We start from the raw sequence: 121,717 nt of genomic DNA, 5'->3' as shown, positions 1-121,717 counted from the left end.
AAGAAATGTGACATCTAGTATGCTTTTGAAATTCAGTCCCAGCTTACATTCCAGATGATGGAAGGACTTGGCTAGGGTAGATTTTCAAGGCTATGTTATTTTACAATGAGTGGCCTAGTCTGCAGCCTATTACCCCATCCTAAGTTTAATGTTAGGGACCATGGCTTTGTCTGGTTGAGATAGAAGTCCTTCTCTTAAGACTATTGCAAGAGGGATCCAATCCTATAGAAGGCACAAACTGCATAAAGTAGATGGTTTTTTAAATGCTTTATTAACATCAAACAGCATAGTGTGGAGATCAAGTGTCCTTACGTCTTCACAGAACAGTCATCACAACAGCACAAGTGATCATAACTGCTTTTGTTCTGTTCATCAACCTGTGAACTGTGGAGGGGATATAAAGGGAAACAGCAGAGAAAAATCAAGAGCATCTGAAATTACACATAACTCAGGAACCTGCAGGCAGTGTACATGGTAACTCAAGTTGAACAGCACTATGTATCTCGGGGGTCTAGTTCTGTGAAAGGTGGGCTGCGGACTACAATTCAACACACATTTGCTTTACTTATGAAGAAAATACTTCCAAACTGTCACTTCTACATTGTTCCTTAATCCACTTATATTCAGTCTTATGAGAAAGTTCAGTGTCAGGTAGTTGTCTTGTTATCTATTCTGCCATTATAAATCTTATAACCCCTTTGATGGTTAAAACAGTGATATTTGTATGTGTAGTCACAGATTAGAGGGGAATTAGAATTTCTGAATGTGGAACAAAGGTGTTAACTGGTTTTGCCTTTAAGGAGAACAAAGCGCAATCATCATTTCTATCTAATTGATGGTTTTGGCACAAGCATAAACATACAGAGAAGAGGCTAGTCTTCTCAGACCAAAGACAACAGCTAATTTAGGTCATTAAGATGCATTTCACAGCCACAATGATGTGTCTGGAACTGATTCCAGAAAAATCTAGTGCTTCATTGCATCTTCCACTACGAGGCACATCCATTACTGCCAGGTTATGAACCACAATGTTAGGCTCCATGGAGACTGCTGCACAGACAGCTCCTCCAATGCCACCTACAGAAACAAAAGATAATAACTTTTTTAAACAGCTAGTAAACTTTAAAACAATCATGTGATATAGACTTTTAAATCTGTTGCTCTCGGGGCAAACTACTTCACTACTCATGGATTCACTCCAATAGTCACGCTCCAACAGGCTTAAAGAGTTCTCATTTCTAATTCCACATCTTGTAGCCTACATTGTTTGTACAAATAGCTAGTGATAGGGTGGTCTTTGGCTGGTATAAGTGTTCTTCACTGCTATTACCTCTCCCTCTTCATAGGGTGGCAGCCCTTGTGCCTAGACTATGTGTACAAACAATACAGACTACAACAATTGCCCATTTTTCTGCCAAGAATCAGGTAAATTTTGGTATAAATGTCTGTAGAAACTGTCAACACATTAGTTTTCATCAGAATCATGGGGTGCCTTATCATTAATTATGTGTACCCTTGGGCAGACATAGTCTTTTTAGGAAATGTTCTATGTACCCTTCGTGGGGGTATGTGTTTCTCCCATCTCTACCAGAGGTTCTCACACTTGCATGCAGAATTTGGGAGCCCTCCCAGAAAAATAACCAATGAGATGTGGTCTTAAGGCCTTGTGTAATAAAAACAAAATGTTGTCTCTCCTACCTAGTTTTCTAGGCCCAAACATAGCCCAAGCCTTATCTCCCTGAAATACTCTTTATTTTTTGCCACCTGCTGTTTTGTTTGCAAGGATCTAGATGTTTTTGAGACAGGTCTATGTATCCCAGCAGATCTGGAACATGCTATGTAGACCCAGCTGATTTCAAACTCAAAGATCTACCTTGTTTCTGTCTGAGTGCTATATTAAATGTGTGTGCCACTACTGCCCAGGAGGAGCTAGCTTTTTAAGGGGTATGGGAGTAAACTATTAATAATTCAAAACTCAAAGTAAGTTGTAGAAGCTTTGTGACTATTTCCCTGTCCATTGCTCAATTAGCCACCTCAGTGGTGCTACTGACCCACCCTAGTTGACTGGGCTCTATGATAGGGACACAGAAAGTACATCCATGCTCAAGAAACCACTCTAGGTAGCTGAGAGGCCCCTACAAGGATGCACTTGTAAGAATCATAACAAAGGTATACTGAACTAGTGGGAGGCTATATAAAGAACATGGTATATCTACAGTCAAGCAAAACAAAAACACTTTCTACGAAAACAAACTTGCAAAAGCATACCTAAAGTACCCAACCCACCTTCAGGATAGTGATCCTCCACGGTGATAATTCGGCCACCTGTGGCTTTTGCATTGGAAATGATGGTGGCAATGTCCAGAGGTTTAATGGTAAACAAGTCAATGACACGGATAGATATATCTGGAGAAAAATAGTATCAGCTTAGTTTAAAAATCAGAGACAGCTGCCGGGCAGTGGTGGCACATGCCTTTAGTCCCAGCACTTGGGAGGCAAAGGCAGGTGGATTTCTTGAGTTCAAGGCCAGCCTGGTCTACAGAGTAAGTTCCAGGACAGCCAGGGCTATACAGAGAAATCCTGCCTCAAAAAACCAAAGGAAAGAAAGAAAGAAAGAAAGGAAGAAAGAAAGAAAGGAGGAAAGGAGGAAAGAAAGGAAGAAAGACAGCTGGGTTGTGGTGGTGTCACATGACTTAAACTCAGGAGCCAGATCAGTCTGAGCATATCACATAGGTGACATTCTACTTGTTATAACTTCAATGTTTACACAATCAACTGACCTTCTTTAGAGAGCTCAGCAGCAGCTACTAGGGCTTCATGCAGGGTGACTCCTGCTCCAATAACTATGACCTTGTCATTGTCACTATGGCGGACAACCTGATATAGTACCAACGAAACAAAATATGGTTACTATGGAAGTCTTCTCAAAGATTCTTTGCTTCTGACCTAATGCCAACAAATTTATTAGTAAATTAATTAACCTAAAAGCCAGTCACTCAAGAAACAGAGGCAGAAAGATTTCAAGCTTAAGGACAGCATGAACAATTTTGTGAGAGCCTACTGTAAAATAAAACTTTAAGAAAGGACTAACAATTGTATAGCCTATAGCTCAGCATGTAAAGGTGCTGGCCATCATGCCTGATGACCTGGTTCTATTCATTAGACCCACAGGTGGGAAGAGAGAATCAACCACTACCCTAGGATTGTCCTGTGATCTTCACACTTGCATGCAAATTCAGATTGGATGAATTTCAATGCAAAAAGAAATAGTTATCTGAATACTATTGTCACTCTGGGGCCCTCACAGCCAAGCAGAGATGTCAAAGAAAGCCTGGGACACCTGAATGCAGTAGTGATGCACCTGCCACACACAAGCACATACAGTTGGTAATTACAAATGGGGGAAACATTGTCTGGCAATGTACCCAGAGACAGAGTATTTGCTTAGCATGCATAAGGACCAATCCATAGCACCATAAAAACCAAACAAATCCTTCTCCTATAAATGGATTCAACAAAGCTGGGTGTGCTGTCACATGTCTATAGTCCCCTGCACATAGGAGGGTAAAGCAGGTTTCCAAGTTTAAGGCCAGCCTGGTGTACATAATGAGATACTGTCTCAAAACAAAAGACAAAAAAGTGAGACTCCATATGGAAAGAAGTACAGATTCAGCAGGCAAAGATCACAACAGCCTTAGTATAGGAAAAGTGACCAAGGCACATCATGTAAGGGTTAGAATGGATCTCGTTATATAATGGATACTAGACAATACAGGAAAACTTATGCTCTTACCTTGGCCTGTCCAATCTGAAAGGTTTCTTGAGTGGTGTAAATAATTGCAGTTTCTGCTTGGCTGGTACGAATAAAGCACATTTCCTGTGGCATGAGTGCAAACCAGAAAGCACAGTTAAGAAAATCAACTGCAACAGATAGAGATCATTACAGAAAACCACAGCCAATCAAAATGCAGGGTTGTGGAGCCCAATCTCAATAGATACATCTACAAAACACTCTCGAATGTAAACTTTAGGGAACACTGAGGAAGAGGGGGTGTAAAGACTGTAAGAAGCAGAGGAACATGGAGTGTGCCATGAGACTGTGTCCCCTAGGAATGTTAGAAGCTACACCCATAAAGTCTTACCAACATGTCTACCTAAACATGAGCTGAATATAGACAACAATAATAGACAAGCTAACATGGATGTGGGCGGGGAAGCCCAGGAGGATGTCTCAACCCTATAAAAAGTATTACAGGTAACTAATGAATGTTGAGAGTGGGAGAAATAAATCTTCTCCAGGAAGAGAACACCACAAACGTACAAGTAATATCATGAGCAGGTTATATTTACAAATAACACACACACACACACACACACACACACACACCATTAGTGAAAAAAGAGGCCATGATTTTGAAAGCTAGTAAGGAGAGATAAATGGAAAGACTTGGAGAATTAAGAAAAGGGAGGAATATTATAATTATAATATAATTTCAAAATAAAAAAAATTAAGCCAAACCATAAATTTCCAAGTAAGAAGCCATGTAACACTAGAAAAAAAGAACAAAAAGTTCTTTTTTTTTCTTTCCTTTTTTTTTCTCAAGGCAGGGTTTCTGTCCTGAGACTTGCTTTGTAGACCAGGCTGGCCTTGAACTCACAGAGATTCATCTGCCTTTGTCTCCTGTTAGGATCAAAGCTGTGCATCACCACTGCCAAGCTGAGTGAACAGCTCTTCATACTAACAACAAAATGCATACTCTGGAGTGAGGGAGAAGCTCAACTACCAGTGAACAGGTTACACATTTGTCTTAGGGTTTCTATTGGTGAAACATCACAACCAAAAAGCAAGTTGGGGACGAAAGTGTTTATTTGGCTTATATGTTTAGATCATAGCCCATCATTGGAGAAAGTCAGAACAACAACTCACAGGCTGGAATCTGAGGCATGAGCTGATACAGAAACCACAGAGCTAGGGGTGTTTTGCTTACTGGCCAGCTTCCCATGACTCGCTTAGCCTACTTTCTTATAGACCTAGGACAACCAGCCCAGGGATGGCCTCACCCACAATGGGTTGAGCCCTTTCCCATTAATCAGTAATTGGGAAAATGCTTTACAGCTTGATCATATGAAGGCATTTCCTCAACTGAGGCTCTTTCCTCTCTGATGACTCTAGCTGTGTCAAGTTGACATACAAAACTAGCCAGTACAACATTTGACACTGCTATGGACACAGGAAACTCTCAAGCAGGACTCTAGTGATGACCTCAGTGGTAAGTTTTCTATGTTGTCCCATTTTTTGGTTTGGGAAGATTTCTAAAATATGCACTGACTTCTCCTGTTCTCATGAAACAAAAAGTCAGGGCAGAGGCACTGACTTTTATCGACAGAAAAACACAGTGAAAATTAATTTTACCACAATATAGTTAGTAATGATTCATCCATCAATAGAGAAACATGTGAATATGAAGTGACCCAGACATTTTCAATGAGAAGGTACAAATATAACTTTGTTAAGTTGAATGCACACATTTTCAAGCTCAAGTGCTAGGATTGAAGATGTGTATCACCACACCTGGATCCCTGTCCAGTTTTTTATGTGAGTACTAGAGATCTGAATTCTGGTCCTTTTTACTTGTGCAGTTATTTATCCACTGAGCCATCTCTCTAGCCCTATACGAGGCTTTCATTTGAGTGTTTTACAATCTCAATGCATTCATGTACATAGTCATCTGTTGTAAAGCTGTATTTTTTTTTTTTTTGAGACAGGGACTCATGAATCCCAGGCAGGCTTAAAACTAGTGATATAGCTGAATATGACTTTGAAAATTTGACCTTCCAGGCTCCATCTCCTAAATGCACCACCATGACCAGTTTATATGGTACAGGAGATCAAACTCAGGGCCTCATGAATGCTACGTAAATATGCTAGCAACTGAGTTATATCCTCAGCTTCTAGCACCAAATTTTATATTTTATGCTAGGAAAACAAAACAAAACAAAACAAAACAAAACAAAAAACTGTCATCAGCTCAAAACTTGTAGTAGAGTCCAGAAACATTTCTGACTAATCTGGCATCTTTTAAACTTACCTTAGTATTGGCTGCTAAGTAAACAGCATGTTCTGTGGAGACGGCATCACTTGGATAGAAAACAACACAATTGGGAATTGCTCGGAACATGGCCAGGTCTTCCAGGGCCATATGGTAAGGGTTGTCATCACCTGAGAAAAATCACAGACCAACAAAAGCATGAATACAACCCTCAACTCCTTCCATCATTCTTGAGAAGCAGCTATTCTTACTGCTCCAGATCATCCTGAACTGCAGCAAGGCCTTGCATGGTTAAACACTTGCTGTAATTTATATTGAGCTTTTACATAGCCATCTTCCTGGAAAGCTCACTAAAATATTCTGAGTTAGGTTAGTAAGTAATCTTTCAATTCAGCGATCAGTTGGCTGGCCACACAGTATTACTCCTGTCCAAGTTAACCCAATGCCCTCTCTTCCTGAGTCAGCTCTATCCAGCCATACCAGCCTCTGATCCTGTGCCTTCCTCTCTTTAAGAGCTTCCCAGAGTGTTGTCTCTCTAGCTCAGTCTACTTTTCACCCTCAAGGAATTAGACTTTTTCACACTGAAGTGTCCTATTCATTTTGCCTGTCAAGTATTGAATAACATACTTTTGGGATATCCTAGGATGCTGCTGTAACTAAGGATGCCCTTGAGTATATAGGATCAATATACAGAAGTCACAATGTACAAAGAAGCAGCCTACTTTTTTCAGGCTTGGAAAAGGAGTGTTCTGTGTATACTATGTTACCTAGGACAACTGTCTAATCTCAGAAATGCAGATCCTCTCTATGATAGATTCACTTGTCTCTGTAGACTGTCCTGATTTTCAAATTCTCAGTGAACCCAGTTTTGGTTGAAGATTCTAGGGCCCTTTCTCAGGCTGCTATTCCTGCCCATACTACATTGCTTCTATGTCTCAGCTGCCTTGTCTCTCAGCTATATTTGCTCCCTGGGATACCATTTGGCCTCAGTTTCACTCATCTAGCTGTTTCCACTCCAAGCTCCAGCCAGAGCTGCTTTCTACAGTTAAGTTCTCCTAGGCAGCCAGCTACTTATATGGTTGGTTCCTGAATGTACAAAAGTAGCACTCTAGCAGCAAATGTAAGCTGCCACAACTATCTAGATGACTTGGTACCAGCTGACTTATCTTTCCCATGCAATTTCTGTAATTCATGAGCAAGATTCCATCTTAACTAAGAAACTCCTAGATACTTGCTTTTTTGCTTTTTATATAGCTCCAAATCCTTCTATTAGTCAGCAACATTTTATCTATCTATCTATCTATCTATCTATCTATCTATCTATCTATCTATCTATGTATCTATCTATGTATCTATGTATCTATCTATCTATCTATCTCTATCTATCTATTGCTCTCTTAGGGCCTCCTTTAGTTTTTCTATTCTCTTGTTAATTCCCACCTTTCTTCAATCTTTTTTCAGACATTTCTGTTTCCAGCAATTCCTGGCAGGTTACTAATACTAGAATGAAGTTTTCATTAGCATAATTTCCTGTATCATATTCCTCAAAGATTGCCACCGGACAATACAAAAAGGTATAACAGCAATCTTGCTCTGCTTCTATCTAAATATGTGTTCAGTAGCTCACAATCTTCCTTTCCCTCTACCCTTGCTGCTTATTCCAATTAGTTTGTGACCACACAGAAGATAGAAAACAATTTTGGGATGTGTATGTTATCTTTATTCAGATTTGGTATATAGCAAATTTCAGAAAAGACTGCACAGAAGTATTTCTCAATGCTTGATTGGGTACTTTATACTAATATGCCTCATCTGGATTGGTATCCAGAGTACCTGAAACACCTAAAACACAATACAACTTTTAAAAAATAAATCCCTTTAGTGAATAGTAAGAAAATGCAATGACTAAACAAATCCATCAACATGACAATGTTGAGAATACATACCAGTAGATACCCCGCAGTGACAACCAATAAGGTTGATGTTGATTTGAGAGATGGCTCCCAATCGGATCTGATCAAATGCTCGGGTGAAAAAGGCAGCGAAGGAGTAAGCAAAAACAATGGTCCGGTCACGGGTGGAGCATCCTAGAGCCACATTTACCTAAAACACAAAGAACAGGAAGCAGAATATTCCTGAATTTGGCTTCATCCTTTCCCCATTAAAGCACAAAGATTACATAAGTCCTTTTGTACATGGTCAACACTTCTGTAATCTTAGCACGTCTCTTTCTTGGACTTTTCTTACCACCTCTGGTGGTACACACACTCCTAGAGACCAAGTTAATAAATGTAGTGCCTGTCTTCTGCTTGTCCATCCCCTAACCAACACCTTGTGGATAGTCTGCCTAATGCTCATCCTGGATCCCAAACTTCTCCAATCCTATGACTCCCTCCCTCTCATCAATTTCTCACTTTCTTTTAAATCATCTGTTGCCATTCAATTATGTCAATACCTTCCATCTCTACTTTCCCATTCTACCTTACCCTTCCTTCCAGAAACTGCCCCTAATTGGTTCTACTTCACAGAAAAATTATCAAAAAGTCATCTAGTCATTATCCTCATTTACTCCTTTCTCCATGGCCTACTTTATCTACGCCTCCATTCCCATGAAAACTCTAAAGTTAAAGATTTTTCCAAGTGGTCTCTTGACCTTGAATGGCATCACAGTTGACCTCTTAATAGTATTTAGAACAAATCACCTCTCTTTGGCCCAATGCTCCAGAGTTCTGTGATTTAATAGGATCAGTCCAGCTGCCTCATGAAGGTTGCACACCTCTTGTTGATGGGCATACAGTGAGTTATCCAAGTTTTGTGCTTATCCTTCCTCTTTGGGCCACTGGATCTGGGAGATTGTGTCTGATTTGCACAATTAAAAAAATCTCTCTCCCTCCCCTTTGCCCCCCCTCTGTTATGGATTGCTATTTGTATTTTCTGCTCCCTCAAGAGGAGTTCCCCCTATGAGGAGTAGATCACATACTCAGGTGATGTCAGATAAAATCTTAATTGGAGAAATAAAGGCTAGAGCCTGTGATTGGGCAGTGGAAGGAAAAGGCAGAGCTGAAAGTTTTAGAAAGAGACAGAGAAAGAAAAGATGAGAAGGAGGATGGAGGGAGAAGAAGATGGAGGAAGAAGAGGTAGAAGATGGAGCCCGGAGGAGCCGAAGGTAGCTAGTGATTTCATAGCTGGGCAATAGTGTAGGGTAGGGTATATTTGCCCAACCTAGGTGTGAAGCCTGTATTCATATTAACTGAGTTGTGTGTTCTTTGCATGGACATATTGGGGTTGGAGATTTACTGATATAAATCTGGCTGATAAATATAAGTCTCTAGTGTTTTCCTTTCATGAGGCTAGAGGAAGTTGAATGAGACCAGAGTGTTGTTTGCATTCTACAGACCATCCACAGGGTTTGGCCTAGGCATTTTCATGAAAAACTGGTTTGGTTAGCTCAGTAGCAGACTTCTGGAATCAGGGCCAGATGGCTGCTTAGGGCTACCCATGGGAGATGGGCAAAACTGCTGAGGTTGGAGACGAATTTATTATAGTTTTAAAAATTACACGTTATACCCCTCCATGTGTGTCTGTGTGTTTGGGTGCCCATGAAGGCCAAAAGAGACCACAGGGTTCCCTGGAGCTGGAGTTATAGGCTGTTGTCAAGCATTGGTATTGGATATTTTGGCCAAGTCATCTCTCCAGCCCCTGACGTTAAAGAATAAAACATTAATGGTTTCCACTTTATATTGTTATTCTTTACATCTCCTTTGGCAGGCACTCTAGGTTCATATACTCTAGAAGGCTTTGAACTAGGACATGACCTACTCTGGGAGCAAACTAGAACTTGCCAAGAGGTAAGGTGGTTGTGCCTGGTTCCAAAATCAAGATACTGAGAAAGGACCCATGGTCTCTTTTCCCACTGTCTTTCTGCCAACCACCTTCCAGCTAACAAACTAAAAAGACATGTTTACACCCACCTTAATTTTATAGTGTGTGGCATTCTGGAGTATAAAACCTTCAGATCAAACAGTAAACAATTTGAAATAATCATGTTGAGCCTGGCACTGTGGTTTACACTGGTAATCCCAGGTCTTGGGAGGTAGAGACATGAAGATCAAAAGTTTATGATTCATTTTTAGCTATATAATTATAATAAGTTACTAGCTAGAGGCCTACCAAAGGGAGACTTAAAACATATGGCTGTTGACTGAAGTAATCAATGAAGCAATCATACCAGCAAGCTTTTTTGATAGGGAGCTCATTTTAGAAAAACAGGATTGCACCTCTTTTTTTCTAAATGAAAAGAGCAGCTGTGGGTGTAACTTAGTGGTAGAACACTTGCCTTGCTTCTGTAAGGTCCTGGGTTCAATCCATAGCACCACAATAAAAACAAAATGCAAAGATCTAAAAATGAACATGCATGTTTTTATAATTGTGATGACCCATTACTTAAAAAGTAAAGTATGCTTAAATTCCAGCACTGGTGGGTTAGAAAAGACAGGACATCACTTTCACACCTCTGACCCATAATTGTCCCAGTCTGAAAGAATTACAGGGATGGAAATGGAGAGGAGCCTGAGGAAAAGAAAGTACAGTGACAGGCCCAAATCTGTTCGCCCTCTTGGTGGCTGTAAAATTGTCTAGTTATAGGCTAGATGGGACAGAAAGGGCTACTAGGGAGCTTAGGACACTTCAGATCTAGAGCGGTCAGCCTGCTGCCTTCTATCTGTATGAACAGGATGTCCAGAGGGTGTTGGGCAGCTTACATATACCCTGTTCATAAGACATAGAAACCACCTCTGTGACTACTACTGTTTCCCTGGAATGTTTCTGTACAAAGCCTTTCATAGACTACTGAAAGCTAATGAGAAAGGACTTGAGAGACCTGCATGATATACTCACCATGTTTTGTTCAGCAATACAACACTGGATGAATCTCTCTGGGTGTTCTTTCTTGAATATGTCAGAAAAATTGCAGTTCTTGGTGTCACTACCCAGCACAATAACTCTGTCATTTTCATGGCCCAGTTTAGCTAGAGCCAAACCACATGCTCTTTGAGTAGACACCTTGAATAAAGAGACAAGTGGTTAGATTTTCTTGGAAGTACACTTAGAAGGAACTTACTACTTTATAGAATTATAAATTGTTGTCTTTAATAAATTTGATTCACCAATAGTATCCTTCAGAATTATACATATGGTGGTTAACACCTATAACTTCAGAACTCAAGAGGGAGAATGAGTTCAAGTCTAGCCTGGGCTGTAGTTGAGACCTTATTTCAAACAAAACAAAACAAAACAAAACAAAACAAACCCCAAAACCTTCCTTAAATCAATCACCCCTTCCAGGCAAAACAAGAAGAAAGTCAGAGTTAATAAGAGGAGGCATATTGTCTTTACAACTCATAACCATCAGTCAAATTCCATTATTGTCTGCTAATTAGTAAATGAAGATTCTTGTGTATTAAGGAAGAAAAAAACCCATGATGATTTATATGATGTTATTAAATAGTCTACATTTTTGCCTACCTTGTCATCAGCTACGTAAACAGGGGGCGAAGTCATACATATATTCATGATGTTAATTTGAGGCGAGTCCTCAATAGGGGGTGATGGTACAAGAATTTTGTTGGTCTGTATCTGGCTCTCAATTAACTTGACAATTGCATCTGCTCTTTCTTTTGGCATTGGCCTTCCATACCAACTTTCCGCATCCTCAACATCTGCAACAAAACAAAGGATATTTACTCCAGGTGCTTAATGACCCAGATCATCTGAAAGTCACTTTGGGGGAAAAGATATCTGAACAGAAATCATAGGAATAAGGATCCAACATAGGGTGGGTCCTGGGATGCAACTGCCATAAGGAAAAGCAGCCTAAGAAAGGTTCTGTGGCTTTTGAGGGAAGCACTGATTCACTTGCTGGTGAATGGAGGGTTTAATGGAGGAAACAAAGCTGAAAAGATAGACTGGGAGAGTGACATTATATGTATGAGTTTTTATCTGAAGCAAGATTAAAATGACAACAAGTTTAGAAGGGGAGTGAAGGATCAGATGTGTTATAGAGACAGATTGCTGTTGCAGTACTATGCTTCTCAGAGTGATCAGGAAGCAGACCATCTCTTTGTAAAGCTGCTGTGGTTCAATAAAGATTATGGGGACTAAGTGATAACTAAGATAGCAGGGAGAAAGAGGACGGAATGTATATGAGATACACTCTTAGTGACTGGGTATGTAAGGAGGAATGTAAGGCAAGGAAAACATTCAGGTTCTGGTAGGGGCTCTTTGTTAAAGTTGTATTTAACCAAATCCTTAGAACCGGAATAAGGTTGCTTTTTGGAGGAGGAGTCACAAATCAGTTTTATTATAAAATATCTATATCATTTTTTAAAATGATTACCCATACACTTTTCAACTACTTATACTTGAGAAACTAAATTTGAGGTAGAAAATTCCATATGACAATCTTGAAATGTGCAGTTACATCTTGTATTATGTCTCATTTCCCCACTACTCCCCAGTGGATTAAGTGAATAAAAAATGTAATAATGAAAGTGAAAAATAGAGGAACACTCCTCTATTGCTGGTGGGATTGCAAACTGCTACAACCACTCTGAAAATCAATCTGGAGATTCCTCAGAAAATTGGATACAGATCTACCTGAAGACCCAGCTATACCACTCTTCGGCATATACTCAAAAGATGCCCCACCATGCCACAGGGGCAGGTGCTCCACTATGTTCATAGCTGCCTTGTTTGTGATAGCCAGAAGCTGAAAACAACCCAGATGTCCCACAACAGAAGAATGGATACAGAAAATGTGGTTCATTTACACAATGGAATACTACTCAGCTATTAAAAACAAGGACATCCTGATTTTTGCAGGCAAGTGGATGGAACTAAAAAATATTATCCTGAGTGAGGTAACTCAGACCCAAAAGGACATGCATGGTATGTATTCACTAATAAATGGATATTAGCCAAAAAGGACCCAGGACACAACCAAAGGACTCAAGGTTAACAAACTGAAGTGCCCAAGTGAGGATGCCTCAGTCCCATTTGGGAGGAAGAAGAAAGCAATCACAGGAGGGGAGGGAGGGAAGGACCTTGGTGGGAAAGGGGACAGGGAGGGGAAGCAGGGAACATGATCAGGTATTGCATGGGGGGAAAAGGACTAAAGCCCTGAGGGCCAGCAGAAAGAATGGAAACAGGCAACCTCAGGAGGTAGGAGGTGGAGGGACCTTCCAGAATGTACCAGAGGTCTGGGAAATGTGAGACTCTCAGAACTCAAAGGGCCCTACAGTGGAGAGAGGGAACTTGTAGAGCCCAACTCCAGCAGAAAGACAGGGCATCAAGTGAGGGATGGGGTTGCCATTCCACAGTAAAAAACTCTGACCAAGAATTGTTCCTGTCTGAAAGAACTGCAGGAACAAAAAAATGGAGAAGAGCCTGAAGAAAAGGAGGTTCAGCGATAGGCCCAAAGTGGAATCTAGCTCAAGGGGAGGTCCCAAGGCCTGACACTATTATTAAGGCTATGTATGGAGTGCTCACAAAAAGGAGCCTATCATGACTGCCCTCCAAAGGACCCAACAAGCAGGTGAGTTAGATGTAAATATTTATACCCAACCAATGGACAGAAGCAGGTGACCCCTGTGGTTGAATAAGGGAAAAGCTGGAAGAAGCCAAGGAGGAGGGTGATCCTATAGGAAGACCAGCAGTCTCAATTAACCTGGACTCCCAAGATCTCTCAAACACTGGACCACCAAACAGGCAGCATACATAGGATTTGAGGCCTCCAACATACATACAGCAGAGGACTGCTGGGTCTGGGTTAAGTCAGAGAAGATACACCTAACCCTCAAGAAACTGGATGTCCCAGGTGGGGTGGGTGGGGGGTGGGGGCATCCTTGTGGACACAGGAGCGGAGGGAGGTATGGGATATGAAACAGTCAGAGGGTAGATCGTGAGGGGAATAAAATCTGGCATGTAAAAAAAAAAGATTAAATCAAATTTAAAAAAAAGAAAGTTAAAAATCTGAACTGAAATTCTACTGCTTCAGAATGGCCATACTAACTGTATAGTTTGGGACTGGACAAGTGTTTGAGTTGCTTCTTTAAACTAGCTGATGTTCTTATTTATGAGTTAATTAGAATAAAATTATTTTAATTAAAAATAAGTCTCTTTTTGCCTAGCCTCTAGTTCCCAACTTTCTGTTCTCTATGTGTTCTTTCAGAAAGTCTGGGTCTAGACAAGTGAATATGCAAACATCACTTTACTCATACATCTACCATACTTTCTGACTGTGAACCATACAGATCCTTCCCTATTAGGGAATTGTTCTCTCTTGTGAACTGTTCCACTAGCCACTCCCTTACATGGGTAGAAGAACATTGTTTACTTGCTAGAAGTTTGACCTACCCCTCCTATCCTAACCAGACATATTAGCTAATGAAGTCAAGAGAGAGAAGCAGCCTCTAGCATGTTACCAGCATTAATGCTGTTCACTAAGAAAATCAGCAGCAGCCGGGCGTGGTGGTGCACGCCTTTAATCCCAGCACTTGGGAGGTAGAGGCAGGCGAATTTCTGAGTTTGAGGTCAGCCTGGTCTACAGAGTGAGTTCCAGGACAGCCAGGGCTACACAGAAAAACCCTGTCTCAAAAAAACAAAAAACAAAAAAAAACAAAAAAAAGAAAGAAAGAAAACCATCAGCCTAGTCAACGCCTCTTTCCGCCTGTTCTGCTCCATGGATAAATGTTTTGAATACTCACAGGAAGGAAATACTTACTTGGCATGCCTCGGGCCTTGAAGGTTTTGGCAACCACAGCAGTGGGCTTGCCTCTCACTTGAGCTGCCTGTGAGAATACATGGCACAGGGTCTTGACATCACGGCCATCCACCACGTAAGTATTCCACCTGTCATTGAGGTTAAATGAAGAAGGTTAAATGAAGAAGGAAGATGGGACAGAAAAAAGACACAGGAACAGAGGCACAATTACCCAAAGGCTTCACAACGCTTCTGGTAGATGGCAATGCAGTGCTCAACAGACATGGAGCTACTGTGTCCAATGCGGTTCACATCAAAGATTGCCATAAGATTGTCCAAATTGTAGTAGGATGCAAAGGCAAATGCCTCCCAAACAGAGCCTTCTGTGGATTCCTCATCCCCCAGAAGACAGAACACCCGGTAGCTAGAAACAAATCAAGAAATAATTAGGACTCTTCTGGGGCTCACTTGGGTCACTCAAACAAATGCATTTCAGGGAGATATAAAGAGAAAGAGTGGGGAGGGAGGGGAAGAGGAGAAAGTGAGGGAGGATAGGAGTGGGGAGGGGCCAAGGTTGGGAGGGAAGAAGGAAGGAAGAGAGAGACCTTGGGAGCTGCTTCAGACCAATGTCCTGAAGATAATTTTCTTCATCAATTCTTCCCTAGCTTAGCAGCAGAGGAATCTGAGCCCCATGAGATGGACTTTATTTTTGACTAGCATTCTCATAACAGTTCTAATTTTTTGTTGTTGTTTTTTTCGAGACAGGGTTTCTCTGTGTAGCCCTGGCTGTCCTGGAACTCACTCTGTAGACCAGGCTGGCCTCAAACTCAGAAATCTGACTGCCTCTGCCTCCCAAGTGCTGGGATTAAAGGCATGTGCCACCACTGCCCGGCTTCTAATACTATTTTTAAAAGTTGCTTCGGTTCCCTTTCTTGGTTTGTCAGCAAGCAAGAGGAAATGAGAAAGCAGGTACCTGAAACTTGTAAATAAGGTACATATGTTTTGTTTTTCAGAACACTCCATTTTAAAAGCAGTTAGTTCTGAACTTGAAATTTTATTTGTAATCATAGTAATGGAAACATCTCACCTAGGGAGCTTTCCTCCACTATAAACAGTACACTTCTCTGCAGCAGAAACATGAGCCATTTATAACAAAAAAATGCACCCTAGATCTCATGACAGTACTGTGAGTTTAAGAAAAGTTTTTGTGAAAAACCTTTTATTTTATGTGTATGAATGTTTTCTTTGTGTGTATGTCTAAGACAGTTTTAGATCCTCTGCAACTGGAGTTACAGACAGTTGTGAACTGCTATGTGGGTGCTGGGAATCCAATCTGGATCCTCTGGACGACCAACCAGTGAGTGCTCTTAACTGCTGAGCCACATACCTTCCTATCTCTTTAAGAACAGTTATTAATGGACCATGTAGACACTACCATATCCGGGGATCCATCCCATAATCAGCTTCCAAATGCTGACACCATTGCATACACTAGCAAGATTATGCTGAAAGGACCCTGATATAGCTGTCTCTTGTCAGAGTATGCCTGGGCCTAGCAAACATAGAAGTGGATGCTCACAGTCGGCTATTGGATGGATCACATGGCCCCCAATGAAGGAGCTAGAGAAAGTACCAAAGAAGCTAAAGGGATCTGCAACCCTATAGGTGGAACAACATTATGAACTAACCAGTACCCCGGAGCTCTTGACTCTAGCTGCATATGCATCAAAAGATGGCCTAGTCGGCCATCACTGGAAAGAGAGGCCCATTGGACACGCAAAATTTATATGCCCCAGTACAGGGGAACGCCAGGGCCATAAAAGGGGAGTGGGTGGGTAGGGGAGAGGGGGTGGGTGGCTATGGGGGACTTTTGGTATAGCATTGCAAATGTAAATGAGCGAAATACCTAATAAAAAATGGAAAAAAAAAAAAAAAAAAAAAAAAAAAAAAAAAGAACAGTTATTAAACTCAATGTAGTAACTAAAAGGCTATCATGGATAAAACGTTTTAACAGTTCTGTGAAAACAGCATAAGAAGGCTGCTGGAAGAGTGAAGGAAATACAACCAAGTACTTCCAAAGGGCTTCTATGAGGTCAAACAAGGTCTCCAGAGATATAGGTAGCCATCTCCTGAGATCCTGGGAAAGAGAAACACCACACCCTGGAGAACCTGAACCAGAGGAGCTCTGAATTCAGGCTCACCACATGCAGCAGAGGCTGCATGAAGTTCTAAATCTAAACCAGGCATTTCACATGTAGACATTACAAGTAGCAGATGAGCACAGGTCCAAAAAAGAGACTGTGAACTAACCCAGTAAAGGACCTGTGTAACTAATATTTGTATTACTAACATTTTGGGGCTCCTAATGCAAAATACATGTTGTTCACTCCACAGTGAAAAATTTCAGGACAAAACATGAAGCTGTCTCAGAAAATATTAGTGTTCTAATATTGCAGTCACCATTAACATCCAACCAGAGATGCTAGAACAGTTCCACAAATGTAATTTATTTACTGCATCAACACTGTGTAACCAGAACTTTCAAAACCATTACTTGCTCCTCAAACTAATGAGGCAAAGTGCAGGGGTGGGGCAGTGAAAAAGATTCTGGTAAGCCCCTTACCTGGCTTGGTCAAAGTACTTGCCAGTATATGCCATCCCACAGGCAGCCCCTAGTCCTTGTCCAGGCCATCCTGTTGCCACATTAACAAATGGTAGTCCCTGTAAGAGAAAAGAGACCTAGTGAATAGAGGAATAGCTGCAAGACATGGGCTTTGGGCAGTTTTGTGGTACCAAGTGTAGGCTACTCCTTTTTACCCATTGGAATTATCCCTCCCACCCCACTGGATGAAATCCTCTTTGCCACATCTACAAAGTCTCAGATCAATGTCAAAATATGTCCATGGGTCAAGCCTGGGGTCTACCTTAAATTGGAAACTAGAGTGGCAAAGATAAGGAAGAGGCCCATTGCCAATCCATAGTGTGGTGATAGTAACTGGAGCTCTTAGAAACATAGAGGGAGAAACTCACTGCAAAGTGCAACATGTAAAGCATTTTCATAAAGTCTTTGGTTCAATTGTGCATTAGCCAGATGTTAAGTCTTTTGGAGAATATGGGTTCTTCAAGTCTAGAAATTCGACAGGATCCTTCCAGTTTCTGTCTACGCCTGGAACTGACTCTGTGCCACAGTTCTCTATACCCAAATACAGCTGGGAGAGAGCTGGTCTCCCAGGAGTGCCAACATGCCTGTGAGCACAGGTAAGTCCACCACTTCTGCTCAAATTCCTGGCCCAAGAGGAACCTGTTCAGAGCCATCAGGACACAGGAACCAAGGAACAGCCAGGGACAGAATCCTTCTGGTTTCTGCCTACACTCCGGAGCTGACCCTGTGCTCTCCATGCCCAAATTCATCCAGGAGAGAACTCATTTCTCAGGAGTACTGACACACAACTTGCAGGAAGGACAAGCACAGTCGGAGACAGAAAGACCAGTAACACCAGAGATAACCAGATGGCGAAAGGCAAGGGCAAGAACATAAGCAACAGAAACCAAGGCTACTTGGCATCATCAGAACCCAGTTCTCCCACCACATTGAGCCATGGATACCCCAACACAGAAAAGCAAGACTCTGATTTAAAATCACATCTCATGATGATGACAGAGGACTTTAAGAAGGACATAAATCACTCCCTTAAAGAAATACAGAAGAACACAGGTAAACAAGTAGAAGCCCTTAAAGAGGAAACACAAAAATCCCTGAAAGAAAACACAACCAAACAGGTGAAGGAATTGAACAAAACAATTCAGGATCTAAAAATGGAAATAGAATAAAAAAAATCACAAAAGGAGACAACCCTGGAGATAGAAAACCTAGGAAAGAGATGCAAGAATCACCAACAGAATTCAAGCGATAGAAGAGAGAAAAATCTCAGGTGCAGAAGGTGCCCACAGAAAACTTCGACACAACAGTCAAGAAAATGCAAAGAGCAAAAAGCTCTTAACCCAAACACACAGTAAATCCACAATGAGAAGACCAAACCTAAGGATAATAGGTATAGATGGAATGAAGATTCCCAACTTAAAGGGCAAGTAAATATCTTCAACAAAATTGCAGAAGAAAACTTCCCGAACCTAAAGAAAGACATGCCCATGAACATACAAGAAGCATCCAGAACTCTAGATAGACTGGATCAGAAAAGAAATTCCTCCTGTCACATAATAATCAGAACACCAAATGCACAAAACAAAGAAAGAATTATAAAAGCACTAAAGGAAAAAGGTCAAGTAGCATATAAAGGCAGACCTATCAGAATTACACTGGATTTCTCACCAGAGACTATGAAAGCCAGAAGATCCTGAGCAGATGTCATATAGACCCTAAGAGAACACAAATGCCAGCCCAGGCTACTATACCCAGCAAAACTCTCAATTACCATAGATGGAGAACCAAGATATTCCACGACAAAACCAAATTTACACAATATCTTTCCACAAATCCAGCCCTACAAAGGATAATAGATGGAAAACACCAACACAAGGAGGGAAACTACCCCCTAGAAAAAGCAAGAAAGTAATCTTTCAACAAATCCAAAAGAAGATAGCTACACAAACATAATTCCACCTCTAACAACAAGAATAACAAGAAGCAACAATACTATTTCTCAATATCTCAACATCAATGGAATCAATTCCCCAAAAGACATAGACTAACAGACTGGCTATTATAAACAGGCCCTGGCATTTTGCTGTATACAGGAAATGCACCTCAGTGACAAAGACAGACACTATCACAGAATAAAAGGCTGGAAAACAATTTTCCAAGCTAATGGTCCCAAGAAACAAACTGGAGTAGCCATTCTAATATCAAATAAAATCTACTTTCAATCAAAAGTTATCAAGGATAGGAAGGATTCTTCATACTCATCAAAGGAAATATCTACCAAGATGAACTCTCTCAATTCTGAACTTCTAGGCTCCAAATTCAAGGGCACCCACATTCATAAAAGAAACTTTACTAAAGCTCAAAGCACACATTGCACCTCCCACAATAATAGTGGGAGACTTCAACACCCCACTCTCATCAATGGACAGATACTGGAAACAGAAACTAAACAGAGACACAGTGAAACTAACAGAAGTTATGGACCAAATGGATTTAACAGATATCTATAGAACATTTCATCCTAAAACAAGAACGCACATGATATGTACTCACTAATAAGTGGATATTAGGCAAAGATCATGTAATACCCATGATACAACTCATGGATCACATGAAGCTCAATAGGAAGGAAGACCAAAGAGTGAATGCTTCAATTCTACTTAGAAGGAGGAACAAAATAATCAAGGGAAGTAGAGGGTGGGAGGAACTTGGGAGGAAGAGAAGATGGGGAGGGGAAAAAGAGGGGCAGAATCAGGTATGAAAGGAGATGGATGAGAATGTATAGAGGTCAGGAAATTGAACAGAGATGTTGTACTGGCTGGTTTTGTGTGTCAACTTGACACAGGCTGGAGTTATCACAGAGAAAGAAGATTCAGTTGGGTAAGTGCCTCCATGAGATTCAGCTGTGGAGCATTTTCTCAGGTGGTGATCAAGAGGGGAGGGCCCATTGTGGGTGGTGTCATCTCTGGGCTGGTAGTCTTGGGTTCTATAAGAAAGGAAACTGAGTAAGTCAGGGGAAGCAACCAGTAGGGAACATCCCTCCATAGCCACTGCATCAGCTCCTGCTTCCTGACCTGCTTGAGTTCCAGTCCTGACTTCCTTTGGTGATGAACAGCAACATGTAAGTGTAAGCTGAATAAACACTTTCCTCCCCAACTTGCTTCTTGGTCATTCATGATGTTTGTGCAGGAATTGAAACCCTGACTAAGACAGGTGTGTAACAATGGGGGATGGGGAACTGCGGGTAGCAAAGAGAAAGTCCCAGATGCCAGGAAAGCATGAATCTCCCAGATTCCCACAGGGATGACATTTGCTGAAATACTCAATGAAGGGGAGGGAGAACCTGTCAAGACCATATCCAGAGGTTAGGCATGGCCCCCTGGTTGAGGGATTGGGCCACCCACCTATCTCCAAAAATTTTAACCCACAACTGCTCCTGTCAAAAGGAAATACAGGGATAAAGATTGGAGTAGAGACTGAAGGAAAGGGCATCCAGAGACTGCCCCAACTGGGGATCCATCCCACACGCAGCCACCAAATCCACACACTATTGAAGATGCCAAGTGCTTGCTGACAGGAGCCTGATACAGCTGTCTCTTGAGAGGCTTTGCCAGAGCCTGACCAATACAGATGTGGATGTACACAGCCAAACATTGGACTGAGCATGGGGACCCCAATGGGGAAGTTAGGGCAAGGACTGTAGGAGCTGAAGGGGTTTGCAACCTCAGAGGAAGAACAATATCAACCAACCACAGCCTCCAAAGCTTCCAGGGAGTAAACCACCAACCAAAGAGTACAGAGGGGGTACCCATGGCTCCAGCTGGATATGTAGCAGAGGACTGCCTTATCTGGCATCACTGGGAGGGGAGCCCCTTGGTCCAGTTTGAACTTGATGATCCAGGATAGGGGAATGCTAGGCCATTGATGCAGGAGTGGGGGTGGGCAGGGGCAGTACCCTCATAGAGGCAGGGGGAGGGAAGAGGGGATAAGGGGGCTTGTGGAGGGGAAACTGGGACTAGGGATAACATTTGAAATGTAAATAAATAAAATAACCAATAAAATAAATAAATAAATTCTAAAAAGACTAGAAACACAAAAGTGTTTGAGCATTCTAGTCAATGTCAATGTTTGTGATTAATCATTTTCTGTTATTCTATCTCCCCTTAGCTAATATCCATTAATTTATATATAGCAGGTTACCATTGTGCCATGGAGAGAATGTGCCCTCTCTACAGGACACAAAGCCATGCCAAAGTATTGCTGATTTGGTGGGCGACACCTTGCTTCTGAGGGGCCAGACACATTAAATTTATTCATCGCCACTGTCTACCAATGACAGCAGCAGATGTAAAGTGGATTGCACCTGGGCCTAGGAGATAAGATGTGTGTGCTGCAGATGCCAGAATTGGAAGGCTGAGCTGCCTGCACTTTTTATATCACGAGTGACTCTGAGATGCCGAACACTGAGCTACAGGATTTGATTTATGCTTCTGGATTTTGGGTTTTACTTTAACTGTTTCTATACCCTTGTTCTCCCTTTTGTAGAAAGTATGTAACTTATTTTGTATTTTGTAGGATCCCAGTTAAGAGACTTTGATCTTTTAAAGAGGCACTAAATTTGTAAAGGGTTGGAATTCTTTTAAAAATGTGACTTTAAAAGTTGTACTGTATTTAATAATATGACAATAACATGAAATTAGGGGACAAACAAGAAAGGAAAGGTTATGGTTTAACAGTGACAAGTTTGTGTCAAGTTAACAAGAGATGGAGTATGCTAGTTAGTTTTTTTTTTTTTTGTCAACTTGAGACAACTTAGTGTCACCTAAGAAAGAACCTCCTCAATTGAAGAATTACCTCAATATGGAGTGGCTCATTTCTATGTCTCATACAGTCTGTCTTGGTTGACAATTTATTTTGGAAGGCCCAGCTGTACTACACTGTGGGCAGTACCATCCCTAGGCAAGGGGGCCTATACTGTGTAAGAAAGCTGGTTGTGGTATAGCTGGATCTTCAGGTAGAACTATTTCCAATTTTCTGAGGAATCTCCAGATTGATTTCCAGAGTGGTTGTACAGTTTGCAATCTCATCAGCAATGGAGGAGTGTTCCACTTTCTCCACATCCTCACAAACATGTGTTGTCACCTGAGGTTTTGATCTTAGCCATTCTGATTAGTATAAGGTGGAATCTCAGGGTTGTTTTAATTTGCATTTCCCTGATCACTAAGGACTTGGAACATTTCTTTAACTGCTTCTCAGTCCTTCGAGATTCCTCTGTTGTGAATTCTCTGCTTAGTTCTATATCCCATTTTTTGATTGGGCTGTTTGTTTTTTTGGTGGTTAGCTTCTTGAGTTCTTTATATATTTTAGATATTAGCCCTCTATCAGATGTGGGGTTAGTGAAAAATTTTCCCAATGCTCCACCATGTCACAGGGGCACGAGTTCCACTCTGTTTATAGCTGCCTTATTTGTGATAGCCAGAAGCTGGAAACAACCCAGATGTCCCACAATGGAAGAATGGATACAGAAAATGTGGTTCATTTACACAATGGAATACTATTCAGCTATTAAGAATGAGGACATCCTGAGTTTTGCAGGCAAATGGATGGAACTAGAAAATAGTGGATATTAGCCCAGAAACTTAGAATACCCAAGATATAAGTTACAATTTGCAAAACACACGAAACTCAAGAAGAATGAAGACCAAAGTGTGGACACTTTGCCCTTTCTTAGAATTGGGAACAAAACACCCATGGAAGGAGTAACAGAGACAAAGTTTGGAGCTGTGACAAAAGGATGGACCATCTAGAGACTTCCATATCCAGGGATCCATTCCATAATCAGCCTCCAAACGCTGACACCATTGCATACACTAGCAAGATTGTGCTGATAGGACCCTGATATAGCAGTCTCTAGTGAGACTACGCTGGGGCCTAGCAAACACATAAGTGGATGCTCACAGTCAGCTATTGGACAGATCACAGGGCCCCCAATGGAGGAGCTAGAGAAAATACCCAAGGAGCTAAAGGGATCTGCAACCCTATAGGTGGAACAACATTATGAACTAACCAGTACCCTGAAGCTCTTGACTGCATTATGTATTAAAAGATGGCCTAGTCGGCCATCACTGGAAAGAGAGGCCCATTGGACTTGCAAACTTTATATGCCCCAGTACAGGGGAACGCCAGGACCAAAAAGTGGGAGTGGGTGGGTAGGGGGTGGGGGGGAGGGTAGGGGAGTGGGGGGAGGGTATGGGGGACTTTTGGGATAGCATTGGAAATGTAAATGAGGAAAATACCTAATTAAAAAAAAAAGAATGAGGACATCCTGAGTTTTGCAGGCAAATGGATGGAACTAGAAAATATCATCCTGAGTGAGGTAACTCAAACCCAAAAGTACATGCATGGTATGTATTCACTAATAAGTGGATATTAGCCAAAAGTACAGAATACCCAGGACACAACCAATGGACTCAAGAAGGTTAACAAGCTTAAGGACCCAAGTGAGGATGCCTCAGTCCCACTTGGGAGAGAGGAGAAAGCAGTCACGGTGGGGGGCAAAGGGAGGGAGGGACCTGGGAAGGAGAGGAGACAGGGAAGGGAAGGGAAGGGAAGGGAAGGGAAGGGAAGGGAAGGGAAGGGAAGGGAAGGGAAGGGAAGGGAAGGGAAGGGAAGGGAAAGGAAGGGGGGATATGATCAGGTATTGGGGGAGGACAGGACTGAAGCCCCGAGGGCCAGCAGAAAGAATGGAAACAGGCAACCTCAGGAGGTAGGAGGTGGGAGGACCCTCTAGAATGTACTGGAGACCTGGGAGGTGAGAGACTTTCAGAACTCCAAGGGAGGGGCCTTGGATGAAGTGTTCAAAAGTGGGGAGGGGGAACTTGTAAATCCCACCTCCAGCAGAAAGACAGGGCATCAAGTGAGGGATGGGTTTGCCATATTATAGTCAAAACTCTCACCCAGAATTGTTCCTGTCTGAATGAATTGCAGGGACAAAAATAGAGAAGAGCATGAGAGAAAGGAGGTCCAGCGACAGGATCACATTGGGATCCAGCTCAAGAGGAGGCTCCAAAGCCTGATACTATTACTAATGCTTGGTGTGTTTGCAGACAGGAGTCTAGCATGACTGCCCTCTGAGAGACCCAACAAGCAGCTGAAAGAGTCAGATGCAGATACTTACAGCCAACCAATGAATGGAAGCTGGGGACCCCTGTGGTTGAATTGGGGAAAAGCTGAAAGACGCTGAGGAGGAGACTGGCCCAATGGGAAGACCAGCAATCTTAACTGACCTGGACCCCTGAGATCCAGACAGCATACACAAGCTGATATGAGGTCCCCAATTAATATATAGCAGAGGACTGCATGGTCTGGATTAAGTCAGAGAAAATGTACCTAACCCTTGAGAAACTTGAAGCCCTAGGGAGATTAAGGAAGCCTGGTGGGGTGGGGGGTGGGGGGTGCTGGGAGAGGTATGGGATAGGGAGCACGGGGGGGGGGGGGGGGGCAGACTGGGAGACTGAGAGGGGATGAAGCCTGGATTGTAAAAAAGGATTAAAGAATAAAAATAGCTCTTAAGCTCTCATCTTTCTTACTCTCTCATCTCTAGCTCTCCTTCTCCCCCTCCCTTCCCTCCTCTCTCCATGTGGTCATGGCCGGTCTCCCTCTTTTTACCTTCTCTCTGCCTTTCTACAATAAAGTTCTAAAAAGAAGAACAAAAATAAATAAATTTAAAAAGAGAGAGAGCTGGCTGTGTATGAGCCACAGAGGAGAGCAAGCCAGTAAAGCAGTTTGAGTTTCTGTTTTGATTTTTCTAAATGATAGACTGTGACACGGAAGTTTAAGCCAAATAAACATTTTTTTTTCTCAAGTTGTTTTTGGTCAGAGTGTTTCATTAGCAACAGAAAAACAACTGGTTCCCAGATGTTTTCATTCTCTTAGACTGCAGACCTACGACACCTCTTTCTCCTAGCTGTGAAGCTGAAGGCAAATAAGCCTCAGGACTTCATCTTTTGGCATGGGGTCAGAGTCTCCACTCAAGAGTAGGAGACTATTGGAGAGATTGAGATTATGCATTGGGTACCTGCAAGAAGCCTGATATGGCACAAGGTCCCTGAAAAGGTTTCTTTTTCATTTTTTTAAGATTTATTTATTTTTATATCTAAGTACACTGTAGCTATCTTCAGACACTCCAGAAGAGGGTGTCAGATCTCTTTACGGATGGTTGTGAGCCACCATGTGGTTGCTGGGATTTGAACTCAGGACCTTCAGAAGAGCAGTCAGTGCTCTTAACCACTGAGCCATCTCTCTAGCCCCCCCTGAAAAGGTTCCTTATCCCACATTTTAAAAAATAGGCTATTTTTGTAGTTCAGCATGGCCTGGGACTATGTAGCTTAGGCTGGCCTCAAACTTGGTAATTTTCCTGTCTCAACTGCCTAAGTGTATAGATTACAGGTATGTGTCATCACACCCAGCTAGGGTTCTTTTCTTTTTCTTATTAACTATTATGCATTGAGGGGCACAAGTTGGGAGTAGCAAAGGCTAGAATAAAGGTATGTACACCCCCAAAGGGAAGAATTTGCTTTCAAGCAATGCTCATCTTTCTCCAAGCATAAGCATGTTTCAAGACATTGTTCACACAAAGATTTTTAGGCTACTCCCTAGCCTTCCTTATCTAGAAAAATAAAATAAAGTTGGCAAAATTAAAAGCCCTTCAGTTTTGGGTTGACTTCTTCCAAGTCATCCTCAGTTTTCTGCAGGTTCAGCATGGCAGATTCACTGAAGTCACTTGCATCTCAAAGCAGAACAGAGGATGGAAGAAGTATGATTGAAGTGCCAATGGGGGCTTCTATACTAGGCGGAGTGAGGTAGAAAACTACCAAAACAAAAAAAGGAAGAAAAGATGGCCAGCTGCCACATTCCATCTTTTCTGGCACACATGTCATACAGTTCCAAGTGGGCTGTGGGCCTCACTAGAACAACTTCGTATTGTAACAAACAAAACAAAACAAAACAACAAAAAAACCCAAAAAACAAAACCACAAAACAAAACAAACAAAAAAGCAAATGGCCCATTTCAAGCTTATTGATCCATGTTGACTTTAAAGAGTATTTTAAGAAGCAAGCTTCAAGCCAGGTACACACCATAATCCCAAAACTCAGAAGTTGAAGGTAGGAAGATAAAGCGTTCATGGTCAGCTTGTGTTACATGGTGAGATAAAGTTTAGCTTAGGCTATACAAGACCTTGTCTTCTCTTGAAAAAAGAAAAAAAACCCAACCCAACCCAAACAAACAAAACCAAAAAACAAAGCACCACTCCCAACACAAACAAACAAACAAACCCCAACCAAACAAAAACAACAAGCAGCAGTATTCCTATCACCATACCTTTGAAAGGATGCACCGGTCATTGTCTGGGTTTTCAGGGTCTTCTTGTTTATATCTCATTGTATAAAAGAACAGCACAGACATGATCTCAGCATTGCTGCATGGTATGAGATAGCTGAAAGGCAGATATGATGCATGTCATTTCTCACAGTCAAATGGTTACCAATGGGCACTGTGTACTTTTATACATATAGCAGCAGTGCACCGTTGTCTTTCAATTAGAAGCAATAGTCATTTCCCCTAGCGTGACTGAATTCAGCCAAGAATTGGGGATGTTGGGCCATGACCCCCCCCATGCTTGAGGCATTAAGGGCCATTTGAGAGGTTGACAATGTCTCAATCCCTCTTTCTCTCTGCACACAGTGACACACTCTCAACCTAGCACTCTTCTATCAGAGGAGCACCATGTACTTGAGCTTATGCTTGAACATTCTTTCACTCATATGTTACCATTTGTAGAACTTCCACATGCTTCATTCTATCAGAACCACCACATAGATTCCATTCTACTACTTCAAACGAATTTCTCATTTTAAAGGTTTCTATCATTTATGTATTTGGGTGTTTTGTCTAAAAATACATTTGTACACCAGAAGAGGGCATTGGATCCCATGGGACTACAGTTATAGATGGCTGTGAGCCAGCATGTGGGTGCTGGGAATTGAATTCAGGACCTCTGAAAAAGCAGGCACTGCTTTTAACTGCTGAGCCATTCCTCCAAGCCCTAAAATGAATTTCTTATAGGGGAGAGAAAACAGGACAGGAGATAAAACCTACTCCCTGAAAATATTTCCCCAGCTATTCATTTGACAGGGCATTAATATTCAAAAGATAAGGAACTCGAAAGAAGAAAAATGGCCAACAACTATATAAAAATATTTAGTATCATTAGTTATCAAAAATGTAAATCTAAACTACAATAAGACATGGTGGCCAATACCCATAATCCCAGGATTCAAGAGGCTAAAGCTGGAAGCTATCTTAGAAGTAACATGTGGATGCCTGGGCTGGAGAGATGGCTCAGTGGTTAAAAGCACCAACTGCTCTTCTGAAGGTCCTGAGTTCAAATTCCAGCAACCACATGGTGGCTTACAACCATCCGTAAGAGATCTGACGTCCTCTTCTGGTGCATCTGAAGACAGCTACAGTGATATAATAATAAATAAACCTTTTTTGCAAAACAAAACAAAACATGTGGGTGACCAAGTTTGATCCCCAGCATCGAAAAATCAAACAAACAACTATAATGAAATATCATCTCACCCTACCAAAAAAAAAAAACCAAAAAACTATTATAAAACACAAAGATGTGTTTGCCTTGTAAAACCAAGGACCCCAGTTCAGTCACCAGAACTCAAGTTTTACAAAACAAAACAAAACAAAAACAAAGGGGAGAAACTTCTATACTATTTAATCTATTTTAGGATAATGTAGGTTTGTAATAAGCATCTCTTTTTAAATGACTGCCCCAGAGCTAACTCTGTAGATCAGTAGCCTCCAATTCAAAGATTAAAGGCATATGCCACCGTGCCTGTCTAATATTTGCCTCCTTAAACCCATTTCTCTGTATTTGATAAAATTAAAAGACATAAAAAAATGTATTTGCTTCATTAAAAGAAAAAAGCTTGGCTGAACAGTTGGTGTACGCCTTTAATCCCAGCACTTAGGAGGCAGAGGCAGGCAGATTTCTGAGTTTGAGGACAGCCTGGTCTACAGAGTGAGTTTCAGGACAGCCAGAGCTACACAAAGAAATCCTGTCTCAAGAAAAAAAAAAAGCCTAGTGTGATGCCATGTAACTATAACCTCAGTAGCGGATGGTAGTCATGGTGGTAGGCCTGAGATAACATTAAGACCCATAAAACAAAAATGTAAAACAAAAAAATCTTGTGTCTTAACTATATTGTCCTCTTAATGTCATAGTCCAGGTTTCAGGACAAATTATTTTTGTAGTATTGGGGATGGAACTTATAGCTTTACACATGCTAGGCAAATAGTTTAATACTGAGATACATTCCCAACTCCAGGGCATGATGAAAAAAACATGCAAAGTACTTTGTGTGTCTACAAGGACATGAAATTAGACACTAACAGAAAAACAGAAAACATTCAACAGAGTTCTGGAAATTAAATAATGAACGAACCAAAGGAAAATATATTACAAAGAAAATTAGAAACAGATGCATGAAAATAAAAGCAAAACACAAATCTTATGCAGCAAAGCAGTGCAAAGAAAAATGTATAGCTAAAACTCATTTTAAATGATTTCCTTCTTCCCTTTGTTTATTTTTCTTTTTTTTTTTATTTTTTTTTATTTATTTATTATATGTAAGTACACTGTAGCTGTCTTCAGACACTCCAGAAGAGGGAGTCAGATCTTGTTAGGGATGGTTGTGAGCCACCATGTGGTTGCTGGGATTTGAACTCCGGACCTTCGGAAGAGCAGTCGGGTGCTCTTACCCACTGAGCCATCTCACCAGCCCTGTTTATTTTTCAAGACAGAGTTTCTCTGTGTAGTCTTGGCTGTCCTAGAACTTACTCTGTAGACAAGTCTGGTTTCAAACTCACAGAGATATGCCTGCCTATGTCTACCAAGTGCTGGGAGTAAAGGCATACACCACCACTGTCTGGTTTTTTTTTTTTTTTTTTGGTAACAATTTCTAATTAACAACCTAATTTTACTACTTAAGGAACTACAAAAGAACTTAACCAAAAGTCTTTAAGAAAAGGAAAGAATAGTAAAGATCACAGCAGAAATAAAAAATGGTGTGGCAAATGGGGGAGAAAATCTACAAAACTAAACTTATTTTTTGTGCAATGCTGGTGATTAAGACCAGGCAGGGCATTGTAAGACCCCTGAAGCTGGGCCTCCGCTCGGGATGAGCTGGCCAGCACCCCAATGACTCGGGAGAAAACCACACCTGATGCAAACTGCAAGAGGTTTTATTATCAGTGCCGTGCAGGGCAGGGGAGTCCGACCCCCAGCGGTAACTGTAGGGGGCTTTTAAAGGAAAAGTAAGGAATTGGGAGAAGAGTTGGGAGGATTTGGGAGGAGAGTTGGCTACAGCTCCTTTCTGGCAAGGGGGGGGGGGAATGAGCTGTAGCTCCTCTCCAGTGTCTATCTCTGTGTCTTTGTAGGTCTTCCTACAATTATCGCATCTCTGGCTGTAAGGCACAGAAACAAAAAGGCTTTTTGCTGGCTATAGAGAACAAAGAGCTTCTTTCTGGCTGTATTTTTAGAGATCAGGAAAAACACGCTTGGGGAACGTCCAGGGGCTTTACCTTCCAGGGAGAAACGCTCTAAGTTGGGGGTCTCACAGCATGTTAGGCAAGTGGTTTGCTCTGAACTACAATCCACAGGATACTAAGTTGGTTCTTGTGAAAGATTAGCAAAGCTTTAGCTAGAACCAAAAAAAAAAAGCAAATCTATGAAAAGTCTGAAATAACTCAGAAAATGAAAATGGGGCTATTCTGTCATTCCTACAGAAATGAACAAGAATTTTTACAATAACATGAACAACTGTATCCTGAAAAAAAAAACTTTGTTAATCAAAGTAACTGAAAAAATTCCTAGAAAGAGAAAACTTAACAAGACCTGTTCCATATTAGTAAGCCTGAATAGACATACAAGTACTAGTTTATTGAAAAACTGTGAAGACGGGTGTAGTGGGGTGTGCCTTTAATACCAGCACTCAGAAGACAGAGGCAGAAGAATCTTTGTGAGTTACAGGTCAGCTTGGTCTACACTTTGAATTCCAAGATATATATATCCCAAAAGAAAAAGAAAAGAAAAACTGTGGGGGAAAAAAAACTGTGGACAAGCAGTGTTATAGGCCTTAATCCCAAATATTGTGGAGGCAGGATAATTCCAGGGCTGGCTTGGACCACATAGACAAAACAACCTGTTCTTTATCAATATCAGTACAAAATTACCTTTAACAAATATCAGCAAACCCACTAGCCAATATTTTTTACGAGCCATCCACTATTTTTTGAAAGTACATCTCTTGTGTGCTGCTGCCTCTCACATTTTCTCTTTCCTGCCCTACCTCTTGGAGCACTGCCCCTCTGGTGTGCTCTTGACAGAGCTGAATTTATTTTCCTGAGTAATGGCCACACAGTCATGACCAACCCCAATTCCAATGCAATTGCTTATACACAAAACACCATTTCTAGGTAAAATGCCAAACTAGAGCTAGCTTGATAAATACCAGGGAACACTGCTCATTCACCCGACTGGGTTCTAGATTTTTTCCTTACTAAGGAGGTCTTATAGGCTTCCAGAACTTTGGTCACAATTAGTCAGGGGTGTACCCCTGCCACCAGGGCTGAAGAGGAATGAAACTCATGGGCATCTAGAAGCAGTAGGTGGCACCCAGAAGGCAGAAAATGGAGGATAACAGCAGGTTCCCTTCACCTCACAGCTTCAGAAAGAACAACCAAAGAACCCCATGGTAAGGCCTTCCCAGGCCTTTTACCTAGTGGTCGAGGAATTTGTGGCCTTGATGGAACGGATTCGCAGGCGGTTGGCCATGTCCCGCAACACCTGCAATGTCTTCTCATCAGGTCCAGCGTTGTGGGCCATCCCACTGCTTGCCTCAGCTTCCGACATCCTTCCTCTACGTTGTGCCGCAGAACTAAACGGCTGCCTCAGCTGTGCCGCTCAGTTAAAAGGCCCTGGCATGCCCCGCCCAGTCATGCCCGCCCTGTCACCGACTGATCCCTCCGCGCTTGCACATGCGCACACGCTTGCTTATGGAGGCTTATGCCTCAACTCTGCCTGTCCATGCCTCCACCACAAGTCTGTGACCCAGTCACAAGTTTATCTCGGTTATATGTGTGTCCCATCAAACATCCCTCCACCATGAATTTATTCCTTTGTTGTTGTGCATGTAGTCTTCGACTGCACTCTGCACATGTAGTCTTCCGTTGTTGCACGTGTATCTCTCCTCCGCATGTATCCTTCCGCTTTTTACAGTTGAGTATGCTTTTCGTTACAAGTTTACACCTCCGCCAGACGACTATATGCGGCTTCTGTATGGCCATTTCAAGAGAATTTTGAACGTTTGTCACTTGCATTTTCAGCACTATACAGACTAATTTTATTTCTTTATATTTTTCTTTGTGTTATCAGTTCCTCAAAGGGACTACCTCCATGTTCAGGTACAGTTTTCCTTGGGGGCGAAAAAAAGTTCTGTAATTAGAGTGTAGTCATGACTGAAGATGTAGAGAATGTAGTGAGCATTGTGAAACTTAAAATAGTTGTAATAGTCACATTGATATACACATTTATCACCATATTAAAAAGTACATCCTCACATAAGGCAGTCCAGTCTCTAGTCAGATTTCTCAGCTGGTGAGGTGAGCTGGCCATCTTGAGACTTTAAGATGTTTCTGAGCTATTTTCCTTTCTAGAACATTTTGTCCAACAAACCCAGAGTGACTGTTTAGTCCAAAGCCGACCTGTAAGTTGACTGTGGAGCCTGACTTGGGTGAGTTTTCATTATGGTAGAATTTTTTAAAAAAACTCTTGGGCTATGTCTCTCCATAAACATGACCTGGTTCATCTCAAAGACTTGGTATATAACCTTTCACACTGGCATGGCACCCAGTGGTGTGCCAGGTTCAGTAATTGGTAGTTCAAGTGAAGTATCCTGACTCAAAAGTTATAAGTTCCAGTGTAAGACCTCCAAAATTGTCACCTGAGTGCCACTGGACTTTGCTGTTCTTGCTAGGTTAAAAGTTTCCTGCATTTAAAATTTCAGTATGCCAAAAAATCAGCTGCCTGATTTAGCATGATAAAGAATCTGAATTGATTTTACTTACAGAGTATGTGAGTATTCCTTTCCTTCCATTCTTATAACTACTGGATATTATTAACACTTTTAAATTTAATTTAATTTTAATTTAGCAATCTGATGGATAAGTATTTAATTAATGCTTTGATTTACAAATTGCTGATCACTTTATTTTTTAGTTTTAAAAAAATTATTTATTTTTATGTGTATGAATGTTTTGCCTGCACGTATGTTTGTGTACCATGTACATGCCTAGTGCCAGAAGATGTCAGAAGAGGGCTTTGGATCCCTTGGAACAAGAATTATACATGACTATGAACACCATCTGGGTGCTGGGAATATAACCAAGGTCCTCTGTAAAAGCAACAAGTACTCTTTTTTTATTTTTTGTTTTTTTGTTTTTTGTTTTTTGTTTGTTTGTTTCTTTGTTTGTTTTATTTTTTTGAGACAGGGTTTCTCTGTATAGCCCTGGCTGTCCTGGAACTCACTCTGTAGACCATGGCTGCCCTCAAACTAAGAAATCCACCTGCTTCTGCCTCCCGAGTGCTGGGATTAAAGGTGTACGCCACTATGCCCGGCACAAGTACTCTTAACTATTAAGCAATCTCTTCAGTCCCTTGCCCAATTTTAAAGAAGTATTGTTTGTTGTTTATTTAAAGTTCACCCTACCTGAAGTATTTGATACTATCTTTTGATGTTTTATTTAGTGATGCTGTTCTTAGATTATTAATTTATATCATTTCCTTAAATATGATGCTGGTTAGTAATTTATTATAAATATTTAGCTTTTATGCCCTTAATCTTTATCTGTTTTTAGTTTTTGTAAACAGACTATTCTCTTTAAAAAATGTTTATTTATTTTATGTATTTGAATACACTGTAGCTGTCTTTAGACACACCAGAAGAGGGCATCAGATATCATTACAGATGGTTGTGAGCCACCATGTGTTTGCTGGGAATTGAACTCAGGACCTCTGGAACAGATGGTGCTTTTTTGGAGGGGGGGTTGTTTGTTTGTTTGTTTGGTTTGGGGGGGTTCAAGATAAGGTTTCTCTGTGTAGTCCTGGCTGTCCTGGAACTCACTCTGTAGACCAGGCTGGCCTCGAGCTCAGAAATCCACCTGCCTCTGCCTCCTAAGTGATGGAATTAAAGGTGTGCACCACCACTGCCCCGCTGATATTTTATTTTTTAAGAAAAAATTAAACAAAACCTAAAATTTAACTTTATTTTTCCTTCTGTACAGAAGGTCACAAGAGTTTTTAAGGTAATAAAATATGTAAATCATTTTATTGGCATTTAGGCCTGAGCATTGTTTAGAAAGGTCTTTTCTATTCAAAGATTGTAAAAATGTTTATTATATACTTTTAATTTTTCTTGAATTAACTATTTAATTATTTTGTTTTATTTTATGTATATGAGTGTTTTGCCTGCATGTATGTGTGTGCTCCACATGCATGCCTGGTCCCTGAAGAGGTCAGAAGTAGGTGTCAGATCCCCAGGAAGTAGAGTTACAGATGGTTGTGAATCACCATGTGGATACGGGGAACTGAACCCAGGTCCTCTATAAGAGCAACAAATGCTTTTAATTGCTAAGCTTGCCTCGAGCCCTTTTAACATTTGATAGTTGTACTTTTAACATTTAATAGTTGTGATTCTTATGTTTAGTTCCTTATTCTGCCTAGAGTCTAATACTATACATAAAGTAAAGTAGCACTCTATTTTTTTTTTGAGTAGCCTAAGACTCTAATTTCTCTAATTTAGTATTTTCCCTCAAAATTTCATAGATACTTTGCATTTTCTTTTTTAAACTTTGAAGTCAGTTAATTTGAGACTCACAAGATATTCTCACTTGGATTTTTTTGTTCATTTGGTTGGCTTTTTTTTAATTGAGATAAGGTTTCACTGTGTAGTTCAGGCTGACTTTGAATTCTTGATGCTATCTCCCAAGTGATGGAATTGCAAGCATATGCCACCATACATGGCCCTGTTTGATTTTTAACTGTCATTTTATGTGTGTGTGTGTGTGTGTGTGTGTGTGTGTGTGTGTGTGTGTGTGTGTGTGTATATATATACACACATATATATTATAACTAGATATTTATAATATTAAGTAAAGTAATCTCCCTAAGTCATGGTATATAGCTATTAAAAATCTCATCTTATTAACATCTTACTTTATATTTTCGTTTTTTGTGGTGATGGAGATCAAATCTTGGTCCTCATAAATCCCAGATAAGTCCTCTATTCCTGAGATACACTCCCAGCTCTTAAAAAAGCATTAGTGTGTATGCATGTGTGTGTGTAGGTCAGAGGACAACTTTGTGGAGTTGGATCTCTTCCACCTTGTTGTGGGTTTTGTGGATTGAACTCAGATCTCTAGGCTTGCATGACAGGCACCTTTACCCACTAAGTCATCTTGCTGGCTCTTCTTGTAGATTTCTTTGTTTTGTTTTGTTGGTTTTCTTTTGGCTTTTTAAAAAGAGACATGGTTATCAGCAGCCTAGGCTGGCCTGGAGCCATGTCTGAGCTTTCCAAGTGCTAGGATTACATATAGGTATGCCACTAGGCCATGTTTTCTTGTTTAAATTTTATAAATATAAATATAAATTATTATTATATTATTAGTAGTATTATTAATGCATATGGAATGTGTTTGTGTGTGTGTGTGCATGTATGTGTGTGCATGCATGCACAAATGCAAAAGTATATAATTCCATGGTGCATATGTGGGTATTAAGAGGACAACTTTTAGTAGTTAGTTCTTTCATTCCACTATAGGTTCTGAGGATACAAGTCAAGTCATCAGTATTTGAAGCAAGAGCTTTTTTACACACAAAGGCTTCTCTGTTAACCCTTATCCTGATTTTGTTTTGTTTTTACTTTCCTTCATAAATATTTATTTTATGTGCATTGTTGTTTAGCTTGCAAGTATGTCTGTATGAGGGTGTCAGATCCCCTGGAGTTATAGACAGTCATAAGCTGCTGTGTGAGTATTAGGAATTGAACCCAGGTCCTCTGGAAGAGCAGCCAGTGCTCTTATTCACTGAGCCATCTCTTTCTTTGCTTTTTAAGTAACAAAAGCAGGGTCAGTTTATTAAGAGATAATATAATCCCAAGGGAGAGGAAGTAGGCCAGAGCAAAGAAAAGTTAATTCCTTTTTAAAATTTTGCTTTGTGTTTTGTTATTTTGTTTGTTTACATTTAGATTGACCTTTTCTTCTGTTGATTTGAGACAGGGTCTATGTGGCCCAGGTGGGCCTCAAGTTGACTAAGGCCAAGAAGTTTGCTCTTCCAGTTTTCCCCTTTTTTGGAGGTGCTGATGTTAAAGGCCTGTGCACCTCCATCACCTCATTTTAAGCAGTGCTATGAAATCTTACCCAGGGCCTTTGGTGTGTTAGATGAGCCGTCTGAGCAACATCCTTAGCATTTTTTTTTTTTTTTTAGTAATTTGTGTGTGTCGGGGGTGGGAGGGCTGTGAGTGTTCAAGATTAATACAAAGAGTCAAATCATAACTTAGTGGGAATCAGTTATTTTCTTTCACCATGTAGGTTCCAGGAGTGGAGCTCAGGTCATCTGGCTTGGTGGCAAGCATTGTTATCCTAGGAGCCATCTCCTGGAGATCTTGTAGTTTTGGATCTGTAGAACTGGCTCCTTCATACACTCTAGCAGTTCATCAATGGAGTAGATTGTTGGTGTGGCCAACTCAAAGCCCTGGATCTGGGCTTGGATAGTACCTGAGATGGTCAACTGGCAAGCACTCCTGTAACCATGCCACTGGGGTGGGTTTTTCAGCACTGTCCTGGCTAGCTCACCCAATGCCACAATGGGCAAGGGGCACCAACCCTCCTGCTCTCATTCCCTCAGAGCTGGCTCATCTGTGCCCATGCCATTAGAGCCAGCTGTACTATGTTACCCAGATGAGTTTCCTGCAGCAAGCAAGGGGCTGGGCCAGCTTTCCCACTCTCTAACTCTCAGAGCTGACTCACCTTCATCCACCCCTGCCCTCTGCAACCAAGACCAACTCTACTTTGCTGTTCAGGTGGGAGCAACTTTATTTATTTTTTAATTAAAGGAAGATATAATTTAACATAAAAATGTTGTCAATACCCAGGCTCCAACCATTCACTGTCTGCTCTCCAGAATCAAACATTTTCCACTTTTTTTTTTGTGGTAAAACCAGTGTTAGTAGAAATATTTTATTGGTGAGACCCCACCATCTGCACAAAGTGGTCCTGGAATCAAGCTCCTTCCTCCTTGGCAATGCGATCTTTCTTGAGTGGTCCCATAAATGCTTTCTTCTCCTCCATGGTCTGGAAGCGACCATGGCCAAATTTGGAGGTGGTGTCAATGAACTTCAGGTCAATCTTCTCCAGGGCCCGACATTTGGTCTGAACCAGCAAGGACTTACGCAGAGTAAGTACTCGCTTCTTGGTCCCCACCACACAGCCTTTGAGCATGATGAAGTCATTGGTCATCTCACCATAATGGACAAAGCCACCCAGTGGGTTGATGCTCTTGTCAGACAAGTCATAGTCAGTAGATGCATTGTTCTTGATCAGTTTGCCATCCTTGATGAGGTAGCCTTGACCAATCTTGTAAATCTTCTTGTTAATCTCTGTTCGGTGATGGTAGCCTTTCTGCCCAGCTCGAGCCACAGAGAAGGCGACACGGGCAGGGTGCCAGGCTCCAATACAGGCAACTTTGCGCAAACCTCGATGGGTCTTTCGGGGCAGTTTCTTTGTATGCCAACGACTGGTTACCCCTTTGTACCCTTTGCCTTTTGTCACGCCAATGACATCAATCATCTCATCCTGCCCAAACACCTGGTTCACAGGAACCTGCTGCTCCAGCCTCTCTCGGGCCCAGTCGAGCTTCTCAGCCACAGTGCCTCCATTCACCTGGATCTCCATCAAGTGTGCCTTCTTCTGGCGCAGAGGAAGCAGACGCATCTGAGTGTGGGCAATGATGCGGATGACCTGGCAGTACTTCTTCATGCTGTTGAAGTCCTTCTCCAGCTGCTTCTTGCCTGTGTCATCCTGCCATTTCTTACAGTACTTGGTGAAAGCCTTCTTCTTAGACTTGTGCCAGTTCTTATAGAAGTGCCTTTTACACTCATCGCTGATGTGCTCAGCAAATACAGTCTTGAAGGTCCGGAGGCCTTGTGGGGTCTCAACATATCCCACAATGCCCACAACCACCATTGGGGGGGGGGTTTCCACAATGGTCACAGCCTCCACGACTTCTTTCTTGTTCACCTTAGATCCTGGCCTGTCAACTTCCCGGACGATGTGGGTCATGCCAGCCTTGTAACCCAGAAGGCTGTGAGGTGAACGGGCTTGGAAGCGTCATCCTTAGGGAAGCTCTTCACTTTCCCACGATGCCGGCTGCTGCGCTTGCGAGGCAGGAAGCCCAAGGACCCATGCCTGGGAGCTGAGAATTTCCTGTGAGACATCTCGCCGCCACACGCCGCAGACAGAGCATTTTCCACTTTTTATTTTGTTGTTGTTGTTTTTGTTTTTCGAGACTGGGTTTCTCTGTGTAGCTCTGGCTGTCCTGGAACTCGCTCTGTAGACCAGGCTGGCCTCGAACTCAGAAATTTGCATGCCTCTGTCTCCCGAGTTTTGGGATTAAAGGCATGCACAACCACTGCCCAGCCATTTTTCACATTTTTGCTGTTTTGTTTGGCATTTGCCTCCAGTTATCTAAATGATTTGGTTATGTAATCATATTTGTCTCTTTGCATTTTAGGAACTATTAGTTGATTTCTTATAGGAAAGATGATGATGTAGTTCTTTTACTTGTCTCCTCTCTAGCCACTACATACTTCATATTTGGCCTTCCTTCTTGAACAGTGCACACTGATGATTTCAGGTGCATCATTTTTTGGAGTTTACACTATCAAGTTCTCAAATCTAAGGGAACACTAGTCACAAATGAATAATTAGTGTAATTTCTTTTCCTTCCTCATCTAACATTTTCTTTTCTCTGGAGTCAACATTTGTACTCCCTTGAGTTCAGCACTTCTACCAAGTGTCTATGTAAAAATCTACCTATATGTTCAAAGATGTCTAACATTCTAGTCACTTGATTCCCAGTACCTCTTTTTTTTGTTTTTTCGAGACAGGGTTTCTCTGTGTAGCCCTGGCTGATCTGGAACTCATTTTGTAGACCAGGCTGGCTTCGAACTCAGAAATCCACCTGCCTCTGCCTCCCGAGTGCTGGGATCAAAGGCGTGCACCACCACACCCGGCTCCCAGTACCTCTTAAAAAGAACTTTGTGTTTATATATGTGTGCATTTACCCATGTTTGCATGTATTCACGCCTGGAGTAGATGTCAGGATATCTTCCTCCATCTGTACCTTATATTTTTTATAACTTTTATTGAATATTTATTTTATTTTATGTATATTTGTGTTTTGCCTACATGTGTGCATATGCATCATATGCATGCCTAGTACAGGAAGGTTGAAGAAGACATCAGATCCCCTCGAATTAGTTACAGATATTTGTAAGCCACCACATGTGTGCTAGGAACCAAACTGTGGTCTTCTGAAAGAGCAACAAGTACTTTTAACCATTGACCAATCTCTAGTACTAGCGCCTCCAGCATTTCCTTCCTTCCTTCCTTCCTTCCTTCCTTCCTTCCTTCCTTCCTTCCTTCCTTCCTTCCTTCTTTCCTTCCTTCCTCCCTCCCTCCCTCCTTTCCTCCCTCCCTCCCTCCCTCCCTCCCTCCCTCCCTCCTTCCCTCCCTCCTTCCTTCCTTCCTTCCTTCCTTCCTTCCTCCCTCCCTCCCTCCCTCCCTCCTTCCTTCCTTCCTTCCCTCCTTTTCTTCCTCCTCCTCCACCTTCACTGAACCCGGAGCTCTCCAATTAAGGATGGCTGGCTAGTAAGCCACTGGGATCTTCCTGTCCAGCTCTGGGGATCCAGCATCAGGCCCACAATTTACCCACTGAGCCATTTCCTTATCCCCAAAGGAACCTTCTCTCTCTCTCTCTCTCTCTCTCTCTCTCTCTCCCTCTCTCTCCCCCCTCTGACCTGTTGTCCAGTCATGAGCACAGGCTCTTCTTTTTATCATCTGGAAAATAAAAAATGATTTTTTTCTTCTCTCTTTCCACCTTCCTTTCTTTACCCCTGCATCCAGCACCCTCTTTTGTAAATCAAAAAATCTGTTTAGGAAATTTCTTCCTGTACCAACGAGTTCAAGGCTTTTGCCCACTTCTCTTCTATTACATTCAGTGTGTCTGATTTTATGTTGAGGTCCTTGATCCACTTGGACTTGAGCTTTGTACAAATTTGGGTCTATTTTCATTTTTCTACATACAGACAGCCAATTAGACCAGCACCATTTATTGAAGATGCTTTCTTTTTTTTCATTGTATATTTTTGGCATCTTTGCACCCAACCAATGGACAGAAGTTGCTGACCCCTGTTATTGAATTGGGGAAGGCTGAAGAAGCTAAGGAGGAGGGCGATCCTCTAGGAGGACCAACAGTCTCAATTAATCTGGACCCCCGAGATCTCTGACACTGGACCACCAAACAGACAGCATACACCAGCCAATATGAGGTCCCCAACACACATACAGTAGAGGACTCTCAGGTCTGTATTCATTCAGAAATGATGCACCTAACCCTCAAGAGACTGGAGGCCCCAGGAAGTTTAGAGGTCAGGTGGGGTGGGGGTTGGAGACATTCACGTGGAGACAGGTGGGTGGGCAGGAGGTATGGGATGTGAAACAGTCGGAGAGTGGACTGGGGAGGGGGAATAAAATATAGAGTGTAAAAATACATTAATTAATATAAATAAAAGAAACAAAAAATCTGGAGAAAGATTATAAAGGAATTAAACTATTTGAGTTCTTTCATGTCTGAAAATGTTTCCCTGTGCATTCATAGTTAGGATTTGGAATGTGGGCAGCAAGTTTTACCTCATATGAGGCCCTGGGTCCAATCCCTAGCATGGAAAAGGATGGGAAAGAAATTAGAGGTGGGGGAGACAATAGAAGAGAAGGCAAAGGAAAAGCAAAAGAGAGAGGAGAAAAGGAAGAAAATGGAAAAAAAGAGTCCCTATCATAGAAAATGACTTTAGTATAAAATTCTAGGTTGGAAATCATTTATCCTTCAAGCTTCAAGTGCATTACTTCATCCCCCTCTAGTTGTGCTGAAAAGTCTGAAGACATTCTGAATTCCAATTCTTTGAATTTGACTTAATTTATTTTTCTCCAACAGTATATCTCTTCTGGTATTGAGGATACTATTCTTGATTTTATTGATGCTATTAAGAAGTCAGATTGCGGAGGATCCAGCAATACCTCTCCTGGGCATATATCCAGAAGATGCCCCAACAGGTAAGAAGGACACATGCTCCACTATGTTCATAGCAGCCTTATTTATAATAGCCAGAAGCTGGAAAGAACCTAGATGCCCCTCAACAGAGGAATGGATACAGAAAATGTGGTACATCTACACAATGGAGTACTACTCAGCTATTAAAAAGAATGAATTTATGAAATTCCTAGCCAAATGGATGGACCTGGAGGGCATCATCCTGAGTGAGGTAACACATTCACAAAGAAACTCACACAATATGTATTCACTGATAAGTGGATATTAGCCCCAAACCTAGAATACCCAAGATATAAGATATAATTTGCTAAACACATGAAACTCAAGGAGAATGAAGACTGAAGTGTGGACACTATGCCCCTCCTTAGATTTGGGAACAAAACACCCATGGAAGGAGTTACAGAGACGGAGTTTGGAGCTGAGATGAAAGGATGGACCATGTAGAGACTGCCATAGCCAGGGATCCACCCCATAATCAGCATCCAAACGCTGACACCATTGCATACACTAGCAAGATTTTATTGAAAGGACGCAGATGTAGCTGTCTCTTGTGAGACTATGCCAGGGCCCAGCAAACACAGAAGTGGATGCTCACAGTCAGCTAATGGATGGATCATAGGGCTCCCAATGGAGGAGCTAGAGAAAGTAGCCAAGGAGCTAAAGGGATCTGCAACCCTATAGGTGGAACAACATTATGAGCTAACCAGTACCCCGGAGCTCTTGACTCTAGCTGCATATATATCAAAAGATGGCCTAGTCGGCCATCACTGGAAAGAGAGGCCCATTGGACTTGCAAACTTTATATGCCCCAGTACAGGGGAATACCAGGGCCAAAAAGGGGGAGTGGGTGGGCAGGGGAGTGGGGGTGGGTGGATATGGGGGACTTTTGGTATAGCATTGGAAATGTAAATGAGTTAAATACCTAATAAAAAATGGGAAAAAAAAAAAAGAAGTCAGATTGCTGTCTAAAAGTCATGGTTTTAAAGGTAATATATTTCGCACCTCTGGTTGTAATACCTTGTCTCTTGAGACAGATCTATTTCTGAGTTTGTTTGTTTTTTTCTACCTGAAATTTATTAAACTTCTTAATGTGTGGATTTGTGACTTTTGTTAGTTCTAAAGATAAGTTCTTTTCAAATATTCATTCTGGCTTCTCACACTGGTACAGTGAAAAGATTTTTGATAGAGCTCCTCATCCTGTCTTCTGTCTTTACTATTTAAAGTTTCTATTTCTGTACACTTCTGTGCTAGATTCCAGATACCTTTTTTTTCCAGATCTGTTTTACTATTTATCAGTTTTCTCTAGTCATATAAAATCTATTAAATCCATCTATTGAACATTTAAAACATTTTTTAAAATTGCAGAATCTGGCATATGTGCACAAAGTTGCAGAAAGCATAAACATTTATCTTAAGAAAAGGAGAAGGGGAGGGTCTCTGTGATGGGGGACTGGGAAGGGGGGGGCAGTGTTTGAAATGTAATAAATAAATAAATAAAAATTTAAAAGAAACTTTTATCAGATACCATTTCTTTCTCTTTTTTAAAAAATAATTTTATTTTTTTACTTATTCCCTTTACATCCTGCTCACTACCTCCCTCCCGGTCACCCCCTCCCACAATCGTTCCCCCTCCCCCTCTGGGTAGGTGTGTGTGGGTTGCTGGGTATCCCCATCACTTCAAGTCTCTGCAAGGTTAGGTGCTTCCTCTCCCACTGAGGCAAGACAAGGCAGCCCAGCTAGTAGAACATATCCCACAGACAGGCAACAGCTTTTGGGATAGGCCCATTCCAGTTGTTCAAGACCCACATGAAAACCAAGCTACACATCTGCTACATATGTGTGGGGAGGCCTAGGTCCAGCCATGTATGTTCTTTGGTGGTTCAGACTCTGAGAGCTCCAAGGGTCCAGGTTAGTTGACGCTGTTGGAAGTCAATTTTATTCGATATTAGAATGGCTACTCCAGCTTGTTTCTTCAGACCATTTGCTTGGAAAATTGTTTTCCAGCCTTTAACTCTGAGGTAGTGTTTGTCTTTTTCCCTGAGATGTGTTTCCTGTAAGCAGCAGAATGTTGGGTCCTGTTTGTGTAGCCAGTCTGTTAGTCTATGTCTTTTTATTGGGGAGTTGAGTCCATTGATATTAAGAGATATTAAGGAAAAGTAATTGTTGCTTCCTATTATTTTTATTGTTAGAGTTGGCATTCTGTCCTTGTGGCTGTCTTCTTTTAGGTTTGTTGAAGGATAACTTTCTTGCTTTTTTAGGGCGTAGTTTCCGTCCTTGTATTGTTATTTTTTCTGTTATTATCCTTTGAAGGGCTGGATTTGTGGAAAGATATTGTGTGAATTTGGTTTTGTTTTGGAATACTTTGATTTCTCGATCTATGGTAATTGAGAGTTTTGCTGGGTATAGTAGCCTGGGCTGGCATTTGTGTTCTCTTAGGGTCTGCATAACATCTGTCCAGGATCTTTTGGCTTTCCTAGTCTCTGGTGAAAAGTCTGGTTCTAATAGGCCTGCCTTTATATGTTACTTGACCTTTTTCCCGTACTGCTTTTAATATTATATCTTTATTTAGTGCATTTGTTGTTCTGATTATTATGTGTCTGGAGGAGTTTCTTTTCTGGTCCAGTCTATTTGGAGTTCTGTAGGCTTCTTGTATGATCATGGGTATCTCTTTCTTTAGGTTTGGGAAGTTTTATTCTTATAATTTTGTTGAAGATATTTGCTGGCCTTTTAAGTTGAAAATCTTCATTCTCATCTACTCCTATTATCCGTAGGTTTGGTCTTCTCATTATGTCCTGAATTTCCTGGATGAGTTAGGATCTTTTTGCATTTTGCATTTTCTTTGATTGTTGTGCCGATGTTCTCTATGGAATCTTCTGCACCTGAGATTCTCTCTTCCATCTCTTGTATTTTGTTGCTGATGCTCGCATCTATGGTTCCTGATTTCTTTCCTAAGATGTCTATCTCCAGATTTGTCTTCCTTTGAGTTTTCTTTATTGTTTCTACTTCCATTTTTAGATCTTGGATAGTTTTGTTCAATTCCATCACCTGTTTGGTTGTGTTTTCTGTAGTTCTTTAAGGGATTTTTGTGTTTGCTCTTTAAGGATTTCTACCTGTTTAGCAGTGTTTTCCTGTAATTCCTTGAGAGATTTTTGTGCTTCCTCTTTAAGGGCTTCTACCTGTTTAGCAGTGTTCTCCTTTATTTCTTTACATGAGTTATTAATGCCCTTCTTAAAATCCTCTACCATCATCATGAAATATGATTTTTAAATCCAAATCTTGCTTTTCGAGTATGTTGGGGGTATCCAGGACTTGCTGTGGTGGGAGTACTGGGTTCCAATGATGCCAAGTGGTCTTCGTTTTTGTTAGTAAGATTCTTATGTTTGCCTTTCGCCATCTGGTAATCTCTGGTGTTAGATGTTTTAGCTATCTCTGGCTGGAGCTTGTTCCTCCCGTGATTCTATTAGTCTCTGTCAGCAGTCCTGGGAGTCCAACTCTCTCCTGAGTCTCAGTGGTCAGAGTACTCTCTGCAGGCAAGCTCTCCTCTGGCAGGGAAGGTGCACAGAGGGCTGGAGCTCTACCTGTACCCATGTGTTCGAGGCTCTTTCCCACTTTCTCTTCTATCAGATTCAGTGTATCTGTTTTTATGTGGAGGTCCTTGATCCACTTGGACTTGAGCTTTGTACAAGGAGATAAAAAATGCAGATCCCATTTCTTACTTGTTCTTGGACTAGAGAGATGGCTCAGCCATTAAAGGCCAGGTTCACAGCCAAAAATATTAATTGATGTTCTTTTTTTTAATTAGGTATTTTCCTCATTTACATTTCCAATGCTATCCCAAAAGTCCCCCATACCCTCCCCCCCCCCACTCCCCTACCCACCCAATCCCACCTTTTGGCCCTGGCGTTCCCCTGTTCTGGGGCATATAAAGTTTGTAAGTCCAATGGGCCTCTCTTTCCAGAGATGGCCGACTAGGCCATCTTTTGATACATATGCAGCTAGAGTCAAGAGCTCCCGGGTACTGGTTAGTTCATAATGTTGTTCCACCTATAGGGTTGCAGATCCCTTTAGCTCCTTGGGTATTTTCTCTAGCTCCTCCATTGGGGGTCCCTGTGATCCATCCACTAGCTGACTGTGAGCATCCACTTATATATTTGCTAGGCCCCGGCGTAGTCTCACTAGAGACAGCTATATCAGGGTCCTATCAGCACAATCTTGCTAGTGTATGCAATGGTGTCAGCGTTTGGAGGCTGATTATGAATTGATGTTCTTAATGCCTGTAAAAAGTAATAATGGTAAGGTAAACATGTAAGTAACTCTCTTCCAGACCAAGAATTGTTGTCTCCACCTCCCTTATAGTCATAACCCTTTCTTCCACCTTCAGGGAAATCCTCCTCTTGATGCTCATGTGTAACTTTAATTTTTTTCAAACCTTATTTTTAATGATGGTTCTTAAACTCTTTAACCTCCCTTTTAACCCACCATCTACCAGAGGTAGTGGAAAAGAAAGGATATGGGGGAAGTGGACCTGTTTAGAAAGTTTCTTTGGAGCAACTCCCATTTGTGTTGTCTAGAAATCAGCAATTCTGTTTACAGGTCAGCAGCAGCTGCTGCTTGATCCATTCACAAACACTTCACAGATACCAGGTCCAACTTGATAGAGTCAGGACAGAAGATGTAAATCAGCAGCAGTGGCACAACCTAGCAGAGACAACCAGGACTCTGCCTAGGCACAAGTCAGCAGGATGTACCCAGAGGGATGCGAAGAGAAGTTCTTAGCTGTGATTCTCTCAGCAAAGTGACAATCAGCGAAGATGAGACCAAACAGCTTTGCACAGCTAACTCTATAAGCAAGCCTAGCTCAGGCTTCATCACTGTCCATTTATCCCTATTATACCCGCCAAACATCATGTGTCCTCCATAGGTCTTGCCTCACCATGTGTCTTGCCTCAGCATGTGTATTTGTCTTAGCTGACATTACTCTACCAATCAGCCTGAGTCCTCAGTAATGGCAAGAAATTGTAGCATGCCACCAGAAGTTTTTTGGTGCATTTCTGTGGAATTCCAACAAATGGAGCTCAGCTATGCAATATAAGGTGGATCAATATATGTGCATTATTACAAAGAATCCTTCATTATGTGTCCTTTTATGTGCTTGCGTTAGCAGAACATCCTTTCTCCTGTGACTGCTTCCGCTAAAAGTTCCTTCATGAGTCTGCCTTAGCCATTCATCTGTGTCAACTTCAGGAAAACATGCCTTCATATGTTTGCCCCAACAAAACACCATCCAACACAACTGACTTTCCAAAGAACCCTTAAGTTTCCACTTACTTATGATACTCATGACTAAGCTTTGTTTTTATAGTTTGTCACCTATGTAGACATCCCTATGCAAGATTACTTAGTTTTACATGCTCTTAAAATTTATCCAAACAGAACAAGATACCATGTGAAGTCTTTTGTTTGGTTTCTTCTGTTCACCCATATGCTTGTAAGATTCCTTTATAAACCTCAATGTTGTGGTTTATTTCTTTTGTTGTATAGTAGTGCATTGCCCTCATCTGACTCCCTGCCTACCTTGTCTCATTAATGCTCAGTAAATGATGTGTGGGACAAATGATTTAATGAATGAATAAATCTGTTAGCATAGAAATTTCTCTACCTTCCTCTCCTCCTATCTTCCAGAAATAGCAATACAGAAGCTGCACTGATTATTGGGAATAAGTTTACGGCTACTTTATAAGAACAGCCCCTAATAAATGAGAGACATAATTGGTAATTCTTGGAATAGATACTAGGAAAAGAGATTCAAGGGCAGATGAGGCTGATGTAGACATCAGTTTATACCCATCTGAGATTTGTAGTAGGATAATTGCAAGGAGTAGGTGTTGAAAAGTGGGGAATTGGGGCCCAGAAAATGAACCCCACCTCCCCACAGTCTGCATTGGGCTCATTGTGAATATACAAATCATATACTCATTACTGTCTATGCACACATGTATTTTTCTGAAGTGACTCCATACATGTTCATATCTTCTAATTGAAGCTCACATGGCACCTGTTGTATGTTTTCTTGTTTCTCAATGCAGGTGGAAAGTACCAAGAGCTCAAGTGCAACCCTCCCCACCAACCTGCCCTCTTACAGGTCTCTGTCTTCCTTCTGTGAGGATTGCCCTAGTAGTCACACTAGCTTCTCAGATGGTGAGCTTGCCCGCAATGTGAGGGAAGGTGTCAAGCATCGAATCTTCTACCTCTCAGAGCAGTTGAGAGTGGAGAAGGCCAGTAGGGATGAAAATACCATGAGCTACCTCAAACTGGTATCCAAAGCTGACCGGCACCAGGCCCCACACATCCGGAAGGCCTTTGAGAGGGTGAACCAGCGCACCTCTGCCACTATTGCTCACATTGAACGAAAACTCTATCAGTGTCATCAGCAGCTGAAGGAGCTGGAAGAGGGCTGCAGTCCCACAAGCTCAGTGCTGAAAGTGGGCAGTGGCTTGGACAGCCATAAGCAGCCAAGTGGGAAAGTTTCATATTCCAAATTGTCCAAGCCAGGTGGGGAAGATAGCCTGCCCATCAACGTTGCTAGGTCCTCTACTCTAGAGAGTCACTTATCAGAAATGCAACAGAGGAAATTCTCAGACAAAAAGTATGTGGCCCAGCAACAAAAGCTGCTTTTGCAGAAGATGAAGGAAGAACTGACAGAAGCCAAGAAGGTCCATGCTAGCTTTCAGGTATCCCATCAAAGCCTCAAAGAAAGTCATATGATTGATGTGCAGAGGATACTGGAGTCACTCCAGGAAAAGAAAACCAAGTAAGGAAAGCTCCCTTTTACATTTTGGTTCCCAAGCTAAGAAGCAGTCAAGAGATAATTTGAGATTCACCTATGAAGGGTTAGGAAGGAACCAGGGACAGAGTCAGGGTGAGGGCAGATGAAAAGAACAGATCTGTGCTCTTCTTTGGTGACTGTTACCTACAATGGAATGAGTGGTTCTTTTCTTGCTGCCTCATGCTTTGTCCCTTGCTGGCTAAATTAGGGTACCTGCTAGAGAGTCTACTTGGTGTAGTGGAGCAATAGAGGCAGCCAAGTGCCGTGAGAGCTTAGCAGACCATTAGTATTAGAAAGGCAATTGCTCCCTATGTCCCATTTCTTGGGAAAGTTTGTTGAGACTCAATCTGAACTAAAGTATGTTAAGCACTAGATGTATTAGATATTCAGTTCAAAAGTGACTACCTTTCTTGGATGTTTGTTTTCAGTATGCTATGGTTTGAATTTATTTATTTTTCTCTAAGGCAAAACAGAGATCCACTAACTTAAAAAGAAGCAAGCCAGGAATTTGCTATGTAGTGATTTCAAGGCCAGTTTTCGATACATAATAAAATCCTGTCTTAAAACAACAAACATCAAAATACAAAAATATAATCCCTCAATGGACTCATTGCAGTCCTGTTGAGTCCCTTCTCTGGTATCTCACAAGCCTTGTGTACCTTGCTCCGTCTCATGTCATTATCACCATAGGCAACCATTAATTAATACAAGTCTCCTCAACAGCTTAGCAAGAGAAGGAAGGACTTGAAGTCAAGTTATGGGTCCAAGCTGAGAGCCCGTGTTCTGTTCAAGATGGCTCTCTAGAAAGCTCTCTGTAGATAGCTCTCTGTAGTTGCTCTCTTGAGAGCTCTCTCTACTTGAGACAGCTCTCTTGCTAGAAAACAATTCTAAAAGCTCTCTGGATAGCTCACGGATTTTCCAGTCAAAGTCAAAAAAGCTACTATAAAAATTCTTGAATTTTCTAACCAAATCCAGAAATTTTAGAAAAATTCTAAAAGTAATTTTTGGGTTTTTGATCAAAATCAAAAAGCCAGAAAACATTCTAAAAGAACTATGTTCACTCTTTAGACAGCCTTCTCTGGATAGCTGCTAGAAAACATTCTAAAAGTGTTGTGCTAGTTCTCTAAGTAATTCTTTTTCTCCTTCCTTGGTATCTTTCTGACAAGCTGGCTCATAGTGCAGTTGCCTCTGTTTTTCTAAGTCTGAGAAGCCCCTCAAATAATTCGTACTGCATCCTTATATATTGCATAGTTGAGAAATTATATATTTTTGAACTTATGTTTTTAGAGTTCTTTCCCACAACCTTAAGAGCTGTTCTGAAGGTCTCAGCATTTACCATTTTGCTGAGACATTAGCCACATCCTCACCTCTTGGACTTACGTTGTTTCTGATTATCATGGAGTCAGTAACCTTGGTAGAGAGAACATTCCTTGAAGGAGGAATGAAATTATGTACATTATCATACAAACAAGTCTTATGCCTACTGCAACCATCAACACTTGTGGAGGTCCATGCCCTGCTGGCTCTATTCCAGGGGTGGGAACCATGTCATTCCATTCTTTACATGGCTGAGCAAGACTTGGAAGTCTTATTCAGAAAGTCCTTGACTATGTCTATTATCTTAAAGCATTTTCTACCCTCTCCTTTTATAATTTCAGCATTTCAGGTCTTACATTATGGTTTTTGATCCAGTTGAGATTGATTTGTTTTTAATTGGGTGAGAGATAGGAACTAAGTTCCATTATTCTAGTGTTAACAGTACTGTTTGTTGAAGGGGCTCTTTTTCTTTAACACACACACACACACACACACACACACATCTACATCCCCCCCTTTCCCTACTCCCTTTTGCTCTGGCCCCACTTGCTCAGACCACCCTCACTCCGGGCCCTGCTGGCTTGGGCTCATAAGTTTATTTGTTTCTCATTATGGATGGTTGTGAACCACTATGTGGTTGCTGGGATTTGAACTCGTGACTTCTGGAAGAGCAGTCAGTGCTCTTAACTGCTGAGCCATCTCATCAGCCCATATTTACATTTCTTGTAAAAAAAATCAGATGTCTATAACTGTTGGGGTCTTGGAATCATCACACAAACCACTCAGACACCAATCTTAGTCAAACAGAGATGGTTTATTGACCACACACCCCAAGGCTGATCAATCCATATAGTCCATACTGGGGAGCTGAACTGCAACCCCCAGCTAGAATCCTATAGATGTTTTAAGCTTGAAATCCACAAACACCTGCCTGTGCCAAGTTATTCCACCAATGAGGATTTAGAGATAGAGGATTTCCTTAGGAACATGTATTTGTTGTACATTTATCATGTTCTCATTGGTTGGGATATTCAACTATGGTGGGGGACTACATGGCTCAGTGACTGAAGGTGCTTGCCACAAAGTCTGGTGGCCTGACATTCTGAGTTTGATCCCATGGGTGGAGAAATACTGACAAGTCATTCTGATCTCCACATGCACTAGAGTGTTCATGCCCACACATACACATGTAAAAACAATTCCCAAATGCCAATGATTCATTTTAATCTGTTCTGTGTATTTATTTCTAAAAAATAAGATAACAAGGTTGCCTTTATTAAAAATTTCTGCAAACTAGGACATCCAAAGGTTTATTTCAATTACCTTCTAAACCAAACTATCCCATATTCTATTTACATTCTTCCTTAACCCCAGACTTGAGGCTTCTAAAGCTCACAGAATACTTTAGACCCATTCTTTTTATGGGTCAAAAGTCATTCGTGTGCATTCAAACTTCACACATTCTATATAATTTAAAGGTTAACAAGTTTAGAGGAGATACTTCAGCACCAGGAAAACTTTAATCTTAAACAAACAAACAAACAAGCAAAAAACCAAAACTTTGGGTTGTGAGCCTAGCCTTTAATGGCTGAGCCATCTCTCCAGGGCTCAGTGAGAGGGGATGCACCTGGTCCTGTGGAAGCTTGATGCCCCAGAAAAGGGGGGATTCTAGAGGGGTGAGGTGGGACTGGGTGGGCAGGTAGGAGAGCACCCTCTTAGAGGTGAAGGGAAGGGGAGATATGATGGTGTGCTCGTGGAGGGGGAACTGTGAAGGGGTAGGTATTGTGGTAAATATCTCCAACCCAAATATGCCCCGGCAATGAACACAAAACTCAATTAATATGAATCCATGCTGTGCGCCTAGATTGGGCAGATCTACTGCTACACTACCATCTTCTCCATCTATGAGACCCCTTAGAACTTACCCTTTCTCCAGGCTATGTGCTTCTGCTCCACTTTTCTTCTTCCTCCTCCTCTGTGTCCTCTCCCTCTTCCATTTTCTCCTTCTTCTCTCTCCCCATTTTCCGACCTACCTCCCCTTTATCTGCCCAATCATCAGCTCTCCTGGTATTTTACAAATTAAGTTGGGCAGCAGGTTTACATTCCTTGTTCACAGCCACTCACAGGAGAATGGAATTAACATCAAATATAATTAGCCCCAGGACTATCCCCAACTTGGGGGGGGACAACATTTGAAATGTAAATAAATAAAATAATTAATAAAAAATAAAAAAGAAAGAAAAATAGCTTTCAGATCTGCTGCATTGCATTATTAGCAGTAAGGGCAGCGTACAACTTCAATTGACTATCCTATTTTTTTTTCCTATTTTAGCTCACTCTTCTCTTTATACTAATTTCCACTAAGACTTCTTAATTTTTTTCTCAATCCAAATAACTCTTTTCATCCTTACTACAGGATCTCTCTGCATCAACAATAACATGTGGACCCTTCTGGGAAAGGCACTCTGAACTTCCCCTAAGCTTTTTTTCACTTCTGTTCTTTACTGATCTGTTCTCAATCCAATGATGGCAACAATGTACTAACTACTTGGCACTGGGGTTGGTGGTCAGCTTTTTCAAGACCTGGCTGTGGGGAGGACTCTTCACGAGGAGTTTCTGGATCCACAACTGGGTCAAATATCTCTGATGGGTCCTCCATGGCAATTGGGCAGAAGCCTCAGCTAGCAGAGGAGAAGTGAGGCACTATTTTCTTTAGTTCTTTATAATCCACACTCATTCTTTATGAAATGTTTGGCTTCCTTATCTTGGAATGCTTCCAAGGTGTTGATGTACAAGTTACTTTTTCTCTTGTGGTGATATTAAAAAAAAAGTCCTAACAAACTCAAGGGAGAAAGAGCTTATTTTGGCTCACAGTTTGAGGGTAAAGTTCCCCATTTTAGGAAACTCATGGCAGAATGAGCTTAAGGTTACCTATAGTCAGGAAGCAAAGAATGATGAATGCTCATACTTAGTTCTCTTTCTCCTTTTAAAAGTTTTTTTATTATTAAATTTATTTATTCCTATAAGTATGTGGGCACATGTGGAGGTCACAGAAAAACTTTCAGGAGTCAGTTCTCTCCTTCCACCATGTGGAATTGAACTCAGGCGGTCAGACTTGGTAGCAATTCCCTTTACCAGCAGAGCCATTGTATACCGTTTTTACTTCTAAAGGATATCTTTGCTAGACTTAGAATTCTGGGTTAGAATTTATTTTTTAAAAATGCTATGCATATGGAAAACCATCCATTTTGGCTTCTCTTATTTGTGTTGAAAATGCTGTATTAATCCTAACAAATGAGAATAAAGACCATCGACCCAAATTTTTGGTCGAATTAAACAAGCTTTATTTTCTGTTAGACAGGCCTATCTCCCTGTAGTGAGGTCTGGGAGAATAGCATTGAATATAGGAGAAAGTGGGGTTTATATAGCACAAAAAACTGCAAGGCTAGGAGGTTTCTAAGGGTTTTTGGTTACATAGGAACTAACTTTTCAGGACATCTGAAAATTATTTGACAGAACATCTTATCAGGGTGGAGTCAGGGTATGGTTAGAGTATAGTGTGTGAAACATGTCAAATTCCAGAAAGTGGGTCAAGACATGGCCAAACTTAAGTTTTGCAGAAAACAGGAATGACTTTATTTTGACTTTGTAATAAGATGTCTTCTAGTCTTAAGATGGAGTCATGCTGGTCCATTAGCTGCTGCTGTTTTGATGGTGGTGTTTTGAATATTATCACTTTTATTTTCCTCTGTTTTTTTTTTTTTGGAGTTTATAGGGTTTTGTTTTGAGACAGTTTTTCTTTGTGTAGCTCTGGCTAACCTTGAACTTGCTCTGTTTTGGTGTTCATTGGTTTTGCTGTGATGATGCTGTGTGTAATTTTACTCATTTTCAACTATGCTTTTTAAATGTTGTTCTTTCTCTGAAACCTCTTTTTATTCTTGTTCTTTTGCTGGTTTCTCCTACTGTATAAGACCTTTACATGTGGGAATTCCTCAATCAGCCAAGTCCTGCAGCTCATTCTGCCTCAAGTTGTTGGTTGTAGATTTCACAAAGAAAGCACAGTAGGCACCAGCTGGTGACTGGAACATCTAAGACTGTCATGGGGGAGGAGAGAGAATGGAGGATGTTGGATTGATGAATCTGATGCCAGTTGACATGGAACTCCTTCTGGGGTAAGTAGAGGTAGCAGAGTCTGGTACAAAGGTCAAGGATCCCATTAGACACTTTAGACTCTCAGGTCCAGTGGCCTTTACCTTTACTCTATTCCAGTCAGTTAGTTATCCCATAGTCATAGCAGAAACTTTGCCAGTCCTCCATGACATTATGTATCCCTGGCATCTTCAAGCTCTGACTTCTCTTGTTACTATCCTTGTCCAAACTCCTAGAGTTTCTCATTCCTCTGTTATATGTTCTTTAGTCTTCATTAACCCACTGGGATCTTTACCTTGCCACTTCATAGTTATGATAATTTAGTAAGAGTTTCATAATTTAATATTATTCATTATTATTATCAACCTTTAAAGTACAAATTGATTCAATGGCTTGTCCAAGCAAGTGTTAGAACTATTCTTAGGGTGAAATGATCTCAAAACCAGTCCTGAACCATTTTCTCCAAACCTACCCATTTATTTTTTATATATTTTTTTCTTATTTCTTAGAAATTTTCATAGCCGGGTGTGGTGGCACACTCCTTTAATCCCAGCACTCGGGAGGCAGAGGCAGGCGGATTTCTGAGTTCAAGGCCAGCCTGGTATACAAAGTGAGTTCCAGGATAGCCAGGGCTATACAGAGAAACCCTGTCTTGAAAAAAAAGAAAGAAAGAAAGAAAGAAAGAAAGAAAGAAAGAAAGAAAGAAAGAAAGAAAGAAAGAAAGAAAGAGAAAGAAAAAAAGAGAAAAGAAAATTTCATGTACCATCATTATACCCATTCTTTATTATTGTCCAATAGCTTCCTGGATGCACTCATTCTCCAAATCATCTTCTTCAACTTCTTTTTCTTCCTCCTCCTCCTTCTCCTTTTACTCCTCTTCCACCTCTTCTTCTTCTTCTTTTTCTTTTTAGAAGATTATCTTGAAGCACCCATCTTAGTCCTCAGGCTCTTACAATCTTTCTGCCACCTCTTCTATCATGTTCCCTGAACCTTAAGTGTAGGGGTTGTATTGCAAATGTATTGTTTGGGGACAGGCACCCACAGTCAGTGATCTCTGCATTTTGACCAATTGTGATTTTCTCCAATGATCCAAATCTACTTAAAAAAGAAGCTTCATTAGTGAGAGATGAGAGCTAGATTTTATTTTCTATTTTATGTGTTTTGCCTGCATGAGTTTTTGTGCATCATGTGAGTGCAGTCTTCAGAGAGGGGTCAGATCCCCTGGGTTTAGTGTCACAGACAGTTGTGAGCTACCATGTGGGTTCTGGGAATTGAATTTAAGTCCTCTAGAAGAGCAGTAAGAATAGAATCTCTCTGACCATGGGTTAACAACAGCAGTATCTGCTTTCCAAGCCTGTTAGGCTCCTTAGAGATTTGTTTACTTGTTCTGAGATAGCCCTCATTTGTAGCCCAGGCTGTCTTCTAATTTACTATCTGGAGTATTGGAATCAGAGGTGTGTGACAGACACCACATGGGATTTTTAGGTGGGATGATAGGCATACAGTGTCTTTCATATAACTCATCCCACATAGCTTATTGGATTCTATCAGTCCCCAGATCTGATGACTTCTTTCCATCCATCCTCATGACTCTCTGGCTACTCGCTCCACCCCAGTTTTCAGTTTTCCAGCCTCCACTCTGCTCTTTCCCTATAATCACCTGCCTCAAGCTCCTGATCTGTGTTCTTACTCTATCAGCACTATCTTCATTGCCTGTTTCACTATCCAATTATATCTGATGCTTGTTATCATTATACCTTCTTCAAATACTTTCTAATTTGGACTCTAGGTGTGTCAACTATCATAGGAATCCTCCTGTCTTACATGCCCCCCTTTTTTATTTTAATCCCCATGGCTTTACTTTGTACCTTGGCTTGGGGTGACATAGTAACTACCATGTCTGTTCTACATCCCCCTCTGTATCTAGCTCTCAGTCTTGGACTTCAGTTCCAAAATGAAAGGCATTGGATTCTAATTGAAGATGCTAATAGTCACTTCTCAAAATTGGGCAAGACTTGTACCTTTGAAAGAAATTATTTATGTTAGACAGGGTAAAGCTTGTTTTGCTTTGCTTTGTTTTGTTTGTGATTGATACTAGAGATTGAATCCAGGTCCTATCATGTGTGACTCTCCCCCCTGACCTTGGTGGCAACCCTGACTTTCTATGTGCTTCATGGAGGAGTCACCAATTCTATCTTCCCACCAAAGCATACAATTTTAGTGCGGTCTTAGTATATTCAGAGTTAATCTATTATCCAATTTTGCATCCAGTTGTATGGACTAGTCAGATGTTTGCCTCGTATGTGTGAGGCTCCAGGTTTCAAACTCAGTAACACACATAAGCTTGCATGCATTCACACAGAGATTCAGGGGCACTCTCTTGGTACCTCTTACTCCAGCCTCTTTGTCTGACGTCACTACCCTCATTGAGGTGTTAATCTTTTCCATGTGTGTTATAATACTTTCTTATTTATGTTTGTAAATATAAGAGGTAGTATATTTTGCTTATATTTTTTAATATATGGGTTGAGATTTAATTTGCATGTCATGAAACAATAAGCCCTACTAGCAGTCATTCCTTGTCACTCCTGGTTCCCAGTTCCTGGCACCCACTCATATGACTTGTTTGTGGATTGCATACAAATGGAACTTTACACAATGAGGTCTTTATAATAAATATTCATTTATGGAGTAGATACTGCATCTTCAACACTGCTCCTGGGAGCATTTGGGGGGATAGCTTAAAATTTAATTTCTATACTTTCTAGTCTATTGCACACTTGGTAAAATAGTAGAGAATAATTGTTAATAAGATCTATTAGTGAAAGTAGTGTAAGTATTCCCAGGCAGAGATAGAAGATCCAGCCCCCTTTGACAGAATCCTAGGTGTGTGTGTGTGTGTGTGTGTGTGTGTGTGTGTGTGTGTGTGTATGTTTGTGTAGGGATGTTGTTAGTAAATCTAGCTTCGGGTTACTCACTGCCAGCATGAGCTCTGAGTAAAGGTACAGAGGGAGTGTTACTTTCTCTCTTGCATCCTAGACAATCACTGATGGAAAAACAGGTGAATGATCACTTGCAGAGATACCTGGATGAGATTTGCCACCTCAAACAGCATCTGGCATGCACTGAAGAGAAAATGGCCTATTTGTCCTATGAAAGAGCCAAGGAAATATGGGTGAGGGCACTGGGGAGAAAGGACTAGTGAGAAGGATATGGGGATGAATAGATGTATTTGGATATGCCCAAGCCAAGACAAGAGAAGATATAGAGCTGTGTCTGGCCTGACAGTACAATAGTAACCTGGTTTAGAGCCAGCAGTGTCCACCCTGCATGCCTGTGTGAACTCCACTCCTTACCATGCAGCCAAGGTGCTTTGGAGACTTTGGACAGTGGTTCTAATCTTGTAGGGTCAATTACTGACTCATACCCTGGAATCTGTGTCCTATAAATCAGGAGTGAGGCCTGACAAACCCAAGGAATGCTGGGGTGTTTGCATTGCTAGTAGAGAGAAAGCCTTTGGGAATCTCTTCTTGGGGTCTAGCTTTTTGCCCCTCAGTCTTTTCCATACTCATAGCTCCTACTCCTGTTCCTGGTTAGACCTTTTTCACCTAGGTTTTCAGTCTCAGCAGTAGATAGTTCTCACCAGGACCCATCAGCCCAGCATTCCACAGCAATAGTCTGTCTCTGCTGGGCATACCCAAGAGGTTCTTCCCATCTTTTCTAAAAAATTCAACTCATCAGGTATGATGGCACATGCCTTTAATTTCAGGACTTGGGAGGCAGAGGCAGGCAGATCTCTGAGTTTGAGAACAGCCTGGTCTATCTAACAAGTTTTGGCTCACCTGGAACTATACAGTGAGATCTTGTCTCAAATAAATAAATCAACAAGGAAGGAAAAAACAGAAAAAACATCTTAACAGTACTTCTTGAACACCGCTAAACAAATAAATTACTAGATTAGATAAGCACATTTCTGTCTGGCTTCTGGTGAGTATATGTGTGTATGTTCCCTGCAGGATGTAATGGAGATTTTCAAGAGCAGAATAACCAAGCTAGAAACTCTACAGCAAGCTACCCAACTGGAGATGATGGCCAGCCTCAGAACCCGTCCCAAGGACTTTTTGTTCAGATTCATAAGCCTGCTTCTCACTCTGACCACTATCCTCTTGGTCGTGGTCTCTACATTGTGTTCTTGCCCCTTGCCCTTGCTCAGCTCACGCCTGCGCATCTTCATTGTATTTATGATCATTGGGCTTGGGACTTTGGCCTGGCAGAAGCGCCATGTCATCTCTATTATTGACTGGCAGGCCTGGGTCCCCTTTAAGTGGAGACAAGACTTAAAGGATGCTAAGCCTCCATCAGATGGACACTGAGGGGCAAGAAGTGCCATTCACCCGAATTTCTTCCTTTCAGTTGTTGAGGGCATCCAGTAAGACCTCTTTAGTAAGCTACTTTGTTGCTCTCATTTTCTTAATTCTGTAACTGCAAGCCCAGTGAGATACATTGCAGATGCCAACTTGCCTTCTCCTTCCAGTTTTCCATGCTCTTTTCATAATATCTACAGACACAGGGACTGGATTAAAAGTGGAAAAAAAAACCCCACATATGTTCTGGTGTCTTTGCCTACACTGTATTCCCTCCAGGTCTGGTTCCAGAACACCCAGCAGCTTAGATAACCTCACATTACAGACATCTCTGGGACTTGGTTGGTTTGAGCAAGGAGAAATTATGTTTATTTTACAAGGATAGATGAGAAGGGAGGTAAAACATGGCCAAAGCTTTGATGGATGGGACAGGTTGGAGGCAGACTTTATGCAGGTGACACTGAAGAGACAGATGAGACTTCTGTCTTGGAGGTGCTGGAAAGTTCAGAGCTATCATCAACCTTCTTTCCAAAGAGATGTAAGATGCAGTTTCGAAACTAGAAGGACAAAAAACATATTCAGCAAATGAGAAAGGGCTAGTGCACTGTGCTAAAGATGAAGCTTGGGATGTTTGTGAATGTACACCTTCCCTTCACCCATTAAGAATATTATGAGTGGGATGGGGAAAACTCAGCTCATTCTTTACACATATTGAATGAAGGAGGTCTAAATCATCCAATTCAGCAGTTAATGGTGATTGTAGTTGAATTGTGACCTCTCCTAAAATGTATGGCAAACTCTAATTACTGGAACCTGTAACTGACTGTTTTGGAATGGGGATCTTTGCACATGTATGTTACAATGAGGTCATACTAGATTAGCATTATTACTAGTCCAGTGACCAGTGTTCTCATGAGAAAAAGATTTAGATCTACTTTGAATAATAATCATTCACTAAAGAGATTTAAAAAGGTACTTCCACAGGGAGTGTTAAATAGTCCAACTTTATGCCAGTATTTTGTGTAACAACCATTAGAAATAAATCACAAGGAATTTCTTCAATCTATTATTTATCGACATTTTGTTGCCTGATTCTGACAAAGATATTTTAAAGAGTACTTTTAAGGTTACACAAAGAATTCTGCCATACTGGAGGCTATAGATTGCTCCAGAAGAAATACAAAGAGGAGATTCACTTAGTTATTTGGGTTATAAAATCAGTCAACAAAAAAATCGACCACAAAAGGTACAGATCAGTGGGGACCAATTACAAACAGCACACCTGAGAGCCCTGGAGCAAAAAGAAGCAAACTAACCTAAGAGGAGTAGAAGGCAGGAAATAATAAGTCAAACTCAGGGTAGAAATTAACCAAATAGAAACAAAGAGAACAATACAAAGAAGCAGCAAAACCAAAAGCTGGTTCTTTGAAAGAATCAACAAGATAGATAAACTCCTAGCCAAACTAACTAAAGGGCCACGAGGCAGTATCCAAATTAATAGAGTCAGAAATGAAAAGGGAGACATAACAGAATCAGGAAATTCAAAAAAATCATCAGATCCTACTATAAAAGCCTATACTCAACAAAACTGGAAAATCTAGATGAAATGGATAGTTTTCTAGACAGATGCCACATACCAAAGTTAAATCAAGAGCAGGTAAATTATCTAAACAGGCCCATATCACACAAGTAAATAGAAGAAGTTATTAAAAACCTCCCAACCAAAAAAATCCCAGGGCCAGATAAATTTAGTGCAGAATTCTACCAGACCTTCAAAGAAGACCTGATACCAATTTACCTCAATCTATTTCTTTATTGAATGACTTGAAGTTATTTTCATACAGGTTTTTCACTTGTTTGGTTAGTACCCCAAGATATTTTATATTATTTGTGGCTATTGTGAAGGGATTTGTTTCCCTAATTTCTTTCTCAGCCTGTTTATCCTTTGTATAAAGGAAGGCTACTGATTTATTTGAGTTAATTTTATATCTGGCCACTTTGCTGAAGTTGTTTATCAGCTGGAGAAGTTCTCTGGTAGAATTTTTGGAGTCCCTTATGTATACTATCATATCATCTGAAAATAGTGGTACTTTTATTTCTTCTTTGACAATTTGTATCCCCTTGATCTCTTTTTGTTGTTTTATTGTTCGAGCTAGCACTTCGAGTACTATATTGAATAGATACAGGGAGAGTGGGCATCCTTGTCTTGTCCCTGATTTCAGTGGGATTGCTTCAAGTATATCTCCATTTGGGGTAGGGAAAAGGACTGAAGCCCTGAGGGCCAGCAGAAAGAATGGAAACAGGCAACCTCAGGAGGTAGGAGATTGAGGGGACCCTCCAGAATGCACTAGAGCCCTGGGAGGTGAGAGACTCTCAGGACTCAAAGGGGGGACCTTAGATGGAATGCCTGACAGTAGGGAGCAGGAACTTACAGAGCCCACCTCCAGCAGGAAGACAGGACATCAAGTGAGGGATGGGGTTGCCCTCCCACAGTCACAACTCTGACCCATAATTGTTCCTGTCTGAAAGATTTACAGGGACAGAAATGGAGAGGAACCTTAGGAAAAGAAGGTCCAGTGACAAGCCCAGAGTGAGATCCAGCTCAAGGGGAGGTCCCAAGGCCTGACACTACTACTGAGGCTATGGAGTGCTCACAAAAAGGAACCTAGCATGACCACGCTCTGGAAGACCCAACAAGCAACTGAGTGTCAGATGCAGATATTTCCACCCAACCAATGGACAGAAGCAGCTGACTGACCCCTGTGGTTGAATTAGGGAAGGCTGAAAGAAGCTGAGGAGAAGGGCGATCCTGTAGAAGGACCAGCAGTCTCAATTAATCTAGACCCCCAAGATCTCTCAAACCCTAGACCATCAAATAGACAGTATATACCAGCTGATATGAGGCCACCAACACACATACAGCAGAGAATTGCCAGGTCTGTATTCATTCAGAGATGATGCACCTAACCCTCAAGAAACTGGAGGCTCCAGGGAGTTTAGAGGTCAGGTGGGGTGGAGGGTGGGGGCATCCACATGGAGACAGGGGAGTGGGGAGGAGGTATGGGAAGTGGAAGAGTTGGAGGGGGGATGGGGGGAATGAAATATGGAGTGTAAAAATAATTAATTAATTAATTTTTAAAAAGAAAGTAAAAAAAAAAAAAGAAGACTCAGTAGATATTAAAGCATACTTTAAAACTTCAGTAATTGAAATGTGTGGCACTGGTACAAGAGTGAGCCGAAAACAAATGGAACAGAATGAAAAGTTCAGAAAAGGACCTAAAAACACATATGACTTCTGTATATATAACATAGTGATTTTTATAAATCTAGAAAAAAACATGCTGTTTCCATATCTTGTGCTATATAATTGGATGAATATTAAGCAATAAAAAAATCTTCAAAAAAAACACAAACAAACAAACAAAAAAAACTAACCATTTTTCCCTTGGGTCCCAAACAGGAATTCTTTACTTCAATTAAGCAAGAAACAATCATAAGAGGATCATCTTCCTAATCTCTTAAGTTGAAGTGGATGGTTTTCATTATTTTATGAATTATAGATATGCTGTCATTTTAAAGGATAACTTACAAATAATTACAGTTTGGAACAGGGAGGAAACTAAAAGAAATCTTAGACTCAGGGATTTCTATCTTTCTTTTCCTCTTCTCTATCCTGTCTTTTTTAGGTAAAGGGCAGGAGGTTGAATAGGAAAAAGGGGAAATATAGTAATATTATAACAAATTAGACAAATATGGATGGATTATTAAATTTACTGTTAAGGCATTTTATAGCCATAATCTTACATTGGTAGAAATCTCTATATTTTGATGCAGAGTTGAAGTTATATCTCCTTACATTGGTATATAATTTGCATATTGATACAGTTTAAGGTTTTCATTGGTATAAATCTTTGTATAATGATATGAAATTTAAAATTAATTTTGTTACTCTTCAAAAGGCATTGTGCCTTTGCAACTCATTTAAGAATACAAGGCTTAGACCCAGTTCTTTTAATAGTTGCTATTACAAATTGTCTAGAATAATTAAGTAATGCAAGTTAAGAGTCAGATAGTCACTCATGGTCATATTAGAGTCGAACTTAGTTAATTACAATATGTTTTCAAGGTTATTCAAATAGTAAATAGCTAAAAATAATCAATGTTTAGTTCAAATAGCTCAAAAGCATCAGGGATCCATAGAATATGGCATTTAATATTGTTTCATTATTAAAAGATCTTTTGACTATGAGGCATGCCTACTCCTGACAGTACCCCTATTCCACTTCAAGAAAGGTGATGAGCATCAATACCTCCATGTGGAGTTGCTTCAATTGTGGCAAGCTAGCCACTGGGCATGAAATGACCTAATTTTATCTACAAACAGAATGCTGTCCAAAAAGAACACAAGGACACAGGGTAGTTGACTGCTAAGCTCTGCCAAGACAGGGTAAGCTAGTTCTTTATAAATTCCTGCTTCACTGGAGGTTTGTCAGATGTTCTGGGCCAGAAAACTAAAGATAGATGCTCCAATATTATAAGGAATATTGAGGACTAACCAGGTAGTCAGTTGTCTCTGCCAATTGTTTAAATGTGGAAGTTACATTCCTACATACTCAAATATATATTCCTTCTTAAATCTTTTTTATTCTATTCTATTTTATTTTATTTTATTAGATATTTTCTTTATTTACATTTCAAATGCTATCCCGAAAGTCCTCTATACCCTCCCCCCTGCCCTGCTCCCCTACCCACCCACTCCCACTTCTTGGCCCTGGCGTTTCCCTGTACTGGGGCATATAAAGTTTGCAAGTCCAATGGGCCTCTCTTCCCAATGATGGCCGACTAGGCCACCTTCTGCTACATATGCAGCTAGAGACACAAGCTCTGAGGGTATAGAACAACAATATGAACTAATCCTTTTTAAATCTTTGACAGGGTTGAAGATTAGTTATAGTCTCACAGTTGAACTTAAGTTGTTTAGCATTAAAGAAGGTGTTCTAGATGTAAAAGGATAGTTTTCGGTTAGTAATACAAGTTAAAAATCAAACATGATTGAGGTACAGGATTGTAAACTCATTAAGTTAGGGTAGATGATAAAATACTTTATCTAAATTGCCAGATATAATGGACTGGATGTTATAAGTGCATACCATACCTTATAATTTTCATAATTTTTATAATTGTATTCAATTTGTATCTGAGAGAAAATGGCCTTTTATTGGACTAAAGGGGGAATTATTAATGTTTGGTCTTTTGCTATCTATTGTAATGCTAAGTGCAGGCCCCCAGTACCTGGTTTTCACAGAGATGAGAGTCCAAATGTACACCTTGGCCCCAAATTATTTCTCATTGGTAAATAAAGATGCCAACAGCCAACAGCTGACACAGGTGGGGTTTAGGTTTCCCAGACTTGGGGTTCAGAGAGCAACCACAAGGACAAAGAAAGTGCAGGAGGAGGAAGGAGAGGCCTCCATGGGTTAGGAGTCAAGAAAACATGGCCCTGAGGTCTGGTCAATTGGAATTAAGGACAGCCCAGATGAAACATAGTAAGTAGTAGGATAGTTGATTATAATATCAAAAAGAGCTAGGTATCTGTCCAGCTTTTGTACTGTCTAAAGCTTATTGTAAATATAAAGGTTGTGTGTATTTTTTTATTCAGGAACTAAATGATCAAAGGCAGGGTAGAAACCCTGGGTTGGAATTAAATAATTTCTACAATACTAAACATACAGAAAAAGGGCTATAATATTGGAGCAGCATGCCTATGAGTTGTAGAACAAGAGAAGTTAGGAGAGAGACATTAAGATTCCCACAGTTCCAGAGGCCAGATGATACCTAAACCTCAGATTTCTAGCCTATGGAACTGTGAGAAACTTAATGTATTTCTCCTAGCTTCCTTTGTTCTACAACTATTTTCTTGGTTCTAGGTCTATTTTCTTGTTTGCTTGCTTGCTGTAGAGGTAGGAACTTAGCCTAGGACTCTGTGCATATTAGGCAAGTTCTCTTACACAGAGCTATACAATTCTGTTGTTTTAAGCCATGAAATTTGTGGAATTTGTTGTGATAGCCTCGGGATATTTAGGCAGTGACAAAAAAAACCCAAACAAACCAATGCCATCTAAGAAACCTAACTACAAAGCTTTGAGAACCCTAAAAGTGTCCCCAAACTTCAGCTCTATTTCACTCCCTGTAACATTAAAATCCTCAAAATGAGAATACTTAAGTGTTCACACTGAGAACATCAGAGATGGGTTGAATAACAACATGAATTTGGCTGAAAAGCTGGCTGATATACCTAGTTTTCACTTTATGTCTAACTCTAACTCTATTCTGGAGGTATGTAGCAGTGAACAAGAAAGGAATCCCCTGCTCCAGTTTTCTTGTAATTTAGCAGAATGAGTGAAAGCAAAATTTGTGCACCTGCTCAGAAGAATGTGTTTCAATTCCTACTCTTGTTTCTTGTCTTTCACAAGGATTTCTTTCTAGGACTGCTTTCAGTTTTTTGGAAGAGGAGATCTGGGGTAGAGTACTTGCCTGGCATGCACCAGGGCCTGTGTTCCATCCCAAGTACCAGAGGAAGAAAGATGAGAGGGGAAAGAAGCATCAATTGGAAGGATTCACTGAATCTGATGAAATGAGAGGCTCCATTGAACACTTGTGATTACTAATAACTCATATAGTAAATGCTCCTTAATGAAGTGCATATGATGTATTCAAGAAAGACAGAGGCAAATGGCACTTAGAAGGTGATGAGCCTCATAAGGTCCACTTATAACCTACCAGGGGGTTCTAAGAGCCATGAGCAACTTGTGTCAAAGACCAATATGGTAGCTAAAAATGGTTGCCATCAGATAAGCCCATGTCTCATAACATGCTCACTCTAAACTAATTCATGAGCTCATAAAATCCCTTGGACTCTTAGCTAGTGTAACCAAGAAAAGCTAAACTTTTAAGGAGGCAAAAATCCAAAGTCAAGGTTTGAAATGAAAAAACAAAACAAAACAAAACAAAAAAAAACTAGAGTTGAATTCGTAAACACAAGAGGAACAGAATTAGCTAGGATCATTGTGTGTTCACTGAATTCTTGATGCATCTGAATTCTAGCAGCACCTTTAGAAGATTCTTGTCCATAGTTGTGGGATCATGAGAATGGAAGGGCCTGCAGTGCACAACACTTTCTTAAGCACCAGACTCAGGTGGAGATAGCGCAAAGATACCAGAAGTCATTGTTGAGCTGAGGTCTGGCCAGGGCGGGTCACATGTAGAGCCTTTCCACACTTATTTACATGGAGGATCATGATTAACCCCCACTCCCAGGTTCTCCATAAAACTTTCTTATTGATGATTTGATTCCAGCTAAGAACCTTCATTGAGTTCTGGGTCATTATGAGTTTGCTCTGATCAGGCTCTTGCTTACCTGCCGGTTCATAAAGACATAGATAATGGGGTTGTAGATAGTGGCACTTTTGGCAAAGTAGGATGGTAGGGAGGCCACAAGAGGGTGGAAGGCATAGCCAGGGTGGGCAGTAGCAAAGCATGCAAAGAAAGTATAGGGTCCCCAGCAGAGGCAGTATGCGAAGACCATCACCACCACCATGCGTGTCACCTCCTTCTCGGCCTTCTGAGTGGACTCAGATTCTTTCTGTTGCTTTGCCACCTAGAGAAGACAAGGGCGGTGAATGGATTACTCAGATAGGCCTCTATATATGGAGGGACTATTGTTAATGCTCAGGTGCCAAGTTAGGATACTAGCAAGAGGAAATTCTAGGGATCTATGGAGAGCAGGAAATACTGCACCTAGTATCCCAATCCTGCCTCCCACCCTAAGTCAGAGAATGACCTGATTTGGGGGCCAGAGTGGTCCTGGAGCTAGCTTTATGTAGGCCTTGTGGGAACAAGTGGCTGGCCTGGCCAAGGACAACCCTCAGACCAGACCTTTGAAGCTGTTGTTTATAGTTTCACAGAAGCTTGTGAAGGAGAACTAAGGAGACTGAATTTAGTCTGTATCTGATCCCTTCCAAGAAGCTCTAGTCTTGTGCTCAGGTTTGAGTCTGGAGTCCTGAATGGAGTCCTAGAAGTAAAGTTTGCTTTAACTAAACCAGGCCTAGTAATTGCCAGGTGCCCGGTGGCAATGCAAGATCCATATATACACTTCCCCCAGGTTTTCTAGAGGCTAGAGGCCAACCACTATCTGCCATGGAAGGCTTACTGATAACAGACAGCTGTAAAAGGAATCAGGAAAGCTATAATAAAGGAAGAGCTGGAATAGCAGTGATGGGCTCTGCTAGCCAAGAGCTAATACTGCTGAAGCTGGAGGGAAACACTGTGGGAACTAGATAAATTGATTCTGATATTGGACCACCAACACAGGAACCAATTTGCAGCCTTCATTACACGACATGAAGGTGAATGGTGCCTCTGGTGGAGCTCATAGTCTTCTCCAGAAAGAGGTTGTAAATACCTGCTCATGCAGGAGTGAGCGCAAAGCACCTTCATATAGGTAAAGCACCACCTTAAGAGACTTTCTCGAAAAAACAAAACAAAACAAAAAAAAAAAAAGTGCCAGGCGTGGTGGCACACGCCTTTAATCCCAGCACTTGGGAGGCAGAGGCAGGTGAATTTCTGAGTTCGAGGCCAGCCTGGTCTACAGAGTGAGTTCCAGGACAGCCAAGGCTACACAGAGAAACCCTGTCTCAAAAAACAAAACAGAGAGAGAGAGAGAGAGAGAGAGAGAGAGAGAGAGAGAGAATGAGACTTTCTGCCAGCTGTGCTACACAATGCTGGGGCACTGAACAAATGGCACACAAAGTAAATGGTAGGGGAGTTGTTTAACAAAGAGACAATTTCTGCTGGGGAGGGAAACCATTAGAGGAGCACACAGCACTCAGCATACAGTACCCAGCTTACACATTCTCTTACTCTCATCTCCCCAGTGTAACCTGACCTAGATAGGGACATTGGTGAGATAGGGACTCCTGACTGAATAGGCTTCCTAAGATGGAGCACCAGACACAAGACAGTGTCAAGCAGGTCTAGAGGCAAATGGCATTCTGGAGTTCTTGATCTTCCCCAAGAGCCTCATTGTGGTGGTTTGAATGAGAATGGCCCCCATAGGCTCATGTATTTGAAATCTGGTCTCTAGTTCATGAAACTGTTTTGGAAGATTAGGTGGTGTGGCCTTCTTGGAGGAGGTGCATTATGAGGGGTGAGCTTTGATGTTTTAAAAGCCCATGCTAGGGTCAGTCTATCTCTCTCTGCCTTCAACTTACAGATCAGGCTTAAGCTCTCAGCTACTTCTCCAAGTGCCATGCCTGACTGACTGCTGCCTTGCTCCCCACTACATTTATCATGGACTCACCCTCTGAAATTGTAAGCATCCCCTAATCAAACACTTTTTAAAAAAAGTTGCTTTGGTCATGGTGTCTTTTTACAGCAATAGAATAGTAACTAAGACCTGAGGAGGGGATGCAGGTGTTCTGTAGATTATGCTCCATGGGAGGGCTGTACTGGGCCAGGGAGAAGGCAGAATAAGGGAGAGAGAGGGCAGAGAGTCTCTTTCTGAGTCCTCTAGGAATGGGCAGTCACTTTCCATCTCATTAGAGTGAGAACAAGGAAGTCAGGTTTTGAGACTACAATAATTTCATTTATATGTATATCAGTCCTGTTGTGTCTGGATGACAGTTTCATTGGAGCTATTCATTACCTTTACATCTCACAATATTTCTAACTCCCTTTCTGCATTAAGAGCTGTAACAGCACAGAGACCTGTAAAGTTCAAACCACACAAAACTTCAGCATAGAAAGAAGTTCCATCCCTAACTAAGAAGCTATTTGCAACTGATACATGCTGAAAAGGGGGAAGTCAGTTTTCTGTAACAGAACATCACTAGGTATATCTGCCACACTCCAGGGTAAGCCCCAGGCCCAGGAGTAGCTGTCTAACACAAAATGAACTCCACAATTGGTTTGTTATTTGTTTGATTGGGTTTTTGTTTGTTTGTTTGTTTTGCTTTGTGAACTTTTTGTTTGGGTAATTTTTGTCTTAATGGATTTTGCTTGTTAATTTATTTTGACCTTTGTTTTGTGTTTTTCCCCCCTAAGGGAGAGAGAGGGCAGAGAGTGTGAGAGAATATGAAGTTGGGTGGGGAGGATCTGAGAGGAGTTGGGAGAGGGGAAAGAATATGATAAAAAATATTGTACATACTTTTTAAGTAATAAAAATCCCTAAAATTTATCCCCCAAAGGAACTCCTTGCATCTCCATAGTCTATGTAGATATCAGGCTGGCCTTGAATTTGCTATATAGCAGAGGATAACCTTGAACTTTTTTGATCCTCCTGCCTTCACTGCCTAAGAGCCACCCCTCACAGTTTATTTGGTGCTTAGGATGGAACCCAGGGCTTCAATACATGCTAGGCAATATTCTACCACTAAGCTATACCTCCTGTCCTATACTATTGGTTCTTAATATTTTTTATAGGGATGGGATCTGCTTATATGGTTTGAATAAGAATGCCCCTTCCATAAGTGTTTGAAGCTTAGTCATCAGGGAGTGGCACTATTTGAGAGGGATTAAGAGAGGTGGCCTTGTTGGAGTAGGTTTGGCCATGTTAGAGGAAGTATGTCACTGGAGGTGAGGTTTCAAAAGCCTACAACAGGCCAGCATTCCTTTCTTTGCCTTCGGATCAGGGTCTGCTCAGCACCATGCCTGTCCAATTCCCATAATGATAATAATGGACTAAGCCTCTGAAACTCTAAACAAGCCCCCAATTAAATGCTTTTTTATGAGTTGCCTTGGACATGGTGTCTCTTAACAGCAATTGAACAGCAACTAAGACGCACAGGGATAAAAAGGTTTAAGCCAGTCATGGTGGTACACACTCAAGAGGCGGAGGCAAGTGGATTTCTGTAAATTTGAATCTAACCTGATCTATATAGCAAAATTTCAGGCCAGCCAGGACTCTATACTGAGTCCTTGTCTCCAAAAATAAAAGGGGGGTGCATTTAAGAGACTCTGGTGGACTGCTTGATTTGGGATCAGAGCAATGTGGAGGCAGGAGAGTTACCAGGTGTGCCTCAGAGTTGCCTACACATCTTGCAAGTTTGGTATGAGGACAGGAGGGTAAAGGGCTTACTGCTCGGATGGCCAGCCACACTTGGAGGTAGCAGAGCACGATGATGCTGAGTGGGAAGATGCAGCACGTGACCATGAGGACCATCATATAAGACTGAACCCCGGGGTACGAGGTACCGCTGAACACGTCTGGGCCACAGGATGTCTTCAGGCCATAAGGCCAGTACCTAAAGAGAAGGGCCAGCAGCCCATCCTAATTCAAGCTGGGGCAACCTGGAACCTCCCCAACTAGCCAGGGCACATGCCTGACTTGAGTCAGAGGGTTTTTTAAATTGAGAAGAAATTAACCAATTAGAAGTAAACAAGTCAATAGCATTTCATATCTACACAGTGTTGTACTTCTAGAATATTCTGATCATCTTAAAACTCTGTAGTAGGATTTTGGTAAATCCTTGTCCATTTATATTCTTCATGTCATCTTTTCTCTTTGTGACAAAATATGCATAGTATGAAATTTGCCATTATTACATTCAAGACTTTCCCAAGGTTGTGCAATTATCACTACTTAGTTCTAGAATATTTTCATAAGGAGGTGAAGAGGCTTCCTCTTTCTCTTCCTTTTTAGAAACCCTAAGAATGTCTGAATTTATTATGAGGCCAGTTTGTGCCAGGTCTGTAATGAAGGGGAATGCTCACTGGGTAACCATGGAAGTGAAATGAAATAATCCAGTCTAAGCCTCCCCCAGCACTAACACTAGGACATTCTTAATTACTGGTAATTGTTGTGGTTCTGGGGAAAGACAAGCTGTTAACAAGGCGTATTTCACAGAATGATGGAAGCTTCACAAAGAAAGAACATTCTCTGTCCAAATACCACAGGAACACACACTCAAGATTGTCATGTACAACAGTAAAATCAGTTGTCCATATCTCATTCCTCCCTGCTAAACATCTAAGTCATTGCCTCATCAGCTTTGAGTATTTCCCCCAAAGAATGAGTCTGGCAAGGATATATATGGCTTCCATGACCTCCTGTACCGTCTAAGAAACCTCTGAAGGTGGTGGGGTAAAATGTATGAGAAGTGCCTGGCACAGAGCTTTTAAGAGGGCCCTGAAATTTAAATGTACCCAGTGTTCACTTACACTATAGCCCTAGGATGGGCATTTTGAATATTCCTAGTCTTCTTGTGGGCTTCTTATACTCAAGATAAACATTTTCATGTCTAGGGAGTGAGCCTCAGGGCCTCTTTTGATGTCATAGGCAAATACATACATTCATGTGCGTGCCTCACTGAGACCCTGAGGAGAGTTTCTTCCTTTCTTCTTGTAAGCAAGGAGCCACACAGACCCAGAAATCAGAAGTGATTTCCTCAAAGATCACAGTCTGACCTTCCACACTTGGTCCTACAGGGGCTACCTTTCGAGTATCATTACACCCTTACCTGCTCCAACCAAAGATTGGTGGGGCCGTCCATATAGCAGCCCAGACCCAGGAGAAGACGATTCCCACAGTGGCCAGCTTAGCATCAAATCTCACATTGCCAAAGGGCTTGCAGACCACCAGCCATCTCTCCCAGGAAATGATGGCCAGGGACCAGAGGCCTGTGATTCCTACACGGAAGAAGAGATAGAACAGGCTTCAAGTCAAACAAAGGATTATTCATACTGCTTCCTCCTCCTGGCTGGCAGATTTTAAGACTCCTAGCTGCCACACCAAATCCTTGGAAATGTTTTTAAATCTAGAGTTCCATGGACCTCTTGGTGAATGGATATTTTGTTCAATTCATTTTTATGACATAGGTGTCTCACCTTCTTTCCCCTCCTCTTTTAGGCTCATCTGGTTTGCTTCCAAGCTAAAACCAGCAACTTGCCTTCTCCTCTGTCTTTCTACTCTTTCACCTTCCTTCTAACCATAGTTGCTTGTGCTCTGGAGCAGGATGTCCTAGTTCTCAGTTTAGTTACTGAGTCATAGAATCCTGAGACTGGTAACTTAGAACTCTCATAGCTCTCTCTCCTCAACTTCAGCCTGCACACTTCATCACTGAAAAGAAGGCAAGAAAGGGCTATGGTAGCTGGCTGACTTGCCCACAGGGACCCTGCAAACCCTTTTTGTTCCCTTGGTCTCTGAGACTGTCTTCCTCTGATGTCATTGATGAAATTCCTGGAAACACATGTCCATTCTGGCATGACCACACTGAGGTGTTATTGTTCCAAAGAAATAGAACATGTGATCCATACCCTTCCTGCTTATTTGCTGTTTCTTTGAGTGTTTGGGGACAGCGCAGATTCTCTTTAATTGGAGGGTGGCACAGGTTCTCACTCCATCTTATGCCCAAAGGTGTGTACACAAGCCTCAGGGACCCACAAACCAGGGTGGGAAAAAGCATCTTTCACTCACCTAACCTCTAAAGGACACTGTATTACCTTCTCGTATGAACTTGGCAGTATGAATAATACCCCTGACTCAGTCAGCTAGATATAAAAGTGACAGATATTCTCATATCACCTTACATTATTACTCGTTGTCATTTGACTGAATTTTTATTAGTAGTCAGATCAGATTCTTGTTGAAACACTTTAGTACAGAACACTGTTGCTAATGTTTTAGTGAAGAAGTTCAAAGAAGACTTATTTTTATTTTGAGTGTATGAGTGTTTCACCTGCATATATGCCCATGTATGCCTAGTGCATGTATGCCTAGTGCATGTGTGCCTAGTGCCCATGGAAGTCAGAAGAGGGTGATAAATACCTTGGAACTAGAGTTTAAAGTGGTTGTGAGCCTTCATATGGATGCTACATAACTGAACCCAGGTCCTCTGGAAGAGCAACTGATACTCTTAACCACTAAGACATCTCTCTAGCTCCATTTTAGTCCACAGTTTAGTACGTTTTGGTGTTGCTTTGTTTTTATGTTTTTTGTTTTTGTTTTGTTTTTGTTTTTGTTTTTGTTTTTTCACAGGGTTTCACTATGTAGCTCTGGCTGTCCTGGAATTCACTCTGTAGACCAGACTGCCCTTGAACTCAGAGTTCTGCCTGCCTCTGTCTCCTGAGTGCTGGGATTAAAAGTGTGTGCTACCTCTGCATTGGTCAGTTGCTGGCTGTACCTCCCAAGGAACCACCACACTAGGTTCAGGTCAGCAAGCACCTCTTGATCACGGTAACAGTGTTGGGTTTGGTGTCTGCAGACATGATGGATTCCCCAGGTAAGGCAATTGACCAACACAAATGCAGATGCTTGGAGCCAACTATCAGACTGAGCTCAGGAAACCTGGTGGGGGAGCTGGAGGAAGGAAGGAGCAGAGGCGGATTGCAACCCCATTGGAAGAACAACATAGGCTGGCATGATCACCCTCTTCTTCCAGAGTCCAAACCATCAACCAAGGAGTATACCTGGAGGGATCCATGGCTTCAGATACGTATGTAGCAGAGGATGGCTTTGCCTGACAGCAATGGGAGGGGAGACCCTTGTTGGTCCTGGGGAGGTGTGATGTCCCAGTGTGGGGGGATGCTGGAGCAGTAGGGTGGGAGAGTGTGGATGGGTGAGGGAGCACTCCCATTCAGGTAAAGGGGAGGACAATTGTGGGATGGGGAGTTGGTGGAGGGGGTAACCAGGAAGTGGGATATCATTTGAGATGTAAACAAATGGGATGATTGATAAAAAAATAAAATAATAAAGACATTAAATGCTCATATATTTTGCCACTGGAAGACCCATGAAAAGAGTATGCAAAGTGGATATTGAACTCGAGTTGGAAGAGGCGAGTCTGGTCTCAAAATGGAGGTAAAACCGCCGCCTGGTCGCCCCCAGCCTGACTGCAGCCGTCGCCGCCGGGGCGGGGGGGGGGCATGATCCAAAGGAACCAGAGCAGCTGAGGAATATGTTTATTGGTGGTCTGAGCTTTGAAACCACAGATGATAGCTTAAGAGAACATTTTGAGAAATGGGCACACTTACAGACTGTGTGGTAATGAGAGATTCCCAAACAAAACGTTCCAGAGGCTTTGGTTTTGTGACGTACTCTTGTGTTGAAGAGGTGGATGCTGCAATGTGTGCTCGGCCACACAAGGTTGATGGACGTGTGGTGGAACCAAAGAGAGCTGTTTCTAGAGAGGATTCTGTAAAGCCTGGTGCCCATTTAACGGTGAAGAAAATTTTTGTTGGTGGTATTAAAGAGGATACGGAAGAATATAACCTGAGAGACTGCTTTGAAAAGTGTGGCAAGACTGAAACCAGAGGTTATGGAAGACAGGCAGAGTGGGAAAAAGAGAGGATTTGCTTTTGTAACTTTTGATGATCATGACACAGCTGATAAAATTGTTGTTCAGAAATACCACACTATCAATGGACATAATTGTGAAGTGAAAAAGGCCCTTTCTAAACAAGAGATGCAGTCTGCTGGATCCCAGAGAGGCCATGGAGGTGGAGCTGGCAGCTTTATGGGTCATGGAGGAAGCTTTGGAGGTGGTGGAGGAAACTTTGGTCGTGGAGGAAACTTTGGTGGAAGAGATGGTGGAGGTGGTGACAGCAGAGGTAGTTGTGGAGGTGGTGATGGTGGATATAATGGATTTGGAGGTGATGGTGGCAACTATGGTGGTGGTCCTGGTTACAGTAGTAGAGGAGGTTTGGAGGTGGTGGACCAGGATATGGAAACCAGGGTGGTGGATATGGTGGTGGAGGAGGAGGCTATGATGGTTACAATGAAGGAGGAAATTTTGGTGGAGGTAACTATGGTGGTGGTGGAAACTATAATGACTTTGGAAATTATTGTGGACAGCAACAATCAAATTATGGACCCATGAAGGGGGGCAGTTTTGGTGGAAGAAGCTCAGGCAGTCCCTATGGTGGTGGCTATGGATCTGGAGGTGGAAGTGGTGGATATGGTAGCAGAAGGTTTTAAAATAAAACAGAAACAGCTACAGTTCTTAGCAGGAGAGAGAGCGAGGAGTTGTCAGGAAAGCTGCAGGTTACTTTGAGACAGTCGTCCCAAAAGCATTAGAGGAACTGTAAAAATCTGCCACAGAAGGAATGATGATCCATAGTCAGAAAAGTTACTGCAGCTTAAACAGGAAACCCTTCTTGTTCAGGACTGTCATAGCCACAGTTTGCAAAAAGTGCAGCTATTGATTAATGCAATGTAGTGTCAATTAGATGTACATTCCTGAGGTCTTTTATCTGTTGTAGCTTTTTCTTTTTCTTTTTCTTTTCATTACATCAGGTATATTGCCCTGTAAATTGTGGTAGTGGTACCAGGAATAAAAAATTAAGGAATTTAAAAAAAAAAAAGAGTATGCAAAGTGAAAACATCAGTCTTGGAAGAAAAAACATAGCATATCACTAAATGCATGAAATGTCTAGAACATATGGCTAGAGGCAGCCTAGAATGAAAACTGGGAAAACACCAAGTGACTGCTAACAGAGATGATTCCTCTTTCAACACTATTAAAATATTCTAAAATTGATTGTAGTGATTGTTGAACAACTTTGGATATAATAAACTCACTAAATTACAAAAAATAAAGTGTGTGCCACCATTGTTCAGCAATACTTATATTTCTTATGAAAGACTATGTCACTAATAGTTAAAACTTTGATAAATATTTTTTCAATGTCATTGATAACTTTGTAATGTTGTGGATTTAATTTTACGGATTTGTAAACATTCCTGAGGGTGAAGGCATCTGTGACACCAAAATATGCTGACTACTGGACATCTGAGTGAACCAAGAATATACTGTGAGTAGGACAAAGGCAAGCCTACCAGAGGCAGAGCCAGACATGAGGATGCCACTTAAGGCCATGTAACCACCAAGGCACACATCTATAACTGAAAGCACTTGGACCTGGGAGATAAATTTTGTTTACTTGATCTTTCCTGATTATTCTACCCCTATTCTTTTGGGATACAGCCTCCATACTCCCTCTGGTCTGAACTTTTATCTGCCAAATAGATGAGGAACAAGGAGAGACAAAAGTGAGGGAACCAAAAGCAAGGGCAGCTACTGATAGATAGATGTCTGCTGGGTATATAGCTAGGTAAGTGGGGTTCCAACCATGTCCATTTGTGGGTCTTCCACCCCCCAGTCTGGACCTCTCAAAGTATCTGCTTATAAGCATGACATTCAACGCCCCCCCTTTCATATATGTTCAACAAAGCCTGTCTTCCAGACTGGCTACTACTCCTGGACTCTCCTTGCCCAATTAGAGATAAGGTAAGAGAGAGGGTAACAGAGGCATTGTGTTGTCCCCATATGTTTACTGGGCCCTCTCCAGTACAGAACATAGCACACTGGTACTTCTTAGCCACTACTTTTTAGGGTTTGTGTGTGTGTGTGTGTGTGTGTGTGTGTAGCCATAGTGTATATATGGAGATTAGAGGACAATTTTCGAGAGTTGGTTCTCTTCTTCTAACATGTGGGTTCTAGAAATGAAACACAGCTCATCAGGTTTGGCAGCAAGCTTCTTTACCCACTGAACCATCTCATCAGCCCTTAGTTACCTAACCTAAGCAAACCATAGACAACCAGTATTAGTGATAGTTGTAAAGAAAAGTGTCTAGAATCTGGTCAATATCTCAAAAAGCTCTGGGAACTGTCTTTCTCTGAGAACAGCTCATCCAGTACGGTTAACCAGCCTGAGAGATAGGATGAAAACACATATATTCCTGAATTAGCTAGAAGTCTATCGAAGGTACCCTGAGCCTGTCTTCCATATGTTTCTGAAATTCTCTGGCTCAATATCTATCTCTTTTCATGTGAGTCCCAAGGCCCCAAACTGGGTACATACAATCAGAACCTGTCTTGATGTTGAACTCAAGCAAACTGAGTTGAATATGTGTGCTTAGATGGAAGTCTTCAAAATCCAGTTAACCTGTCCTCCAACCCTTGTGCTGACAGTGATCCAGCTTCTACTATGAGTATCTCCCTTCAGACTGTGTCTCATACATGAACACCATTTGTGAACCCCAGGGTTTGCAGTATGGTTTCCTTTCGGCATACCAGGTTGTGTTTCTTTCAACTTACCACACAATGAGACAATGTAGCCTTCAATGACACACAGAGGGTGTCCCAGAACGAAGTAGCCATAGATTTGGTTCACAACACTGATAGTGCTGGCAATAATGGTCTCTGCTAGGTCAGCAACTGCCAAGTTCACCAGAATCCAGTTCAGTGGATGGCGCAGCTTCTTGAATCTCATGGTGGCTGCCAGCACAAGTCCATTAGTGAAGACAGATGCAACGACCACAAGAATCATCCAGGTGCTGGTGAGGTGGTACACCCACCTGGGAGCAATGTGATAATTGGGGCCTTCAAAGGGACCTGGAGCCAAGAAGTACAAAATACAGGAGGAAGTGTACAAAGCTTTATGTTGCCGAATCAGAATCTTGACCTCACTTTTCCTTGCTCTATGTGAGCCTTCTACATAAAGCAATTAATGTGAGCCTTAATCCAGTAAGATGGCTGTCTTTATAAAAGGGGAACATTTGCCATTGCTGCCTTTTGCCAGAATAATTGGATAGGGTCACAAGCCCCAATCTCTATTACTCGATAAGGCTTCACAGCATTAGAAAGACACACACAAAGAGACCTGTGTTTGATAGAATTCTCCAGTCTATTCATTCAACAAAACAAAACAAAACAAACAAACAAAGAAACCAAAAAACAAAAAGCAAAAAAAAAAAAACAAAACAAAACCCATCACCCCCCCCCTAAAACCCACCAACCTCCCCTAAAATTCCCCAAACTCCCTAAAACAAAATAGCTCAAGAAAAGCAAGGCTGTTCTGGCTGTGTTCCCTGGGAAGGAAAATCTCACCCCCAGCACAATTGCATCCTGTGACTCCTCTGCTTCACTCTGTGTGCAGGTCCTATTTGTTTCTAAAAGAAAACCCTGCACAGCTTTCCAGGAAGCCCAAATATGAGATGTAAGAACAGGCCATTCATAACCTCAGACTCAGGGTCTTGGTCTCTATGCAGAAGGGAATAGTTTGAAGCAACAGGGATTGTAATAGACATGAGAACAGAGAAGCCTCAGACTGTAATGTAGCTCCCCTGAGAAAGCACTGCAGAATAACCGGAGCAGAAAAAGGAGAACTGGGTGGTATTTTGAACGTCTAGTTTATAGACAAGCAAAGAGGTTAGAGCAATTGAATGTCACAGATTCTAAACCAGAGCCCCTTCTAGAGAATAGACTTCAAACCAGGCAGAGCACTGACAAAGAGAAGTAAGTATCCAGGCCCAGGCAGCAATGACACAAGAGCGGCCTGTCCCTCCTGCCTGAACAAGATTCATAAAGAAATAAGAAAGAAAAAGGTATCAAAAGTCAGATCCTACATAAAAAAGTTGTAAGGAATACAGGAAAGAAAACAATTGGGTCATGGAAGCTGGACTTCTACAAATCTATCTTGTGTTCTAGATTTCCCTTCGGAACACTTATTATTATTAAAAATTTTAAATTTAATATTTCTTTATTTAATTTTTGGATAAATTATCTCTACTGAGCCCTGGAAGTGCTGGAACTTGCTATGTAGACCAGGCTGGCCTCAAAATCACAGAGATCTGCCTGCTTCTGTATCCTGATTGCTAGGATTAAAGGTATGAACCACTATGCTTGCCTCCTTTAGAACCTTATAACCAACATATTACATAACTATAAAATGTATTTTGAACAGGTTTTAGGTATGTAAACCTGGCTGGTCTGAAACTTGGTATGTAGACCAAGCTGTCCTTGAACTTATCCTGCCTCTGCATTTAAGTACTAAGATTACAAGCAAAGTGGCTTATGCCTGACCTAAAATTTAAACTTAAAATGTAATATCTGATTTCCAGGTGTGCTGGTGCATGTCTATCTTTTAAAAAATTAATTCTCTGTTAGCAAAACAAAACAAAACAAAAACAAACAAACAAAAACAAATGATCCTAAATGTACATTACATCCCAAGACAGGGACTGAAAGCACAGTGTCTCAACTACACAACTTAAGGACATACATCCTAAGTGTAAAAAGACATGTACAAATGTTAGGTATTTAGCAACCCTATTTAAAATATTTTAAAATATTTTATTTATGTGTGTAGGCATTATGCATCAGCAATTTGTGATTTCCCAAGAGATGCTTCTGAAAGCTGTCATCACTGAGACACGAGATTCCAGCTGGATGCTAGTCTAACAACTGAGAGAAAACTAAATAAGAACTTTAGCTTTGCTGGCTCTCAGTAAACTTCAAGACTGCTAATTCTTCTTTTTTAAGATTTATCCTCAGAGGATAGAGGTGTCAGATTCCCTGGAGCTAGATTAGAGACTCCAGTTCTGAGACACCTGATGTGGGTTCTGGGGTTTGAATTGGGATCCTCTGGAAGAGCAGTAAGTGCTCTCATTCAGTTCTTCAGCTCAAATAGCACTAATTCTGAAGGTCATTTCCTAGCTTCAATGCAGAGAACAACTCTGAGGTGTTGGTTGTGGTAACAGTTTCTTAGCTTACTGTTCAGGGACCTGAAGGCTGTTTATGCTGAAAGTTCTGTCTCTTTACTTTGGCCTGCAGGTGTCTGATAGCGTGACTGGAATGGGATGATATGGCTTGACTCATCTGTCTTCCACCTTACTGCGTTGACGTTTGAGCCAGAGTCTACTCCGTTCTGTGTATAGACCTGCAGCACCTGGATTTCTAGGACTAGCCAGTGTCTTAAGTAAAAAATAGAACATCTTTTGAGACCAAAGCTATAGCCAGGAGAAAATCTTCAGGCTAGACCAGTAAACAAAGAAGAGCTTGCCTCTCTTCCTCCATCTGCAGAGCAGCCTGACCTCTATTTCTATCAATGCTGAGTACTTTCTGCTCAAGTTGAGTGTTCTGCTTGAGTTGATGCCCCAATAAAGATTTACTTAGAAGTTCCTGACCCAGAACTTGCTCTTATTTCTATTACTTCTGCCAAAAGTTGCCTCTCATACCAGTCAGACTTTCAGATCAACTGTTAATTTACAGGAAAAAAGGTGATAAATAAAACAACTCAGAGTGGCAAGTTAAATCATATAGGCTAGTCATCAGCAATGTTTCAAGAGAGGGAAAGCCCAAAGGAAAGGAGTTACTTTTCTTTTAAAAAAAAAAAAAAGTGCAAGGGAAATGAACCATGTAGCAGTTGGGTTGGGGAAGTAGATACATGGTAGAGTGCATATATGAGGCACTAGGTTTGATCTAGATATCAACATGAATCTGTAAATTTCATTTGGGCCTTGATTCAAATCAACTTTAAAAAAAAGTATAAAACACTTTTTCTGGTTATAGTAGTACATGCCTGTAATCCCAGAACTCTGCAGTCTGAGGCAGGAGATCATGAATTCAAGGCCACCCTGGGCTGTAAATTCCAGGATGGCTTCAGAACCATAAGAAAACTCTGATTCAAAACAGAAACAAAAACAAAACAAATGAACAAACAAACAAGTATGAGATTGTCAATAGAACTCAGTGGCAATCTGAGTTTGGTCCATGGAACACACATTCTGGAAGGGAACTCACTACTCTCACAAGTTCTGATCTCTATGTGGATGTTGTGTATGCATTATCTGATAAATAACTAGATTTGAATGGAAAACAAAAACAAAACATGACCTTTTGACACAAAGTCTTGAGAGCTATGTAGCCAAGAACTTGAGCTATATAGTTTTGGCTGGACAGGAACTTGCTATGTAGAACAAATTGGCCTCAAAATCAAAGAGATCCACCTATCTCTGCCTCACAAGTTCTAGAACTAAAGGTATATACCTGGTTAATTTACTTTTTTGACACAGGGTTTCATGTACGACAGACTGCCCTTAAACTCTGTATGTGCCTTGAACTTCTGATCTTTCTGTTTCTATCTCCTAGGTGCTGGAAATACAAGCATCTGCTACCATGACCAGTTGAAAGTAAGGTCTTTCTAATATCAACTAAGATAATGCATACAGTCCAGGAAACATTGTTGAATTTTTAGTATTAGGATGACATCATAGTTATGTTTTATAGAGCCCTATCATCTTAGAGGGAAGAGACTGGGAGGAGTGGAGAGAGGGGAATGTATGAGTGAAGAATAAATAAAAAATTAAATTTTAAATAAAGAAGGATATAATGTGTTAGATTTATGTCTAAGAATCAGGAATCAGGAGGAACTAGTGAGATGGCTTAGTAGGTAAAGGTGCTTGTTGCCAAGCTTGATGTTTGATCCTGGGTCCCACATAGTAGAAAGAGAGAACTGACTGCTCCAAGTTATCCTCGGACCTCTACACATATGTCCCCAAGTTGTCCTCCGATGTCTATATGCAACTCTCTCTCTGTCTCTATCTTATCTTATCTTATCTTATCTTATTCTTTCTTTTTCTTTCTTTCTTTCTTTCTTTCTTTCTTTCTTTCTTTCTTTCTTCTTTCTTTCTTTCTTTCTTTCTTTCTTTCTTTCTTCCTTCCTTCATTCATTCCTCCTTTCCTTCCTTCCTTCCTTCCTTTCTTTCTTTCTTTCTTTCTTTCTTTCTTTCTATCATCTATCTATCTATCTATCTATCTATCTATCTATCTATCTATCTTCATTCTCTCTTGTCTTTCAGAAGATCCAACAAGCAGCTCAAAGAGTCAGATGCAGATATTTGCACCCAACCAATGGACAGAAGCTTCTGACCCCTGTTGTTGAATTAGGGAAGACTGAAAGAAGCTGAGAAGGAGGGTAACCCTGTAGGAGGACCAGCAGTCTCAATTAACCTAGACCCCTGAGATCTCTCTAACACTGGACCACCAAACAGACAGCATACACCAGCAGATATGAGACCCCAAACACATATACAGAAGAGGACTTCCGGGTCTGTGTTCAGTGAGAGATGATGCACCTAACCCTCAAGAGACTAGAGGCCCCAGGGAGTTTAGAGGTCAGGTGGGGTGGGCGGTGGGTGGTAGGTGGTGGGGACAATCCTTGTGGAGATGGGGGGCAGGGAGGAGATATGGGATGTGAAACGATTGGTGGGTGGACTGGGAGGGGAATAAAATCTGGAGTGTAAATAAATAAATAAATAAATAAAATATTTTAAAAAACAATTTTTAAAATAAAAATAATCAGGAAGAAAGGGGTTGGAAGAATCACAGATGAAATAAGATAAAACCTATGGAAGTTATGGTTTTATAAGGACCTGAGTTCATGATACTCTTCCATAACTTTGACATTTGAAGCTTTGCACAAAACAAACCCCCTGGCATCAAAAAACAGAGGTGTTGTGTCTCATTGAAGGCACAGGTGCCAAAACCATCCTGTGGAGGTGAAGTACAGAAAGTTTGTGCTTTCTAGCTAGTTTGGCCTGAGATCCCTGTTCCTACAGCAGTGGCTCCGGCAATGCTAGGTTGTTGCCAACCCCAGGTTCTAGGGAAGCTTTAAGGAGAGACCTGGCCTGCTTATTGAACCTCTAGTGCACCTGTTGCTCACCTTTGGTGCTGTTGCTGTTGGTATAGGTGAAGATGCTTGCATGGGTGCTATCCTCATAGTGGTCCAGTGTCTGTTCACCTGTAAGCCTTTGGGCCATGGCTGTAGAAAACTGTCTCTGGAACCTGTCAGACTTGGCACATTGCCTATGGGGTTACAGGACTTTATATCAGCCTGCAGGATCAGCCCAGGCCTCCTTACCTTAAAGGCCCCCAAACCCTTCACCATCTGATCTCTTAATTGGGCCCAGGACTTAGATCATCCCCTCCTACCCTCACTTCCATGTTTCTGAGTCCAATCCACAGGGGTGGCTCAGGGCCATTTGCCTGCACACACACCACTGTTCCCATTCCTGGCTTGCAGTAGGGCTTGTGGAAGCCACTGTAGCTCTTGCTTGTTTACAAGGGCTTATTTACAAAGATTTGTGTTCCATTTCTTTCTACTACTATGGATCAGGAAAATGGGGTTTGTGGACCAGAGTGTGAGTAGGGAAGCAGCTCAGAGTTCCAGTCTACTTCCTTTCTCTGACTCTGCTGAAAGCAGCTCCTGGAAACCTTTCAAGCAGACATCTGGAACACAACTGTGTAGCAGTTTATTGGTGGGCCCCAAGAGTACATTGTGTGTTAGCAGGATTGCTCCCATGGAAAAGCGGGTAGGAGCTGACTGCCTCTCTCAGCTTCAGCCTTCTTTATCCTCCATCTCTGCCAGCTGCAACTCTTATTGTCACTAGGAGCCCATGTAGGTCTTCCCAGAAGCATGGCACAGTACTTGAAGGTGCTCACATGTGCTTCCCTTTTGCCTGTTCAAGTGCACAATATGTCCTTGGACTTTAGCTGGCTGCTGCCTGCTTCTTGACATTGTCTAGACAGGGTGCCACACTGTCCTCCTCTGCTCATAACAGCGTGGCTGCTGCTGGCTTCACAATTAGTAGGAGACACTAATTACTTGAACATGACCACTTCCAAGCAAAGACTCCTGCTTTCTTACTGTGGCATCCTCAGGAAGCAATCCTCTCTTAAGTTTCCCACTAGCTCCTCTCTACTTGGTCCTGGAATCCAGCTGCCTTGAGGAATATCTCCTTTGAGTTAGCTTCTTGGGCTCAGTAAAGACTCATGGGCTGATGGAATTAATGTGTTCACCCTCTGTGCTATCATTCTACAGTACCATTCTACTCTTGACCCTACCCTTAACCTGGGAGCTAGGTAGAACCTTTGTAGCTACCCATCCCAAGAATTGCTCTTGGAATTAATTGATGTAACCATGTAAAAACCAAGCTTAGAGGCTCTGTGTGTAACTTAATTCTGGTCACAGTCTTGCCCAGCAGCAGCCCAGAAAGCATGTTTCTAGACAGAACTCACACCAAAAGCCACTTAGATATGATTCTATGATGTCAAGTATAAAGAGAAGGCAAATCCATTGAGACAGAAAGTAGATAAGTTATTACTAGTACATTAGAGGAAGGGAGATGAGAGTAACTTTTTTAGGTCATTTAATCTTTATTTCTAAGTTCCTAGAGTGGGGCAAATTGATGATATCTTTTCAATTAAATAGCATTTGTGATACAGGATTTCAAAAGTATTCATTTATATTATTGAAAAATTTATTAGGAAGCCCAGAACATATGCACCAGAGTCCTAATCATTTAAGAGATGTATGGAAAGTTACCCTAAACATTGCTCTGCATGATTTAATTTGTGTTACTCATGATAAATCTTTGATTAAGACTTTTTAGTAGTGTGTATTGATTTATATATTAGAGGGACTGGTTATACTATGTCAGCATGGGCACTTCTCAAATCCAACCTCTTTTGTCTACCCATCTCCTTTCCCAATATCTAGAATATTTTTAAAGACTTATTATTTTTATTTTTTTCTCAATGTACTATTTTTATTAATTATTTGGGAATTTCATACAGTGAACCCTGATCATTTGATTCCCATTCCTCTCAGGTCTGCCCTTCCACCCTTGCGCCTCCTCCAAAAGCCTACCTAGTCCAATTTGTGCTGTCCATATACTCATTGGAGCATGGTCAGACTCCCAGTGGCCAGCTTCTTAAAGAAAACTGTCCTCCCCACTTATCAGCATCACAAGAAGTCATCAAACTGTGAAGAATTACACTTTAGCATCATTATCACAGTTTTTAAGGACCCTCTGATAGCTTCCTGTCTGGATTACTTCTTTTTGGGGGCTCAAGAGGCATTGTTACAGAAACCTTCAATGTCTCTTATTCTAAGTTATGAGTCTACAGTCATTGAAACCACGGCAAAAGAAGCTTCTTTGTGTGTAGCAGTCTGCAGCAGCATGGATCACAGAGTGCCACATGTTTTCTGGCAGCCAAATGGATCACAAGATCCCAGGACTATGGGCCCAGGTTCCATTCCAAGCACTTACAATGTGGATGTCACTTGTCTGTCACTCTAGTTCCAGGGGATCTAATGCCCTCTTCTGGCCCTTTTGGGCTCTGCATGCATGTGGTTCACAAATACTTGAGAGCAAAACACTCATACACATAAAATAAAAATAAATATTTAAAAAAATGTTAAATTACATGTGTGTGGGGGGAGACGGTACATGCCATGGCATGTGTGTGGAGGACAAGAGAACAACTTGTGGTAGTCAATTCTTTCTTTCTACCATGTGGGTCTCAGGGATGTTGGTGTCTTTATCTGCTGAGACGTTTTGCCAGCTGGAACATGATTCTCTAATGGGTACTGGGAATCCCTTGAGGGTGAAGTAAGTGTTCTAGAACTAGATAGAGATGTGGAACCACTGTGTAAAACAGTTTAGCAGCAAGAAATGGGGGAAGGTTGTGAAATGGTTTCAAACTTGTTATATAGCTAAAGATGACTTTGAACTCTGGATTCCCCTCTCTCTACCCATCAAATACAGAGATTATAATCACAGTACCTAGTTTATGTGGCTCCAGAGATTGAACCCAGGGCTTCATGCATGCCAAGCAAGGACCCTATTAACTGATCCAGCTTCTTTCTGAAAAATTTTAAACATGGAATTATCGTGTGATCTAAAAGACTTGAAAATAGGGGTTTCAAAGAAAAACTTGTACCACTATCTTGACAGCAGCCATATTCCTTACTGAGATGAGGTGGGTATCAGTCTATTGTGCAGCAACAGATGAATGACTAAACAAAACATGGCATACCCATTACTCAGCTTTAAAAGGGAAGAAAATTCTGATACATGCAGCAACATGAATAGCCATGAGGATATGAAGCCCCATGAAATGAATCAGGCATTAAAAGACAAATACTTGAGTTCTAGGAGGTCCTTAGAGTAGCCAGATTTGTAGCAGGTAGGCTGGTGATTAGCAGGAGCTAGAGGACACGGCAGTTGGTGTTTCATGGGTACAACTTGTCCAAAATGAACAAATTTTAGAGTTGGAAGTACTGACAGCTTCCCAGAATAAAGATCATGCTTAGTCCCACTGGACTGTCCATTTGAAAATGGCTAGGGTGGTAGACTTTTAAAATGTCAAAGGAAATTATCAAATGGTTCCTTGTTCTCTAGCAAAATCAGCTACTGGCTGTTGCTGATAAAGTCCTTGACCTGCCAGATGAAGTTGAGAGGAGCTGAATGAAGGTGACAGGCAGCTTCCAGAACTCCTAATAAGCAATCCTTTATAAAGTCATTTAGAAATAGATTAGAGATAAGTGTGACATCTAATCTTCCAGGCTTCCAGGATGCCAGCTGGTACAATGATGGCAAATGATGCTGGGATGAGGCAGAAAAAAGGATGCTGACATCGGAGTCCTTTCTCTCTCCACCCTCACCATTGCCCTTGTTCTGCTACACTCCCATTTTCTCTCCTCCTTCACCCTTTACTTCCATTTCCAAGGCCCCTCTCCTTCTACCCACCCTCTTTCTGGAGCTCCAGGGAGCTGTCATTAGATCTGGGGAGCTCACATGTCCTCACACATGTTTGGGTATTTTCTAAGGTAGTAATCCGCTTTAAGCTAAATCAAGACTTGATCTTCTGTTAGCCCTAATCATCAATTAGCACTCAACAGTACAGGAACTCCAAGACTTAGAACTCAATACCTTATTCCACCTCCTCTTTCCCCTCCCACTTCTAAACTCCTTCCCTAGGGTTTTGAAGCACTACAGTGAGATGCCATAAGTATAATATTGGACAAGGGCAGGCAGGGCAAAACTGAGAGATAGCTCTGGAGCTCAGGAGAGGTAGAAGTTCTCCCAGACACCAGCTCTTCTGCATGTAGATAGTGCTTCACCTTCTCAAGGAGAACTTATTAGGAATTTTGAGGGCTTCCAGACACTTTCTTTCATTCCGCTTTTAGACTCATTCTATTAGGACTTTTATTATATAAGTCTTTTATTAGGACTTTTGGTGAATGCCTGTCCCCTCATTCAACTCTCAAGTCCATCAATAAGACCAACTACAAGACAAGGAATCATTGATCTTTTGCCTTTGACATCTTCAAAATAGTGATAAAACACATAAAAAAATCTTGGGAGGAAAATAGAGGGACAAGAAGAGGTCAATGGCTCAAATTTGCGCATGTTTTAAAAAAATCATTTACTTTCATTTTCTGTGTATGTTTGCCTACATGTATGCATGTATGTGGATCAAATGTATGCCCAGTGCCTATGGAGGCCAGAAGAGAGCATCAGACCCCCTGAAACTGAAGTTAGAGGTGTTGTAAGCTATCTTGTGAGTGCTGGTCAATGAACCAGGGTTCCCTGAAAGAGCAGCGAGTGTTCTTAACCACTGAGTCATCTCTCCAGCCCCACTGTACACATTTTTCAAGGAGACTGTTATAAACAACTTTATTCCAGCCAATTTGGATGGTAAAATAGACAAACTCTTAGAAAACACAGCTTACCAAAATCAGAAGATCTCTATATCTACCAGAAATATCTAGCCCATAATTCCAACTTGCTCCTTCCCCACACAAAAAAAAGGTAACAACCTTTCTTACTCAGGCTGAAGTTGAAATGGATATTGAGGCTTGGGTGGAACTTATACATACTGGGCAAGCATTCTACTACAAAGCTACACCCTTGGACTTCATGACAAATTAATGGAGTTGGTTTTCTTTTTACACTTTTATGTGGGTTTCAAGGTATGCACTCTGGTTGCCAGACTTGTATTTTTTGTTTGTTTGTTTGTTTGTTTTAGACAGTGTCTCACTATGTAACCCTGGCAGAACTGGAACTCACTGTGTAGACCATGCAGGCCTCAAACTCACACAGATCTGACTACCTTTGCCTTCTGAGTGCTGGGACTAAAGGCATGTGACCATTACAGAAAACCACAACCAATCAAAATGCAGAATTGTAGATAAATCTAAAAAGCACGCTTGTACATAAGGCTCAGAAAGATTTTTAAAAGCCAGAGGACTAGGGAGTTTGCTGTGAGAGTATGTCTCCTAGAAATGTCAGAAACTACACCAATAAAGTCTCACTGATGTGACTGCCCAAGCATGAGCTAGACATGGACAACAACAATAAAACAAGCTAACGTGAATAAGGGTAGGGAAGTCTAGGATGATTCAACCCTACACAAAGAACTAGAGGACACTAAGCAACATTGAGAGTAAGAGAATAATAGTTTTCCCCAGCAAAGAACACACAAATTGTTTATCCTATACAAAATGGCCAGTCCTGAAGACATAAACATTCAAGTTACATTATACAGACTGATCAGGTCATATTTAGGAATATACACGTAACAAAAATTAATGAAAAAAAACCCTCTGGATCATCTGGCCTTTTCAGTGTTGGGTACTACCATGCCAGGCTTTTTACCCCGGTGTTAGAGATTTAGTTTGAAACTCCAGGGCTCAAACACATTTCCTGCCCCAGCTTCCCAAACTGAGACTATAGTCACTTGCCATCAAACCCAGTTTCTCAACATATTTTTTTGCTTGAAAAAAACTCATGTTCCAAAACAGTTTCATTTTTACAATCTAGTGAAGAATCAAGTCTTAGATTGTACAGAATTTCCCCTTGATTACTATCTCCTGTTTAGTTTAAAAATATTTTTAAAAGAGGTATATTTTCCAAACTCAGTTTCAATTGGATTCCATTTACTATGTAGTCCCTGGAGTAGTCAAACTCATAAAAAGAAGGAAGGATGGATGCCAGGGCCCAGAGAGAACTGCATGGGGTTAGTGACTCATGGGACCAGAGTCTCGTTTAACAAGATGTTGAGGCTCTGGTGATAAATGGTTGTGATGTTCATAACTATGTCCACATACGTGACACCACAGAACTATACAGTTAGAAATGCTTAACATGGCAAAATTTTCGTTGTGGTCATTTGATCACAATTAAATATTAAAACATCTTTAGAGATAAAACTCTTCACTATACTACCAACTGCATCTCAGCTTGTCCTAGTTAGCTTCTCTGTTGTGTCCTAAAATACTGACCAAAAGTAACTTGGAGGGGAAAGGGTTTATTTGGCTTATGCTTCCACATCACAGACCATCACTGAGGGAAGTCATGGCAGGGACTCAAGTAGGAACCTGGAAACAGGAACTGAAGCAGAGGCCAAGGAGGAACACTGCTTACTACCCTTGCTCCTTATAGCTTGTCTGCTGTCTTTACATTATATTTTAGTATTTGTGTGTGTGTGTGTGTGTGTGTGTGTGTGTGTGTGTGTGTGTGTATGCAGAGGTCAGAGGACAATGTGTGGGAGTCAGTTCTCTCCTTCTACATGTAGCTCCCAGGGATTGAACCTGATCGGATTGTCAATCTTGGCAGCAGGTGCCTCTACCTACCGAATTATCTCCCTGGTCCCTCACTTTAATCTCCTATACCACTCAGAACCACCTGCCCAGGGTGACATTTCTTAAAGTGGACTGGGCTCTCTGACATCAATAAATAATCAAGAAAATGCCTCCCCCCCCCCTGACTAATGGAGGCATTTACTTGGCTGAGGTTTCCTCTTCCCAGATGACCCTAGCTTGTGTTAAGTTGACAAAAACAAACAAACAAACAAACAAACAACAAAAACCTACTAAATCTCACACAGCCCATGGTGGATGTGAAAGAAGGCCAGGGGAAAGCTCGGAAAAAAAAAAAAAGAAGTCATCAAACAGCACTAAAGTTTCTAATAGGGGTATGTTAGTGCTGCATAGCTGTTTCCTCTAGTATGGACATGGCAATTGCAATATTGAATCAGAATAGCTGTGAATGACCCCAAAACAACACTCACTAATAAGCAAAGAAACAAGCAGATCATGGGTCTCACGGGTCCTGTGTGGGAGATGGAAGGCTGACTGGTGGAAGGGACTTTTCTCTGGTATAGCTTTTTATGAATTATGCATGCTGTGGGTGGCATTTTTAGTGCTACAGCTTCTTGTGAGTCACCCACGCTATTGGTGGAACTCTTTAGTGGTATAGCTGCCCACAAATTGCCCAGGGTCTTCCCACTAGTGTGGCTCTCTTTGAGTCCCCCACATTCCTGGAAGTAACCCAATGAACTCACCGATTTTCCAAGATGGAATACTTTCTTTGGTCTGTCAGTGTTCTCTTGTTCTGCAGTGAGTAGACATTTCTTTATGTTTCCTTAGGAAAAGTCACATGACAGTCAGAGCTTTATATTGATGTAACAAATACCTTCTAATAACTTACAAGGAAGACAGATTTTGGCCCTTGGTAGATGGGCTCAGTTTCCTATAGGCTTGATTCAGGACAAACACATCATAGAGGTAGGAGCCTATAGGAATTGATAATCACTTCATGGCAGCCAGTAAGGAAACAGAGAAAAAGGAAGGGTGTAGGGACAAGGTACCCCTTGAAGGTACCTTGAATACTTAACAACTCATTTTCACCAACATATTTTTGGCAGCCTCTCAAAAATTCTATCAATTTTTATTTCCATTAGTAGGTTATTTCATTGATGAAGTTAGAACCCTCACTACTGAATTCAACAGTTGGGGAACAAACACAAAAGCCTTCAGCAAGGGGGTAGGGAGCGTGGGTCTACAACAATAACACTAACATTTGCCAGGTTCAGTTATTCTCGTTTTAACTAGTGGATAAATATAAAGCCAAGAGTGTGAGTCTTGTTTTTGCCAGACTAAATGCAAAATGTATTGCACTATATTTGGTTATGAACTTAAAGCTGGGTTGGGCCAGGTGAGTCACTTCTAACTACTTTGTGCTTGGTGATACCCATGCCTTATGATCTCTTTTGAACTCTCAGCTGGGTGCAGTTCCTGTACTCAGAGCAATCTTCCCCCCTTTCATATATGTATTGTTTACAAGCTTTCACATTATAAGACAACAAAAATAAGAAATGAGTTCCACAGATCCTGGTCTTCAGTGTAAAAAGGAGAAAAATGTAAAAAAAAAAAAACAAAAACGAAAAAAACCCTGGAAATTGGAAATTTTAATAGGAACTCACTTTTTTAAATGTGTTTGTAAATTGCTTTACTAGATGAATATTTCCTAGTAAAACATGTGCGTGATGAGCTGCAAGCATCTTGGTTGCACCAGAACTGATGGCAAGAGCACAAAAGACCCGTGGGAAGGTGTATCCACTGGCCAACATGATGACAAATTACATATCAAAAATAATTTATAGGGATTGGAAGCATGGGTCAGTTGTTAAGTGCACTTGTTGCTTTTTTAGTGGACCAGGGTTCAGTTCCCAGTACACATATGGTAGCTCTTAAACATCTATAATTCCAGTTTCAGGGAACCTGATACTCTCCTCTGACCTGGTTCAGTACTGCATAGTGAGTTTGGGGCCATCTTGGGCTGCATGACACCCACATTCAAAACAAAACAGAAAAGTTATATGACAAGAATTGATTCAAACACAGAGAATCCATGAAAAATATAAATTCCCCAATCCATTTGTCTCTTCCAGTACACTCTCCCTTCATCCCCCCACCTCATCCCTCCTGTTCCCATCCCATCCTTCCCCCATCCAGTCCCCTCTTTCCATCCACCCCGATATTTAATCTATTTCTGCTTCTGCGTGAGATTCAAGAGTCCTCCCTTGAGTCCTCCTTATTACTTAGTTTCTTTGGGTCTGTGGATTGTAGCATGGTTATCCTGTACTTTATGCCTAATATCTGCTTATAAGTGAGTATATACCATATTGTCTTTCTGGGTCTGTGTTACCTCACTCAGGATATTTTCCTTTTTGTTTTTTCAATTTTTTTCTTTTATTGGATATTTTCTTTACTTACATCTCAAATGTTATCCCCTTTCCAGGTGTCCCTTCTGGAAACCACGTATCCCTTCCCCCCTCTGCCTGCCTCTATGAGGGTGATCCCCCACCCACTCTTGCCTTGTCACCTTGACATTCCCCTACACTGGTGCATCAACCCCCCTCAGGCCCAAGGGCTGCTCTTCCCATTGATGTCCAACAAGGCCATCCTCTGCCACATATGTGGCTGGAGCCATGGGTCGCTCCATGTGTACTCCTTGGTTGGTGGTCCAGTCCCCAGGAGCTCCAGAGGATCTGACTGGTTGACACTGTTGCTCCCCTCATGGAGCTGCAAACCCTTCAGCTCCTTCAGTCCCTTCAGTCCAATGGTTGGCTGTGAGCATCTGCCTCTATATTTGTCAGGCTCTGACAGAGCCTCTCAGGAGACAGCTATATCAGGTTCCTGTCAGCAAGCACTTCCCGGCATCCTAGATAGCATCCCGGTTTGGCTACTGTATGTGGGATGGATCCCCAGGTGGGGGGGGGGGAACTATACTTTTCTAGTTCTACCCATTTGCCTGCAAATTTCATGATGTCATTGTTCTTAGCAGCTGAGTAATACTCTCTTGTGTAAATGCACCACCTTTTTTTTATCCATTCTTCAATAGCGAGGAAACTCTGGGACCAGCCAGAGACCTAGGACACTGGAATCTATGAGGGTGACTCTAGTTAAGACTCCTAGCAATGGAAGACATGGAGACTGAACTGGCCATGTCCTGTAACCAGGCAAGACTTTCAATGGAGGGATTGGGACTCAACTTGCCCACAAAACCTTAGACCCATAATTTGTCCTGCCTACAAGATGTGCAGAGGTAAAAAAGATGGAGCAGAATTTGAGGGAAGGGACAACCAGTGACTGCTTGAGACTCATGCCATGAGACACTGTTAATGATATATCTGCTGTACTTGCAGACAGGAGCCTAGCATAACCTTCATCAGAGAGGCATCATCCAGCAACTGATGGAAACAGGTGCAGAGACCTTCAGCCCAACATAAAGTGGAGCTTGGGCAATCCTGTGTAAGATGGGAAGGAAGGATTGAAGGAGCCAACTAACCTGTGCTCATAAGGGCTCACAGAGTCTGATCCACCAACCAGACAGCATGCATGGGATTGACCTAGGTACTCTGCATATATGTAACAAATGTGCAACGTAGTCTTTATGTGGAACTTGTAACAACTGGAACAGGGGCTTTCTCTGACTCTGTTACCAGCCTTTGGAATCATTTTCCACTACTGGGCTGCCTTGTTTAGCCTCAATTGGAGAAGATGTGCCTAGTCTACTGCAATTTGATATGCCAAGGCTGGTTGATATAGACATGGTGTACTGGCTAGTTTTGTGTCAACTTGACACAGCTGGAGTTATCATAGGGAAAGGAGCTTCAGTTGAGGAAATGCCTCCATGAGATCCAACTGTAAGGCATTTCCTCAATTAGTGATCAAAGGGGAAAGGCCCCTTGTGGGTGGAACCATCCCTGGGCTGGTAGTCTTGGTTCTATAAGAGAGCAGGCTGAGCAAGCCAGTGGAGGCAAGCCAGTAAAGAACATCCCTCCATGGCTTCTTCATCAGCTCCTGCTTCCTGACCTGCTTGAGTTCCAGTCCTGACTTCCTTTGGTGATGAACGGCAATGTGGAAAATGTAAGCTGAATAAACCCTTTCCTCCCCAACCTGCTCATGATATTTGTGCAGGAATAGAAACCCTGACTAAGACACATGGTATACCTCCCTTTTTCTGAGGAGTAGAAAGGGTAGATTAGGGTGAGGGAAAGTGAGAGTAAGTGACTGGGAGGAGAAGGGGGAGGGAAAGCTACAATCAGGGTGGAAAATAAATAAATAACTTAGTAATAATAACAATAATAATAATAATAAATCTATAAAAAAATAAATAACCCACGAACTCAAGAAGAACACAGTGAATCACTGAGAACATTAAAAGCCATTGCTGCCAACCATTGGACTGAGCGTGGGGTCCCCAATAGGGTCACCAAGGGAGGAGTTAGAGAAAGGACTGAAGGAGCTGAAGGGGTTTGCAACCCCATAGGAGGAACAACAATATCAACCAACCAGATCCCCCAGAGCTCCCTGGGACTAAACCACCAACCAAAGAAAACACATGGTGGGACTCATGGCTCTAGCTGCTTATGTAGCAGAGGATGGCCTTGTCGGGCATCAGTGGGAGGAGAGGCCCTTGGTCCTGTGAAGGCTCTGTGCCCCAGTGTAGGGGAATGCGAAGGTGGGGAGGCGGGAGTGGGTGGGTGGGGGAACACCCTCATAGAATCAGGGGGAGGGGGATGGTATGGGAGTTTGGGGGGCAGGAAAAGGGATAACATTTGAAATGTAAATAAAGAAAATATCCAATTTAAAATAGGGGGGGGGGAGAACCATTGCTGGAGATCTTCTGCTTGTCACTGCTTAGACTGCTTACTTTGTGGGCTTTTTTCTCCTTTGTGCAAATGCAGCCTCCCCCCCCCCTTTTATTTTGCATTTGTTCTCGCTGTTGATACTTGAATATTCTTGGTCTCCTAGATGCCAGCTTAGCACAGGTACGCCCTGGGGAACTCAATAGATCTGCGGCTTCCTCGGTTCTCAGGCGCCCTCTTCTGGTCCCAGCACCTCTTTGGGCTTCCGTACCCATGGCCACCCAGTTTCGTTTTCTTTCCCTTTTGCTCCTCTGAGCCTTCTGACTGGACCTGAGCTCATCTGCACGCTGGTGTTTTCAAGCACAGTTGGGCAATGTCTTGCTGTACTGGATCACAGTACATTCTGGGATCGCTGAGATCCTTAGCACCTCCTACTGCCTTGTCACACCCTAGTGGCATGAAGTGGTTGTTTTTTCTGGTTTCCTGAACTCTGCATTCTGATCTGGAGTTTGCCAGTTGTCTGCGTCCTGGGTTCTTGAAAATTGTAAATTATTGGGCAGTTGCAGAGAGAGAATCTTTTTTTGTTTTGTTTTGTTTTTTTTCTTTTTGTTGTTCTTGTTGTTGTTGTTTGACACAGGGTTTCTCTGTGTAGCCCTGGCTGTCCTGTAACTCACTCTGTAGACCAGGCTGGCCTCGAACTCAGAAATCTGTCTACCTCTGCCTCCCGAGTGCTAGGATAAAAGGCACGGGCCACCAACGGGCTCATTTGTTTTCTCCTCGTATTTTTTTATGCTTTTAGAAGAATATGAGACGTTAGGATTTTTGTTGTATTCCTTCTGTTTCCTGAACCCAGAAATCTCATTGCCTTTTTTTTTCTTTTTTTTTCCTCATTGCTTTTTTAGTTTTAAAAAATAAAAGGAGTCTAGGTTCATCTTTAATCACAGCACTCACAAGGGAGAAGCAGGTAGATCTCTGTGAGTTCCAGGTCAGCCTGATCTGCACAGAGTTCTAGGATAGCCAGGGATATGCAGTGAGACCTGTTTTTGATTAACTAAAAAGGATATGGGATACTAGAGGTATGGATCAGTGGGTAAAGTGCTCGCTGTGTATAAGTCCCTGAGTTCACAGCACCCATCTGGAGTAGTGGCACATGCATGTAAAACTCCATATGAAAAGAGGGCTCTAGGTTCAGTGAGAGGCTTCTACCTTAAAAAAAAAATAAGGTAAAGTGGCTGGAGAGATGGTTTAGTGGTTAAGAGAACTGCCTATTTTTCCATAAGACATGGGTTTGATTTCCAGTACCCACATGATGGCTCACAACCATCTATAACTCTAGTCATTGCCCTCTTCTGGCCTCTGCTAAGCACACACGTGGTTCACAGACATATATGTAGGCAAAACACACATACACATAAAAAACTAACAATAAAAATATTTTAAAAATAAAGTGGAGTGTGATAGAGAAAGATACCTAAATTCAATCTGGATTCCACAAGCACATGTGCAGGGGAACTTATAACACACATGTTCACACACATGCATACACAAAATTAAAATTAACAATAATCTTAACACTTAATAGGCTAAGGAGGAAGGATTGCCACTAATTTCAAGCAAGTCTAGGGTACAGAGTGAGACCCTGTTTCAAATTAACAATATCCCAAGTTCAGAGATTACTGGCATATGCCACCACACATAATTTGACTGTTTCAAATAGCTGCTTTTTTTTTTTTTAATCAAAAGCCAAGATTTCCCCAGGAATTGGTATGGCACATCTTTGGCAGTGCTTGAGATGAGTCAATCCAGACTGGCCCAGTTCCCCTACAGACCTAAGCTCAATTGAAAACATATTATAGTTTGACTGAATAAAAGCCAAGATTAATATGTTTATAACTCAAATTCCTGCATCCAAAGGTGATTGTGGGCTGGATATGTGCTTCAGTGATAGAGCACTTGCCTATTGTGTATAAGGCCATGGGTTAGATCCCCAGTGCTGTGGATTTCTGAGGCTCAGCCTATTTGTCTAAATTGCAACCACAGTCATTGTCTCCAGACTCTAGCTTTTCTTTTCTTTTCTTTTCTTTTCTTTTCTTTTCTTTTCTTTTCTTTTCTTTTCCTTTTACTGGATATTTTTAAATTTACATTTCAAATGTTATCCCCTTTCCTGATTCCGCCCCCCCCCAGAAACCCACTATCCTGTCCCCCTCCTCCGGCTTCTATGAGGGTGTCTCCCCATCCACCCACCATTCCCACCTCCCCACCCTCGCATGCCACTATACTAAGGTATCAAGCCTTCACAGGACCAAGGGCCTTTTCTCCCATTGATGCCAGATAAGGCCATCCTCTGCTAAGACTTTTCTTTTCTTTTCTTTTTTACTAGTATATATATTGACATGCAAAATAATAGCCTTCTTGATGGCATTACAAATTGTCTATCACACACATTGAACATATTCACCCCTTATTACTCTCTTGTACCCTATAAACTAGTCCTAGTCATCTCCCCAAATAGTCTATCCACTTTCAAGTCTCATATAAGTTTTTAAATGTGGGTTCTATACATGAAGAAAATTACATATTTATCTTTGCAAGTCTGACTTATTTCACTTAACATATTTATCTTCAGTTGTATTCATTTTCCTTCAAATGACATAATTTCATTTTTTATGGCTAAATAAACACTGCATTTGGGAATACATACCACATTTTCTTTATTATTCCTGTGCTAATGGACACTTCGGTTCATTCTGTAACTTGGCTATTGAAAGCAAAGTCACTGTTGCTGAACATGGTAATGCACAAATTTAATCCCAGCACTATAGAGACAGAGGCAAGCAGGTCTTTGTGAGTTTCAGGTCAGCCTGGTTCACATAGTTTCAGGCCAGGCAAAATGCTTGAATGTGCTCAACAAGCAAGAGAACAAACTTGTAAACATAGACGTGTGGGTATCTTTGCGGTGTGCTGGGAAAGACTACATTGTGAGACTCCTCCATTGCCATAGTGACAGCCCTAGGTATTGGTATAGACACAAAGGATTCCAGCACACCACAAAGATGCCCATATGTCTGGAATGTCAACAGTGCTATTCATTTTTGTATTATTATTGTTGTTGTTGTTAGTAGTAGTAGTATGAATATGATGCATGTGTGAATGCATACATGCACAGTATGCATGTGGCAGGGTCAGAGGGCATCTTTGGTTCTTACCTTCCACCTTTTATGTCAATTCTAGAGAGCAAATTCATATTATCAGGCTTTTATGGCAAGCACTTTATTTGTTGATCCATCTTGCTGACCTATTATATTCATTTTGGCACTGCTTTGTGGGGAACCAGTATCAGGAAATTGCCACGGTCAGGTATTTAATATCTCAGTTGCCAGGTGCCCCAGAAAATGAAAAAATCCTGGCGCTGGCAGTGTACAGACTCACAATATATTATCACAACCTATAGGGACAGTAGGGTGATAATTGAGTAAGAATTAGATCCTCTAGAAAGTGAAACTTTAGCCTTTGTTTATAGTTTGATACCCCATTTATTATAAGTGGCCACAGTTCATATATTTATACACATACATATATGGGTATATATATATATACATACATATGTATATGTGTATGCATGTCCAGGTTTTTCAGGCATCTCTGTTGACAGAACTGAGGTGCTGTGAGTTCCTTGTATAGTAAAAATAAAAACCTCTGGGTTTGGGTAGATATCTGGTATTGAAAAGATATTGGGGTGGAAGATATGGCTCAGTATTTATGGCTCAGAGCACTGTCTGCTCTCTACCTAAATTCAATTTCCAGCACCCACATGACAGATCACAACTGTCTGTAGCTCCAGTTCCAGGAGAACCAACACCCTCTCACAGACATACATGCAGGCAAAACATTAGTGTACACAAAAATTGAAAGTAAATAAATAATTTTTAAAAAATAAAAAGAAATGAAACAATTAAAAAATATGAAAATAAAAGATGTTGATCGTTCACTCACTCACTGATTCATTCATTTGCTATTTTGAGATAGGATCTAGTGTAGTCTGAGTTGGCCTCAAATTCACCATGTAACCAACCTTTGATCCTCCTGCCTTTACCTTCCCAATGCTGAGATTACAGGCATTTCACTACCATGCACATGTTCAATATTGGTTATTTAACTTTTTTCATTTCATTTCATTTTATATGTATAGGTGTTTGTTCTATGTCTGTATACCTCATGCACACAGTATCCAAGGATGTCAGAAGAGGGCATCAGATGTCCTAGAACTGGAGTTAAGATGGATGTGAGCTACTATATGGATGCTAGAAATCAAACCCAGGTCCTCTGGAAGAGCAGCCAATGAGTGCTCTTAACTACTAAGTCATCTCTTTAGCGCCTGTATTAGTTATTTAAAAGAGCTCTACTCATTCAGACCTCTATTATACAGAAGCTTTATGAACATTTTAACTTAATACACAATTACATGTATTTATGTTAATATATACATATTATTATAACATAAATACATATATAGTAATAGCAAAACATGTGTGGATGGTGCTAAGAATGCATAAGTGAAAAGTAACCAGGAGCTGAAATGTAGCTCAGGGGGTTGAGTGCTTGCTTACCACATATGAAGCAGTGTGCTTGATCCCCAGAACCACATAAAGTAGGTGTGGTGGCACACACCTGTAATCCCAGCACTTGGGAACTGAAGGCTGGAAAAAACAGAAGTACAGGTTCATCCTTGTCTGTATGGCAAGTTCAAGACCAGCTTGAGATATATAACACCCTATCTCAAAAAAATAGCAAGTATGCACAAGTATTTTTATTCTTTGTATATTGTCCAAGTAGATATTTATTCATTTATTACTCAAAGTAACAAAGATAAAATAATGGTAAGGCTACATGGAAGGATAATATGATCACAGATGATAAATCCAAATTAGACAGAGAGGGACTGGAGAGATGTTTCAGGGGTTAAGAACATCTTTTAGATGACCCAGGTTCAATTCCTACCACCAACATGGATGCTTACAATGGTCTAAAACTGCAATTCCAAAGATCCAATGCCTTCTTTTGGCCTCCAGAAGTATTGCACACATGTGGTGCACATACATACACAAAGACAAAACAGTTATATACATTTTTTAAATTATCATCTTAACAATTGACAAAGAAATAGGGCATTTCAAACCTTTACTTGCTTCACAAAATGGTGAAAGGCTAAGGCAGACTCATGAAGGAACATTTCACTGAAGCAGACACAGGAGGAATGATGTTCTGCTAAAGCAAACACATGAAAGGACACATAATGAAGGATTCTTTGCTTACAACACACATGTATTTGTCTGCCTTACATTGTGTAGTTGAGCTCCATTTGTTGGAACTCCATAGAGAGAAATGCACCAAAAAAATTCTGGTGGTGTGCTACAGTTTCTTGCCACTTCCTCGAACTCAGGCTGATTGGCAGAGTGATGTAATCTGAGACAGTGTTGAGACAAGGCATGTGCTGAGGCAAGACCAATGGAGGACATGTGATATTTGGAGGGTATAAATAGGACTCGATAGACAGTGATGGAGGCTGAGCTTGACTTGCTTTTAGAACTATCTTTACTACACTTGTTGGTCTCACATCTTTGCTGATCTTTGCTTCCCTGACAGAGGCACAGCCTAGAACTTATCCTGGCCTCCCACCTGATCCCTCCTACTGAATTGTGCTGAGGCTGAGGCCTGGATATCTCTGCTAGGTAGTACCATTACTGTTGATTCCTGTTTGTTACTCCAACTCTACCAAACTGGACTACTAGTATATCTGTGAGGTGTTTGCAGCTGCCACTGCTGACCTGTGAACTGAACTGTCAATTTCCAGACAACATAGATGGGAGTTGCTCCAAAGAACCTTTCTTAACAGGTCCACTTCCCCTGTATCCTTTCTTCTCCACTATTCTGGTGGGTGGTGGGCTAAAAGAGAGATTAAAATGTTTAAGAACCATCATTAAAAATAAGATAAAAAATTAAAGTTATAGACCTTGGGAGTTTTGCCTGTTTGTGTATGCCTGTGTACTGCTGAAATACCTGGTGCCTGTGGGCTAGAAGAATGTGTCAGACTCCCTGGAATTTCACTTACATGATTGTGAGCCACTTTGTAGGTGCTGGGAATTGAACCCAGGTCTCTAGAAGAGCAGCAGTGCTTTTTTACCGCTGAGACATCTCTTTCTTGAGACAGGGTCTCAGAATTACTTTTAAAAATATTTTATTACCTTTATTTACTTGTTTGTTTGTATGTGTGTATGCATACACATGCATGAGTGCCATGGCCTATGTGTGGAAGTCAGAGGACAACTTACGGGAGTCAGTTCTCTCCATCTCTCAGATCCTAAGGGTTAAGCTCAAGTCATCATGGTTGTCAGCAAGTGTCTTTACCTATTGAGCCATCTCACCAGCTTAGGTCTCCTGTTTTTAAACTGCGAACAAGTGTCCTAAGGGATTGTGTTATGTTTATATGCTGGACCATAACCAAGATTCCCAGAAACATGACTTTGCGTGTGTGTAAATGTATGTGCATGTTTGTGAATATAGGTGTGCTCATATGTGTGGAGATCAGAGGCTCTCTTTTGGCCGAGAATTCTCCAAATAAGTTAGATTGGCTGTCCAGTTTACTCCAGAGATCTGTTTGTCTTTCTCCCAAACACTGGAATTTCAAAAACAAGCAGCCACACTTGGCTGTTAATTAGTTTCTGGGGATGAAGCTCAGTCCTTCATTCTTTCAGATAAGCACTTTACCAACTAAGTCATCTCTCCACCCCACCTCCACTCCCAGAGTCAGGGCCTTTGCTTTATACCTCAAAAGGTAAAGGGAATTAGCCAAAACCTTCAGAGGACCACAAAGACTAGTGATTCTCAGACTTCTATAGACAAAGAACCTAGAAGTCAACTCAATGGATGAAACTAAGACATTTCCCCACCTCCCCTGTATATCACCTCATTAGCAGCAGTTTTCCTAGAGAAGAGAGTGGGAGACTGTAACACCCTCCCCACTCTGAGTTCCTGGCAGGAACTTTCCATGCCAGTGCATAGATAGCATGTAGCCCGAGGCCAGTGACATTGGGGGAAACTTCTAACCTGTGTAGGCTGTAATCTCAGCCAAGGAGGCAGCCAGCCAGCAGAGATATCGTTCCCAGGCTTCAAAAGGAAAGGAGCATGTAGGTGGTTACTTTAATAGGCACAGCACATTAGTTACCCACGGGATAAAACTCTGCTACTTAGCCAGGTATGGTGACAAGCACCTGTAGTTCCAGCTACTTGGGTGGCTGAAGCAGAGGATTGCATGAGCCCAGCATTTCAAGATTATTGTGGTAACATAGTGATCCCTTATCTCAAAGCAACAAAAACCTACTCTGTATTTATGAGTTGTGTGGGTTAAACCTGAATCACAATGACTCAGATACCTCTCTAAGAAACACCAGATATGGGACTCTTCTTTCTTTTCTCTGTCATTTGTCTTTCTTCTGTTTTTTTTTCCTTCTTTTCCTCTCTTCCCTCCCTCTCTCCCTTCTTTCTATAGCTGAGGATGGCCTGGAACTCTGCTTTTCCTGCCTTACTGCCTTTAGCATCCCAAATGTTGGGATTATAGTGTGTGGCACCATGTCTGGAGGGTTCTGGAAACTTAATCGGAAATAATGATTAACATGAGTGAATATCTGTAAGAAATAACAGGAGCCAGATGTTGTGGGTATATTATAATAATCCAGTGTTTTCGTTCTTTCTTTCTTTTTCTTGTTTTTATTAGATATTTTCTTTATTTACATTTCAAATATTATCTTCTTTCTGAGTTTCCCCTCCGAAAATCCCCTATCCCTTCCCCCCTCCCTCTGCTCCCCACCCACACACTCCCACTTCCTGGTCCTGGCATTCCCCTACACTGAGGCATCTAGCCCTCACAGGACCAAGGGCCTCTCCTCCCATTGATGACAGACAAGGCCATCCTCTGCTACATATGCAGCTGGAGTCATGAGTCCTTCCATGTATACTCTTTGGTTGGTGGTTTAGTCCCTGGAAGCTCTGGGGTTACTGGTTAGTTCTTATAATGAAGTTCTGCTTCATTTTGGAGGAAATGTGTTTTGTCTTAAGTTAGTGTATGGAATCTGTGTCATTCTTTCAAGTTTTGAGATTTTATTTTCATGTTTATGGATATTTTGCCTGCCTGTATGTATGTGTATCACAGGAATGAAGAACTAGCAAGGGTCAGAAGATGGTGTCAGACTCACTGGAACTGGGATTACAGACATATGTGAACTTCTATGTGGGTGCTAGGAATCAAATCCAGGTTCTCTGGAAGAAGAGCCAGTGCTAAGTGAGAAGAGGTCATATCTTCCGGAACTGTAGATCCCAACAGTTCTAAGTCACCATATGGGTGCTGGACAGTGAATCCAGGACCTCTGAAAGAGGAGTTATTGCTCTTGATGGCTAAGCCATCATTCCAGCCCAATTTGGATTGCTTGTTTTTGTTAAGTTGTAAGAGTTCTTTATAGGGAGTAGGGTCTCACTGTGTTGCCCTAGATGGATTGGACTTCTCTATGTAGACCAGACTGACGTTAAACTCACTTGAGTGCTGGTATTAAAGACATATACCTAGTCAGAAGATTTTTTTAAAAAAAAATTTTTTTAGTTTGAGCCTGGGCTTCAAACTGAATTCAAGACCAGTAAGGGCTACACAGTAAGACCCTATATTAAGAAAAAAGAAAGGAAGGAAGGGAAATAATAAAACATAAAATTGGAACTACTTATATTTTAGTATTTGAATAGATGTGCTCATTAATAACTAATAACAGGAACTTAAAGATATTTAAAGATTAAAGATATTTTTTCTAGGTCCATCCATTTGCCTACAAATTTCATGTCATTGTTTTTAATAGCTGAGTAATACTCCATTTTGCAAATGTACCACATTTTCTTCATTCTGTTTGTTTGTTTTTCGAGACAGGGTTTCTCTGTATAGCCCTGGCTGTCCTGAACTCACTCTGTAGACCAGACTGGCCTTGAACTCAGAAATCCACCTGCCTCTGCCTCCCAAGTGCTGGGATTAAAGGCGTGCACCACCACTGCCCAGCTCTTTATTCTTCTGTTAAGGGGCATCTAGGTTGTTTCCAGCTTCTGGCTATTACAAATAAAGCTGCTATGAACATAGTTGAGCATGTGTCCTTGTGTTATAATGGGACATCTTTTGGGTATATACCCCGGAGTGGTATAGCTGGATTTTTGAGGTAGATTGAGTCCCAGTTTTCTGAGAAACCATCATACTGATTTCCAAAGTGGCTGTAGAAGTTTGCACTCCCATCATCAATGGAGGAGTATTCCTTTTTCTCCACATCTTAACAGGAGAGGAGGTGTCTAATCTTACTACAACTTGATAGTCCATGTTTGGTTGATATCCATGGGAGGCCTACCCTTTACTGAAGAGAAATGGAGGAAGAATAGATGGGGAGGGGAGAGGTAGTGGGGAGGGACTGGGAGGAGAGGAATGAGGGGAAACTGAAGTCAGGAGGTAATATATGACAGAATAAATTAATTTAATAAAAGAAAAGTTCCTTTTCCATTCCTATCCTCTTCTCTTTTTTTGTCTGCAGCCTTTTCTCTCTTTCTTCCATTTCTTTTCACTTCTCTTTTTTTCTTATTTATTATTATTTGAAAATATTATATACGTATATAATATATTTGGGCCATTTTACACCCAATAATCTCTCTCTTACCCCCTTTCACTACTTCTTAATAAGTCCTCCTCCTATTTTCATTTTGTGATGTGGTTTGTGTATGTCTGTATGTGTGTGTGTCAAAAACAGCCAGGCCTCAGCCAGATCAGCATGACTCATCAGGAGAAACCAGTACCACCAGGGACACCAGGAGAAGTTCTTTGTTGTGCCTCTCTCAATGAAGCAGAGATCAGTGAAGAAGTGTTGCAAAGCTACAAGCAAGCCAAGCCTCTGTCACTGTTCACTGAGTCATATTTATATCCCTCCAAACATCGTGTGTCCTCCACAGGTCTTGCTTCAGCACATAAGTCTGTCTTAGCAAAACTCCACGTGAGTTTGTATCAGCTGACATCACTCTGCCAATTGGCCAGAGTCTGAGAAAGCAGCAAGAAGCTGCCAGCACATCACCAGAAGATGACTAGAGCCCCTGGATGGACACAGAAACTGCACCATCTGTCAGGTAGCTCCATGTAGCATAGAATAATGAATGGCTTTTTCCTGGAAATAGGAAGGAAGCTATAGCCGGGCAGTGGTGGCTCACGCCTTTAATCCCAGCACTTGGGAGGCAGAGGCAGGTGGATTTCTGAGTTCGAGGCCAGCCTGGTCTACAAAGTGAGATCCAGGACAGCCAGGGTTACACAGAGAAACCCTGTCTCAAAAACCAAAAAGAAAAAACAAACAAACAAAAAAAGAATTGTTATAGAGTGAAGACAGAACAACCTAAAGAATGGGAGAAAATATTTGCCAACTGTATTAGTCAAGGGTCTCTAGAGTCATAGATGTCTCTATATATTAATGGAATATATTGTAATGATTTACAGTCTGCAGTCCAACTAACCCAACAATAGGCAACTATGAATGGGAAGTTCAAGAATCTAGTAGTTGCTCAGTCCCACAAGGCTAATTTTTTCAGCTGGTCTTCTATATAACCTGGAATCCTGAAGAATCTGGTTCTAACAGATGTGCTGGCAAGTAAGTGAAAGCAAGCTAAGAATGAATCTTCCTTCTTCCAATGTCCTACAGAAGCTGTAGCCCAGATTAAAGGTGCATACTACCATGCCTGGATCTAGAACTTGCTTTCTCCCAGACTGACCTTGAACTCAGAGATCTGGAAGTAGAAACTACTAAGGCTACACAGAGAAACCCCATCTTAAAAAAATAATAAAAAGAAAAGAAATGGTGGTAAGTATGTAGGGAATGAGTAAACCTTAAATACTGCTGTTGGGAATGTAAACTGATGCAACAAATATAAAAGTCAGTAAAGATCCCTAAAACACACACACACACACACACACACACACAGAGAGAGAGAGAGAGAGAGAGAAAGAGAGAGAGAGAGAGAGAGAGAGAGAGAGAGAGAGAGAGAGACTATTCAGTTAAATAAGTCCTGAACATAATATCCAAAGCTCTCTAAGTTTTACCACAAAAGTAGTTGTGCATCCATGTTTATCACTGCACTATTAAGAAACAGAATATATTAAGAAACAGAAACAACATAGATGTCATCAACAGGTGAATGGACAAAGAAAATGCGGTCCATATACATATTTGGCTGTAAAGAAAAATAAAATCAAGTACTTTTGGAAAAAATGGATGGAGTTCAAAATCATTATGTTTAGGGAAATAAACCAAACTAACAGAGACAAATACTGACACAATGTGGTAGCACATGTCTTTAATCGCAGCACTTTAGAGGCAGAGACAGGTAGATCTCTGTGGGTTTGAGGCCAGCCTGGTCTACCCAGTGAGTTTCAGGATAGCCAGAGCTACATAGTGAGACCCTGTCTTAAAAACAAACAAAAAGGCAGAAATATATTTTAATTTTTTTCAAATATTATTTTTAATGATGGTTCTTAAATGCTTTAACTTCCCTTGTAGCCCACCACCCACCAGAGGTAGTGGGAAAGAAAGAATACAAGGGAAGTGGACCTGTTTAGAAAGGTTCTTTGGAGCAACTCTCGTCTGTGTTACTTAAATTTGAACATACACACTCACACACAAGAGGTGGGGGGAGGGAGAAGAAACTAGAAAGGGGACATTGAGAGGAGAAGAAATCTTAAGTCAGGGGAGAGTAGTAATAGAACATATGTGTCCTAGTTTCATTTCTGTTGCTATAATAAAATATTTTGAGAAAAAGCAGCTTAGAAGGAAAGGGTTTATTTGCTTACAATTCCAAGTTATAGTCCATTGTAGCAGTGAGTTTTAGCTACACCACTTTTGGCTCCCAGCGGGTTGCAGGAGCACCCACCCAGGAGCTATTTTTGGATCCGTGAATGAAAGGCACACACACATAAGCTTATTTTTAACATGTATTACTAGCTCAGTGGTTGGGCACTTCTAAGCCTCCCGCAGCTAGCATGCCCTTCCCTCTGGTATTCCTGGCTCAACACCTTCTAAATCTACTTTTAACTTTGCTGCCCTGTTATGGTCTGTGAAGCCCATTGGTCTTTGCTGCCTAAGACACTTCTGGGCAGCCCTTCCTGGGGCTGCTTTCCCTTTCCTCCTACATTTTGAATGATCTCCCCTCTGCAGCTCGAAATCTGTTCCATGTCTCTCTGCCAGGTCAAGGCAATTCTCCTTTTTCCTCCTTTGTCTTAGCCCACACAACACTAAGAGTCCCACCCCATCTCCCTTTGCCCAGCCATTGGCTGTACAGCAATTCTTTATTGCTGAACAAATCCAGCTGGGGGCAGGCTTTCTTTAGCCTGGTGTGCAGGACACTGCAAACAGGTGTTTTTGTCTTTGTTTTTGTTTTTGTTTTTCTGGTAACATGATTAGCAAGAGAACACCAGCCACTACAGTCCATAGTTATAGAGAAGTTCAGGTAGGAATATGAAGCATCTACCTAGTTACATCCATAGTCAAAATCAGGGACCTGGTCTCCAGGTTCCCTCAGCATCCCTCAGCCCCTACCTGGCATACCCTGCCCTCTGCTCTGAACTTTCCAGCCTAAGGGCAGGTCCTCTCCTCCCCGAGAGGCTCTTCCCTATATAATGTAGACATTTTGGTCTCTCTCTGTGTCTATCTCTGTCTCTCTGTGCATTTTCTCTTTCCTTATGTATGCAGGTTCTTTCTCTTTTCCCCATCCCCTCTGTCTCTCTCCCTGGGGTAACTTCGCTGGCCTAGTTCCTTGGGACCAGTAAAACTGCCCTAGAGCTGCTTCCCAACAAACCTGCCTTTATATACTCTAATCTGGCTTGAATTGGCTCATTTCGATGGCAGAGAATAACTTATCACCGATCTAGACAATTCTTCATTGAGATCTTCTTCCAAGGTGACTTAAATAGTTTTGAGTTGACATATAAAAGTAACCAGGGTTAGGGCTGGAGAGATGGTGAAGGGGAAACTTAAGGGTTCTTTGGAAAGTCAGTTGGATGGTGTTTTGTTGGGGCAAACACATGAAGGAGCGTTTTCCTGAAACAGACACAGATGAAAGGCTAAGGCAGACTCATGAAGGAACGTTTCACTGAAGCAGACACAGGAGAGAGGATGTTCTGCTAAAACAAGTACCTGAAAGGACACATGATGAAGGATTCTTTGCTAACAACACACATGTATCGGTCCACCTTACATTGTGTAGTTGAGCTGCATTTGTCAGGACTCCATAAAGAGAAATGCACCAAAAGACTTCTGGTGGTATACTATGGTTTCTTGCCACCTCTGCCAACTCGGCCTGATTGGCAGAGTGATGTCATCTGAGACAGTGTTGAGACAAAACACGTGCTGAGTCAAGACCCGTGGAGGACCTGTGATGTTTGGAGGGTATAAAAAGGAATCGACAGACAGTGACTGGGGCTGAGCTTGGCAGAGCTAGCTGTGCAATGCTTGTGGGTCTCCTGTCTTCCCTGGTCTTCCTTTCCCTGGGAGAGGCACAGGCAAGAACTTCTCCTGGTATTCCTCCTGGTCCCTCTGGCTAACTTGTGCCAAGGCTGAGGCCTAACTGTCTCTGCTAGGTTGTGTCACCACTGTTGCTAACCCAACTCTACAGAACTGCACTGCTGGTGTATTCCTGAAGTGTTTGCAAGTGGATCGAGCTGCCACTGCCTGCTAAGCAGTGAACTGATTTCCTGACAACACAGATGGGAGTTGCTTCAAAGAACCTTTCTAAACAGGTCCACTTCTCTGGTATCCTTTCTTTTCCACTCCCTCTGGTGGGTGGTGGGCTACAAGGGAGGTTAAAGCATTTAAGATCCATCATTAAAAATAAGACTTGAAAAAATTAAAGTTACAAGATGGTTCAGTGGTTAAATGGATTTGTTGTTCTTCCAGGGGACCTGGGTTCAATAGTCACCACCCATGGGACAGCTCATGACTATAACTCCAGTTCAAGAGACTCTGATGTCCCCTTCTGGCATCTGTGGGCACCTGGCATGCCCATCATGCATATACATACATGAAGGCAAAACACTTATACTCATGAAATATATAAATCTAAAAGCCAAAACTAAACTAAAGTTCTAACCAAGGGCTATAAAAAAATGGTTCCGCAGTTAGGAGCCATTGCTGCTTTTGCTGGGTACTCAGCTTCAGTGCCCAGTGCCCAAGGTATGCAGCTTGTGACTGTCTGTAACTCCAGCTCCAAGGGATCAGATATTTTCTCGTTTGGACCACATGGGCACCGGCACTAATATTCACATACTTCTGATACACATGTACCCATAATTAAAATAGTGAAAATTAAAATTTAAAAATCTAACCAGTTATATGTTGGAACATAGAACATATTTGTCTTAGTTAAGGGTTACTATTGCTGTGGTAAAACACCATGACCAAAAGCAAACTGAAGATGAAAGGGTTCATTCTACTCACAGTTTCATATAATAGATCATTATCAAAAACAGTGAGGGCAGGAACTCAAGCACGACAGGATCCTGAGGCAGGAGTTGCAGAGGTCATGAAGGAGTGCTGCATACTGGCTTACTCCTAGTGGCTTGCTCAGCTTGCTTTCTTTTCTTTTCATTTTTTAAAAAATATTTAATTATTTATTCACTTTACAACATAATATCAGACCTTCCTCTCCTCCCAGTACCTCCTCACACAAGTCCTCCCCTCACTCCCCCTTCTCTTTTGAGTATCAATTTCCCATCCCTGCTTGGATGCTGTCATGCATGCTTCCTGCTATGATGATATTGAGCTGAATCTCAGAACCTTTAAGCCAGCCCTAATTAAATGTTGTCCCTTTTAAGAGTTTTCTTGATCATGATGTCTCTTCAAAGCAATGGAAACCCTAACTAGGACAGAAGTTGGTACCAGAAGTGAGGTATTGCTGTGCTAGGCCTGACCATGCTTTTGTTTGGAAGATTGTGGATTTTGGGACTTTGGACTTGGAAAGGCATGGAATGCTATAAAGTGGAGCTTAATGGGCTATCCTAGCAAGAATATGGAAGACATTGGTGCTGAGGGTAATTTGAATTCTCAAGATAGAGTTCTGGAGATAATTCTTACCATGCTTTGGTGGAGAATGTTGCTGGGTTTTACACTTGTCTGAAGAGTCTGCCTGATGCTAAGGTGAAGAGAGTCAAATTAATTGCACTGACAAAGGAGGTCTCAAAACAATTCAGTTTAGAATCTGTGTTATGGTTTGGTTTCATGAAGATCATTTTGATGAAACACAGCAAACTTAATAAGAAAAATTACAAAATGTGTGTTCCAGTAATAAGAGAGCACCAGGAAGTACAATGGAGCTGAATTCTGTGTTTGAGGAGATAAGCAAATTAAGTGGGTAACTTTGGGGGAAGATCCTACCCAGCTAAGCTTACTGTTTATACATTTGCTGTTGAACAAGAAATAGTTATATCTAGGCATTATTATTATCTGGATATTGCTTTCATTTGGACTTTTAATCTGGAATGAACTACAATCCAGAAATGCAGGGCAAAACTGTGATCCAGATCTTGAGGAATAGTGGTCATGAGAAGCTTAAGTCCAGGCATGGTGGTACAAGCCTTTAATCCCAATGTAACAGGAGACAGAGCCATGCAGATCTCTAAATTCAAGGTCAATCTACAGAGAAAATCCCAGGACAGCCAAGCATAGGCAGTGAAGGCGTTGGAAAACAGAAAATTGGTGAGAATACAATAGAACAAAGAGGCATGTTCCAGCTCCAGTGAGCAGCAGAATTCCACAGCTTCAGCCATGTGGCTCTGGCTTTAGAATCAAGAGTAGGAGTCTGGGACGATTGATGATGCTGGTTAGCTAGAGCTAAGAAATTAGTCATTACTAAGAAGAGACTGGCATCACTGAGGTGAAATCTTCTAGGAAGTGTTTTCTGAAAGCATGAATAAGCTGTGTTCCAGAAATAGCCATGCTGAAGCTGAACTTGGTAACGTTTAAGAATTACCCAAGTGGTACTGGTTTTGAAGGCATGAAAGGATCATGGAGAGAAGCTGAGGCTTGGCACTGTGAGAGGTCGTGGAAGGCCACTGGTGAAGGTGCAGCCTCAGTGGCAGTTGACAGTCCAGGACAGAAAGTGTCATGCAAAGAAGTTGAGGCTTGGCACCATGAAGGGAGCCTATGAAAGATATTGATGAAACCTAGTTGCATTGAGAAACCCCAGAATGTTAGAGATACCAGTACTATGGGATGGCCACCAAGAACAGCAGCAGCAGTGGAATGGAATCAGCCAGACCCTGGAGTGCTACAGAGGGCAGAGCTGGAGAAATGGCTCAGACTCTTTGGAGGAGCCCAGAAGATGACATTGGAACAAGAAGGTGTAAAGTTGATGTTGCCTTAGAGTCCCCAAGATGATAGAGATGTCAGAGCCATGGGATACCTGTTGAGGAATGCTTCTAACAGGGAGTGGAACCAGTCCCAAAGAAAGAAATGTGTTGCTGTCATCAAAGCAGAAGGAGTTAGAGATCTGATGAGTATTTTGACATCAGATATGGAGATGCAGAGTTTGGAGTTTTCCTAGCTGTTTTTTTGGCTTTGCTTTTGTTCAGGATTTCCTCAAAATATCATTTTGGAATGGTAATGTATATCCTGTGATGTTGGAGGTATGTGATCTGCCTTTTTATTTTGTTTTTTAGGGGATTACATATCAATGATTGAAAGATCTCAGAAAAGACTGAATTTTGGACTCTTTTAGACTATGGAACTTTTGAAGTTGGACAAAATATATTTTTTCATTATGCTTTGACTAGATTATGGGCCCCATAGACTCATGTTTGAACAAGCCTATGTGGGCCAGGGAGTGGAATGTGGTGATTTGAATATGCTTGGCCCAGGGAGTGGCACTATATGGAGGTTTGGTCTTGTTGGAGTAGGTGTAGCATTGCTGGGGGAAGTGGTGGGTAGGCTTTGAGACTCTCCTCCAGGCTAACTGGAAGTCAGTCTTTTCCTGTTTGCCTTTGGAACAAGATGTAGAGCTCACAGCTCCTCCTATACCATGCCTGCCTGGATGTTACCATGCTTCCTGTCATGATGATAATCAACTGAACCTTTAAACCTATAAGTCAGCCCCAATTAAATGTTTGACTTTGTGGTTGTTGAATATGATTGCCCTAGGGAGTAGCATTATTAGGAGTAATGGCTTTGTTGGAGTAGGTGTGACCTTGTGGAGGAAGTGTGTCACTGTGGGGATGGGTTTGAGATCCTCCTCTTAGCTGCCTAGAAGACAATGCCCTTCTCCTATTTGTCTTCAGAACAAGATGTAGAATTCTCAGCTTCTCCAGTGCTATGCCTATCCAGATGTTGCCATGCTTCCTGTCATGATGATAAAGCACTGAACCTCTGAACCTATAAGCAAACGCCCAATTAATTGTTGTCCTTTATAGAGTTGCCTTAGTCTTGGTGTTTTCTCACAGCAATAAAACCCTAACTAAGACAGCCTGCATAAGAGTTGCCTTTGTCATGATGCCTGTTCACAGAAATGGAAACCCTAATTAAGACAGTTATCCTGTACTTTATGGCTAATAGATACTTATAAGTGAGTACATACCATACATGTACTTTTGTGTCTGGGTTACCTCATTCAGGATAGAATTTGCAGTTTGCTTGTAAAATTCATGATTACCTTGTTTTTAATGGCTGAGTTGTATTCCATTGTACAGAAACACCACATTTTCTGTATTCATTCTTCAGTTGAGAGACATCTAGTTTATTTCCAGTTTCTGGCTATTACAAATAAAGCTACTATGAACATAGTTGAGCAACTGTCCTTGTGGTATGGTGGAGTATGGAGGTATAGCTATTCCCAGTCTTCTGAGAAACTGCCAAATTGATTTCCAGAGTGGTTGTACAAGGTTGCATTCCCACCAGCAGTGGAGAAGGATTCCCCTGGGTCCACAACAATGCCAGCATGTGTTGTCCTTTGGGTTTTTTTATCTTAGCCATTCTGATGGTTATAAGGTGGAATCTCAGAGTCATTTTAATTTGCATTTCCCTGATGACTAAGGACATTGAACATTTCATTAGGTGCTTCTCAGCCACTTGAGATTCCTCTGCTAAGACTTCTCTGTTTATCACTGTACCCCATTTTAATTGGGTTATTTGGGTTGTTGGTATCCAGCTTTTTGAGTTCAATATATATATTGTATATTAGCCCTCTGTTTGATGTAAGGTTAGTGAAGATCTTTTTCCAATCTGTAGGCTGTCCTTTTATCTTAATGACAGTGTCCTTTGACTTACAGAAGCTTTTCAGTTTCATGAGATCCCATTTATTAATTCTTGACCTTAGTGCCTGAGCCATGGATGTTCAGTTCAAGAAGTTGTCTCCTGTACCGACAAGTTTAAGGATATTCCCCACTTTCTGTTCTATTAGATTGTGTCTGGTTTTACATTGATGCCTTTAATTCATTTGGACTTGAGTTTTGTGCAGGGTAACAAATATTGGATCTATTTTCATTCTTCTACAGGCAGACCTCCAGATAGACAAGCACCATTTGTTGAAGATGCTCTCTTCTTTCTATTATAAGGTTTTGGCTTCTTTGTCAAAAATCAACCACCCATAGATGCATGGGCTTATTTCTGGATCTTTGATGTGATTCCATTTATCATCATGTGTGTTTCTATACCAATACCATGCAGTTTTTATTACTATTTCTCTGTAATACAGCTTGAAGTCAGGGGGTGGGGATACCTCCAGAAATTCTTTTATTGTACGAGATCATTTTAGCTACCCTGGGTTTTTGTTTTTCCATATAAAGTTGAGAATTGCTCTTTCAAGTTCTGTAAAGAATTACGTTGGAATTTTGATGGGAATTGCATTGGATCTGTAGATTGCTTTTAGTAAGATGGCCATTTTCACTATATTAATCTTACTGATACATGAGCCAGGGAGATCTTTCCATCTTCTGATATTTTCTTCAATTTCTTTCTTCAGAGACTTGAAGTCCTTGTCATACAAATATTTCACTTGCTTGGAGTTATACCAAGGTATTTTATGTTACTTGTGGCTATTGTGAAGAGTACTGTTTCCCTAACTTCTTTCTCAGCCCATTTATCGCTTGTGTAGAGGAGGGCTATTAATTCCTTTGAGTTAATTTTGTATCCAGCCAATTTGATGAAAAGTCCTCTGGTACAATTTTTGGGGTCACATATATATATATACTATCATATCATCTGCAAATAGCAATACTTTGACTTCTTCCTTTCTAGTTTGTATCCCCTTGATCTCCTTTTGTTGTCTCATTGCTCCAGCTATAACTTTAAGTACTGTATTGAAGAGATATGGGGAGAGTGATCAGTGTTGTCTTATCTTTCCTGGATGTGTCATGAACCTTTTAGACTTTGCATTTTCTTTGAGTGATATATTGATGAGATTCTCTCTTCCATTTCCTGTATTCTGTTGGTGATGCTTACATCTGTAGTTCCTGTTCTCTTTCCTAGGTTTTCCATCTTCAGGATTGCCTCAGTTTGTGTTTTCTTTATTGCTTCTATTTTATATTCAGGATTTGGACAGTTTTATTCATGTCCTTCACCTGTTTGATTGTATTTTCTCATATTTCTTTATATTTATTTGCTTCCTCATTTTTTAAAGATTTATTTATTTTATGTATGTGAGTACACCGTTGCTCTCTTCAGACACACCAGAAGAGGGCATCAGATCCCATTACAGATGGTTGTGAGCCACCATGTGGTTGATGGGAATTGAAGTCAGGACCTCTAGAAGAGCAGTCAGTGCTCTTTTTTTTATTATTATATTTTTTATTACGTATTTTCCTCAATTACATTTCCAATGCTATCCCAAAAGTCCCCCATACCCTCCCCCCCCCACTCCCCTACCCACCCATTCCCACTTTTTGGCCCTGGCGTTCCCCTGTACTGGGGCATATAAAGTTTGTGTGTCCAATGGGCCTCTCTTTCCAGTGATGGCTTACTAGGCCATCTTTTTTTTTTAAAAGATTTATTTATTTATTATATGTAAGTACACTGTAGCTGTCTTCAGACACTCCAGAAGAGGGAGTCAGATCTTGTTACAGATGGTTGTGAGCCACCATGTGGTTGCTGGGATTTGAACTCCGGACCTTCGGAAGAGCAGTCAGGTGCTCTTACCAACTGAACCATCTCACCAGCCCCCATCTTTTGATACATATGCAGCTAGAGTCAAGAGCTCCGGGGTACTGGTTCGTTCATAATGTTGTTGCACCTACAGGGTTGCAGATCTCTTTAGCTCCTTGGTTACTTTCTCTAGCTCCTCCATTGGTGGGGGCCCTGTGATCCATCCAATAGCTGACTTTGAGCATCCACTTATGTGTTTGCTAGGCCCCGGCCTAGTCTCACCAATCAGTGCTCTTAGCCACTGAGCCATCTTTCCAGCCCGGCTTTCTCTTTAAAAAAAAAAAAAGATTTATTTATTTTATTTATATGAATACACTGTGGCTGTCTTCAGGCACACCAGAAGAGGGCATTGGATCCCATTATCATGTGGTCGCTGGGAACTGGACTCAGGACCTCTGGAAGAGCAGTCAGTGCTCTTAACTGCTGAGTCATCTCTCTAGCTCCTTGCTTCCTCTTTTAATGCCTCTATCTGTTTGAATGTATTATCCTGTGTTTCTTTAAAGAATGTATTTATGTCCTCTTTAAAGGCCTGCATCATCTTTATAAAGTTGGATTTGAGATCCTCTTGTTGTGCTCCAGTTTCATTAGGATATCTAGGGTTTGCTGTAGAGGATAGCTGAGCTCTGGTGATGCCATATTGCCTTGAGTCTTGTTGATTGTGTTCTTACACTGTCCTTTAGGCATCTGGTTTTCCCTGGTACTGGCAGGATGATCCTGATAGCAGCAGGACTTCATGAGGAGGTGGGGGAAGCCATAGGCTAGAAAATGTAGGTCAGGATACCCTACTCTGTTGGCTGTGTCTCAGGCAGACACCACTCTGCAGGCTTTTTCTTGAGTGGTTACTACTCTACAGGGTGTGCCCCAGTCAGACCCAGCTAGGGTGTCAGGCAGCTCCAACTAGGATGGGTGTTCAGGCAGGGTTCCAAGCTGGTTAGTTTTGGGGCCCCCAAAGGTTTCCACAGGAAGGCAGGATGCTCTTGGGGTCCTGTGTGACTTCTCCAGACCAAGGAGCAAGACTAGATCTAAACAGTGGTGCTCAGGGGACAGTTCTCAGGCCAAGTTCTACTATGCAGATGCTTGCTCATGAGCTTCATTTCCACAGAGAGAGGTGTATCAAGGCAAATGTGTCTGATCTTGTCTGAAAGCATGGACTCAACTTGCTTTCTTGTAGAACCCAAGATCACTAGTGCAGAGATGGCACCACCCACAATGGGCTGGGCCCTCCATTCTCTCACCACTCACTGAGAGAGTACACAGTTGTCCACAGCTGGATCTTATGAAGGTATTTTCATAATTGAAGCTCCTTCCTCTTTGATGATTCTAGCTTGTCATGTTGACATAAGACTAACCAGCACACACACACACACACACACACACACACACACACACACACACACACATTAAAACAGTGCTCTGTAACAGATTCTGAATGATAATGACGTGTCAGTGTAGATTCATTGAATATATAAAAGTCTCACTCTAATGGGTGTTGATAATGAAGGAACTGTGCATCTTGTTGGGGCAGAAGGTACATGGGAATTTTCATTAACCTCTTCTCAATTTTATCAACATTCAGCTACTCTAAAAACAAATCTAAAAACAAAATAAAAACAAAGCTAAGGATGACCTTGAGTTTCTAATCTTCATGCTTTCACCACTGGAGAGCTGGAACCACAACTCCCTGTTTGTGTGGTGCTAGGGACCAAATCCAGGGCTTTGTGCATGGTAGGCAAATAAAGACTCTAAAACTCATCCTTCACCTCTCTCATATCCTGCAGGGTGGCCCACACTAGATAGTAGATCTTGCTTAGCATAGTGGCAAGGGGGTTCATAGAAGAGCCAGAGACTAATATTAAGGCCCAAAAATGACCCTCAAGAAGTTTCAAAATTAGAAAAGAAACAATGAACAAAAAGGGGATCTACTAGAATTAGATTTAAATTTCAGTTGAAAACAATCAAAGTTTGAAAATATGTAGAACACTGGAACTGTGAGAGCAGAGGAAGTACCAAGTCAATAAACAGAGAGAGGCAAGAAAATTAATACCAAACTTGGTTCTTTGAGTACATAAAAAGAAAACATAAAGAGAAAGTAGCAGTCAACCTAAGCAAGCAAGAAAACAAACAATAACCAGAGAAAAAAATATTTAAACCAAAGCTGGAAAATAGCAGATATTGATGAAATATCTAATCTCACAAGACCTCAAAAACGTGTTTGGTAGCTAACTGACTTATGGCCAGACATCCTCTGCCTTCTCCAGGCTCACCCTGATCAAGGGGAGCAGAACAGCTGCAGCTTCCCCAAATCCCCCAGTCTACTCACCCTCACCTTTCATTGGCTAGAACTAGGTCCTGGGCCACATTTCTGTGAATTAAGAAAATGAGTGGGTGAGGGAATAGAAGCAGGGCTGGCCAACAAGCTGCTGGAGCTGCTCAACACTGTACTTGGCTCCCTTTAAGAATCCATGTGTTTCTGTTGGCTGTCTGTTTTGACAGCAAACCTGGATTTGTTTCATCTCTGTATTTCCATAGCATTTTAAATTATCTAGTTAAAGGAAGGTTTCACTTCTTGATTGAACTTGTGTTTACTGAAGAACCTTTAAATAAGGGATTTTTAGCTGAACTTTGTGTGTGTTTGCTTATTAAGTTCCACTACAACTCAGTGGGAAAAATGGGTATCATTTATCAGGGTCTCTCAAACTCTAATATCCTTTTGTTCTACTTTCTTCTGTTCTTTTCTTTTTTTTTTTTTGGTGATTATCTTTTCATATTTTACATATGAACCCCAACAATGTAAAATTGAAGTCTAGCTGATACAAAACTGTCAAATGTAATATTGATATTGAAAGTTAGTGGCATGAGAAATTAAAGTGTGTTGTTTAAATTTACCACAACTAAGATAACCACATAAGGCTGGGAATGGTGGCTGACACCTGTAGTCTCAACACTTGGGAAGCTGAGGATAAAAGCATTGCTGTCAGTTTGAGACCACTCTGGGTATAGACTGAAGAGACCTCATCTCAACTAAAAGAAGGATGAGGAAAGAAAGGAAAAGGACGAGGAGACATGTTAGAGTTGTGCTGCATTTTCACGAGTCTAGTTTGATGACTCCTGGACAACTTAAGAAGATAGCACTGTCCCATTATGCTATTTTTTCTTATGTGCCATAAATTAGAAAATTATGATAAATTTTGCTTTGCTAATGATATTGATCTTGGTGTGTTCTAAGACTGAGAATGACCTTGAACTTCTAATCCTCCTAACTCCACACCCTTAGTGCTGTACTGTACTGTACAGGCATATACTATCACCCCCAGTTTATGTGGCACTGGGGATCAATCCCAAGGTTTCTTGTATGTTAGGCAAGCAGTCTCCTAACCAAACCACATCCTAAACCCATATCCAGCTTCTTCAAACTCTTAATCACACCTTCTAAAACATTGAATTCACAAACATATAGCTAATTTGTTTTTAATTCTTGGATCTCTCTCTCTCTCTCATACACACACACACACACACACACACACACACACTGAGTTTGTCATTTTTCTGCCCAGTTGGCATCCCTGTGAACCCCCACCTTGTGGATCCCACCACTTCTTTTTTGGCTTATATCTTTGTTTTGCTTCAAAACATCCTCAAGTAACTTCTTAAGAAAATGTATTTGAGAGAAATTTATTAGTTCATATATCTCTATAACTCCTTATTTCATTGTTATACATGATAAATATTTTGACTTGTACATGATTCTATTGCTTATGGACAAGCATTTTCCTTTAGAATTTTTGGGGGGTAACAAGCAAGGTTTTATTGAGAAATAAATAACCTCCTGGATCAGAAAGGGATCCCTAACACTTGATTGCCTCTCCTACAATTTTAAAAGCTTTGCCCTATTGTCTATGTTCTAGTTGCCCTGTTAACTTTTGTCTGGTGCTAGTCTCATAACTGTTTCTTTTCCTCAGCTTTTATTTTTTTCACTTGTTTTTTATTAATCATTTTATTTGTTTACATTTCAGATGATATCCCCCTTCCAGGTTACTCCTCCACAATCCCCTATCCCATACCCCCTCTCCACACCTTTTGCCTCTATGAGGGTGCTCCTCTACCCACTCACCCATTCCTGCCTCACCCCTTTAGTATCCCCCTACCCTGGGGCATCAAGCCTCCTTCCCCTCCCACTGATATCAGATAAGGCTACATAGCAGCTGGAGCCATGGATCCCTCCATGTGTATACACTTTGGTTGGTAATTTAGTCCCTGGGAGCTCTGGGTGGTCCAGTTAGTTGATATTGTTCTTTGTATGGAGTTGCAATCCCTTTCAGGTCCTTCAGTCCTTCCTCTAGCTCTTCCATTGGGGTCCCCAGACTCAACCCAATGATTGGCTCTATCTCAATATGTATTGGTCAGGTGCTGCTAGAGCCTCTCAGAGGACAGCCATGCTAAGCTCCTGTCAGCAAGCACTTCTTGGCATCAGCAGTAGTGTGGACGTTTGGTGTCTGCAGATAGGATGGATCTCTAGGTGGGGTGGTCTCTGGATGTCCTTTCCTTCAGTCTCTGTTGCTTTTTTTTTTTTTTGTCCCTGTCATTTCTTTGGACAGGATCATTTCTGAGTTAAAAGTTTTGAGATGCAGGGGTGGCCCCATCTCCCAACTGGGGGCCATGCTTATCTACTGGAGGTGGTCTCTACAGGTTGTATCCCCCCTTTGTTGGATATTTCGGCTAAAGTCATCTCCATTGGATCCTGGGAGCCTCTCACTCCCGTAGAATCTGAGACTTTGTAGGTTTTGCTCAGTTTTTAATTTTCAAATTCTTGTTAAGCTCTCGAATTCCAGAATACTCCTCAAAGTTCTCATTTTTCTCCTCTTTTTAAGAATTACTTTTTGTCTCTGAATGCTCTATTATATAATGTTCTGTTCTTATTTATAGATGCAATATGTGTTTTTTTTTTCAGTGTTGGGCATTAAAGCCAGTGTTTTGTACATTTTAGACAAGACCTTGAATTTTTGTGTGTATGGAAGGCTCCCGTCTATTTCTTTTTCATGTTTAAGAAGACAGGTTCTAACAATATACCTCTGGCTGACCTGAAACTTGTGGTGATTCTTCTGCCTCATGGCCTCCTCAGTGCTAGGATTACAGGTATAAGACACCACACCGAGCTCTTTCTCTCAATTTTTTATGGTACTTAGTAATTATTTATAATTAATAAAGAAGAGTTCAATAGCTATTGTGGATTTAATGTTCTGTTGGAGATCTGCTTTCCTGATCCAAACGACCTCTGTGAGGGCAGGGGCTGGAAGAGTGGAGATCATAGAGTCTACTGGCTAAAATGAGGAAGAAATTACTCAGGAATTGTCAGCATCCATGCTGGAAGCCTTGGCTCTCTACAGATGTTCAGCTTCTTTATAGAACAGCCAGATGTTTTCTCTTTAAGCCCTTGTTGGCTCCAGCTCAGCTGTCTGCTTGGGGAGAGGGGTGTTCCAACTGAAACCATCATCCTGCACTGAATCCCTGTGTGTCTACTATTGTTTTATTTCATTTTTTGTATATAACGTGCCTCCAGATTCAGACTCTTTGTTGTTTAACCTGCAAACTGCCCCCTATCTCTTCTGCAGCTGCCTGGTCAAATATTTTCAGCTATATTTTTCCAGCTACCGTATTTTTCAAATAATTCTTCTCTACATTCTCATTCTCTCTCTCTCTCTCTCTCTCTCTCTCTCTCTCTCTCTCTCTCTCTTGTGGGGTGTGTGTGTGTATGCAGGTATATATGTGGATATTGATGCATGTCTACATGTACATGTGGAGACAGGAGACAACCACTAGTGTTGGACCTCAGGAACCATCATGGGGGTCTCTGTAAGCTCTACTGCAGGGAAATGAACTGCAAGGGGCAGAAAGGAAATCTGTCTTAGCCAGTGTTGGTTCAAAATTCTAGTCTGACCCTGTGCGGTTTATTTTAAACTTATTTAAGTATGGTGCAATTTTGGGAAAGAAAAGTTCCCTGGTTACAGTTTTCTCAATTCTGTGTAGAAAATGAATATTTGGGCCTAACTACATGGAAAGTCTTTTGCAAAGTTTAGGTGACCTCTACCGTGAGGATGCATTCTACAGCTTAGGGCCCTAGGATCTGGTGTGGTTTCTGTCATGCAGATAGTGTTGAGGTCACCAGGCTATAAAATACTTGTTGACATCTCAGTCTACTGACTGAGAACAAAACTGCGGATGAAGGTCTAGGGAGGGAGAGTCTGATATAAACTGGGGGAGGGGGGATTTGGGTGTGACCTGACCACACAGGTGGCGCAGACCACCAGGCTATTAACAAAATCCACTCCCAGCCTTCTGGGTGGAAAAGAGGCATATACATCCCTTCTGTTGAAGAGACAAGCCTGCCTGCATGCTTCACATCCCTGGTTTCTATATTCCTTGTCTATGAGCACAGAGACTTCATGCCCTCCACATCCATCATATTTAAAGGTGATTTAAAGAGATTGGGCCTATCACTTGCATGAAACTCACCAAGTAGGCTGGGTTAGGCTAGTCAGCTAGCCTCAGGATTCTGCTTGTTTCTGACTCCCCAGTACTGGAATTACAAAATTCCAAACACATGGCTCCATGTTCAGATTTAAAAAAAAAAAAAAGTTTTGAAGATTGAAATCAGATTCTCTCTTTTTGTTTGTTTATTTGTTTGTTTTGTTTTTTGAGACAGGGTTTCTCTGTGTAGCCCTGGCTATCCTGGAACTCACTCTGTAGACCAGGCTGGCCTCAAACTCAGAAACCCACCTGCCTCTGCCTCCTAAGTGCTGGGATTAAAGTTGTGCGCCACCACCGCCCGGCTTGAAATCAGGTTCTCATGCTTGCACCATCAAGCATTTTGCCAACAGAACTTTCACCAAAGTTTCTTTATTTCCTTTTAATCTTAGGCACTTTTCTTTCATTGCAAAATTTTGTCTGTCTGTCTGCCTGTCCATCCATTTGGATTGGGGAGAAGGAAAGAATGAGCCATAGCAAGTATGTGAATAAAGGTCACAGGACAATTTATGGGAGTCAGTTTTAGGTACTGGGACTTGGACTTAGGTCATCAGGCTTAGCAGCAGGAGCCTTTACACTGTCCATCGTGCCAGCCATGGTACTTTTTTTGAGTAGTTTTAAGAGTAAAAAAGGAAAGCTTTGAGAGCATGTACATGCAAGCATAATTTATTGTCTTTTTCTATTTTACCTTTAAATGTGTATTTATTTTTATTTTATGAATATAAATGTTTTCCTGTATGAAAGAGATTGGGTTTTGTTTTGTTTATGAGACAGCATCTCATGTAGCCTAGGCTGGCTTTGAATTCATAATGTAGCCAAGGATGACTTTGAATTTCTGATGTTCTTGCCTTTTACTTCCTGTGTACTGGCCTTATAATTGTGCACCACCATGACAGGTGTATGTAATGCTACGGGTTATCCCAGGGCTTTGTACATGCTAGGCAAACACTTTACCATTGAGCAACACTTACAGCTTCTGGGACACTTGATTGGTGTGTATGATGGATGAATGGTTTTGGGAGATATTACATAAGTATCCTCAAGTCAAATTGTGTTTATACTTGTGTAGCATCATATGGGATGTGCCTTCAGTATTTTGAACTGTGTCATCTTTCTCATTTTTCTTTGTCATTTTGGAATTAAAAAAAAATGTCCCACCACTCCCACAGATTTTTGGATAGAGTGGATGTGTGTGTTCTATTTTCCATATTGCTAAAATTCTTCAGTTTGTTGAGATATATACATGTAGTATACTTTCCTGGTTGTAATTGCCCCACTTTTTATGTTGGGGATTGAATCCAGGGCTTTATGAGTGGTAGGCAAGTGCTCTACCATTACGTTTTATCCTCAGACTCTATCTCCCCATTTTAAAGGAATATTATTTTTAAATGCTACACTCTCATTTTTTAAATGGCTCCTTTTAATTCTACTGCTAAAATACTTTTGGTACAATATGCCTTTTTTTCTATTTTTTTTTTTTAGTGCAAGTATAAAATATGTCATTTAAATCTCTTTTATCTAATTTAAGGAACTTAAGATTTTCTTCCCAAAATTTCACAAGGTAGGAAAATGATGTACTTTATTTTTGTGAATGATATTGCACTGTAGATCTTGCTGTTTCTTGCTTTGTTCTCAATTAAATATCATGTTTCCTCTACAGCTTTATAGACATTTTGATCAGATTAAGGACATTCTAATTATAGTTCTTTAAGGTGTTTTTAAAATCATATGTAGGTATTGAATTTTATTAAATGCTTTTTCCTGCATGTATTGGGATACTCACATGATCTGTTCTTAAAATTATAATTGATTTCTAATTTTAAACCATCCTTGCATTCGTGGAATAAAACTCAGCCTGAAGGTGTGGCTGGAGAGATGGCTTGTTGCTCTTGCAGAGGACCCAAGTTCAGATCCTATTCTCTGTATATGCAAATACCTGTATTCTCACACCCCAACATACACACACACACACACACACACACACACACACACTACCACTCTTACCCACTTGTTTTTTACATTTCTATCTTAGTATTTTATGTGTATAAGTGTTTTGCCTGGTGCTCACTGTGGTCAGAAGAGGGCACAGGATTCCCTGAGACTAGAATTACAAATGGTTTAGAATGGCCATATGGGAAATCCTCTAGATTTCCCCCACTGTAGTAAGATATTCACTTAGGTGATCCTGTCCCAAAGTCAGCCATCATCCTTATTTTTTTTCTTTCTTTCCATCTGATATCCAATACTTTTGGCTCA

At 41.4% G+C, this 121,717-nt stretch overlaps 3 protein-coding genes and 2 pseudogenes across 4 annotated transcripts, besides 6 other annotated features; 2 read left to right on the top strand and 3 right to left on the bottom strand.

Moving 5' to 3' along the window:
* Positions 1–252: 252 nt before the first annotated feature.
* On the bottom strand, positions 253–31,492 carry Tktl1 (transketolase-like 1). Its single transcript, NM_031379.2, has 13 exons — positions 31,328–31,492; positions 26,853–26,967; positions 17,432–17,529; positions 15,041–15,232; positions 14,830–14,957; positions 11,574–11,767; positions 10,947–11,111; positions 7,997–8,153; positions 6,090–6,220; positions 3,794–3,877; positions 2,781–2,877; positions 2,287–2,406; positions 253–1,077 (listed from the first exon to the last, which is right to left on the bottom strand). Exons 1-13 carry the CDS (start codon positions 31,459–31,461, stop codon positions 905–907), a joined length of 1,788 nt encoding a protein of 595 aa, NP_113556.2. The 5' UTR covers positions 31,462–31,492; the 3' UTR covers positions 253–904.
* Positions 36,816–38,124, bottom strand: Rpl3-ps2 (ribosomal protein L3, pseudogene 2; annotated as a pseudogene).
* On the top strand, positions 40,913–57,842 carry Tex28 (testis expressed 28). Of its 2 annotated transcripts, NM_001126488.2 has the most exons (5): positions 40,913–40,931; positions 41,946–41,978; positions 47,079–47,803; positions 56,324–56,459; positions 57,301–57,807. In NM_001126488.2, the coding sequence occupies exons 2-5, from the start codon at positions 41,967–41,969 to the stop codon at positions 57,655–57,657; spliced, it is 1,230 nt and encodes a 409-aa protein (NP_001119960.1). In that variant the 5' UTR covers positions 40,913–40,931; positions 41,946–41,966; the 3' UTR covers positions 57,658–57,807. The 2 variants fall into 2 exon arrangements, with proteins under 2 accessions (NP_001119960.1, XP_017174027.1); XM_017318538.1 differs by lacking the exons at positions 40,913–40,931; positions 41,946–41,978 and having other exon boundaries at positions 47,073–47,803; positions 57,301–57,842.
* Positions 57,843–57,994: 152 nt separating this feature from the next.
* Opn1mw (opsin 1 (cone pigments), medium-wave-sensitive (color blindness, deutan)) lies at positions 57,995–81,285 on the bottom strand. The gene is made up of 6 exons (NM_008106.2): positions 81,148–81,285; positions 75,741–76,037; positions 70,164–70,332; positions 68,783–68,948; positions 65,066–65,305; positions 57,995–58,205 (listed from the first exon to the last, which is right to left on the bottom strand). Exons 1-6 carry the CDS (start codon positions 81,242–81,244, stop codon positions 58,095–58,097), a joined length of 1,080 nt encoding a protein of 359 aa, NP_032132.1. The 5' UTR covers positions 81,245–81,285; the 3' UTR covers positions 57,995–58,094.
* Positions 72,497–73,992, top strand: Gm6758 (annotated as a pseudogene).
* Positions 81,240–81,533: a promoter, noted in NCBI's record as "fragment from mMU0.3 construct". NCBI's record gives its function as "drives Opn1mw expression" and the evidence as "EXISTENCE:reporter gene assay evidence [ECO:0000049][PMID:24058409]".
* Positions 81,240–86,250: a biological region, named in NCBI's record as "green (M) opsin gene upstream regulatory region". NCBI's record gives its function as "regulatory_interactions: Opn1mw".
* Positions 81,245–86,250: a transcriptional cis regulatory region, noted in NCBI's record as "includes the Opn1mw promoter and conserved LCR-like region". NCBI's record gives its function as "cone cell-specific expression of Opn1mw" and the evidence as "EXISTENCE:transgenic organism evidence [ECO:0001131][PMID:14691152, PMID:19797210]".
* Positions 85,086–85,126: a protein binding site, noted in NCBI's record as "GTF2IRD1-binding site". NCBI's record gives the evidence for it as "EXISTENCE:yeast one-hybrid evidence [ECO:0000066][PMID:25392503]".
* Positions 85,126–85,161: a conserved region, noted in NCBI's record as "conserved region; highly conserved LCR core region". NCBI's record gives the evidence for it as "EXISTENCE:sequence alignment evidence [ECO:0000200][PMID:10903837]".
* Positions 85,126–85,162: a protein binding site, noted in NCBI's record as "Chx10-binding site detected by in vitro but not by in vivo binding assays". NCBI's record gives the evidence for it as "DESCRIPTION:protein binding evidence [ECO:0000024][PMID:16236706]".

Source organism: Mus musculus, chromosome X, assembly GCF_000001635.26.
Source record: "Mus musculus strain C57BL/6J chromosome X, GRCm38.p6 C57BL/6J".
NCBI classification, from domain to species: Eukaryota; Metazoa; Chordata; class Mammalia; order Rodentia; family Muridae; genus Mus; species Mus musculus.
Note: the sequence above shows the minus strand (reverse complement) of the source record. Positions and strands in the feature narration are given on the sequence as shown.

Excerpts from the sequence above, each read along its gene's own strand:
- Tktl1 (NM_031379.2), bottom strand. The coding sequence starts at position 31,461 with ATGTCGGAAGCTGAGGCAAGCAGTGGGATGGCCCACAACGCTGGACCT. Across the intron at positions 11,768-14,829 it reads CAAGGCCCGAGGCATGCCAA|ATGTTGAGGATGCGGAAAGT; the intron begins GTAAGTATTTCC and ends GTTTTGTTGCAG. Across the intron at positions 11,112-11,573 it reads TTTACGTAGCTGATGACAAG|GTGTCTACTCAAAGAGCATG; the intron begins GTAGGCAAAAAT and ends TCTTTATTCAAG.
- Tex28 (NM_001126488.2), top strand. Across the intron at positions 47,804-56,323 it reads CTCCAGGAAAAGAAAACCAA|ACAATCACTGATGGAAAAAC; the intron begins GTAAGGAAAGCT and ends CTTGCATCCTAG. Across the intron at positions 56,460-57,300 it reads AAAGAGCCAAGGAAATATGG|GATGTAATGGAGATTTTCAA; the intron begins GTGAGGGCACTG and ends TGTTCCCTGCAG.
- Opn1mw (NM_008106.2), bottom strand. The coding sequence starts at position 81,244 with ATGGCCCAAAGGCTTACAGGTGAACAGACACTGGACCACTATGAGGAT. Across the intron at positions 68,949-70,163 it reads CCAATCTTTGGTTGGAGCAG|GTACTGGCCTTATGGCCTGA; the intron begins GTAAGGGTGTAA and ends CCTTCTCTTTAG. Across the intron at positions 58,206-65,065 it reads ATGTCTTTATGAACCGGCAG|TTTCGAAACTGCATCTTACA; the intron begins GTAAGCAAGAGC and ends TTGTCCTTCTAG.